The sequence below is a fragment of the Mchenga conophoros genome, linkage group LG23 (assembly GCF_057382185.1).
Source record: "Mchenga conophoros isolate Kocher_MC1m ecotype Shallow Benthic linkage group LG23, M_conophoros_male_GT1.1, whole genome shotgun sequence".
NCBI classification, from domain to species: domain Eukaryota; kingdom Metazoa; phylum Chordata; class Actinopteri; order Cichliformes; family Cichlidae; genus Mchenga; species Mchenga conophoros.
In genome coordinates this window covers 7,993,145-8,115,040 of record NC_140547.1, presented here as the reverse complement: position 1 = coordinate 8,115,040, position 121,896 = coordinate 7,993,145, and the positions used below count along the sequence as shown (strand labels likewise).

The following is a 121,896-nucleotide window of genomic DNA, read 5'->3' as shown; positions in this document are numbered from 1 at the left end:
ATTAGGCCATTTAAAATTTCTTAAGGCAGGAAAATAAACAAACGTTACATTAATGTCAGATTAGTGAGAGAAACCTGCCACACTTCATTTATAATTTACAAAATAATTGCTCTGCAGCTGGAAAATTACGTCTGTAAATGCTGAACTACATTACCTTAAACGTCCACTTTAATAGGTTTCAGCATGTTTCACATTTTTATTATTCTTAATGCTTAAAAACGTGTTATTGGAGCTCCGGGTATGATCTGTGTGGTTTTGCACACGGGCTCTGATTTTTCTTTTCTTTCTTTTTTTCTTCTTTGCTTCAGATAGCTGACTGTCTTCGCCATGTAGTTAATGTGTTGTCTTGTGTGGTTAGCGTGTAGTGTCAGAACAATGAGGCGACTGCTGTCTTCAGGTAGAAAAAGGAGTGATACACCTGCTGCTGTCAGACCTGCAGATATCAGGCTGTGATGTTCTCCTTTATAGTGGACAGAAATATTTGGAGTGGCTCAAATAATTTGTGTGGCATCTTATTGAATGCAGAACAGCTGATTGTTCTGTAAATAGTTTGAAATGGTTATTTAAAAAATCAAGGTAAAAGGTAAATGGATGCAAATAACTTTGTTGTTTGCAAAACTTGTGCATAGGATTTTAAAATTGACAATTTATATTTGCATTTAAAATTATGAAATATGATTCATTAAACAAGTTTGTGGTTGTTACAGTAAAAAATATAACTTTTTTCTACTCTGATTTTATGTTTTTTGTCTGATTTTAGATCAATTGTGTTAATACAGCATGTCAAAATGAAAACATAACTGTAAATTCAGACACGTGAGGTTGTGCTGAAAAGGATGATACCAAACAAGGCAAAGTAAATAGTTTTTAAAGGTAAAATGTAGAGGGAAAATCAAAAGTAGTTAAAAATGGCCAATTATACCCTGGACCCCAGAGGGTTAAACGTTTTTTTTAAAGTAACACAATAGTTACTTTTCAAGTAATTAATTACTTTTAGAATATTGTAACTCAGTTACTAACTTGAAGAAGTAACTAGTAACTATAATTAATTACTTTTCAAAGTAACTTGCCCAACACTGGTTTTCACACACCATTCATTTGAAACATTTTATTGAACAGGCCAGGGCTGGGTCGGTAGTTCCGCTTCCCCTTCGCCATAGCGGAATTATCCAAGGGCCGAAAAGATAGAAGAAAAGTTGCACTGTAAATAGTTGGAATAACCTTTGTACTAAGTTATTTATACGCCGGCTGTACCACCGGGGAGCCCTTGTTACGAGGGAATAACTTTTAAAGGATATACAGACGTTTTGCACACCGTCGAGGATCGTTCTGGACTGAAGTTCCAATCAAGTTTAACTGGTGTGGATTCTCCGGTAAGCTTCTCTGCTCCTGCGTCGCCTTCTTTAGCTAAATAAAGCTCATTTGTGCGGAATAGTTTGTGAATTGGTATGTTTAGTGATTTCTAAAGCACCGCTTAACAGTGTTATTTTTGGCGGATCATGGGGAGGAACCTTCAAGCTTGGTTGTCAAGTTAGCGTTAGCTGAAAGCTCTATTTAAGGCTTGCAGTCGCTGTTATAGCTTGCTAATGTTAGCTTCTGGCTAGCACACTTGTTGGCCAAGTAGTTATCCTAGCGTTAGCCCGCTAGCCGCCCCTGTTGTTACTCTCTTGAAGGGCATTTTGAGTAGACATTACAGTAGGAACACCGTTATATGGAAATATGTGGGTCATTCATGAGGTTGTGCTCGTACTTTATAAACCTTAAAATGAAGAAAGTAGGTGCAAGCTTTTCATTTTTGTGCACTAGATAAGGAGCAACTTCGTTCTTTGATTGTCATCTGGGCTCCTCTTCCACCTTTCAGATGTTAGAATACGAACTGATTATTCGAGTTAGTCTGCTGTGTATCATGCTTATGTTTATTCTTGGGTACCCCTGTCGACTCTATGCGCAGTTAACTTTGTAAAGTTGGTGCAGCAGGTCTCTGCAGCAGCTTTTTCACAAGTACAGAGAAAGTGTGATGTCTCTGAAAACATGTCAAGCTTTGTGTAGGCTTTTCTGTCTGCTCAGGGTTCTTACGAAACATTACACCTTCCAATGTTCCTACTTATTGAACCTCTGTAGCAAATTTAACTTATTATTTTATTATAGAGGGTGCTTGCTTTCTTGTCACTACACCCTGTTGTATTTCTAGCTTTATTACAGCGTAGTTATACTCTTTCATATATCTGTTTTTTATCCAGGTACTTCTTGGTGTTTTCTTTCTCCTGCAGTGCATGAACACACTAGTGTCTCATGCTGATGTGAGCGCCGCCTTCCTCCCTCACCACTTACTATCCTCACACGCTGTATTCCTGTCCCGGTTAGCCCTCTGAGGCTTGTAACCACCTCCTGGCCATGTGTGATAACGGAGATCCTGAGGATAAACCCCCTGCCCCTCCGGTCAGGATGAGCAGCACTATCTTCAGCACTGGCTCTGGCAAAGACTCACTTTCGGCCAACCACAGCTCTAAACCGCTGCCTTCTGTGCCTGAGGAGAGGAAGCGCAATAAGATCATCTCAATCTTCTCTGGGGCTGAAAAAAGTGAGATAAAAAGATTAAAAGTTTGGCCTAAAATAAGTTCAAGTCTAGTGTTTGTAGCGAGTGTTGTCCTGGTCAATTTGGATAAAGGTTCATTTAATTTCAGGTGGTAGGAAGAAAGATCGAGACAAAGAGCGACCAGAAATCTCACCGCCTTCAGATTTTGAACATACCATACATGTTGGGTTTGACGCTGTAACAGGGGAGTTCACGGTGAGTTCGCTGTTTGGTTATTTTCATTTTTCACTCACTAAACTCTGCTCTCTTGTTACCAAAGCACAGCATGTCCTTTAGATTAGAGCTTACATTATTGGACACATTTTCCTTTCTGTTTTTAATACATAGGGTATGCCAGAGCAATGGGCTCGACTACTCCAGACGTCAAACATTACCAAGTCAGAGCAGAAGAAAAACCCACAGGCTGTGCTTGATGTCCTTAAGTTCTATGACTCTACAGGCAACGGTCGTCAGAAGTACCTCAGCTTCTCATCCTCTGGTGAGAATGTTATATTTTGGTACCCTATTTAGGGGTAAACTGATCAGTGAGTGTCACAGCTTAATGACACTCAGACTTTAAGTTTTAAATTGACTATACCTCCATGGTTACTAAAAACACACTTTTTTTAAATTCACAGAAAAAGACACATTCACAGTAGGGCCTCAGTCTGTAAGTATCTTGGGACTTTTAAAAGGTATTTTTTTATGTATTTGTTTTGTCTAATACATGTTAACAAAATCTGCTGTGACTTTATACAAGGCTGCCAAAAAAGGCACTGAACCCTCATCTCCAAACATCAAAGACATAGATGATGATGACGATGATGAAGCGCCTCCACCAGTTGTGGCACCAAGACCAGAACACACAAAGAGTGTAAGTCACCTGCCAGATGTTGGCCTTACTGCGTAACGATTATTATCAGAATTCATTATAAGATATTTTTATTTCAACTTCTAATTCTAATGATTTTGTTTTTCCTTTTTTAAATAACAATTTAAAAATAATCTTAATCTTTGGCTAATGTTTGTTGTATTTTGCAGGTATATACTCGCTCTGTCATCGACCCCATCCCTGCTCCAAGCACGTGTCCGGACGGAGATGTGGCCTCCAAGGCTGCAGACAGGCAAAAAAGGAAGGGCAAGATGTCAGACGAAGAGATCATGGACAAACTGAGTAAATTTTTCTTACTTCATCATTAGTCTCGCATAAATACAGTAGACATAATTCATTTTTCCTGTCACTTCCATTTGCCATTTTCTTTTAACACGTTTTAAATGTGGTTTACAGGAACCATAGTCAGTATTGGGGATCCCAAGAAGAAGTACACCCGATATGAAAAGATTGGCCAGGGGTGAGTTACTTTTTATATTACAGTTTTAATTGTTTATGTTATAAAACAGGCAGTTGATTTTCAATCTTTATTGTCCAGACCTAAGTAAATATTTACAGCGAATAGCCTTTTTGATATCAGATTGTAGGGCTTGATCAATATTATCCATTTGCATATACATAACATTTCGAATGACTGAAATGCAAAATAAGAAAGTGAGGAAGCGATAGGCAAAACACACTTGGTCCACGTTAGTAGTGCTGATACTGAATAGTTTATTCGTCAGAGGCCGCTCTACAAGTTTCCTCTTGGGAGCAAGTGTTTGGAATGCCACAAGCAACGTAAAGGAGTAATTCACATCTGCTTGTAGCTGTATGAACAAGTTTGTTTTTAAAATGGACTGTTATATTATCTTGGCAGGGACTGATACATTAACTAATAAATAACAATGAAAGTTTGTTTGCTGTATCTGAAAGAAATGGTATCAGTTGATATGCGATATGAGATTTTTAAATCACCAGAGATTGGTATTGTTTAGTCTCTTGTAGATACTCACAATAGGAGGAGCTGAGTTTTAAACTGGTGAAGTTATTTACTGGCAAATTTTGCCAGGAGGGCGGTCTTGTCTGTAACAGTTTCACCATTTCTAGTTTGACAAGTTCTTTTTTTCTGTTGTGAAAAGGCCCTGGAGCAATGTTACCATGAGAAAAAATAGTAGTAGACTAATAACTTTCATTATTAATAGCAGATGTGTCATATTATTAATGTTGATTAATATGTTTAATGTTTTAAAATCCCTTGTTTCTCCAGAGCAGGATTTTTAAAAGCTTTTTCCAGAAGGTGTTATAAAAACAAAACAGTATAGCAGTTTGACTCTGTTTTTACTTCTGATCATCCCACCCAAAAACAAAGTGAAATTTCACAACCAGCTTTTAGGTCGGAGAATCTTCAGCATCGGGTTTCATGTCAAAGTTTAGTTTATAAGATTGACAAGTTATTTATAAGTTACACATGAATACTTGTTTTTCTCAGGTAGTACATTCCTAATCAAGATGTGATTCCTCTCAACTCATACAAACATAAATTCTCTTCAGTATTACTGACCTTAAGTAAAACATTTAGTGAGTAAAAATGCATTTGAAGAATAATTGTGAGTATATAGTTTCTTAGAATATGTGTTGAAGTAAATAAATAATCTTCCTCTTTTTACAGGGCATCAGGAACAGTATTCACAGCCATTGATGTATCCACAGGACAGGAGGTAAAGACTAAATCAGTAATGGACTAGGTGGTGTCAAAAAAAAGAAAAATAATATGGATCATAGCAAGCGGGGCTGAGTGACAAGCTAAAGCCATTTTTGAAAGGATTGGACTGCACCTTTTGTTTATTTTTTATTATTCGCTTATAAAAATGATTGTGAGGCAGCTGGTAGTTACTAAAAAGATTATTTGGGTGGTAATACGTAGGTGCACAGTTTTAGTTTATAGTGAGCAGATGAACACTGAACATGTTGTAGCTAGAAAGAGCTTTTAGGGAGTTTTACTAGAGAGATAACATGGTGAAGGTGTTCAGGTGGTACATTTGAGACGTTGCTGTGGAGTGAAGTTTGTAATGATCTGGGTTGCCAGGAATTTTGTAAGTGTTGTGAGTAGTTGGCTGTGTAGCCAGAATAACAGGGAGACCCATCCAAACAACTTTAAAGTGAGAACTGCAGTGCATTGGGTCTCCATCAATGCACCTGACAAGTAGATCTGATGAACGATGTACTTTATTTATCCCCAGAAATGATAAATTATTGTGTCATAGTAGCCACAAATATGAAAAACAATCTAGCTCAATAAAAAACAAAGTTTTATTATTTTAATTGTAGCAAACAAAAAATGAAGAAGTTGAATTAAGTTAAACTGAGCAAGAGCTATCTGTTATGCAACAAGAAGTATCTAAAGTCCAGCATCTGCACCAACCACTAAATCCACTAAACTGCTTAGAAACTCATTTTATCTCTTAAAGGCATATGCGTATGTGTTTTTTTACTTTGTCTTTCATAGGTTACTGTGTGACGCTTTACATTAGGAGGAAACATTTTTGAATGTTAAACCTAGAGTGAACTAAAGGTCATATATGTTTTTTCACACTGCCAGGTCGCCATTAAACAGATCAACTTACAAAAGCAGCCGAAGAAGGAGCTGATCATCAACGAGATTCTAGTGATGAAGGAGCTCAAGAACCCAAACATTGTCAACTTTTTAGACAGGTGAGAGTGAACGTAAACCTACAGCCTGGCAGGTTTTTAAACTTTTTTACAGTACTTTTTGTCTGATTGTTCACATGCGTTTGTTTTATGTGCCAGTTTCCTGATGGGGGAGGAGTTATTTGTGGTGATGGAATATCTTGCTGGTGGCTCGCTGACAGATGTGGTTACAGAGACCTGCATGGATGAGGCCCAGATAGCTGCTGTCTGCCGAGAGGTACGTTACATTTTGCAGTCCTGTAAAACAAACTGACCCCCACTTTATGTAAAAGGTATAATAAAAAACGCCATCTTTCCCTCTCTCAATTCTTTTTTTCACCCAGTGTTTACAAGCATTGGATTTCCTACACGCAAATCAGGTCATCCACAGAGACATCAAAAGTGACAATGTGCTGCTTGGGATGGATGGTTCTGTCAAGCTGAGTGAGTCCTGTGCTGTAATTATGATAAATATTGCATTGTTAAATCCTTCCGGTGTAAATTGTTTCACTCTTCTTCATGTCTTCGACAGCCGATTTTGGCTTTTGCGCCCAGATCACTCCAGAGCAGAGCAAACGCAGCACCATGGTAGGCACGCCTTACTGGATGGCTCCTGAAGTGGTGACCAGAAAGGCTTATGGGCCTAAAGTAGATATTTGGTCACTGGGTATTATGGCCATTGAGATGGTTGAAGGAGAACCTCCCTACCTGAATGAGAATCCACTACGAGTGAGTGCAGAACACTTTCACACATTTTAGTTTAGACACCTTTAATATAGTGTAGAGCAGCGTAGGGAAATATATACCATTTTTAAATGAAATGTTTCCAATTTATTCATCTGTACAGTGTCTACAAGGTCACAGTAAATCACTTAAAACTGAATCGGTGATTTGTGTCTGTCGGACTTTTGGTGTAGTTAGAAAATAACTGTGGGCCATAGACTCCCATGATTCAACAGAAAAGCAGGATAAACACTTGCCTTTGTTTATTTTTAACGTTTTCTGATTTTACACCCTGCTCCTTTTTACCACTATAATGAACTTTATTACCCTATATTTCACACTTTGCTTTTTCTGACTTTGTCGCTCTTGGTCTGTTTACTTTATAAGTGACAAGCTTCACTTCTTGTGTGGAATGTGCTCATGTGGATTGGAATATCCCCAGGCAAATATAGAAAGTTGTGCAGCATTAACTTTTGTAGTACATTTCCCTCTCAGCCAGTTTGACTTGATTCATTTCCTTTAAGTGTGTTGTTTCCCAAAACTCTGCTTTTAAAGTTTTTGTTTGTTTGTCTCTTCCCCTTTGGCAGGCATTATACCTAATTGCTACAAATGGCACACCTGAGCTTCAGAATCCTGAGAAGCTGTCTCCAATTTTCAGAGATTTTCTAAACCTGTGCCTGGAAATGGATGTAGAGAAAAGAGGCAGTGGCAAAGAGCTCCTGCAGGTTACAAACGATTCCAGTTATTGGCTACTCTTTGAACTCTTCAGTGTTTTACTATATTTGTGTTTCAGGCCAGTAATATTCTCTTTTCACATCCACATCTTTTTCAGCATCCATTTTTGAAGCTGGCGAAACCCCTCTCCAGTCTCACACCTCTCATCTTGGCAGCCAAGGAGGCCATGAAGAGCAATCGTTAGCTGATGAAAGTAGCTATCCTGCCTTCCCATGCTGTGCACAGATATGTGCCAACTATTTAGATTTTGTGCCAGACAATAGGCTGAGAGTGGTGTGCCACTCTTGATGCACCAGCCTTATAAGCCCTGACAAACCTCACTGTGAAGAAGACCAAAAATCTAGAGCACAACCCCACCGCTGTCCATATGAACTCTATTCATTCTCAGATGTCAGAAGACAAGTCAAACTCAAGTGCGTAGTATCAGAGTCGGGCATAGTTAATTTTGTACATCAACTCTTCTGGTGATAAGTTAGGGCTAGGCTTGTATTTAACTTGGAATGAAGAAGATGCCTAGTTCTACTTAGTTTTTTTTAATCAACTGCCTTAAACAAATGCAAAATGTTGCCTAATGTATTGTTGATTGTCTCAGTGTCTCTCTTCCCATGATTTTTACTACCTTTGTAATTGATCTTTTCAGCTTGTTGGTGTCTTAGTTATTTTGATACTTGAATTTTATGTTTGTCCCCCTTCTTGTCACATATTGTCTCATTCAGTGAACACTTGTGCTATTTCCACATCCACCCATTGTTTAAGGACATTTCTTTTATTGGTTTTATAGGAAAGATTTCAGTGGAGTCATCATCATGAACATGTGTTGTGATTATGTCGTTCTACATTTGTTACACACAACAGAGCTACTGTACCTGTTCTTCCCCTGTATCTTTATAGTCTCCTGATACCAGAGGCGCACCTTACAGGTAAATTAAAATGTTAGATTGACAGGGTTTCTACTTTCTTCTCTGTTGTTATTAAAAATGAGTATTGTATGTTGAACTTTGTCCTTTGTGTTCGTGTTGACTAAACAAATGCTCTTGTTTTTCCATGTGTATATTGTGTACTTAACTAGTTTGAAAAACGTGACCATATGATACTGGTTGGATACAAAGGCTGGTAAAGACAATTTGTTAACGGTTTCTCTTCTGGACAACTAACAACTTTGTCTGCACACTCAAATAAATTCAACTGTTTTTACTTTTGTGATTTGGATGTGAATGTGATTGATGTGTAAAGAGATCATCCGTTACTTCTTAAACCACACAAAGTCAAAGTAGTATAGAACAAGAATGACAAGCCCTGCAATTAATTGGTTGTAGAATCAATGAATAATTTCTCTGTGATATCGTTTGATGTTGATATAACTAAACTACAAAGATACAAGATGCTTGTCGGGTCTTTGAATGGTTGTAGACAGTTAATTCCTAATCGGATGATTTTGTATTTTTGATTTTCCGAGGTGTGAATCACGTTGTGTGCCTTTATTTTGAAGGATTAACCCGGAAGTATATCAGTTGTAGCTACTTGCAGAGGGTCATACTGCTGTGGTTAGAAGTAATCCGCTGTTACTATTAGGGCTAATTTGTTATCTGACTTTTGTGTGTAATGGCGCTCCACTTGAAAGACAAAGAAGCTTACCAGAGACTGAACTACCTTTACCAGGTTGGAGAAAGTTTTAGTTAATTATCGTCACGATGCTTCCAGCTACAGTCACATGCTACATAAATGCTAGCATGCTCTCTGTTTTGAATGTGGTCGCTCAGCTGGTTTCTTACGTTTTGTCCACAGGCTGCACATTGTGTTTTAGCTCAAAATCCGGAAAATGTGGAGCTGGCTCGTTTCTACTGCTTCTCACAGAAGACGATTGCAAAGCGTCTCGTTCTCAGACAGTAAGTTGAGATGATAATCACGTGTACTTAAATACTGATTTTTAACAAATCCCGTTGATCACATTGTCTGGGGAGCAAAAGAGTAATGCAGGATATTTCGGCGTGCCACAGAGCTCCCTTTAGATCAAGTATTGAACTACTGAGATGAAAATGTCACAGTTAAAAAAACAAAACAAAACACAAGTTATTGAAATAGTGTTAAATATACGATACCGTACGAACTACACAAGCACACATAAGGACCAGAGATCGTTTAGTGGGCCCTGTGCTCACAGACCAGCAGCTCAGTTGGCATTTGTCTGGAACATCTGCCACGTTTACCCTGCTGTATTCACAAATGAGAGCAGTCTCACACTGACAATGTGTGGACAAGTGTTATGATGTTAATGTGTAGCTGTGTGAAGATTCACATATATTTACATGAAACTGGTCTAGGAGCTGATGGACAGTAGTAAAATCAGAATGTACTTAAAGATGGACTAACATTTTAATGTTTCAATATATGTAGAGATCCATCGGTGAAGAGGACATTGTGCAAGAGGTGCTGCTCTTTGCTCATTCCAGGTGTAACTGCTACAACAAGACAAAAACGTAAGCCCCTATTATCTTTCAATCCCTACTTAATGTAGGCTGTCACTTTCTTGTTTCAGAAATGGTTGATAATGAATAAATATTAAAAATTTACTTATTTATTTATTTAAACTGAATTTCTTTAATAAGGAAAAAACAGCAAGACTCGTTTTACCGTGATGAGATGTCTCAGTTGTGGACAGAGGAAGACCTTACTGAATAATCCAGATTACTGTTTATGGGCAGACCGAGCCGAGGCTCAGCTGGAGCAGCAAAAGCAGAAAGGTGACAAACTTAAAACTTATATTTAAGACGAAACATACCCTAACACAATATGGCTTATATAAGCATGCTGCCAAATTCAGTAATTAAGAAATTCATGTTTGCTTGCACGGGACTTTTATGACAAAAAATTTGTGCTGATTGTTTTTTCTTTCTTTCATACAGATTCAATCACTTCTGCTAAAAATCAGCCAAAAGACACAAAGAATGACAGGTCACAGACATCAAAACTCAGTTCTGCTCCAGGTGCTACCAGCACGTAGCAGCCATGGCTCTGCTCTATTTGCTTAAGGAAGTCAGATTGAATTTTGACATGAAATTATGCCAAACTTTTTTTTTAGAGAATTTGGCTATATTCCATTCAACACAGTGCAAATGGCTTGTAACTGAAAAACTAAAAGGACCAAAAATGGTCCCAGGGCCTAAGAGGGGTTAACATACAAAGGACTGTTCTTAATAAAAGCTAATATATAGTTTTGTTGTGTCACATCCACCCACAGACTAGAGAAGGTTTTTTTTTTTTTAAATGTTATTTAAATGAAATTACTTCTTTTCATTTTATTGACAGCTTGTTTGTTTGTTTTTTTACTTTTCTGATTACAAAGGGGGGGGGGTTGTTTTGTTTTTTATGCTAACACTCTAACATTGCTAATTTTTTTTTCATATGTATCTTGTAAATTGTTTTTTTTTTGTTTTTGTTTTTTTCAAATAAAAACTTATGTCATGATTAAAAAAGAAACAGAGGACAAAATTTGAAGATTTTCTTTCTTTCTTTATTTTTGATAAATTGTTAAATTAAAAACGTCTCTTTGCAGCTGAGAACTGGTAAGTAAAGATTTGCATTTCTGCTTTGTCTGTCTTGGGCACTCTGAAACGTGTCTTCTGGGAGTATAGCAGATTCTTGACAAAGATTCTGGGAATATGGCCCATGTACAGGAGAACAGCCAAAGTCATACCTAGAAATCAAATGTTTATTTTATGTATTGTGTTAATTTTTTAAGACCTGAAAGGACATGCACATTTAATCAGTTTACCTGTGAGAGAGCCCAGCCAGTAAACCACTGCATACTCTGCAAAGGTAAATCCAGAACAGTGGAAGGTGAGTCCATATGCCAGTGATGGATTCATGTAAGCTGAGGTATAACCTTTGGCTGAAGAAAAGAATAGGAAAATACAGTTTTCGTTAAATTTCCAGCTTTAAGTCCTCTGAACTTTCAAAGTAAAAAAAAAAAAAAATGCAAATAATGGATCCCAAAAAGCAGAAGGTAAAACGTTTAAATAAAAGGAAAGGAAAAGGAAAGCCAGTTATTCCCAGGCTTACCTGAATGGGACAGGAATGTTAGGAGGACAGCAATCAGCGGCACTCGGATCAGAGCAGATCGGCGGCATAGGTTTAAGTGGATGATGTGCAAGACGAGGGCACAGGCAAACTCGGTAAAAAATCCCTGAAGCACAGAAACCAGCAGAGATGTGCTGCACTCACTGATCATCAGGTTTTTGATCATGTGCATGTCTGTCAGCTCCAGGCTCCAGTAGTATTTGGCTGCAAGAAGGCCTAGGTGAGCCCCAATAAACTGGGCAGCAACATCAAGCAGTGTGGTTACGGTGGTGGCCTCAAGCTTCATGAATTTCTGCACAGCCAGGCTGGGATTCCCTGATGCATCACCACAGATTATACCGTGTGTGAGCAATACCACAAACAGTATGGTTAAAGTCACATCAGGGCCCAAACCCCCGGCCCACTCGCCCACCTCCACGATGGTCTGCACCTCCAGCCAACATGCCACCAGCATAAAAGAAGATGTAAACTCTGAGATGAAGCTGAACCGTGGCCGTTTTTTAAGGAGAAATCGAACTGAGACTACAAAAGTCACAGCAGCCACAAAGTATCCGAGAGACGCATTCAGTCCAGACATGGCTCATGCGAGATGTCCCCTTCTGTGTTTTGAAGAAAATGAAATTAGTGAGGGGCTGAATTTACCACTGTACTCGCTGTTTGACAACGTGGCACATGCACAGACACAATTCTTATCAGAGACACGTCAGGGTTTTTATCCCGCAACCACCTGCCAAAATACACAAGGGCTTTTTCAAGGTAAGGTCACGAAGCTGGCCTTTATTCAGTGATCATTTATTATCATCATTTTGTAAAAGCTCAGGTTAAAATGACTCCCCACTCTGTCTAGAAGAAATAAATATACTGTGAATTTCTTGATACTGAAAGTCTTGGGGGGTTTCTTGTTTTTGTTTTTTTATTTTTAGATAAAATTAATATATGAGGATTATACAGCTTGGAGTCTGTATAGTAAATTGAAGCATGTATTGGAGATAGTTATAATTTTTAACACTGAATCAGTGTAGACCTTTTTCCCTGAGGGACTCAAGCTACTGTGAGCTATTGCACAGAAAATACATTTTTGCAAGCAGGTTACCATAAAACCCAGATTTCATCTCCCCAGCTACCTCCTCCATCTCACCTTGGTGAATACTGAGGTGTTCCCAGGCCAGCCAAGAGATGTAATCTCTCTGTGGCAAGGGTGTACCCTGGGGCGTCCTTCCGTTTGGACATGCCTAGAACACCTCGTCCAGGAGGCATCCTGATTAGATGCCTGTCCACCTCGGACGATCTGATTTCCTCGTGTCAGCATTGTTCCCACATCATCATAATTAATGTTGTTCCAGGTTCAACATTGCAAGTGACCAATCACCTTCTTAAACCGCCGCCTGTCCGCCGAATTTGAAGTCAATTTAGGATACTTTCCTTTAATAAACGGTAAGCATTATACATATGTTCCTCACTTGGCTTGCTGTTTGTTTGCTAGCGATAGGCTACTTGACGACAGCATTAGCTAACCAGTGTTCTCTAGACCAGCGTTCCCCAACTTTTTGGGTGTTTCGTGGCCCGGGGGTTGGGTCAGGCAAAATTGCAGTAGCTTCCCTGATCATTTTACAAACATAAGTGAAGAGAATCTGGACTAAAAGGCCTAGACTTATGGTTGTGTGCTGAATCTATGAATCAAACTATCACCTGGAAACATAATTAACTGGTCCATAGCTGTGAAACTGGACATGAGTTCTTGATTCTATGGAGATTAACAGTAATCCAGAAATTTACAAATTTGTCCTGGGACATCGCGTAAATGTTGTCCCTGGGACATCGCGTAAATGTTGTCCCTGAGACATCGCGTAAATGTTGTCCCTGGGACATCGCGTAAATGTTGTCCCTGAAAGGAATGACGTCACAAGAAGGCGATTGGTCACTTGCAATGTTGAACCTGGAACAACATTAATTATGATGATGTGGGAACAATGCTGACACGAGGAAATCAGATCGTCCAACCACCTCAGCTGTAGGAGCCATTCATATGACCCCTATGGAAAAGAAAACATCAGATGGAAAGAGCACCTGGTGGTTACACCTTAGCCCATGGGGGTGCACATACACACACTTTTTATATGTCTATACATATATAAATAAATGTAGTATGTATGTCCTAAGACGGCAACATGATGACGAGTAATGCTACAAGAACTCTACCACATACATAGCAGATATAAATGGCAAAGGACAGAAGTTCAAGACATTCCTGATCATAGGACAGATATGAGGCAGCAATAAAACTCTTAATCTTATCTGCACATATCTTAACATTTCCCTCGTGTGCGTTAATGCTTTATTTCAAGCCTTTATAATCTACAACCCTCAAAATATAGGAAAGAAAATTAGGTTTAAAATACAACCTGTTAATTAAAGTGACAGAAAACTGTTAATAATCTTTAACAAGAGTCAAAAATATAAAACACAATTCAAGACAATCCATCCAACAATTAATGAGATATTACAGCCAGGCATTTTTTCTTAAAACTAGACTGAAAGAAAACAAAAATTATCTGCTTTGAATCAAATTCACCTTCACCAGTTTTGTGTAAATCTGTGTGAACTCTAGCTAACCAAACTCATTATCCAGAAGACTTTTAATATCCATTTATGTTTGGGATAAAAGCATCACGTTTTTTAATCGTCCCAATAGCCGTGGCCTCAATGCTCCTGCAAACTAATCAGGAATAGCCCAAGGAAGAAAAGTAAACCCCCATCAACAAAGGCCCATCTTGACAACCTATTCCTTTTCTCCAAGGATCAACAAGTTATTGTTGTCTGACAAATTTCAGCTTATTACTTCATCATGATGAAGGCAATAAGCTGAAAATATGTTAGTCAAACAATAAAGTTATGACATTTCCTACACATGTTGCTGTAGCTTTAACCTCTGAACGTGCACCTTGGAAGTAGGTGAGGTGAGCATATTTCGGCACAGGGAGCTCTGTTGTCTCCAGAACATACTTGTTCCTGTCATGTGCTGTGTTTAATGACTGAAAACAGCCCACTGAAGGAACAATGGGCTGGGAGGTCAGTTCCTTCATCATGATTATATGCAAATTCTCATGACTGTTGATCAACAACAGTCATTATGCAAATGTACTGTTTAGAAGACCGGGGAAACCTGTAGTCACCAGAAACTGAAGAAGTCACTTGGATGAGTGACGAAATGTTTCTCCCACTGAAAACGCTACGTCCAGATGTACAGAATCAACTTTTGGAGATACATTTTATACTGCTGCTGCATGTGATCATAGTGTGAAATACGATTCATGCAATTAATTGCATGGGTTACTTATAACTTTATATTTGTATATGTAAAACCACAAATCTAAAACTTGTGTGAAAAATCTTGGTGCAACAATAAAAGAGGGCTTTAGTTTCACTAACTATATTTGTGCTGTAACTAAATCAGCCTTTTGGGATCTTAGTAATTTGGCTAAACTGGGATATTTTTATCTGGAGAAGCTCATTCATGCCTGTTTTTCTGTAGACTGTTGCAATGATCTTTTCCTTGGCCTCCCATATCACTCCAATTGTCGTCTCCCTGCATTGGCTTCCAGTAAAATACAGAATTAAATTTAAAATATTACAGATTGTTTATACATCTTTGAATGATTTTGGCCCTAAATATAAATCTATAGTGTTTAATGTATACAAACCTAGTAGATCTCAAGGTCTGCAAGATCTGGTTACCTAGCAGTTCACATATGTACATTTCTGTTTTTTAAATGTATTTTTATTATAATTCTTCCAAACAACCCATTGCCCTGTAGGAGGCAATGCCTAGTTATAGCCTTCGTAGTTGCCACCATAAACATTTTCAATAAATATCTATTGCATTTGGGCATTTTGGAACCAGCTACCCATTGCGGTCACATCGTCTCCAACCCTAGCTATTTTGTAAAGAGCACAGCTTTAGATTCACGGTTGCTTTTAACTAACAGTGTAGCTATGCCATCGCCCTTGTTTTAATTTTTGTTGTTTTTATTGTTATTGCCGTTATTATCTTTTATCTTGGATTTTGAATTTATCTTGACTAGCTGTGGTGTTTGAAATGTGGTGAATAAATAACTTATCTCGCCTACCTTCTAATTTGTGATTGGACTAATCGCATCACATGTCAGGTTAAAAACCGGGAAGTGCCGACCTGCCTGTAAATCAAATGTGTTTGTGAAAGCTGGGGGATAATAAAGCTGCAGGAAAGATCAAATATCCGTCCGATTCTTGCTTTAAGTTTAATGCTCCATGTCAAAAGAAAGTAGAATGCAAAAAATAAGCTAAGCCTGGCTGGTGATTTCATTCGCAGTGCTAGATTTGTACAAACAAACAAACAAACAAACAAAAACAAAAAAACTCGTTCATTTCATGGTTAAATTTCGTGGTTAAATTTGTTGCGCGTAATGTGATGCTCAGACTTGGGGCGGAAGTTGTGAAACGTGTGTGTGTGTGTGTAGGTGGGTGAGCCTACAGTGAAGAAGTGATGGGCAGGGGAAGAGCCAACTCTCAGAGAGGAATGAGAACTTGTCGGGGATGGCGGACAAACCTCCGACGCTGGTCGTGAAGCTGTTTGCCGCCGGGTTTTACGGTCTCAGCTCGTTCCTGATCGTCGTGGTGAACAAGAGTGTCCTCACTAACTACAGGTAACGGCATAGCGGTAACGCCTGTAACGGTTACGGTCGATAAGCTGTTTCCATGCTAGCTAACCTAGCTTGTGGAAGTTGTGCAGGCTGAGCAGAGCAGGCAACACCACGGTGCTGATTAGCCTAACGGCAACTTTTATCCAGTGATGGTAATCTTGTGGTTCACACTGCAGGGAGCCTCTCTTTCTGTTTCCTGTGTTGGGCAACATTTTAACCCTTGAGTGTTAAGTACGAGGTTAGCTTACTAACTACAGTGTGCTGAACTTCTAAAGCATTAAAATTTACTGGAGTTTCATCTACTTTTTCAGGTTCCCGTCGTCGATATGTGTCGGAATAGGACAAGTACGTGATACGTGTAACTTCTTCTTTTACGTTAACCAAGCTGACACCACACCTTAAAACCAGGCAGGTATCGACACTGATTTCTTCATGAATCTCTGTGCAGATGTTAGCCACCGTGATTGTGCTGTGGGTGGGCAAGGCTGCAAGGGTGATCAGCTTCCCAGACTGCGATGAGACCATACCTCGCAAGGTGAGATATTCTAAATGAAGAGTACCAGTCATTTATTACTAGTTTCCAGAGGTCCATATGCAGTCTGTTCATCTCTTAATAAACAGTCCAAATATCAAATGCAGAGGCCTAACATGTATAATTTGGCCAATATAAGCAACTATTTTCCCATTAATAGCATATCAGTATTGACATATATTAAAAAAAAGAAAACAGATTCATTAGAAATAGTTTAGCAGTGTCTGCAGTACCTGAAGTGACTGTGGTTTAGAAAGTATACAGAGTTATTATCTTTTAATTGGAAAGGTATAAATGTTTTTGGGCTAAATATTGAACCCCAAATTGTGTGACACATTAAGCACTGTACACATAGAGTAAGTGGCTTGTAACCTCAAAGCATTTATGCATTAAGTCAAGCTGTGTCTAACTAGATTTTGAAATATATTGCTGAAAACTAGCATACTCTATATGCATTAGATATATTAGCCTTTATTTTTTTCTTCACCCTTTGAAAAATGGCATTGCCCCCCCCCCCAGAAACTGGAATAGGTCAGGTTTATGGTGATCGCTGCCTGTCCATCAGAAAATTCATTTAACCATGCTGGAGCTGTTCCTACTTAACAAAACCTCCATATCCTTTTTTTCCTTTTTTTTTCCTAGACATTTCCTCTACCTCTCCTGTATGTGGGAAATCAAATCACTGGTTTATTTGGAACCAAAAGGCTAAAGTAAGCTCCACATTTTGTAAAAATTCACACAGTTAAAAACTATTTGGCTATTAATGTTGATGTTTTTCGTTTAATGGATTTTCTGTCACCGTTTACGCCCTGGTGCACCAGTCTGCCCATGTTTACAGTCCTCAGGAGGTTCTCGATCTTATTCACTATGCTGGCCGAGGGATTTCTGCTCAAGTAAGATCCCACACAACAGATAACCTACTTTTCTTCGCCATTTACTGGTCCTTTTTTTGTTCGGTTCCAGTTCTAAGTGGTCATATTGAATTTCTTTACTGTATTTAATTTGTGGCAGGAAGAAATTCTCCAGACCAGTTCAGCTGACAGTGTTTACAATGATCCTTGGGGCATTTATAGCCGCGAGGTAAGTTCTACTAAATCCAGGTGTGCTGGCTGTTAACCAAGATTTACCTTCACTACAAAGAGGTGCTTTGTCGGGATATAGGTCCAAGTTTAGTTGCCATTATCTTCAAGGAAGTTGTAAAGGAGCCCTGCCTAAATGCAGCTTAACTACAGCTTAAATGTTAGCCAACTGAACACATTATTTATTTTCTTGACACTTTCGATTGCCTTTTCTTCTTTCTGATCCTAGTGCTGACTTATCATTTGACCTGCAAGGCTACATGTTCATTCTCCTGAACGACATCCTGACTGCAGCCAACGGAGCCTATGTAAAGCAAAAATTAGACGCAAAGGTATGTGATGGCAGCATCTGATGAATAGTGACCATTGTTGGGTGGGAGCTGTATTTGGCATTGAGCTGATTACGTGTGAATGTAGAGAACTCGAACTGTCCTTCAGTATCTTGCTCAAAAGAACTTGGCGTGTGGAAATACATTGAGTCAGTTCTTTTTACTCCCACTAATTTGATTAGATTAAGAGAAAATATTTGTGATTCATTGTTTTGGTAAAATATCATTGTGCTTAACTAAACATTTTTTTTTTTAGATTAGTCTTCAGATCTGTTTGGACTGACTCCGAAATGTCTTGTTTAAGCTCGTTCAAGTCATATTTAATGTCACAAGGGCAAACTGAACTACTCAGTTCTCACGTTTCTGCAAGGGCCGATCCAAATTTAGTGTATGACGCCTATGGAGCGCCATCTCCTAGGACTGAGCTCCAACTACGAGAGGGGTGTGTATGAGTGAGGGGGTGAAGCCGATGAAGCCATGTGAAACAGAGCATATACAAGAAGTCTTAGGTGGTGCCATGCATGACATCTGTATGCTACTTAGTGAGGAATGCACTGAAAGACCTGTGAATAGCACTCTGTTCTGGCTCTGCATATTACTTGTGTTTTCCTGTTGCTCCCTTCCCACCTGCTTCTCTACCCTTTTCATTTTTTCAGGAGTTGGGGAAATATGGATTATTGTACTACAATGCATTATTTATGATAATTCCCACTCTGCTGTTGGCTCATGTGACTGGAGATATGCAGAAGGTGAGGAGTTAGCATTTATTATTTTACTTCTACTACTTTAACACTATATTTGTTAAATTAATGCTTTTTTTTTTTTTTTACCAGAGCTGTTATGATTTCAGTACCGACCGGTTATTGCTTGGTTTAATTCTGCATTTAAGTGAGCGAACATATGTCTAAGCATGGGTGTGTGCCGTAAATATGAGCTGTCTTTTCATTTGGTCAGTGTTGGCAGACATTCTGGGTTGCCCAGCTGGGGCCCAGCAGCCAGAAAGGCACAAAGATGCTATTATGCACCTAGCAGAGTTATTACAGCAGCATCAAGTACTTCCCTTGACTGAGCAACCACCATGGATATAAACTAAAACGCCTCAGTTTTTAGGCTGCTCACTTTCTTTAAGTGAATGCGTGACATTACACATCAAAAACCACTAATGTAATATTTTACTTTACTAATCAAACGTGTTTCAATCGTTTTTTTCTTTGCTTTTAATGCTGACACAAATATAATGTTTAATGTATTTGTTAGTTGTCAGTTTGTGTTTCCCATACTCTGCTTCTCCTTTCAGGCAGTGGAATATGAGGGCTGGTCGGATGCATTGTTCCTCACCCAGTTCACCCTGTCGTGTGTCATGGGGTAAGTTACAGGCTTGAGATTAAATGTGGCATGCGTGAATTCACTATCAGTGCAACATCTGGATGATGGCAAATTTCTGTGATTTGCTCTTAGATCGGTATTGCAGTCTCAGTTCTGTCTTGCAGCTTGTCTACAATGTTGCATTAACATTTTGAAATCCAATTTCAGGCTCCAATAAACGTTGAGTGATTTACAACATGATTACTTATTTATTTTTCCTAGGTTTATTCTGATGTATTCTACTGTGCTGTGTACACAGTACAACTCAGCATTAACAACTACTATCGTGGGTTGTATTAAGGTGAGCTGCGTGCTTGAGGGAACTGTTGAATACAAAACAATGCAAAATGCTCAGGTTTGTTAATGTTTTCTCCATTTTTACAGAATGTCCTGGTGACATACATTGGAATGGTACTCAGTGGAGACTACATTTTCTCATGGACTAACTTCTTAGGTTTGAACATAAGGTAAACAGATCTCATGTTTCTCCTGAATCTGAGGGTTAAATAATGTCACCCCCTCCTCTCTGATAGCCTGGCATAGACCTTCCCCTAGGGGAGTGAGAACTCAGGACCCGTGTAGTTGGAGCATATTCTCTGGTAGTAGTAGAATGCAAGTATATCCACCCCTGCTCGCTATCTGATCTGGGACACTTCCAAAGTGGAACAAAGTCCAGCTCTTCTGTAAGAAACTGGTTACAGATCCCAACTATATGTAATCAGTATCTCAACCCCATACACCACAAGCGTCACCAGAGAAGTTACAGTCCATGTATTGCTAGCTAGTCCTAGAAACTGAGGATTGGGCCACTGCCCCTCTGTGAATTGCCACCTTAATGTGGCAGAGGGGTTTGTGTTTTCCAAATATCCCAGAAACTATGTTGTGAATGGCAATCTTCCCCTGGTTGGGTCTCCTAAAGGAAACTTGGAGTGGTTCAGAAAACCAATATGAGCCAAAAGATCAATGGACCAGCTTATCCTGCCTGGGACTTGGTTTCCAGGGTCCCACCATGGAACTGGGAATGGCCCACAGGGGCCTGAACAGACTTAGCCTGAAGTAGTTACAAGTCTGCCCTCCTGTGATCCCACCACCTACAGGAGGGGCTGTAGGGGTTCAGTTTTATGCAGATTGGGCAGTGGTGCACAAAATGTTACTTCTGTTGAAGTATGAAAAATCTGATACAGAATCAGAAATGAAACAGTCTGATTAAATATAGCATGATGAGCACTAGCATGATAATTCTTGTTTCTCAGTTTAAATACAAACTGTTCTCAGCATCTGTTCTTCTGGTGGGAAAATAAAAAGTTTCTGTTAACACAGATAAGATTGTATTCCAGCCCTGCGGGAATTCAGATGTGTCAGCTGGATCTTATTTCTAGTTCTACAACTTTGATGTGCTGTAGCATGTTGTTTTGATACAACATTTTCATGTCACCTCTCTCAATTTTGTTGCAGTATTGCTGGCAGCCTGGTGTACTCGTACATCACTCTTACAGAGGAACAGTCCAGCAAAGCAAATGAAAACACCAAGCTGGATATCAAGGGCAAGGTGGTTGTATGACAGACACTGGATTGTTTTTTTGTTTTTTTTATTCTTATGCTGATGAACAAAAAAAACTCTATTTTTTAGTAAAAGTGTAATTTATGGAGTATTTTGGCAGTAAAGGCATGGGATTGGTGGGAACAGTGTTTCAGACACTTCTGCAGTGTGTTTTTGTGGAAATGGAGCAGTACCATTGCCATGCCTCTCTGCTGCTACCATGGTGACGAAACCCTCCCAAGTGTTTGTAGGTTGATTTTTAGATAAGCTTCTTTGTTGTTGTTTTTTTTATGTTGTATTTTGATACTGTTCTTGTGAGCTTTGAGAATAAGGGAACATTAGGTGAAAAATATTTATACAAACATTTGATATTTAGACAGAACATTTAAAGTTAAATGTTGAGATTATGGAACACAGGCGCGATCAGCTGGTTTTACACATTGGTGTGTACTTATGAGTCAATGGGAATATTAAGGAAGTTATTTAAAAAGGCACAATCCTTGTTCTTGCCTTTCAGTTTTGCTGTTTACAAGGAATGTAACTATAGATGCCTTTCTGAGCACAGTGAGATGCACTGACACTGTCATTTTCCATTTAACTCTTTGTCTCCATACTTTATTTTTTGCGCAAACACTGTCACACGCTTGTTAAAGACACACGTAACGACACTGACCGGACCTCATCCTTCAAAACAACCAAAGTGGATGGGCAGCAGGCCATCAGTTCTCATCAAGGATTGTGGCTTTAAATAGTATCGCCTTCTTTTTTGGGGTGATAATTTGAGATGACAGTTTACATTTTGCTCCTTCAGTATTAGAGAAAGTTTGTTGTGGACTCTTAAAGCTGTAACTGGTTCTCTCTATGCAGAATTAACAAACAGTATATATGGTTTGTTATTTGTACAAGGGGATCATTCGTTTGTGTTTTTTGACAAAATGTGATCGCACTTTTAACTGAGGTAGCATCTGCAGAAGAGTGACTAACAGCCACGCCTCCTGTTACAGTCATTGAGATTAATGTATGTTCCTGAAATTTGTTTCAGGGTTTTTATTGTTGTTGTTGTTTTTTTAAGTACTATGAGAGGAACTCTTTTTTTCCCCTTCTTTTTTCAATTATCAGGTACAAGTGTCTGCTTTAAAAAAAAACAAAACATAAATATCATCAGTTTATATTTATTACTTTTTTTTTTTAGACTTATTAATTTGTAGGTGGAGTGGCTAGTGAATTGTAGATGCTGATCACATCTCAAACACAGTACCCATGATCTTGTAGCTGGAACACAATGTATTTTTTACATTAAAAACTCTTGACTTAATGCAGTGGTTGTTTGCATTGCTGTAATGTCATTCCAGCATCTAACAGAATGTTCAGAGTACACACTTGAGTGTTTTGTAGGATTGCGTGGTAAGATAGCATTTATGCTGAGTAAATGTTCAAAGTTATGATGAGTTACTTTACAGTCTTTGTACTTTTCAGACTTTGTTACTCCCTGGTGGGGAAAGTGCCACATTGATTACAGCAATGCAGGATGAAAAGACTAAATATCTGCCAGTTTACCTCACAGGTTGATAAGTTATCCTCCAAGGCTAAGTCCAGCTTCTCTAGTTCAGCTCCAACCAGAGACTCTTAGCTGTGTGCCTTTTTATGACACACCATAAAAATGTTAGCCAAACTGATGTTTTTTAACATCTGCATCATTAGCATTCCCTGTTTAGCCAGATTTTGTGTTTCTAAAGTAAAAACATTTTCTAGTTTCACAGAAACTATCAAAAACAAGTTTAAAAACGTTGATGCTCACTCCAAGTAAATTCAGCGCGGCTCTATAACTGACTGTTTAAATATTACGTTTCCAGCTCTTCACAAACTACAGTAGCATGATGGCGCCCCCTTCTGCAACACCTTTAATAAAATGCTGTTGGCCCACTTTTAAAGTTTTATACTAGATAATGTGCACTGAGATCTACTCTAAAACACTGTTTTCCTCAGGAACGATTTAGCATTTTAAAGGCATAAATGTAGAGTTTAGTACGCACTAAGCTTAACAAAAGGGCTTCTACCTTAATTATTTTCTAATTTGCCACCACTAGGAGGCAGCAAATGCTGTAGAAAGCAAGATTTTGTTTTTCAGTTACCATCAAAGCCCTCACAAATCCCACTATTAACTCCTCTTAATGACCAGACAGTACAGAAGTATGAGTTGGCACTCTATGGAAGCATGTGGTTGGTACAAGTCTGTAAACCAGTGCTGCTCAATCCAAATATGCAAAGACTCCCAGAGTCAGTAATTTCAAAGTCGTTTCAGTCATACTTCAATCTAGTGCATGAAGCACAGAAGCAGGCATTAAGGATATATTCTCTCACGGATATAAAAGGCCAAGAGGAGAAAAACGATCTAACACAGCAGCTGAGCTGTTATGAATTACTTTTTAATAAGTATATTCACTGTTACATTGGCAAACTACAAGAAGTCTGATGGGCAGTACCACACAAGATCACCACAGCTAAGAAGAGGGCCTTGTGTGCTGCTGAATGTGGAATCTGCCAAAGGACCTCCCTTACCTAAAATCAAATGTATTTCCAGCACAAAGAACATCTTAATCAACCCAAAGAGCCTAGAAGAGCATATTTCTCCAATATTCAATTCATAGTTGAGGCTGGATCAGGTGACACTGAAACCTCCCTCAGTCATAGGCTGAGGCTCTGCTCTCTCCAGTGTGTTTTTAGCCTCCCCCCCAGCCAGTTGCACCAGTTGGTTGCAACTACCTGAGTCTGGTTCTGTCTGAGGTTTCTTCCTGTTAAGAGTTTTTTTTTTTTCCCCTCTTGAAGCTACTCCTATATAAATAAAATAAAAGTGAGTTGAATGGAAAACATCTTACATTGTGTGCAACATATTAGTGTACAACTTTGGAGGGATAAAAGATAGATAAAAGAAAAAACCAGCAAGCTTTGGTTGAGGCATGAAATTTATAGAAAATAATTTGAATACAAAAAGTCACATGCTGAAACATCATGGATACAAACCCACTACCATTAACAACTCATGACCTTCTCTGACCTTGCAGGTCATAACTTAAATGAGTACAACTAAACCCATTACCTCAAACTTAAACTGTCATAAATATCCACAAATTAATGTAAAAGGTAACCTAAACTAAATACTCATACCACATTTAAATTGATATACAATATACACATTAAAAATCGGCTGAACTTACAGACAGCAGTGTCCTGTCTTACATGTGCAGCTATCAAATGTTGCATTGCTTTGTTTTTTTTTTTTTTTTTTTTAAAAGTCCCACAAATGGGCACATAAAAAGGCACCTTCGTCAGTCCAGTCTGAACAAAACAGCAGTTTTAACATCCACACTATGCTGTAAATTCTCAATTATGGAAGTGCTGGTGTTAACGGCAGTTTTACATAGACATGTGCTACAAACAGAAGAAAGATGAAACACATTGATGCATTTCAACCAGGCAGGTACAAAAAGGAGCGACCGTCACTGGCAGGAAGGGATTTAACATTTCAATGTGCAAAGACACAGCTTAAAAGAAATGAGCACAGATCCTCAGTGTTCAGAGTGTGAAACAAAGACTTCAGAGATATTCAAACTATGACTAAAACAGCCTGATAAAACTGTAGTGGAAAAACACAACTTAAATATAAATTGATTTCACTTCAAGCCTACATAATTTTCCCCATAAAGAGAGTGCATAAACACCCTAATGTACAACAAACTGAGGTTTTATAAAATAAAGCACAAGGAATTCAAGATACAGACCAAACAATACTTTAAATCTTCACCATTATATACAAAATAATATTCTCCTTTTAGACAAAATGCAAGGTTCAAATTTTTACAGAGGCCATGCTTGGATATTAAGTGAAAACATCAAATGCAGAGATTCATTCAGGTCTTCAGACATTTGCTTACGGGGCTCCCGGAAGGTCACAATGGGTGTTCTTATGCTCGATGCTATGCATCACTTCCCCATTTGATCCAAAGAGAAAGTCTGAATGTATTATGATGTAATAATTATGTAAAGTGTTAGAGCTGCTGATTATAACCACAAGTAGGCAGAACCCTTGCTGGCAAATTAATACAGACCTGCCTGAGCTACAAGTCTAGATGTACTAGAACCATAGTAGTGTGTGCCGTGTGTACTAGCAAGTCTCCTGCCATATCGGATAGAAGAAAAGGGGTCAAATGAGTGTCTGCTCAACCAGCATCACCTGTGGTAAGTGCCAGTACCAGTGCCTTTCACACTGAACACATGATATCAAGTAATGTAGGATGCAACACCTTGTAGGATGTTTATCGGCCAAGGGAAAGTCAAGAAGTAATGGAAACGTTACTGCACATGTATTAATGTACGTCTTTCAGTTTCATTGTGACATTCTGGGGGCACTATTATTATTACTATTACAGACATTTAGCCTAAGTAGACCCACATCAACTCAGCAAATTCCAATACTTTCAACCACATCAAAAAACATGTCCCCACACTATTTTCTGGATCAATGCATCACTAGACAGCAGATCACTACAACCATCAAAGCTGTTAAACAAAAATAGTTATTTAATGCCATTTGTCACCACTGATTTACACGGATCAACAGAACAATTATCTCAGCAGGAGATCAAGGGTCTACCTGTTAGACGACTCTCACAACTAGACTGACCTGCTGTACGGCAGAATAGTCTTCCTCCCTCGCCTCAATAAATACAAACGAGCTGTTTACAGTTTAACTAATGCACAGCACAGCTAAAAGCAGCGCCGAATGCATACCACAGTAAAAGTGTTTTTTCATCTCAACAGGAGCTAGGAGAACTAAAGATAGTACAACCTTGCACTCTGAAGCATGAAGCACACACGCACACCCACACAATCTTAAAGCAATTTAAAGGGAAGCTAAACAAACCTGTGACACTACCCTAAATATGGGATAAAAACTCCACCCAACCAGAAAGAGTGGGAGTGAGCAGAATTGGAGCAGTTTCCCTAACTAAAGGGGCCCTTTTGTTGCATACTTATAAAAATATCAAGTGGATTGGGTTGTTTTCTGATGTGGCCTCTTCTGTATTGCTACAACAAAGCTTAAAAAAAATCCACTGGCTCGATGTTACTATTAAGGCAACTGTTGTAGTGAAAGGAAATCTACAGGCTGCCGACACCGTGAACGCAAACTAGGTGAAAGTTGAGGCATTCCACACTGCACTCACTGACTCACCTCTCCACAAGCCTTATGAGAGAAACAAGGCAGTGTCCTTTCATTACTCCCAAAGGCGCTAGGCAGAGGTGGGACCAAGTCATTGTTTTGCAAGTCTCAAGTAAGTCTCAAGTCTTTATCCTCAAGTCTCAAGTCAAGTCTCAAGTAATGTCAGGCAAGTCAGAGTCGAGTCTCAAGTCACTGGTGTAAAAGTCCGAGTCAAGTCACAAGTCTGAAACTTTGAATTTCAAGTCCTTTCGAGTCTTTAAAAAAAAACAAAACGAAAAAATAATGTTGCAGTTATATGCTAAATGTAAATATTAGACCATGTAATTTTAAAATCTGTGTTTTTCTCAACACATGACAAAATAGTGAACTTAGAAAATATACACAAATTGTGAAATTGCACCTCTTTAAAATGCAGCTCAATTAAACTTAGCTCCAAGAATAATTTTCACCGACAGTTCTGAGATAAGCTGCATGTTATTCTTGGATGCGGTTGTAGGACCGGCTTTAAAATCGCATGACAAAAATATCATACACATTAAAAAAAAAAAACTGTATCACCAACGTAGCCTGGACAACATTTGCTAGTTAGATGAAGTCAGCTATCTCATCTTAGCATATTTATATGCATATTTATAATCATACGGTTCTTGGAGTGAGTGCACACACTCATGAAGTTTAGTAACTTCAGGTCACTGCAACAAGCCCAGGTACAGTTTACCGACGGATGGGTGCAGGACCTTGAAACGCACCGTGTAGAACATAGGTGTCAAACTCTGGCCCGCGGGCCAAATTTGGCCCGCAGCCTAATTACATTTGGCCCGCGAAGCCATACCAAATTACTATCAGAGCTGGCCTACTGGTATTATACAGCTAATATATATATTGTTTAGTATTAAGCTTTGCTTGTTCCATATTCAGTTTTTCAGCAAAACGTGTTTGAGTCCATAAGAAAAGATTCATTCAATAAATATTAACGTTAGCCCGCGACTTTGTTCCAGTTTTGAAATTTGGCCCACTGTGTATTTGAGTTTGACACCCCGGTGTAGAACGAAAGACCATCGTACGTATCATAAGTTTACCAGTCTCACAAATCGTCGTCATAAATACACATTCCTTAACCGTTTATTAATAGGACCTTTGAGCTCAACGGTAATTAATTAGTAGTGGAAATAATTTCTGGTAGCATCACAGAAATGTAGCAGTGACAACAATATTGTATGCTGTAATCGTACTGGGCAATTAGTGATACAAAAAACCTGTTTTATCCTGTGAATAAAAGTATATGTTTTTGTCAATGTACCATAATAACAGAAGCGAAACGCAATATTGTGTCAGGACAATTCACTATTTATGCACAATAAATAAAGGAGCATAGCGCGACAATTTCTGTTCAGCGCCAGACTTGCTTGTAACTTATATCACTAATTATGTTATGAAAATGACGTATTAACTACAACAGCAGACTGACCTTCGTGTAAATGCTTGGAGCAGACTAACCTATGAGCTGGAGGGTTCTGGGACGTTATATTTGATCTTTGAATGGCTGCAATCCAGGCCATCCGTCGCGTCTTTGTTACTTTGGAAACATGGCTCGAACAATTTCTCTTCAACGACATAATCCGATAACAACCGATCTCTTTACCCGTCGGCTTCCCGTGGCTGTCATGCGACCGGCTATTGCAGTTAATAATACAACAGCTTCTTGACATTTTTGTGTTTCTTTTTATCGCTGTATAACTGATTTCAATTGAAAGCCTGCGTGCGCTAGTACCGCTTGCCACGAGTTCCCAGAATCCTTTGCGGTTCTACCCGTGAATGACGTCACATTTTCAATCTCTATATAATATGCATGTTAAATTTTATATTTGGGGTAAAATATCAAGTCTTTTCAAGTAAACCGGTTCAAGTCCAATTCAAGTCCCAAGTCATTGGTGTAAAAGTCCAAGTCAAGTCACAAGTCTTAGAACATTTTTTCAAGTCAAGTCTAAAGTCATAAAATTAATGACTCGAGTCTGACTCGAGTCCAAGTCATGTGACTCGAGTCCACACCTCTGGCGCTAGGAGGGGCAACTAGGCTTACCTGACATTTCATTGCACACTTTACAGAGGAAGACAATATGAATTAAATATATAAGTTATAGGTTCAATTAAAAAATGAAGTGTTTGTCGATTTGTAAGGGACTGATTTAAAGGTTCCAACAGTCCTGATGTGTCAGCTTTATAGTGCAACAAGGTTCTCGGCCATGTAACATAGGCTGTAGAAGTTACAGCCAATGCAGCAGAGGTTGCACAGAGAGGACAGCAGTCTGTAGAGCCAAAGGCGGCTGCTGAGGTGTCTGTATTTGACATCCGTCTCACATAGTTTAGCGTAAGCTTCACGGTTGGATGACAGCCCAATATCCTGACCCAGTCCGCATGCCTGCTCAATAAGATGCATGTCAGCCATAATCTCTGATGTCATTTGGCCAAACCACTGAGCATTGACGGCCGAAACCGTCACGGACACAAAGAAGATGAAGATCTGGTGGCAAAAGCAGAGAAAAAGATTTAGGAAATGTTTCAAAATGAGTGTCATGCAATGTAATGATATGATAAAACAAAACATACCTGAAAGGCTTCTTTGTCATCCAACATGTCACTTGGGTGATACACAGCATAGATAGTGAGGTTAAAGAAAGCACAGGCTGAACCGAGGTGGAGATAGAACGGGACCAGACGACTCTGAATAAAGCCGTACGTGTGTCTGTTCAGGTGGTTGTTCATCACAAAACCTGAGCAGAATCGAGGACATTAACTCCACAGGCAAAATCAATACTATTTTATTTAAAGAAAAAAAAAAAGTTTTTTATTATCTCACAGCAGTAACAACAAAGTCTGAAATCAAGTTTCATCTCAAAATTATAATTATATAATATAGATACAGGAATACATTTACATGAAGAGTTTTTAGTGGCACTGACATAATATGACCACAGTTATACTAAAGAAAAGAAACATACTGCAGCGTTAAAGCTAACAGGAAGGTCAGGTCACAAGTTTGTGAAGGGCATTCCTCCATAAGCAAGGAATGTACACACCTTATAATAACAAATTCAATATGTGTAAACTTTGCAAGCTACAAAAAGCCAGGTGCAACCAATGTATTGCACTTTAAAAGCATTGTATGCTTGATGATTCTGAAACTAAAAGTGTGTCACAAACATCCACGGTATCGTTTTGTCCTCATCTTTCTGTCCCATGATATGCATGTGGTGGTGTTAATGAGTAATCTGGTGAAAGCAATCATGTTTAGAGACTGTAAAGTTACCAAGTGAAATTCAAATATGTCAGAATAGTGGCACTAATTTCTTTTAGTCATGGCCAAGTGATGGGCCTGTAAGAACCAAAACCTAAAAACCGAAGTATGACATAAATTGGGGTTTTGCAGAACTGTTACAACCCCCCCTGCCCCCGGACATACTGAACACACACTCTGATCCAATTGTGTCACATTCAGGATGGCTGAGACTACACTGATACCAGGGTTTTTTCTCCAGTTTTCACTAGAAAAAAAACTGTGCTTCAGTAATGATTATAAACTAAACAGGTATCTCTTTATTGACCACTTGTACTTCCTATCATTCTCTTATCCTGTATTTGTGTGCATGTTTATACCCACCTGAAACGAACGTGACCCAAATCTGCATCCCCCAATAAGTGGAGATCAGAATCAGCTGCAGTAGCTTCACAGTGAAGGTGGGCTCTTGGTCAGTGGGCATGCTTTCTCCACGGCCTCCCTCTCCTCTAGGATCAAGTGTGCAAAACAGGTAATGCTTTTTCTCCCACCACCTGGGGTTTTCCTCTTTTTCCCCCCCTGAATGGAGGACTAGCAGGAGTACTCAGCTGCAAACATGCAAAATCAAAGTGCCATTAGCTACAAATGTTGGCTTTAAATGCCGAATTATCAGCAAATTATTTGCTACTGTGGCAAATCTTCCACAGTAGCAATAAACTTTTGACACAGCTTTACAAACAAAGCTTATCGATCTTTCCAAATAACAATACATGCAATAAACGATTTTAGAAACTTTCCTGTTAGGTTGCGGAAACTAATATATTTTCAAAATTAATAAAATTACGAAAATCGTACTAAATACAGTAAACCGACAACAGATACATCTTATTTAATACGTAGTTTATTTTAAGGAGCTGCAGAGGCGGTGTCTAATGTGTTGGGCATGAAAATATTCAGTTAATCTGGAACACCTCTGTTGCACATAAAACTACACAGGGAACTTCAGCTACAACTCAGAAGTGCTGTGATAATTTTTCACTCGAAGGTGGTTCGATAGCTTTAAGTTTTAACGAGTCGTGTGGCTTCTACAAATCGTCAAAGTCACCTTTACAATAATAAGTCACGGCTAACGAAAATTGCTGGGTAGCTGTAGTAACAAAACTACACTGACTGACAGCTAACAGGTAGCTAAGGTTAACTGTGTGATTCACTTTATAAAACGTTTACTGAATAGCTAACTGAGAGCTTTATAATGATAAAAGAAAGAAGACTTAATGCTATAAACAATGTGAAGAACCTACCTGTGCTGGCAAAAGACTGCGGGCGCCTTGCTGCAGTTCACTTTATAGTAAACTTACCAAACCGGCTGGCAGCTACTATCGCTGTCTGTAGAAAGGGCGGACCCGCGAAGATGTCCCCTGGAAAAACTTCCCGTGTAGTCTTAACAGCAGATACTCGTTCCCCCTCAACGGGTAAAAGTTTCCATACACTCTGCAGTAAGAAAAAAATAAATTAAAAAATTAATTGTGGTAACTAGGATGACTTTGGAAAATAGCCCACTCCTCGTGTCCCTCTAGAAGTAAAACGATGTAATTTAATAGCTCATGACACTAGTTTTAAAGCATGATCTTCAAAATTAGCAAACCACAAATTTACAGACCACATAGGAATGTAGGATTGGATATTCTGCAGACACAGTCGGTGACCCCCAACTGTCTAAGTATGTGGTGAGTTCATTAATCTACCTCTGCATGTCTTCTTTTGTATACTTTGCAGTTGAAGGCAGATATTTTACTGCGGCTACATTTATCTATGATGTGGTTTAAAGTGTCTCGTTTATCTTGTGTAGCCTGTAATTGTATTGGAATGCCTCTTGCAGTATTATCTTTAATGTAATCAGGTCTTACTTTGCATTTCAGTATAATCTGTTTCGATTATCAGCTTTACATGCTCTGCCCTCTGGTGACAGTAAGCAGTTACAGCATGTAGATGGTAGTCTGTAAAGTTGTGCATAGGTTTGGGTAAATGGTAAATGGCCTGTATTTGTATAGCGCTTTACTAGTCCCTAAGGACCCCAAAGCGCTTTACACATCCAGTCATTCACCCATTCACACACTGGTGATGGTAAGCTACATTGTAGCCACAGCCACCCTGGGGCGCACTGACAGAGGCGAGGCTGCCGGACACTGGCGCCACCGGGCCCTCTGACCACCACCAGTAGGCAACGGGTGAAGTGTCTTGCCCAAGGACACAACGACCGAGACTGTCCAAGCCGGGGCTCAAACCGGCAACCTTCCGATTACAAGGCGAACTTCCAACTCTTGAGCCACGATCAGTTCACAACCACAGGAGCAGTTCACAACCACACCTGTTCTTTTGAGTCTTTTCCTCAAGGAGAGGAACGGGACGTATTTTGGACACTCATTAAAGTAAACATTCCAGCCTCAATGTTAAATAAAAACAACAATGCCTCCTCATACTCACTGTACAGACTTTTACCAGAATGACAAAACTAAATATGTTTCTGTTGTATTTTTATTTAATGTATTTATTTCAGATAGTATTTTTTCACACGTAGTTTTAATTCCTAGTATAGTTTCAGTTGATTATAATAACCTTGTTAAAAACTAGTTATAAAATGGGTGGCTATAATTTATCTGACATTTCAAATAATGTGAAATAACTGATGGGAAAAAGGCATGGCAATGAGCTTTATTGTAGGAAAAGTTATAATTACATGTTATACACACCTGGAAATATAGTATAACCATACACTGATATCAAAATAAGTTACAATATATACTTTTTAAAACTGAAAAACAGGAACCATGTATTATACATGTCTTCAAAGTGTATGGCACTTAGGGGAACAATAAGACAAAATTGCCAAACAGGGAGAAGTTGCATAATATGTGCAGTATTAAACAGTTTGAAGATGAACTAAGCATTGCATTTTCATATGAAGGCAAAAAAGTCATAAAAAACCCTTCATAATAAAATGCTTCTGCTTCTTTGTCACACTGATAAAAATGTCCCCACAGGCTGGTTTCCAAAATAAGTATTTCAGTGTGATTAGTCCCACTTTAGAAAATTTTGAGCTCTCTTTTTTTCCTAGAAACATTCAAAATGTAGCAGCTTTCACGAAAGCGTGAGCTGCCGACAGAAGCTTCGTGTATCTGCGACACGGGGCTGAATTCAGGCACCAGGTGATGGGAGATAGGGGTCAATGTCGGGCAGATTTACAGATTTTGTCATAGACTTCTGGAAAGGCTTCTTTACAACCTAATTCATCTCTCAATTTGTGGTACAACTGTCCATCAAACATCTCCCAGAACTCCTCTCGTTCCATGTAGACATCTGCATACAACATCTGGAATCTACATGCCAACGAAACAGCAAAAGCAGTGTGAATTAAAGCAAAATATTTCATATCACTTTTGTTTCAGATGCTTCAATTTGTTTGCTTAATTTGAGACTCACCCATGAACATCTCTGACAAACTTCTCCAGCTGGCTTGTTGACGATTTAGCTTCAAAATGTTTGACTTTAGGTTCCCCATAAGCCCCGATATCTACATACAGCTCCTCCTCTTGACCTTTGGGGTGAACCATCCCTCTGCCTGGTGGCAGCAGGAATGGACACAGCCACAGTGGGTACACCTAAAACAACACAAACAATTTCAATATTAAAGCACAAGTACCTCATACATAAACTAAGTGCCCGGCACACTGATCCATATCCATATCCACATCTTACTTCAATGTCCTTGTGGAAGCGTGTGATGGCATCCTGCAGATGTTTCATGGGTACCAGCATGTCCTGGAGCACGTGGTGCTGCTCATAGAGACGTCTGATGGTTTCTCCCTGGGTGAGCTTCAGCAGCGAGATCTTGGGAGGCACCATCCAGCCGAAAAGCCAGCGGAACACGGGGTTGTTGCCAAACGGAATAATATCCTGCAGAAAAGGCACAAATGTACGCAGAGATACTAAAATGTCCCTCTGTAATAGAGTGCTGACTCTTTTTTTTTTTTTTTTTTTAAAGTGGAGAATTCCCTGTACTTGATTTTCATGATTCAATGTCTGATTTTAAAATCACAGATCACATCCTTTTTTTTCTGTTTATATATTTTTAAAATTTAAAATTCAAAAGAAACAGAACATGTAGACACACAAACATACGTAAAAATAAAAGAAAATCAGGTTTTAAAAAACTCTTCTTTCTTGAAAGTTTTCTTTCTATCACAGTGAGAATTTTAATTAAATATGACAGTCCTGAAAATACAGTATACCACGACTCTGCTATCAAAATAAGTTACAATATATAAAAACAGGATTTTAGGTGATAGGTTTGTAGCTTGAACCCATCCGCTGGAACGTTGAAGACAATATAATTACACTGCAAAGCAAGACACAAGTAGGCAAAGTTCTTCATGTTACTCATGCATGAGGGAGTCCTGCCTGGAGCCAAGTGTCGTTCCACCACTCGACCTCCGTCAGACTCTCAGCCAGGTTCCCCATAGCACTCCTTTTATTGTGGTTACATGAATATGCATAGGGTCATTAACATATAACATCTTACATAGGTATACATGTAAACAAAGAATAGTGTGTGTGTGTGTGTGTGTGTGTGTGTGTGTGTGTGTGTGTGTGTGTGTGTGTGTGTGGTCAAAGTGTGACCCCATAAACGACTTCCTTAACCTGCTGGTCTGGAAAATCCAACAGTTCATCTAAACAAAAAGCACTTAGACTAGAACAGACGTAGCTACGTTAATCCTACCATAAAACAATAAAACAAGGTACGACCTCTCCATGCTCCTAGGATGTAGGTGTGCATTCCAGTGTGGAATACACACCAAGCCTTTGCAGCCTGCTAAAGATCACAATCCTATCATTACACAATTGATTATACACCTCTAAGCATATATGGTTAAATATTTCTAAGCATAAATGACAATCAACAATACAAAACCTAACATTAGGATTCTTCTTATTAATCACAGTCTGTAGCCCAAAATTAGAAGTAAAAAGTAATTGCTTTGAAACTGTAAGCTGCACAGAGAACTGATTCATAATCACAGACCAGGGTTAGAATAGCAAGCTGTGACCAGATGTACTAGGATATTGTGATAACTGTTGACCCTACATTTGACATATTATTGATTCTGACATATACTGATCAAGCATAACATTATGACAACTGTTTGTGATGGCTAGACGACTGAGTCAGAGCATCTCCAAATCTGTGTATCTATCAGAAGTGCTCCAAGGAAGCGACAGGGTCATGGGCCGCCAAGAATCACTGTCACTGATGCATGTGGGGATCGAAGGCCTGCTCATGTGGTCTGATCAAACAGACAAGCTGTAGCTCAAACTGCCCAAAAATTTAATGGTGGTTCTGATGGATGGCCAGATGTGTGTGCATCTCTTATCTGATGAATACCTGGCAGCAGAATGTGGTATAGGGAAAAGGGAAGCCGGCAGAGGCTGTGGGCATTGTTCTCCTGGGAAACCCTGGATCCTGCCATCCATGCGGATGTTACTTTGACAGGTACCAACCTACCTAAGCAATGTTGCAGAGCATTTACAGCCTTTCATAGAAACAGTATTCCCTGCTGGCTGTGATATCTTTCAGCAGGATAATGCGTCCTGCCATAAAACAAAAATGGTTTAGGAATGGTTTGAGAAGCACAACAAAAACTTTGAGTTGTTGACTTGGCCCCCAGATTTCCCAGATCCAATCAAGCATCTGTGGGACAAGCAAATCCTGGACAATTAAATGCAATCCATGGAGGCCCCACCTCACAACTTTCAGGATTAAGGATCTGTTGCTAACATCTTGGTGCCACAGTACACATTAGGGGTCCAGAGGAGTCCATGTCTCGACTGGGCGACCAAATATTAGGCAGGTGGTTATAATGTTGTGCCTGATCAGTGTGTCAAATAGCATGGTAGCATCAGTACTGGCTTTAGTCTTCTTACTTTCCACCGGAGGGCAGTGTTAACCTACCAATCACGGTCTGACGCCACCATGTCCAACAACAAAAACGATTCCTATCACAGATTGTCAGTTAGCGATTTAATCAAATCATCATTAAGCCCTGTTTCTGCCTGCTTTTCCCTGCACTGTCAACAAACACAAAATCCTTTGGAAAACAGAGCATCCAAAAGCCCAGAGGTGACTCAACTAAATCTGTCAAACCAATACAATGCATAATTCATCACACCATTTACTGTTACAGAAACAAAGGATGCCAAGCCCTCCTCACTAATGGCTAATGGTGTGTGAGGGTGAGGGATAGGGATAGAGAGACAGAAAGAGACAAAGAGCATGCATTAGAGCCTACTAAAGAGAAGTAAGACAGCAAATTGGTAAGATGATGACAAGCTAAAATGTGACAGATTTATGCACCCCCTCAATATAATCCTAAAGCAGATAAAATCTGTTGTGTGTGAGTACCTGAAGCTCCCAGAAGATACTGCGTGTGTGTCTGTGATAGTAGTGTCTCAGAGGGATGTACTCAACTCCAACGCAGTCTTTCTTCAGGTAGCCCTCCACGTGTTTAAAGAACCAGGGTTTAAAGTGCAGGCCGATTCTGTTAATCTGATGTTGAAGAGGAAACGGGAAGGTTAATATGATAAAACAAATGAAAACAAATCGCAAGCACAGTCAAAGATGCCTTACCTTGTCAGGCTCTGCGTGGTCAGTCATGGTTCCTGTCATGATAACAGCACTATCCAGACTATACTGGAGTCCCTCAACAAATGTGTTCTGCTTGTTCGCAGAAGCTTCGGTGAAGCGTTTACAGATGTTCTCAAGCCCTCTGACTGGCTCATAGTGCAGCTTCACCCAAGGCTTAGCTGGGACTATTTTAATCTCAGCGGCAACCAAGAAGCCCAGAGTGCCACAGGACCACGGGACGGCGTGGAATAGATCCGTGTTCTCCTCCTTTATGAAGAAGAAAAATTTTTTCAAAAGTGTGTGGCCCTCTTCTGAATATGACGGTGAAGAGCCAGGCTTTCTGAGATTAGGCTATTTGTCTCAGTTTTTCTCACATACTTCACAGTAGCGACCAGTTTATCTTCTCACAAAGATCACGCTGTCTGCTTTTGGGGTGAAAAATCATAACATGCAAGTGTGACAAACCAGAAACGGGGCTTGGAACACAGTGTATTTGTCTTTGATGAACCACATTACTGTGTTTAGTTATTTTATTTTACCAGCAAACAGTTGTCATCTTTTGATTCTACATTATAGAACAACGTCTGATAAATAGCCTATTTTTAGCTCGAGAGCGTTAGAGGGAATTACGCAGGAATTTTTACTCAATTCTTGCCCATTTCTGGTAAACAGAAGGACTTAAAATAGATAATATTAACTAGAATAGACTAAACAGAGACAAAAATGATAATCATAACATCAGTGACATAGTAGCTCACCCCAATTCAGAGGTTACTGAAATGTATGAAGTACAGAAAGAAAACTATAGTTTGTGTTGTTATTGGTTGGCTGTATTACACAAACTAATGAGAATACAAATCTATTGTCATTGAGGCTCAGAATCATATCCAGGACAAATGAATTTCCTTTAGCTAAAATCTAGGACTACTAGCGATTGTTATGAAAAATGTAAAACTGCCTGTAAAATGACCAATGTGACACTGATCTTAAGCACAATTGGGATGAAGACTCATCAGGGGTGGGCAATTAATTTTCCCAAGTGGCCACATGAAAAACTAGGCTTGCTGCAGAGGGCAAAACCATCAAACTTATAAAGAGATGAAGTTATTATTTAGCAGAACTGAGTTCAGCTTAAGCTGGGATAGGCTCCAGCACCCTCCTATGCGACCCTGCTAAGGATACGTGGAAGAGAATGGAAGAAACAGTCGTAGTTTCTCATGTGGCCTATTAGGAAAATTAATAGCCCACCCTTGCATTAGGTGATCAGTGTGCACAAGTTTCACTAAAATCTGATCATAACTTGAGGAGGAGTACTGATTTGTGAACTGTGCAGAAACAGATTAGCTCACTGGTCCTTTGACCAGGTGAGCTAAGAAGGAGAAATGTTTCTATCCACTGAAACTGAGGGTAAAAGTTTCCATAGTTATTTTTCATGGTGGAATTTTAGTGCTTTCTTGCTAATGAACCTTCTACCATGAATTAAAACCATGCTAATATAGTGAACACCAGATACTCCATCTGAGCAAAGCTGATTTCACTGCCTATGGATATTTCTTCAAATATAAAAGCAGAGACAGCGTAATTGAAATCATAATTTTGTTATCTCAAAAAGCAGAGATAATTTAGTAACGCATGAGTGCAAGGATGGCATACTAACCCACAAAACTCTCTTTAGAATACAAGCTCCTGGACTCAGACATATATCATCTATATACTTAACACAAAATCAATACTCACCTCTGTGCAGCGTACTAAACTGCCATCAGCTAGAACCAGTTCATAGGCAACACAGATGTGCTGAAACAGCCCATAAATATGGGATGACGACTCTATGCCGGTACCCATCACTAGCCCACCTGAGAGAGGACAGAGAATCATAAACGTCCTTTACTAATTCAATTTCTACCCGGGTGAGTACAACACCAGGCGGACACATGAGCAGACAGGAACATCTGCCTGCTGTGAGTGTGCGCGCGTGTGTGGACATGAGGATAAATGAATGTACTGCGGCCTGATTGGAAAACATTAGACTGTTGATGCGTTGTTTATAACATCAGGAAATCCATTATGAAACCCAATCCAGGGGTGTTTCCAACACTGCAGCCATTTCCTCCCAGTTTCGTCTTTTGAGCTACAACATCAGTCCTCTAATGCGATTAGAAAAGTCGTTGAGGCTCTAAACAGGATGCAGTGACTGACAGAGGAAATGCAGGATTTACATCAGTGAAATCGGTGTCGACATCATCGGTACATCTCTCTATTTGCAGAAACCACAGAAGGTGCCGATCCATGATTCCAATGAAAATAAAGCACAACGTACCCACAGTGAGGTCATCCAGCTCTGGCAGCACTGGCAATGTCCAGCCGATGGAATTGAGGAGAGCGGTGACTTGACCCATGTTTGCCAGCGGTTCAACTCTAACCACCTAAAAAACAAATATATTTTTAAGTAACAATCCACCAGCAGGTTCTCCTGCTTCCATCTCACCCTCCTTTGTCACACCAACCCCTCTGCATGTCATTCTTCACTACAGCTTCCTCTTTTGCTTCTGCCTGCCAACTCTATATTCAACACTATCCCTCCTCAAACACATGTCCAAATCATGTTGCCTCTCTATCTTTGTCTCAAAAGATAGATCCTCACAATTTACGTGGAACTCGTGCCTGCATGAAAGTATTGAGCCAAATAATTAGACAATCTGCCTTGCAGAAATAAACACTTTCTGTGAATGTAAGAAATGGCCTCAGTCTATCCATCCATGTACAAACTGTTTGATTCCAACACTGTCTGGACTATTTGGACTGCATGGACTACATGGACATTTATAAACTGCTCAGTCTACCTTAAAGACTAAGGGTTAAGGACGATCAATAATTTTCAGTCGCTGGTCGAGAATAGTTTTCCACTTTTAATTAGGTCTTCAATTTCTCTCAAAGTTTTAACACTTAACATTAATGTCTGGTTAAGATATTGCAATAATTCACCCAACTTTTATCTGATTGGCTCATTGTTGCTGAGTTTTATAAATAAACAGACAAAATCAATCAAATAGCTGCCATTCACATCATAAAACAAGACGTGGTAAATTAACATAGCCATTCTTTTCCCTACAGATAGAAAGTTTTTATTATTGCGGTAATATGTTTTAATGATAGATGTCAAAGTGCAGTTTTTTAAAATAATACCTCTATTGTATTTTCATTACTATCTGACTTACTATCTGGGGAACTTGACAGAACTGAGCCCAGGCTGATGCTGTTTCATCAGTTACAAATATTTCTGGTTGAGTTCACAGATACGAAACACTTGGAGTTGAGTTTGTTGCCCCCTCATACCTGCCTCTTTGTGTCCACCTCTAGAATGTCCATCATGTTGATCATAATGTTCTTGTGGGTTTTCTTGTACTTGCCCACTCTGAGAGACACGGTGAGCCAGCCGGGGCGACCTGTACACATGTAGGTCTTAGTGCCCTCCTTTCTCCAGTCGCGCACCTGAAATGTCACATATGGAGATGTCATGGTTGGTATCCATTAGGTGACAATGTATATGAGAGGACATTTTTCCTAAGATAGTTTTCCTGTATATGAAAGCCTGCATGACATGGGGATAAGCAAAATCCTTTTAGTGATACAGCTGTTGAGTGATCAGTTAATAAGTTTAAGTTATTGAATAACTGATTCCCTTTAAATGAGTCTAATTAGTTGAGGTGAAGCCACACCACTGTTTAACTTTACAAAGCTGCTTGTAATCCACAGAATATACACACACAGTACATGTTATCCCATCTGAATCAAAAGCAGCCTGTTAAAGTTTTCACAAGCATGACTCACTGCAAACAACACATGAAACTTTATGATCACTAACTATTTGACTGTAATTGTTATTGATCATTAAATATCACGGTGGCCCAAATTAAAAGGGACGACTCTGCAACATGAATGAAACATTGAGATGTAATAGAAATGAAGCTGCGTGCCTTATTAGTTTAGTAATGATGGATTGCATTTATATAGTAATGACTGAAAAGGACAGTGCAGCTCTGACACCTGTTCACGCGGACACGCTCACCTGTCTCTGGATGTCTCGCACGCGCTGGTCGTGCAGTTTGGGCGCAGAACACATCTTGAAAATGAGCCACGCTCTCGCATAGTAATACGCATCAAATATAACGGAGAGCGGCAGCAGGAACAAGCACACAAATATCCACCTCTGGTGAACTATCACGTAATCTAGACCTTTGACTTTGATCCACAGCAGGAACAAAACCACCAAACCTCCTAAATACAACAGTGGAACCATCGTGTCCGGGCAGATCGGCACTCACTCTCCTCTCTTTCCAAACTAAAGATATCCGCTTCACTTCTCAGCTGGTTAAGTAGCGCTTTGGTGAACTCTGTATTGATTATCCCAACCCTCAAAACTCGATTTCTGATCACCCCTTCGCTGGGATAGGTGAGCACGGCTAGGTGGTAGGCAAGCCCCTCCCCTGCTTAACATTGATTGGGCGATAATACCAAAGGGGCGGAACCTGTCATGTAAGCTTTAAGTTAACTGGTCCACTAAGTGACTGAAGGGAATGCCAGAAAAGTAGCCTTTTTGTTGTTTACCCAATCACGGAGCACGCAGGCTGTCACACCATGCACCCTGTCCTCAAGACTGTGTTACAACACTGTATTTACACAGTATCACAGGTTGGACCCTGTAGTTTAATGCGGACACTTTAAGTTTAAATTAACTTCTGTAGTTTCTTGCAGAAGCAGGCTTTGTCATAATCAGTGCATGAATGCACTCCCAACATGTCCATGGCTGTAGGTCAGTTACATGCATTGTTTTCCCCATCTTTTATAAAGTAACTGGTCCATTTGATACATGTTCATTTATAGTGTGCGCATGTAAATCAGTGGATAGTAATAAATCTAAGTGCGCCTACCCCCTTTGGTGCAGATTAGCTGTTGAAAGGAGAGACATTAATGATCCTTTCTGGTCGAATCAAAGCAGCCTACCTTTCCACAGTATTGGCATCATTAGGTTAAATGTCTGGAGTTTGTGTTTACTACTAATAGCAAAATTAAAAAGCTAAAATTGTCACAATTACACCTTTTAAAATAAAAGCTGACCTATATCTGAATACATTTTCACAAGCATGCGCTTAGCCAGCTATGAGGCCACCAAGGTTCACAGTGTGGTCTTTTTTAAATTCATTTTTTTAAATTTTATTTTGGAGTTTAAAATAAAAATTGAAGCCAAATGAAAGTAGACACTCAGTTTCAGATTATTTTTGGCATTTAGATTGGACATCCCTTTTTTTGGTCCTCTCAGCCATACAGCTGTGTCTGTGAGCTCACAAGCCCCACACACTTGCTGTTCGAACTTTCTGTCTCTGAGGGGCAATAGGTGGTGGACTTGATATGGCAGACTTGAAGATGTTAAGGCTTTTTTCTACAGTGGTCAAGATGGACAGATTAGAAATGACATCGAGCCAGCTCAGGTTCCAGCGGTTTGGAGACAAAGTTAGAGAAGAAAAGCTGAGATGGTTTGGACATGTGCAGAGGACAGATAGACTCGACAAAGGATGTAAAAGATGGAGCTACCAGCCATGAAGAGACGAGGAAGACCACAGAGAAAATGTAGTGAAGGAGGACAATCCACAAGATTGTGTGACATAAGACGATGTGAGGGATAGGGTTAGATGGAGGCAGATGATCTGCAGTGGGGATTTAAAAGGAGCAGAGAAAAGAAGAAGGGGAAGGAGCTTAACAGCCAACTTTTAGACAGACTATGACTAAATCTATCATCACGTTAAGTTTTAGGATGCATTGGTGCAAATGACTGGGATGTCTTCATAAAGGCAAATCAAGTAGCTTCTATTGTCATTTCTGATCTGAGCGCCCTAACCTCATCTGAACCTCATCTGCTCCTGACAAATACCTCCTACAATATAATACCAGATTGACAGGTCTCAGTAAATGGCCTGTATTTAAATGGCCTGTATTTATATAGCGCTTTTCTAGTCCCTTAGGACCCCAAAGCGCTTTACATATCCAGTCATCCACCCATTCACGCACACATTCACACACTGGTGATGGCAAGCTACATTGTAGCCACAGCCACCCTGGGGCGCACTGACAGAGGCGAGGCTGCCGGACACTGGCGCCACCGGGCCCTCTGACCAGTCCATAACAACAACCTAAAGGTCCAGGTGAAAATGGCTTGTTTATATCAGACGTCAAAGGACTATGGCCAGACTGCTTCAAGTTGATAGTCAGGCAACAATAACTCAAATTACCACTCGTTACAACAATGATATGCAGCAGAGCATCTCTGAATGCACTTTACATCCACATCGAACCTTAAAGCAGATGGACTGCAATATAAGACCACACCAGGTGCCACTCCTGTCAGCTAAGAATGTTAAATTGAGGCTGCAATTCAGGTACACCAAAACTGCATTACATAAGTTTAGAAAGATGCTGCCTGCTCTAATGAGTCTTGATTTCTGCTGCTTTCATTCAGATGGTATGGTGAGAATTTGGCATAAATGATATAAAAGCATGAATCCATGCAGCATTGTATCATTGTTTTGGGCTGGAGGTAATGGTTTAATGATTAGGGCATTATCTTGAGCCCCTTAGTATAAACTGAGCATCATCTGTACACCACAGCCTGTCTGAGTATTGTTGCCATCCTTTAATGGCCACAGTGTCCCCATCCTCTGATGGCTACTTCCAGCAGGATAACATATCATGTAACAAATCCCAAGTCATTTCAAAAATGATTTCTGGAACACAACAATAAGTTCAGTCTCGTCAAGTGGCCTCCACTGTCACCAGATCTCAATCCAATAGAGCACTTTTGGGATGTGGTGGAACAGGAGATTCCCATCATGGATGTGCAGCCAACAAATCTGGAGCAGCTGTGCGATGCTGTCATGTCAACATCGGTTAAAATCTCTGGAATGTTTCCAGCACCTTTGCCATAAAGAACTAAATTTACTCTTAAAGCAAAAGGGGGTCAAACATGGTGCCAGCAAGGTGTACTTAATAATGTGTCCATTATTAAGTTTACATTGGTCAGTAATTAACCCTGTAACAAATTCAGTAGGTGTTTTTCATCAAACTATGTGGTAAGCAAAAATGGAAAATCCTCTTCCAAGTAATTTTTTTTAAAAGGAAGCATCCTTTATATGTCACTCTAACTTGTTCACGATCTGCTGCTGTGATGTGGATTGTTTCATAATGTGGAAAACATATTATTGTTACAGGATATAGGACTGAACTTGTGTCTATTTTACATCCAGTACGTCCATTTATGTTTAGAGAAGTGGTTTTGGCACTCTCTCTCTCTCCCTCTTACTCTCTTTCTCTCTGAAACACACACACACACACACACACACACACACACACACACACACACACACACACACACACACACACACAGGGCTAAAGTGGTACCCTTCAGCCTTCAGACACATTAGACAGAGGGAGGGTGGGGCGCCAGTAAAGATTTCTTAATGGGCTCGGCCGCTCTCTCGTCCATCTGCCTTGATGATAAACACACAGCTACTCAACATTAGCTTGATGCGCCTCAAAGCAGTCGACATTTTATTTCTCTTTATTTTTCAACAAACTGTCACTTTTAGGACTTTTCCGCTGCTGGAGACCAACAAAGCAAGAACCAACACACATGGTGAATGATCAGGAGTATTTTATCAGTAATGGAGATGGAAATGACGGGATCAAAAGAGTAAAAATTAGGAGGAATTCCATGTCACAGGATTTCTGGAACTGTGGAGTAAATTTTTTGGATGCCTGGTCAGTGTCAGAGCGCATGGGGAACACACTTTGTGAGTCTGTTTATGTGTGAGTGACACTAACCAGCCGGTCACAGCCACACAGTAACCTCTGAAACAGTTAACAGTCCTGGAGAAGGATGCCTTCCCTGCATCATGGAGCAATCTTCACCGGAGCCTTCCTCATTGTGACTGGGGGGTCCACAGCCTTCCTGACTTCATCCCAGAGTCGCCTGCAGGCTTTCTCCCTCTGCTGTGTGGTGCTGGGGGTGGTCATGCTCATCCTTGGGTTATTTTGGGCTATGAACAGCAAAAGTGCTGCTAATTACAACCACAGCGAGTACGACCAAGAGTGCCCGCATTATTCGTACGAATACACCAACTACCCCGGCCAAGCCTACTTCACTTCCCCAGGGAATCGGTTCCCAGAGTCCCAGTCAGTGTTTCTGCCCAGGTGGGTGAAAGAAAAATAAGCTCAGTTCGTATTATTAGATCTGCTTTTGTTGATCTTGTTACCATAAACTAGAAATTATGAGTCCAACTATTCATAGCAGGTTTTCTAAACAAACAAAGAAATGAAAAAAGACATTTATTTAATCCAAAGAGTAGATCTTATCGTGAGACAGTTATCTACACGGCTAATGTCTGCTTTGTCTTGTTGTCCACTTCCCAGTCATCCATGTCCTTTTTGGACAGAGGCATCCTTCTATACAATTAAATGTCAAAGAGGCTTAAATACAATGACAGTACATTGTCGTCTATTCTAGACACACCCTTTTTGTACTGTTTTTTAATTTTATTTTAGCCAAAAAGCACAAACAAGGTCGAATAAATCTAAAGAGAAAGAAATGACATCTTTCACACTGATGACTGTGAACAACCTTGCAAAATACCCGATTACTTTAACACCATAAAGACAAGATAGAAAATGGTCTAAATAAAGTGACTACAAATTAAAAGAAACAGACTATTTGTTCTCAGGCTCTTTAGATGAGAAGACTCAGACTCCAGACTGGTGTCTGTAGCTAAAGGTACATTTAGAACCAGGAGATTAATTCAATTCAATTCAATTCAATTCAATTCAATTCAATTCAATTCAATTCAATTCAATTCTATGCTATTCTATTAGATTTATATAGCCCCACTTCACAACACACTCTCCTCAAGGTGCTTTATAGTGTAAGGTACAGACTTAACAAGAACACCCTACTGCCTGTTATAAAGACTATACATGTTGGTTACAGCTATGCTGACTCATGACTTGGCTGTGTATAAATATAATGGGTTTTTCCACTGAGAATTGCACAGATAATTTCCTTACAATGCAGTGTTTTTGGTGGGAAAACCCGAATCCTCTGATTCATTTGTGTGTTATTTCCTCATTTTCCAGCCACCTAAAAGGTGCAGAACAAGCACACCTGGCAACAGTGACACACTGTTGCAGGACAGTGTTCCCTTAGTCCTAGACCTAAGGCTTGCATTGGTCTCCAACTTCCCAGATATAGATGCATTTAAGCATCCAAAGGATGGGCCAGAAGAAGCACTAAAAACCCAACCCATAATTATCAGGTTGCAAATGATCCACTACCCCAGTGCCAGACACCACAAAACATCCCAAGAGAAACTGTGTTCGAACTGAGGTGGGCCTATGGAGAACGTGCTTTTTCAATCCACCAGGGGATAAAGGAAGTAGCTTTACTGACTGATTAGTATAAGTACTTGTTTGCACTCTGATAAATGAACACGGAAGTCACAGTTAATGATGTTGGGCAACTCAAGGCAATTGTCTGTTTATTAAGATTTAATCCTACATCAAGTAAAGATCTACAATTAACCTGACAGAGAAATGTGTCTTGAAGGGGGTTGGTTGATGCAAAGTGTGTGCAAAATGTGCTACCTGCAGACTAACAGTTTCCCCGTTTATGTCTTTATGATGAACTAAGTGTCTAAGTTTACATTTATACATCAGAAATGACAATATTCTGATCTTAGATGTCTCTCTCCAAGTATGAATACTCGTGTTGTGCAAAGCTTCAAATATTGCTTTATTTTAGAAAGTTATGCTATTTCTTTAATCAAGCATGCCTCAGGAATAAGCACCTTAGTGATCCAAAGGCAGCCAACCTGCTGCTGCTGTTTGATTAGAGGCGGTTAGTGAAATAAACATGTGCAAGACTCAAGGCTACAGAGGTGACTAAAAAGCTTTGCATCACTTTAAACATGTCAATGTGACAATTAGGCCTCTGTTTGGCAGGAAGCAGCACTAGAGACAGTCTTGCATATCATCTCTACAACCCCTGATACCTCAGAATTCGGTAATACATATCAGTTTATGGTTACATGTGAATGATCTCACACGATGTCTTACTTTCTCTGAATGTAGGACGATGGAGCGCCACAGGCATGCTGCTCGAGGTGAAGATTTCGACTACCCCCCAATGATTATGGAATCTGGTGGTTTCAGTCCAACTCCTCATCCTCCTCCATGGCTGGGACCCCCACCTCCATATGAGGTTGCCATCAAGACAACATGTAGCTCCACACACCTGCGGCGTGCATACTCAGACACACACCTGGCATCAGAGCCCTTGTTTGGACAGTCAAGGGAGATCAGCTTTGAGGTGTGATGACTGGGGATCCTGCTCAGACTATGCTGTAGTTTTCTTTTCATAGTAACAAACTTTTTCACTCACTTGAAGCATGGGTCTTTCTTGGTCTTAGCATGCTTTCTGCAAGTTTCCTGTAATTTAAATTATGCAATGATGCTAAGGTTAAATGCATTGAGAGTATATATAAAAGGGGCTGAAGGGATGCCACACACTGGTTTGCAAAGTCCCATTTTGAAGCCTCAACTTTAGCACAACGAGCACAAATAATTTGCTTAAAATGCTCCAAAAGGCACAAAACCTCATAGAGAGATTTAGATCAATGGAGTGACTTGAATTATCAGAGCTGAAGCCAAACACCAAAGCGCCATCTGCTCACCCCCACCTGCAATAATAATTACAACTTTAAGCCTTAACATGTACAGTTGATAAAAGGCGAGATTTAGAGATGAAGATCAAAACCGTCTGCTCTACCACGATGAAAACATTTACTTTTTCCTCTCATGTTCTCATATTTCATCAACAAGCATTTCAACATGGGGACCCCTCAGGTTTGGAGCCAGCCTTATGTAGTCTTTAAAGGAACTTCCATGTGGCTTCATTTTTCAACCCATGGTGTTGCCACTTGGTTAAATTTCTATCCATCATTGGAGGCTGGAGCTTATTTCAGTGGTCTTGGGACAAGAGGTGGGGCTAACACAAAGAAACATTAAGCTAAGATGCTTTCATAGTCTTTTGACTGTGGGAGGAAACCGGAGTACCAGGAGAAAACTCACAAAGGGAGGCACATGAAAAACATGCACACTCCACACAGAAAGGCACCAGCTAGATTCAAAACCAGGACCTTGTTGCTGCAAAGTAAAATCTGAATAACAGCACCATTGTGCTGGTCTTGGTTAAATGCATAAGATACCAAATTCATCTTTATTTGACCAAATTAAAGCTTTTTAAACTAACACTGATATATTTATACACAAGAAATTCAATGCCAGGTCCTGTGGATGTGATGCAGGCAGTCACCCATCTATGCCTGGACTACCTAAATGTCTGGATCTTTTGCTGAGGAATTGCTCTCCATTCCTGGATGAGTGCAGTCTGCAGCTGCACAGTCGTCCATGGTTGTGGCTGCCTCTGTTCAACATGTTCACCCAATAGTGCCAATATTGCATTTTGTTGAGTCAAAATGTACACAAAAGTCATGGTTTTATGAGAGGCTACATGTTAGTTTAAATTCCAGCCTTTATGCTAAGCTTTCCCACACCAGAAACATTAAGCGCCATGGAGACTTAATGAAAAAGAAAACCTACAAAGTACTGGGAATGCTGTATTCATCATTTCTTTAAATTTCTGTTTAACTGATCTGGACAACTGGATAATCCTCCTCTGTGGGATGGGGATTGTGGCTTTCAAACAATGCAGATGTTCTCTGGGAATAGCGATCCTTCAGTTCATGTGCCACACATGTACTCATCAGCTCGGTGAGGGCAGGGGAACGATGACTCATCTAACCATATGAGTTTTTCCACTGCTTGATAGACCACTGCAGCTCACTGGCAATGCTGCATGAGTTTCAAGGGTTACAAAATGACCTATTGTGCCCTCACAGTTGCTGTCATTAGTAGGATCCCTTTGTGCGTTCGCATTTTTAAAACATTTTAACATGACTACTGTTGTTGTAATACAGTGCAACATGGAAATCAACTATTAGAGGCCTTAAACATATTTCTCTTTAAGCATGTGACATTCAGGTGCTGTCTGAAATCTACAACTTTAAAGATTTGAGGAATGGATCAACCCCAAATGCCTTTATATGCTTTTAGTTTTTTAAATAGAATAAAAGTTAAACAAGGAAGTTAGGGAAAGGAGACTTTGAGCAAGAAAGACTTTTCAGAACAGTTCAAACTCGGAAGCAGAAAAGTACCCTTCTGTGTTTATAACATATCAATCAAAGATAGTAAACTAGACAAAACTATGGTGTTAATCATGATTGTGTTTGTGTCTTTTGTCTCTCCAAGTTCGTTTTCATTCTATCGTAAAATTAAAAAAAAAAAAAAAAGCCCTGGATTTTTTTTCTGTTCTTGGTCATCTGCCGCGTATCAGACTGCTCGTCATTTATTCTTCACAGTTTATTATATTATAAACTACAGTGACATATGAGCACCTCTCAAACGGAACAGCTGGCTTCAGCTTACATGAGTCACAGGATCATGGTTGTCTCCCCTGTAGTTTGGAACTGTTTGTTTAGCTCTGAATATGCATGTATCTGCTATGCGCTTGGAAAAGGCAACTCAAGAGAGAACTGTGCATTGATTTCAGTCTCTGTGAGAGTGTGATTTCAACTTTGTTTAATAAAAACAAAAAAGCTGACAGTCTCAGATGTTTGATTGTCTCATTAACCAGGAAAGATGACAGGATTTAAGGCTGTACTGCCACACTGCCGTGTAATAACTGAAAATAAAGCATTTAGCATTTTTTGGCAAGTATAAGCGTGTTTCCAAAATACTGCATTTATAAATGCAATTTGCAGACTTTTTTGTGTGATTGATACATTTGATAGAGAACAGATCAGAAAAAATAGCAGCAGACGAGCATATAAATGTATGTTGATGTGTTGTCTGATGGGGTTTCACTAAAACTATCAAAATGAATGTTTTTAATCTTTTAATCAGGAAACAGTGTTATCAGCCTGAAACACACTGGCTTCCCCAAAATGCCCTGTTTACATCACAGCATACTGGCTGAGAGCCACTGGTCTAACTTTCAATAAATCTTAATGCAGCTTGATGTTGCTGAGCTTTCAGCTGAGACCACTATCAATACCAGTGATTGCTTAGAGCAACTTTTACTCACACAGTGCTGCATCATTTGGCTCTCACCGTTTCTGTTGCACTGAGACTTCCATTTAATCTGTTTGGAATCAAAGTTCAGTCACCCAACTGATTTATTCAGGGAATTTAATTATGACCCTAACCATTTATAAATAATAATACAAAAAAGAAGAAGAAAGAAAAATAAAAACAAACTTTTATTACAGGCTTGCAGGGGCCCCTCTTGCCATCATCCTGGGTAGTCTGACCTACCTACTTTCTCCCCATATCATTAAAGCCCCTGTTTCCAGGCATCAAGTAGGCCAAATTGGTCTACTTGGGCGGGTAGTTTCTGGCCCCTGGACTGCATGTTTGACACCCTTGTTTAAGACTTGTGCTTTAGGTAACAAGTTAGATCAAAGATAATGATCAGTAATGGAGCGATTACTAACGCAGTCGTGCGTCACGGAGCTGCATTTTCAGTTTTCTCCGAATCAATCATTAATAATAAGCCAGTCGTTTCCTCCACTATCAGCCTGTATTTCATTTGTAGGCTGTGATCATCCTGCTCCCCACCAGGCGCTTCTTCAGCTCGGCTTAATAGCCTACCCTATATATCTTGCTTTACGCAGAGTTTATCGCCCCGTGTATAAGAGAGGGCTATAACTCTCTCTCTCTCTCTCTCTCTCTCTCTGTGCAAACAGCTTTACCAAACATAGGCTAAGTGACAATGTTCAGACCCAGTGGACGCCCTGCCCTCCATTCCTCGTCACCGAAACCCTTCCTAGTGAGGAGGGAAAAAACACACTTCCTCACAGCGCACGTCCCTGCTGCTGCTGCTGCTGTTGCTGGGGCCAGATGAAAGCCACACAGTATTCTTCAAGCATGCGACATCAGCTGCTATCCAACAGATTTTCGGTATCGTAATCGTTCCCCTCCAAAAAACAAAAACGGATATGCTTCTTCCGGGAGGGAATAAAGCAGAGACGCAGAGGAGCACATCATGAGAGAGGCGCCGCGGATTCTCAGGATATACGGACTGAACCGGACGGACTGCTTTCCCCACATTTTATTCACAGATCGGGAAACAGGCACACGTGTTAAAGTTGATGGCAAGGAGAAGAGTGATGGTCACACTTTCAGTCCACGCATTAGCTGAACATCTTCTCACCGCGACTTCCTATCAGGTAGAGAGGGGATCGATGTTTATCACAACGAGAACGCACGAGAGATCATTTACATGTTGCACGCAATCCGGTTTTTCCTCTTCAAGTCGCTTTCATTTTGTAATGTTGCATCTGTGTAGTTTCTCTTTTGTAGTCTTGCATCTTAGCCTTTTTGTTTCTCTCCCCTCAGACAGGTTGTGGTTGAGGTGAAGGTACAGCTGTAGCTGGAAGAAGTAAACACCTTAACGCAGAAGCTCTGGAGATGTCGGTCCACCATGGCACGCTGCTTTGTCTGGGCGTGCTGATGATGACTGCTGGGGCGGTCATGGCCCTTGGTGGAGGGGTCCAGCCGCCAGGCCTGCTCTTTGGACTTGGGCTGCTCCTGGGATTGGGGGGCATAGGTCTGCTGGTCAGTGGACTCTGCATGGCCATGAAGAATCTTCAGATTGCTGTGCCTGGACACTTTCTGCTGCACCCACGGACAGGCACACGCTTCAGCCCACAGCAGGCACTGGCAATACAAAGGTACCTACAGAGCTGAAAGAGACAGAAGCTCACAGTCGTTTGGACACAGATGTTCTTTTGTGGTGTTGTAATATTTTTTTTTCTTTCTTTTTTAAAAAGGTACTTTAATTTAGCAATACACACAAACAAACAAACAAACAACCCCCCCCCCCGCCCCCCCAGAAAAAAACCCCCAAACAAACAAAGATACTACGCTCTAACAATAACATAATGGCACAGTGAAGCCCGCAGATCTGCTCGGTCTGGGGGAGCTCCCCTCCACCTCTTTACAGGTCCCATGTCGTTAGGTTTTTACTACTGTCCACTCAGCACTTTACAGTCCATCCCTGATCATATTCGGAAGGGTATTTCCAGTCTCTTTTATAAACTACCTTTAAAAAAACAAAACAAAACAAAAAAAAAAGTGTGAGGGATATCCTGGAGCAGTGGTTTTCAATACAAGTTCCATTTGTGATGATAAATTAGAAATAAGGACAGCAAAGAACACAAGACATGCTTTTGTTTGTCGAGTGTAAAATATTTGATATTTCTAACGAAGATTAAAAAACATGGCAACTTGTGACAGCATCATAAGTCAACAATACTAGAAATCTACAGTTGTAGCAGCTCAGTAAGGCTGTGCTGAGTGTCAACGTCAGCATGCAAACATGCTCATCATGCTTTTAGTCAGCAGGTATGTGTAACATGTTGACCATCTTAAATAACAGTGCTGTCATTAGTTTTTGCAGGAACTTGATAAGCCAGAGTTGGGCAAATGATTCAGCTCTGCTGATAACGAGAAGCGTGTGTGTATCAATTTATGTGCTAATCTGTCCAGTCTTTGTCGAGATTTTTATCTCAGAACCACAAATGGGCCTAATGATGGCACTAAAGGGGATTCGGTGGATTGTAAAAACTTTGCTAAAAGGGAGCAACATTATCTCAGGAAAGAGAAAAACTCTCTTTTTCTGTAATCCTGTCGCTATTCAGACTTCCCTTTCTCTGTTGCTGGTGACAAATGAGCACACTTCCAAACAATACACAAACACACCATCCAAGTGTCTTTTTGTTGAACAGATCTCTTTGTGTTAGTTTTAGTGTGCAGTCTGACATGCCAAGAACTGGAAAGCAACAGATTCTCTGATTATGTGCTGATTGTAGAAGTAGGTCATGGAGAAAACAGCAAACATGTAAATGTGGAGAAATGACTCCCCTTGGCACTGTCTGCAGTAATCTATGATAGCTTGCAAATTTAAACAAGATACAGTCTGGTCTTTGTCTGTGGAAGAGAGATGACAAGAGCAGAGTTTTCATCATCAGGGCCTTTTCTCCCCCCAGACACTGACAAAACTCAGACTGATAAGTATTTCTAAACGCAAAGTAACGCTTCATTGTGACAGCGTACTGTCTGAGGGATTAAAGAATTCGGGGTTCTACGTGCAGTAATGTTATCTACATAATGTGTTTCCCAAAAGGAAGCGAACACCTGTAGTTGAAACACATTGCTGGAAAAGCAGTGAGATAAGAAGCAGCTGTGGAGTGTGAAAGTGTGAAAGGAGATCAAATGTAACCCACTAAAAGCATTTGAAGTGAAAAGTGAAGTAAGAGTCGACCACAGAGCTTTCAATTAATTTATTTTTGATAACTTCTCATTGGCTCTCTTTCTCCATGTATTTAGGAGATTGGACAGAATACGTCGCGAGATGTCGGCGGACACTGTCAACAGGTCACCAGAGCCTGAACCCACCATGCCGTCCACCCCTCCGCCGTGGACCATGGAGCCGCCTCCATCCTACGACGCAGTGATGAAAAGCCAGGAGCGCAATGAACAGCTTTAAGCTCAGGTGGACATGCTAAATTCATGTCAGTGCCTTTTGTGTCCGCGGTTCTCCACAAGGACTTTGAAAGAACAGCCGGTGCTATCAGTGAACTCGTTGCAGCGGGACATTTAGGTGCCTTAGCACAGACACGCTGATCCCAAACATAAGACAAAAAACAGCGACAGACTGCAGCTGGTTAACAACTTAATATTTTTACAGACTGGGCCCCAGTTTGGCCTTTTTGTCTAATAACTATGTGTGTTCTGACTGATTGTGAAAGAAATTGAAATGATTACTACAACTGCTTTTACTCTTTGTACTAAGGGGGGGGGGGGCTTTCTTGAGACCAACATGTTGTAGGCTCAACTTTTACAACCAAGTTCATGGATGGATTTTATTGGCCTGCATGAATTTATGTGACCTACTACTGTGGCTGCATGGCACTCTTCTCCACACGTAATAACTTTCTTTTCCCCCCCTTCTCACGGCTGCACAGCTCCTCTTTGTATCTGTAGAATATTCCAAAGCAAAGTGCCTTACCAAACAGCAGCAGAACCTTAACAGGGAAGTGTTGTTCATCACTCAGCTTTGTTTATACTGTTGTGATTTCACTATAAATGTGAGTGAATTATTAGCCACGAGGCTCCCTGCGAGTGGTGTTGCACTTATAAATGAGAGATTGTTTATTTTAAAAAGAAATTAATGCCAGAAAGGCAAAGAATGTAAATGTCTACATATTTAAAATCATTTCTAATCCAAGCAAACATAAATGTAGACTCAACTCTGTTCCCAAGCAGAGCTGTGAGACTCATTTTGCCAGCAGCTTGAGGCAAGGTGACTTACCAGGTACAAGTACACACCTGCAATTGTATACCCGACCTGGGCAGGCTGTCTGCAGGCTGTAATAAGCAGCAGAGTGGAACTCTAACTGAGTTTTCTCCACCCTCACCTTCAAGCCCTGAAACTGTACCAGACAGAATTTTTCCTTTCTGCGTGACAGGTGCCTCGCTTTGAGACAAGGCAGCAGTACGATGGTAGAGGGGAAACCATATCGTTATGGACTGATAGTGGCCGGCCTGTGTGTCTTGGCAGTTGGCCTCTTCATCATGATGCAGGAGCGGCCACATGTTTTTGCTACTTTGTGCGTTCTGGGTGTCACTATGGTGTGCGCTGGGACTGTGTGGAGCCTCTGCCAATGCTATCCTAAGGTATATGCTATGTGTGTGTTTAGTGGATAGAGAGACAGGAAATATGTGATTGTTGCCAAGAAGAAATAGATTTGGTAATGGAGATTGTGTGTTTATTAGGTCATTGTGGCTCATGAAATTCAGGAAAAAAGCCTAGAAAATATCATGGGTCCTGTGGCTGAAGATGAAAGGTACGCTCCCTAACACACACACATACACACACGCTCACTTTGTATCCTAATGGGCCACAGACAAGTGGGTGTTGACTGAGGCCTTAATGATTCCCTTTGGTCTGTCAGAGTAGCTCAGAATGCTAAGTGCCCATCGAGTAGTGGGTGAACATGGCGACAGCAGCGGTGTGTGTGGGCAGGCTGGTGCTATGGGTCTGCACTAAATCACTGTAGATATTCATTTTATTATTGTCCTGTTTGCTTAATGGAGAGAGGTTAGGAAAAGTGGAACAGAGGGAAAGGAAGAGCCACTAGACAAAAGGTTGGGACTGAAAGGGGCAGATTAGTTGGAAACTAGGGCTGAAAACCATTAATTCTGAAAAAAATCCTTGAGCCTCATTTATTCCAGCTGCAGTCAAAAAAAGAGGTTGTACTGTGCAACTCCTGCATGAGTGTTTGCAATTACAAGAGAGTTCTGCAGCCAGATAGAGACATGCATGCTCAGCGAAACCCTGTCTCTGATGCACCAAAAAAAAGTAAGAAAATGAGGACAAAATACTGGAACCAGACTTCTATTTCTGTACCCCCACCCACCCAACCCCCACCCCTTCTGATTTAATTTTAGACACACTGAGGTTCTGCCAGGTTTCTGTGGCCATAAGCTGAGCAGCGTCAGACTTCTCCCAGAGACCCTGAAGAGTCAGTGTCATAGCTGTCCCACTCTGCATCTGGTCTGAGGGAGGGACAACACTACCAGAGGACTCCTCCAGGGTACCACACTGCTCTCAGGATAGTGAGGAGTCCCCTCGATGAATTTTTATACTTCCTTTCTGCATCGCTCACACATCTTGCTGTTTGAATGTGCCTTTCTTTTGTTTTCTTTTTACATCTAATGGAAGCAACTGACCATGTATCAGCGGTTTTGCACCACTTGTCATTGTGAAATGCTTAATAAAGCTAATTAAGTGTTATATAGTATTTCCAGAAGATGGCACTGTTTACTGTATGAAAGTATGTCTGTGTGTCTGTTAGACAGAGTGCAGCACTGCATTTATACGGTGTACAATAATTCATTTAAGACATTTTGGCCCCTCAGTGAACTTGTGCTCTTTTATAGCTGGATAAGCTATAAGCCTGCGTGATGTGACAAATCTCCATGTGTTTCTTTTCAAAACGCTTATCTACACTGCCTGTTGAGACATTACTGCCACCAACTGTTGAAGAACAAAGTGAAACTGGTAGCAGGAATTTGTAGAGTTCTGCATGTCTCTCTTTGTGGATACGCTGTTTGCATAGCAAAACGGGCGTTATTACCAGTCTATTACCAGTAATAACAGAATAATTCCACAATGCAAGAATTTATGATGTATAGCAGAGAGGTTAGATATTTTTGTAGCTTCTCTGTTGCTGTAAAATCAAAATGTACATTTCATTATTCTACTTTGGTGTTTCTGGTGTGAAATTCCTCGGGCTCAGTCCAAACCAACCTCAGTGACACAATCAAGCGGGTAGCTTTGTCGAATTTGGGCTCCTCCAGAGCCCCAGAGGGTATTATGTAACAGTTTCCTGAGTTCAAAGAGAAAAGGGATCATGCTTTGAAAAAATGTTTTTTCAAAAAACATATAACTCGTCGTAATAATTATTACTTTTCTTATTCTTTTTAAATGAAAGTGTATGAAACTGCTAACAGTTTTGAGTGCTTAAAGTTAAAAACGCGTACAGTATGTCAGAGTAAAATAGAGACGCGCGCGTTTTGCGTCGCATTCTGCAGTCCTGCGCACGTATTAAATAAAAAACAAACAAACAGTAAAGATAATAAAACAACATAGATAACCTATGAAAAATAAACGTAGCCTCCCTGTGAGTGCGCAATCACGGAGAATGAGTTTACGCGTACTTAGACTTTCAATCACAGCTCATACTGTTCACTATAAGTGCGCGTGCTAAAACGACATCAACAAATCAACTTGAACTGAGAGGAAGTGTTCTCTCAGATTGACATGCAATAATTACAGGGTGGTTTGGGGGGGCATGAAACATGACTCCTCCACAGTAAGAGGTGTTTTAAACGGAGGACAATCATTCGATACAAAAGAGGTGGCGTGAGCCATGGAAACGTCACCAGTCCCCGCCTTAAGTTATAAGAATCAATTGTTGGATCCCCCCCCCCCCCCCCCCCCCCAAAAAAAAAAAAAAAAAAATCAGAATAGATTGTTGGAGGCGTTATCTTAACTGCCAGACACAGAGGGCACGCGGCTGTTGGAGACTTATCATCAGGATAAGTCAGACTGAAATAAAAAATAAAAACATCAGTGGTGTAATTTAATAGCTCTCTTTATCATTTTACTGGGGACAGTTCAAGAGGTGTGAAGAATGCGTTGCACCTCAGCCTGGATTGGCTGGGCTTTATGTTTGTGCGCATCTCTGGCCGTGCGTGCACAGGACTACACCGAGGACGACGGGATGATCCTGGACCTGGTCGGCGAGGACAGGACTGATCCTGAAACCGGAACCGACCCGGCAGCCGAGTTCATCAGGTGCAACAAGGTAATGGCATAGTGATTGCGTCAAAGGCATTAAATGCGCATCTTCAGTCATCAGCACCTGTCATTATTCCAAAAACGGGTAAAATATTTGGTCAAATATTTCAACAAACAATCTTTGCTGATGTACCTGACAAGCTGCCAGTTTGAGATACAGATTCGTTAAAATGTGCGCTCACATGCTGGGAGATAATACTTATTCATGTGTTATTGTGAAAACAGCGCAATACACACAATATAGATATATATATAGATCCAACTTATTGCACGCATGCTACATTTCTCCTGTGCACGTGGACATGAAGATCACATGTGCGCTGCATTATTTTTACTGTCCAGGTAGCCTGGCGCATTCCCGGACAGTACATAGTTGTATTGCGTCAGGGGACGCACGAGTCTCAACTCCAGAGGACCATCAGGAGGCTGCGAAGTAAAGCAGCCAGGAGAGGATACCTGGTGGAGATCCTGCAGACCTACTCAGGAGCACTGCGTGGCTTTCTGGTCAAACTGAGTAGTGACGTCCTTCACCTGGTAATTGCGTCACTTCACTGGATGTGTTCGGAAAAAGTGTGATTTAAACCTTTAAGGCAAAAGGGGGAACACAGGGAAATAGATGTCAAATCATAGCAGATCCATTTTCTAAAGGTTAAGACATTCCGAACGGGACATCCTAAGAGCTTATAGGTGGAAGGCAGATCTAAGAAAGCAGCTATAGTCTTGAATAACACTGTTACATTGTAACATTGTATACTGGCACAAGACGAGTTAATGGCAGAAAAGATTGGAGTAATATGGATTTTCTGACTGCAGCTTTTTGCAGAGGTCTGTGCAGTCTGTGTATATTTGACCTACTTGACCAAAATAAAGTGAGAATACGGGAGTCTGGAATGAATGATAGACAAAGTGTACTACTTTCGGTTAAATATTGGCGGCGTTTTCAGGATTATTTATTTCGATTATTTATTTATTATATATTTTATAAAATGGACCGAGAATGATGAGAGGTGTGTGTGTATTTATGTGTTTTTTATTTTAAAATCTGTAAAATTATAAGTAAGTATAGATTTAAAGTAAAAGAACTCCTCACCCGCCTTTAGAATGTTAACAAAGAGGTTTTGTGGAGCATTTGAAATCATTCAGCTGTTGGAGTTGAACAAAAATAATCAGAAACTTTGCTGAAAAACACACAGAAAACGTGAATTAGTTGAACTCTGTATAGTATGAGTGCTGGTGGTAATTTTAGACAGAGTTTCTTGACAGTTGAGAGGTTGTAGACCCACCTTTGGTATCTGCGCATTCTTGAATTATGTCAAAAAATAAAAATACACAAATAAAACGTGAAACAGTGAAACAGACTTCAAAGAAGAATGGTCAGCTTTACCCCCACCTGATTTAACAATCAACTTCCTGTTAATCATTCCTTACCACCCACAGTTAAGTTTGATTGTGTTCCTGTCAGGTGGCGAAGCTCCCTCACGTGCACTACATAGAGGAGGACTCATCCATCTTTGCTCAGAGCGCCCCCTGGAACCTGCAGAGGTTACTGCACCCTTACGGTGGTTTCTCCGAAAATGGAACATACAGACCTCCAAGTGAGTTTGTCTCTGTCCATGACTTATCTGTATTTTTCGTCAAAATATAGGAAACCACGTGCGCTCTTAAGCAATGTAACTACCGAGGCAAACAAAACATTTTGCATTAAGAGTTTCAGGAGTCATTGGGGCGGTTGGAGTAATATACAACTACCCCAATGTTTCTATTGTAAACAGCTCAAGAACAGCAGAAAACACGACTTTTCTTATTTCATTTTCCACATTTATGACAACAGGAACATTTATTCTACAGCAGCATATTCAGCAGTATCATCTCTCTTATTATATCAAGCTGTAAACAACAAGGAATTCCTGTCTTTGTGCAATAAGCCTGATATTGAAAGGTGCCTCTCAGTTTAATTTCTATGAAGTCACCCGACGGTCACCATCACCATGGCAACCTTTGCAGCCGCTTCAGAAGAACTAATTACATGCTAATATCTGTGTTGTGTTAGTTCAATTCAAGCTAAGCTTAAATACAGTTAAGTCCATAACTTGCTGGGCCAAGACACCATTTTTGTAGTTTTGCCTTTGTGCACCGCCACAGTGGACTAGCATTCAAATTAGCATTATCTGTTAGGGAAGTAAATCCATTTTTTATATACAGATACATTTTCAGAGGCTCAATAATAATTGGAAAATGGACTGACAGTTTCATGGCCAGGTGAGGCCTGTTCCTTGGTATTTCACATGAAGTAGTATATAATATCTGTGGTTGAACCAGGGTGTTGAACTTGCATTTAACTATCTACTAGAAGTCTCAATGCCAATGCAAGAAACATTAATTTGTATAAATTTACTAGCCCTTAGACTGTGATGGACAGGAGCTCAAAGAACCAGGTCTTTTTTTCTCATCTTCCCAAACATTTGTCACTGGAACTAAATGCTTATGGGGCTTTAAAAATGATCTTTTTTCCATTTAAATGACATCTGAGCCATTTGTGCAGTTTAGCTGTCAGATATCCATCAAGCAGTGCAGCTTTCCAACAGCAACCACACTGAGATTTCTCCCCTCAGAAATTGCATTTTCTAATTACATGTCAAATTCACCATCTGTCCTCTGCAGATGATGGAGGGAGGACGCAGGTGTATCTGATGGATGGCAGTGTGCAGAGTTCTCACAGAGAGGTTGAAGGACGGGTACTCATCACAGACTTCAATAACGCCCCTGAAGAGGATGGAGTCAGAGTTCACAGACAGGTTAAACACATGCACGCACAAATGAAACATTTCAATTCAACAGCACTTATGTATTTGCAATTGCAGCTCAATAACATTCTAAATCCTCGTTCCACTACAGGCCAGTCAGTGTGACAGTCATGGTACACACGTGGCAGGTATTGTGAGTGGATCAGATTCAGGTGTTGCTCGAGGGGCTGCTGTTAACCTAGTGCGTGTGCTCAACTGTCAGGGTAAAGGGACCGTCTCAGGAGCTCTGGCAGGTAAGACAGAAACTGTTGAACTGTACTTTGTACTAAAGACTACCAGAGCCAAGCAAAAACTCTTGAGTTTCTTTCTCTTGGGTCATGGTGACACAGCTTGTGGATGGCATGAAAAATATTTCAGTTTTATCAAAACATTGTCTTCCAAAGGACATCTTCTGACTATGACTCTGGCCCTTTCCCTCTAGATATACATGGGGAGTGTCATAACTGAGTTATTGCAAGAACATGAGTGGGTCATATGTTTAATATTTTGGCTGTTGACTGGTTCTTTGTGGGCACAGGTAGTGCAACCATCATCTACAGTGTACAGAATTCTAATCTACATTATGAGCGCCATGTTTCACTCTTACAGCAACTTTGATTTAAAGCTGCAGGTAGAAAAAAACGCCCATATTTGTAGAAAAAAATAAAATTAAAAAAAGACCCCAACTGCAGCAGTTCTTCAGTCTCTGTTCACCAGACAGAAGAACCAGACTTTTCTCTTCTTCTTCTAAAACCTGAGAAGTTCAGGTCAGACTGCTTGTGTTAAAATATAAATAATTATGGGTAGTATGAATCCCTAGGAGACCAATGATCCCTAACCATGCAGCTATAAACTCTTAGTCTGGTTTTAAAGACTTTTAGAACACACTTTCATTTCATTAACTGTATTGAAAGAGAAAAGGAAGATGACCACAGTGTAAAACTTCCAATTTTTCTTGAGTGTATGAGGTTTTAGATTGTCCCTTTCCCCTTTCTGTCAGGAATGGAATACATTCGAGCCACTTTACTGGCCCGCCCAGTGGATGCAGTAGTCGTGTTGCTTCCTTTTGCCGGTGGCCTCAGCCGTTCATTAAACACAGCCTGTCGAGACATGGTGGCTAACAGCGCTGTGGTCATCGCCGCAGCAGGCAACTACAGAGATGATGCCTGTCTCTACTCACCTGCTTCAGAGCCTGAGGTCATTTAACACTGAAAATGCAATCACATTCTGGCCCACCTACACGCGACCCTCACCTTTACCTCCTTTCATGTGTGTGTGTGTGTGTGTGTGTGTATAGGTCATCACAGTGGGGGCAGTTAACTCAATGGACCAGCTCATGTCACAGGGAGCAGGTGGTACCAACTTCGGCCGCTGCGTTGATTTGTTTGCACCCGGCGACGACATCATTAGTGCCAGTAGTGACTGCAGCACTTGCTTCACCTCCCGCAGTGGAACCTCACAGGCTGCTGCACACGCTGCAGGTACGCAAACACACACACGCGCACGCAAAAGCAATCTGTGTATGCTGTTGGTATATCAATCATTCTTTTATTACAGACTCAATGATCCTTACAAAAAAAATCACATAAACACTAGAAAAAATATAATTGCATATTATAGATCATTGCAGGGAAAGCAGCTGTAGCAGTGTCTCCACACCTGGGATTGGTTGCATGTTGTAATACATCTTATATTTGATAATCCCGCAATGATTTTCAGAGGCATTAAGCCTGCAGATAAATTTATGCATGAGATTTCTGAAAACAACTTTAAAAGTACTGACTTGTGCATCCACAAATATTTCACTTGCGCTGACAAATCAAGGTTTTCTCTCTAATGATCACTCAGAAGACTTTCACTAGTTAGCATACAAGTATGCAGTGTACAGATGTGTACAGCTTGCTTTAAATAGAGATATCTTCACTAAGGTTGCATAAGAAAGGTTGTGCATAAATCATTTTTGCACATCAGTATCGTTACCATTTGTCACAGCACAATTACTTCATAATTTGTTTTTATCTGTGTAGGTGTCGTAGCAGTGATCCTGTCGTCCAGTCAGATTGCATCACCAGTGCACGTCCTCCATATGATGTTGCATTACTCCATCAGCAACACTATCGACTTCCTATCTCTGTCCGAAAGCCATCGGCTCACTACGCCAAACCTGGTAGCAGCCATGCCTCCGGTTATTAAAACGTCACCAAGTTAGTGACTCACATTCCTTTATCACACACAGACTTATAGTATCTATATGTGGTTCACATATGCGTTCCTATTTCTACAAGCAGATGGGGAGCTACTGTGTCGGTCAGTGTGGTCAGAGAGGTCAGGAGTCGCGAGCACCGACAGGGTCATCAGCCGCTGTCGTCAAGGGGAGGAAATGATGGGCTGCAGCAGTTATGCTCCTGAAGGCGTCCGTGTGGGGGAAACCATCACTGTTAGTTCAGTTACATCAGCCATAATATCAACAATAACTTCACTCTAAAGTCTATAAGTCTACGGACAAACCCTCACCCCCTGTGTTTACAGATGAACAGCGGACACATGGAGTGTATTGCCCATAATGGTCCAGCAGGTAAAGGTGTGTATGCTGTGGCCCGCTGTTGTGTGATAAGCGGTCTGCAGTGCCAGGTCCATGCTAGTCCTGAGCAAGGACAAGCTGCTCAGTGCGTCGGCCCCCAGCACCACCTGACCGGTGAGTCACGTGTACAAGCTGCAGGAGTTTGAATGAGGCAGTCAGTCTGACATTTTAGGAGAAGCTCTTACTTGTTTTCTTGCTAAGAGTTAGAAGAGAAAATAAATGACACCATCATGTGTGTCTATAAACCAGAAGTTCAACTATCAGCTCATAATTTTGCAAAAATATTACCGTAAAAAAATCAAAGGGGTAATATATTAAATATTTACACTCACAGGACACTTTATTAGGTACACCTTGCTAGTACTGGGTTGATCTCTTTTTTTTTTTTAACCTTGCTTTAGTTCTTTATGGCATAGACATAGATAGAATAAGGTGCTGGAAACATTCGTCAGAGATTTTGGACCATATTAACATGACAGCATCGCACTGTTGCTGCAGGTTTGCCGGCTGCACATGTATGATGCAAATCTCCTGATCCACCATATCCCACATGTGCTGGATGGTCATTTGAGTACATTGAAGTCATTGTCTAAGAAACCATTCTGAGATGATGTGAGCTTTGTGACATGGTGCGTTATCCATAAAGGGATAGACTTGGTCAGCAATAGTGCTAAGGTAGGCTTTTTCTGACCACTCTGCATATATCCAAGAGATTGTTATGTGTATTTCAGCAGTTTGTCAAGTACTCAGACCAGCCACTCTAGCACAAACGGCATTCAAAATCCCTTAAATCACCTTCCTTCCCCATTCGGATGCCCTGATGCTCAGTTTGAGTTATTTGCCAATCAAAGCTAACTTTATTTATAAGGCACTTTAAAAACAGTGAGCACTGACCAAGTGCTGAACATAAACTAAAAAGAATAAAAATATAAATACTAAAAAAACAAAAAAAAAAACAAATGAAATGACAGTAACAATAAAGAACACCAACATCAGAAAGACAATAAAATTAACATTCTATTCTGGGTCTATGTGATTAGCTGATTTGCATTAATTAGCAGTTGATGAGGTGTAGTTAAAGACTATTAATTTGGACTTAATCTTCCATTTAACAAGTCCTATCTATTTTTCATGAACACGTGTACAGATTACATAAAAATATAGCTGGTGCAGAGCTGTTGTTTTTTTTAAATTTTATTTTATTTTGAATATTTGTATTAATTTAATTTCAACTAGTTTTCAGTGTGTTAGGAGTCTTAGTTTGAAGTTAAGCAGGTTGTCTCAACTACGATGTGATTAGTGATATGATCATGACCATTTGTACCCAATATAGTGGACAGACAGTGAATAGGGCTCTTCAGATTTTATTTTATCCATACCAACAATAAAAAAAATAAAAAATAAATAAATACTAATACAAATCTAATACTGTTAGATCAAGGAAACAATGTTCCAGAAAGCATCTGGGAAAATGTGGAGGAAAAAATTATTTATTTAATATCTTTTTGTTTTAAATTAGTAATCAGAGATCATGGTTTAATAGCTGGCAGAATGAATACAGCTCTTTGAACACTGTTGATATTGCTTATGATAAGTTTAGCCAAGAGACTCCTCCCTCCAGCTTCACACTAAGAGATATAGGAAGTGGGATGAAATGTCAGCCCCCTTTAAAAACAAAAACAAAGTCTATTAATTTAAATTTAGTTGCTGTCGATGTACTGAAGCGATGCACCTCAGGTATATAATCTGTATTTTTTAGTCAAAGTCAGGCTGCTGCATTTAGAATATCTTAGCCAGGTATGCTTGTTCCCATGGTAATCACCCTGAAAGGAAAATGTAACCCTAGCCAGCACAATTGCCAGCTAGCAGCTTTTCAAATGTCATTAGAGCACTTAAATTACTTTACATTACATTTCTCATTGGTTGCCTCCATAGTGGTCTCTCTGAGGAGGATAGAATAGAATAGAATAGAATAGAATTCAACTTTATTGTCATTGCACATGCACAGGTACAGGGCAACGAAATGCAGTTTGCATCCATCCAGAAGTGCTTTAGTGATATAGATATATTACAATATATATTAGCAATAATATAGATATGTGAGTATATTACAGAAATGGGTCTATTATGGTATGTTATAATGTACACGGTATGAAGGATCAGTTAATGCTTGGCAACAGCGCCTCTAAAGTTCTTTGCTCCTTCGTTGTGTTTAAAGATTCAGCTGATTCTTCTCTAGGGTGTACATCGATGTCCACAGCTGAGATCTCATCTGATTCGCATCCACGTCACAGCCAGGGGAAGCGCTGCACGGTGAAAGAGGGGGTCACATCACACGCGATATGCTGCCATGCTCCATCTCTCGAGTGCAACCTGTTGGAAAACATATCAGCTGACAAAGATCAGGTGAAATAAAATAAAAAATCACAGTAAAAACATTGAGAATCAGCTACTGGAAGTTACCTCAGAAGTTATTGTCTTCCTTCAGGTTGAGGTTTCCTGTCCTTCCGGCTGGACTCTGACAGACTGCAGTTTCGTCTCTCGAGGCTCTGCTATCTTGGGGCCAGTTGCCAAGGGAAACAGTTGCCATGTCTATGGTGTCACGGGAGTGGATGGAGCAGCGGGTGCTGCCGTCTGCTGTCGTGTCGCACCACCAGAGCAGCAAGCTGCAACACCTCACTGATCCGGTTTCACCTCACTTTGGTTTCTAACATCGTTGAAACAGCTTTGACGTTGCCATTTTTTGTCTTTGGTCAGTTTTAAACCCCCTTACACTTTTCTGAGAAACCTCAACATCCTTAATATTCACTTAAAGCACTTCTGTAAAGCTGTTTGTGTGTGTTTTAGTTTTAGGATTACGCCAGATTATGCTCCAGTGCACATATTATATGTGACTTGACAACCTGTAAGCTATTTTTGTATCTTTTTACAAAACAGTTATAATAAAAAGAGCTTTCACAAACATACGGTTTGGATAATAGTGTAGTATTTACCGGGTATACCATCCGCATGCTGTTTAGAAGTTAATAAACTGAACAAATGAAATCAAAATGTTAAGCTCTGGTGTCAGCCATGTGTGTTTTAGAGTGGAAAAACATGATGATGTGCACCACAGGTTGTCACAGTTAGCATGTGTTATGTATGCACTGATTTCCTGACATTCCTCAGTCTTGTGCAGCACAGCTGCAGGTAATCAGCCTGCTTGATTAACAAGTTAGGTACCTTTTGCTCATTTTGTGAAACAGTAGGTGGAAACAAAATGAGGTAAATGGCTAACAGTAGGGACACCAGTTAAACAAATTTCATGTCTACCCAGAGTGTTATTGTGACAGTGGCTTTTATGGCTCCACAGTTAGAGACTTAGTTCTGATACACAGGTGGGTGACGTCAGTGTGAACAAGAGCAAAAGGAAGCATATAAACCACTGTCAGCTAGCTTGCGCCAATCAGCTAGCTGTCTGATTGGCACAAGACAGCATTCTATCCGACTGAACCTATATGACCAAAGACTGATAAAAAATAAAAACAAAGTTTACCCAGAATACAGTAAATGAAGCTAGTGCTGAATTCATGTGTGTAATTCTGTTAGCAGGATGCAGAGTAGGTACAAATTAAAGATTTAAGCTATTCTGATTTAGAATCAGCATTCTTAAAGATTCAGTTGGTGTTTGTTTCTTATGTCATTTTTTGTAACCATTTAACTAGTGACCTGATCCATCAGCTGTAATGGTCAAACTTAGAAGCCTGAGCCTTCTATGAGTTCTAAAACATAAAAGAAACTGCTCTTGTTTTGTATTATTTGGTCTGCTGTAACCTGTAAATGGTTCCCAAATGGTGTGCCTCAAGGCAAGTTCAGGCCTGCTAAAAAATGAGCTGTTTATTGCAATTTACACAAATGGGCACCAAAAGTTTCAAAACCCATGCTGTAAACAAATTAAATTATCTGTTGTGCACTGTCTCTGATGCATAAATTGATATCAGTATCAACATTGGGGCCACAGGTAATGTTTTTAAGGTGCTGTAGACTGTATATAAAAGATGGATGTAGGTTCCAGGACTAAAAAAGTATGTGTGGATTTGTGTGCATCTAGTTGCAAAGAGAAGTCCAGTTTAATAGAATGAGAAAGTGGTCCTTAGCTTGTTTGCCTAGTAAAAGCTTTCCTGATGAATTTAAGACCTTAGCGTGTAGATTCAAGCCTTGCTGAAGACAAGCTGGTGTTCATTTAGTGAATTATAGTTCCTATTCGTGTCTACAAAGATAATACATTGAAATGTGGCCTCCAAGTTTGTCATTATCTTGTTTTAAAAGAGCTAAGATGGTGAAAATGCTCAGTTTGAAGCTTCACAAAACAACTGGCGATGTCACAGAGGTTACGCCTTTTATATACAGTCTACGGTTGTATCATGGGACAGTATATAGAAATGCATAAAGACAATATTTGCAAAAGGTTGTGCATTCCAGTTTATTTTATATCAAATTTCCCCTTAATCAAACTCTGATGTACAAATTAAAACTGAGTCTTAACATGCATTACAGAGTCTTGCGATGTCAGAAGTGAAGTTTCAAAATTGAATGACAGTAAAAACCCATATAGATGCCAATCCCTAACCTCGCACCTACCCATCCCTCCCTGCATCCCAGGATTAAAACAAGATTGTTTTGAAGTTGTTGTTTTTTTCTTTTTTTCTATTTTTAAGTATTTGTGGTGATGTAGCAGAGGGCCAAACCAACAAAACTCTTGGCTGAATGCAACTCATGTTGCCATGGTCATGTAATCACTTGGCACAGACTGCATGCAGCTCCTTCAGATCGCCCATAACCAGCCACTGTGAAGGGGCGTGTGTTTGTGACATTAATGATACCAAATTACACAGCAAACAACATGGGGAGGGGGTGGGGGCTGATTTTGTTTTTTTTCCATCACGCAGAAAAGACAAACCTCACCATCACTTACTGCCACACATGCAAACGTGCTGGAGAGCACGATGTGACATTCACATCTAATGAGAGGAAATGGGGTGGAGGAGCATGGAAGGGCTAAAGCAGTGTCTTTCCTCTTCTCGGATGCAGAGGAGCCAGCGGATTGATCGCACGTTGATTCAAACAGAAAATCATTTTGCATGGTAGCTTCCTAGGTCCTTACATTGTAAACATTGACCTGTTAAAGCTGAGAGCTAATCTGCTAAGCAAGTTTAGGCTCATGTCTTAAAACATGTTAGTGAAAGCGTGACTTCATTAAAACTACCTAGCATGAATTATCTACAAAGTGTCTCTGTCTGAGTGCAGAGTGAAGAGAAGCAGCATTTTACCATCATCAGAACCCTGTCGTGTTGCCTAAACCCTGTGTTACTGGGTAAAACTTCCACGCCCACCTCCCCATTCACACACAGAGTCAACAGTTACATTCCTACAGTCCTTTGTCACAACACACAGAGGAAATTCCCTGTAGTAGTTTCAAGAATAATGCAAAGGAAGAAGCCCTGTTGCCCTTCTACATGACCACAGGAGACACTTGGTTTAGCGTCACGGGTGGAGCAGATGAGGACGTACCTCATCGGAGATGTGACGAGACAGTGTCCGAGGGGAGACGGGAGGGAGATCGGGAGGTTAAGGCACTTCAAGTCTCCCGATGATGGGGGCAGGGATGATGGTAACATGGGTGTTGCTCTCCAGTAAAAACTAGAGCTACATTTGGGTTTAGCTCCTCTGTGTGTGTTTCCAAAGGTTGACAAAAGCAAAAGGCAAAGCAAAATGTAAACTCCATCGGAAAAAAAAGAAACCTGATAAAGCAGAGGTAACAGTGAGGTGAAGAGGACCTGTTCTCTGTCTTTGTGAGCGAAGTGAATGAGTGACACACGCCTGCATGTTTTTCAGAAGTTCTAGTTTTTGTATGCATGTGTGTGTGTAACCTTGGCACCTAAAAATAAAAACCTGCTCCTGAGCTCCCCTTCAGGCAGCACTGATGGCCCACCACAACTGATCTGCGCTCTTCCAGATCAGCTTTTTCCTGCATAAGGCTCGAGTCCCTAATCCTCTGCAGTAATTCAATTCATCCAGATTCAAAGAAAAGTGGCATTGAAAATAAAACAAAGCGACAAAAAGAATAAAATCCAGAACACGAGGCCGCTTGTCAGCAAGGAGGAGGAGTGGAGGGAGAGTACTGACCATGGCACTGCTTGTTTCAGATATGCTGAGGGTCTGGAACCGTCATACAACAGGACCAGCCCCCTACTGCATCCCGATGGCTACACTGTGGTGGCCGAGGGTCAAAGGTCAAGTCACAGGCAGACTGGCTTGCCATCAGGGCTCTCATGTGTTGCATAAGTGGCACTGCAAATATAAGTTGTTAAAAGCAAAAGAAGACGAGGCTCTAGAGGAACTGACCAGTGCTGCTGTACATCACAACAGAATGGGTTGGACTATAAAGTGCATACTTAAACCCACCCTCCCTCCCGAGTGCTCATATGTGGAGGTGTTCCTGTCTGTAAGTTCCTCTAGAGCAGCTAAATGTGACCTCCCGCAATTTGCATGGCTGTGAGAGAAGAGCACAGGACACTTTAAAATATTATCTTACACTGGAAATAACATCTATGGAACAAAATCTTTACAATATGAATATGTAGATAAATTGGCAAACATGAGCAGAAAATTGTTAAAACACAACCCAAACCCATCCTCCACCTTGCTGTCATTCTGAGTGAATGAATGAATAAAAGGATAAACTGAAGTCATCCATGATTGTGGAAGGTTATTTGCACTTCCCACCCTAATCAACTCTGCTGCCCTTTATGATAATGCATCTCCATCATCGCCTTGGCTCATGTGAAAGGAAGTAATTCATGATTTATTCATAGCTCCTTCGTTGCCTTAGCGACCGAGACAAATGTTCTGATTGGCTTGCTGTGGAGTCCTAAATGTCCTGACCAATCAGAGGCAAAGTGCAGCCTTTTCGAATGGCTTCCCGGAGCTGCCTCTCCTTTGGAGGGATCCCACTGGTAGGACGACCTAGGGGTCCACGTCTTCTAGATCGCTCTTAGAATCACCGAGCATCATGGGAGACTCTGACCCCTGTGGTAGAATAGAGGGAAGTTGGATTAAAAAAAAAAGTTGAATTATCCATCTGTTAGGCAGAGCCAGGAGGATTATAATTTCTATTCAACACACCGATTGTCTATAATGTTTTTATGTGAGCACAAGTGACAATCTGGGGCTGTGTGGGCTTCCTGACAGCCCCAGCGGGAGTTGGAGAAGAATGAAACAGCTTCAAATCCACCTCTAATAATAACCGTGGGCGGTAACAAACTGCCTTTATAGCTTTTGACAGAAGCCAATGAGATGATCCATTTTTGCTCTATTCTTCTCTTTCGGGCTTATGTGAGCTGAGCGGGAACTGCTTTAAAACCATGAGTCATTTGAGAGCTCCACTGTTCTAAGCTGCTCGTTTGGATGTAGCTGAGAGATACCTGTCGGAGACTGCGGTCAGCGTTTTCATTCGCCGGGCTGCCGTCAGAACCATTACTGCTACCAGACTGCTCTTTCTCATTTAACAATGCTGTAGCATAGGCCAAGGTATCCTGCAGAGTGTGACACACACACACACACACACACACACACACACACACACAGGGAAAATAAACAGTATGAGTGACTGTGAGTGTAATAGGAGAACTGGAGGTCGTTGATATACGGTATTTTTGTGTGTGCGTGTATTTACCTGTGCAGAAATTGTGCGCTGGAAGGTTTTATTGGTGGATGTCTCATTTGAGACGTTGCTCTGTGGAGTCCAGTAATGTTCTGTCATCTGAAGGCAGAGAGAGTCACTGTGAGCATACAGCATAATTTACAGTTCTTCATAAGTGCCATAGTGGTTAAGCCAAGTGTCTCCTAAACAGGGGGCACTGTAAAGACTCTCGTTTAGCTCCAGTAATATGAAAATTAATGACGGAACAAAACAATTAATATACTGAGTGAGCTGTGAACAAAACTGTATACAGAAAGAAACAATAATGATAATAAATATGACTTAAAAGAGTTTTAAGTTCAGTTCGGAAAAACAGTTCAGTTACCTAAAGTTCGCTGTAATGAATAGAAAATAGTAACTGTATAGTCTGCATACAACAATGCTGTTTTTATGTTAGTTTATTGTTTATCTATTACTTAAATACTTTGGTGTAGTACGAATGGCCATGGGGGAGGTCTTTGTAAGTAGTAAAAGCGGTAAAACTTATGAAAACACAGTTAAAAGTCCAAAGTCGATCCTCCCCTTCACATTTTCCAATGCAGTCCAGTGGGCTGATTTGCTGAGCTGATTCTGGCCCTCGGACCTTATGTTTGGCACCAAGTGGTAACTAATATCAAGGCAAACTTTACTAAACTATCATTTAGCTAAATGAAAAAAAGTTCTAAAAATAAAAATAAAAATTTATGCCGTGCTAAACTGAGTTCAGATTTAAACTAATGTTTGAAAGGCTGATTAGTTTTTAACAACACAGTGTGTCCGAATTCACCTGTAAGAACTTGGAGGTTATGTTGGATTAAATAATAAGAAGGGAATGGGAAACACTGAGGTTTGGGCTTAAAGGCACTGGGGATTTTTTTTTGGCTGCTGTCCTCCATCCTTCTCACTTCTACTGTCAATTACAAAAGCCAAAAATGCCTCACACTAATGTGATGTACACTATATGGATAAACGTACTGGGCCACCTACAGAAACTGGTTGCCCATGGAAACCCAGGCTATGAAGCTCCCAGCCCACAGTTACTGAGCTGATGTTCATGGCAGAGGAGGTTTGGAAATCTGCAGTTACTGAATCATCAAGTGTTGGCATCTCTTAAGCACTATGCAACTCCTCTTAGTAACCTTATGTGATCTTCCATTTCATGGCTGAGTTGTTGTGGTTCTGAAACATTTTCTTCTTTCCCAAATGTTTAGAAATGTTGGGTGCAATGGGACTGAAAACATGTCACTTTAAAGATTAAGAGGTGTGGCCCTGTACTTTTGTTCATGTAGTGTAGGTCAGCGGTCCCCAATCCCCGGTCCTCAGACCGGTACCGGTCCGTGAGTCGTTTGGTACTGGGCCACAAGAGTTGAGGCTCAGGTGTGAAATGTATGGTTTTCAGGGTTTTTATCGGTTTTCAGCGTTATTTTGTTATCGTTTTTATCATTAACTCTGTTTTCCTGGGTCTTTTCACGTGTGTTATGAATAAATCTTCTTTTTTTCGGTAACGGTACTAGTTTGATCTTGTTGTATTTATCCGCGACACCTGAAAGGCCGGTCTGTGAAAATATTGTCGGGCATAAACCGGTCCGTGGCGCAAAAAAGGTTGGGGACCGCTGGTGTAGGTGGTCCTACAGTATTTCTTAGGCTTGCCTTTTTCTGGAGCCACTGCACCGCCCAACTCCAGGTACCAGACAAGTCCTTGAAGTAGTCCTTAGCTTGAGGACACCTGGAGAGTGGGAGGGATGAAAGCAGGGTCAGAATTATGTTGGTAGGTTAATCTGCTAATACTACTACTATTACAGTTGATAATAGTTCACACTGGGGGAAAAAAAAACAACAAAAAAACCCCACATAACAACCAAATATTTTTCTGCCCAAGTCTGATCCCTAAACCGCATGTACTCACTTTTGAGCTAATGTGACCAGGAACTTAACACACTGGTAGCAGCGCCTGCTGTCCACATTGTTGCTCTGCTGCATCAAAGCTATGGAGAAAACACATTATGAGCTACAAGGATTTGTACACTGTTGTCAATAGGAAAAAACAAAACAACAGACATACCTAATAGACCTTTCTCTGACTCAAAAGCATACTTGAGTCTCTGGGATTGCAGAGGGTCTTCCACTACCTGTGGAAAAGATTTAAATGAAGTTAGGAAATGTGAGACGTCATAGTGACCACGCAACATGAAAGATCAACAGAGGAAGGGTCACTGAAGGATGTTACTCACTAGAAGCTCCTGCAGCATCAGAAAAATGTTCTTCAGTTCATGAGGTGGAGCTGTCTCCAGCTGTGTCTGTGAAGAGTACAAAACAATTTAGTGCATACTGACTGTGGAGTAAATGTGGTTGAGCTGCTTTTCAGAGATTCTTACTTTGAGTAACTGCAGAACTCCCAGAGAGAAGGGCTCATTACAGAACGAGCTGTAGGTCACCATCTCTATCAGGAGAGACAGTGCGCCTGATAACTCGCGCATTGCAAACATCACCTGTTGGGTATTTACAATTGACAAAATTGTCAATCAAAGAGCTTCTGAGTCTTTTCTATTTAATAATGAAGAAGTAAAACATTGAACTGATGGTTTTTATCTTACCTCTAGAAGGTAAGGCTGTCCTTCTGGAGTAAAGAGTGAGGCAAGGATGTCCGCATGGAGAGGGAGAAGAGGGGTGGAGGACAGGACACTACTCAGGCGCAGCTTAAGCCCTCCGGGAGCTACGTGAGGAACAACAGGTGATAAACAAACAATCACAATAAGACTCAGGCTGTGTCAGTAGGTGCACATTTGTAGTAGTGTGAGAAACAAATTTAGGTGCATCACCCTGTGTGCGCTGGGGGCTGAGGTCAGAGTGCAGAGTGATCAGGGCCAGAGTGCTGTGCAGGTGAAGAAACTCCCGAGCCTGAGCTGGACTCCACCTTCGGTTCTGTAAAAACACAAAGTAAAACCTCTCTGCCTTTCTTTGGAGGTTTTTTCTACGTATACCCAACTGAGAAGTGCCCTCAATACAGACCCAGAACTCGCTTGAGAGATTATATACCTCATTTTACCTGGGAATGACTTGGGATCTCTCTAAACTGTTACTATTGAGAAGGATGTCTGGAATACCTGCTTAACCTGTTACCACTGCAACTCAGTGTTGGATAAGCAAAAAACTTACACTTTGTTTCCTGAGTGTAATTCAGTGAGTGGAAAAGTTGAGTTAAAGTGAAAACATTAAGAATGACAAACATATGAAACACGCAGTGTGTATTATGTAAACTGTACCTGGTTGTTCTGCCTATTGGGGCCCAACAGAAAGATGAGCATCCGGCGATACGCCGAGTGTTTCAACAACAACTGACAAGGACCGCAACCCTGAGAGAGGGAGGGAGAGAGTGAACGAAAAATAGAGAACACTCAGGAAATCAAACAGTCATTAAATTTAATGGCTTGTACTTAAACACTCAATTTTGAAGAATTACCCTCTGAGCGAAGTTGCTGAAGAGGTTGAAATACTGCGCACAGTTCTTCACATTCTCAGGAACATCTTTGTCCAGTAAGGAGAGCAGAGCATCTGTTAAACTGTCTAGTCCTGGATCTCCAAACTGAAGTGCACTCTCCAGAGTCTTTTCGAGGATGGATGCAACCACCACCCTCACCTCTCTTACACTGCACTCCAACAGACAAACCCTAAGGAAATGTCAAAACCATCAATATCAGCACTCCAGTGAAGGGAAATAAACCTCTAAGGCAGGAACTTCAATTAACATGTCTAATGTCTTATCATAAGACACTCAGTATCTTATGATAAAATCTGAAAGGACAGACAAGTCTGCAACACTGTTCATGTGGGAAATTTCTTTGTTGTACTTTGTTTAACAGTTCTGGCTGCTTTGGCCTTGAGGCACATAGTTAAGTGTGACAATCTGTACCTCTGTTCTACGGGGAGGGGTGTGGTATGTAAAGGCAGCTGTGGTGTACTGTTGCCCAAAACATCCGATGTTCGACAACCAATCCTGTCTGAGGATCATATGATCACCCCATGCTTAAACATCAAGTAGTGTAAGACAACACCTTTCTCCCAAACACACGCTTTGGGAAACTATCCCGTGGTTCTAAATGTTTACATTCCAGAGAAGGACTTGCTTTTTTTTAGCCAATCAGCATTAAGTCAGTGAGCACCAAGCACACAAGTGTTTAATATCTCTACTGTCAGTAAAGATGCAACTGTAAGTATGCTCCAAGACTTTTGCAGTTATACTGATGAAGTGTGCAAATATAATAAATTATATAGCATTAAAACACTCCAGAGATAATGTGTGTGGGCATTATATATTTAGTAAAGCTTTAGGCGTTGTAGGAAAAATAATCAAAGCGGAATTATTTGGCCCTGGTCAGAGAGTTGAATGTGCATTGATTAGAATGAGGGCGCAATGCTTGGAGCCGCCAAGTCTAAAGTATCGCATATCACTAGGACAGCTACAAAAATGCTGTACTGATCAAACCTAGGTCAAGCTTCTGCAAAAGCAGTCCTACAAACATGGATTATGGTAAATGGTAAATGGCCTGTATTTATATAGCGCTTTACTAGTCCCTAAGGACCCCAAAGCGCTTTACATATCCAGTCATCCACCCATTCACGCAGACATTCACACACTGGTGATGGCAAGCTACATTGTAGCCACAGCCACCCTGGGGCGCACTGACAGAGGCGAGGCTGCCGGACACTGGCGCCACCGGGCCCTCTGACCACCATCAGTAGGCAACGGGTGAAGCGTCTTGCCCAAGGACTCAACGACCGAGACTATCCAAGCCGGGGCTCGAACCGGCAACCTTCCGATTACAAGGCGAACTCCCAACATCCACACCTGATGCAGACATAACTGTACCCTGTCATTTCCACTTTCAAGCAGCAGCAATATAGTATCGCTATCTAAACAATGTAGAAAATTGTTTCAATATTTCATATTAGTCATGAGAAATATAATGTGACAACAGCCCTGTGGGTTAATTAGTTGGCAGGAATGTACTAACTTGACGATTTCGCGGCCCTCTGGTCCCACCAGGTACTGCACCATCCACTGGCATGCCTCACTGCTCTTAGACAGCAACACCTCCACTGTCGCCATCCACTCCTCTGTGTCCACCCTGCAAGAGACACACAAATACAGATATAATGTTGCTCCTCATGAAGGTGCTCAAACTTAACACATGTGGATGCATGCAAGTGAAATCACCTGAGTTTCTTTTTGGTGTGCAAGTAGGTGTGGAACAGAAAGTGAACAGCCAGCTGAAGACTCTCTTTGGCCATTGGCTGGTAGCCTGGATGCTTCAGTTTTGTCTGCAAAAGGAACACAGCTTTTTAAAACATCACTGATTATCATACTGCATGTTATTTTATGTATATAAACACTATGGTATTGCATTATAGCATATATAATAGTAATATTGCAATGGCTGTGGGTTCCATTCTGCATCAGCACTCACAATATTTAAATAATTATCATTCATGTATGTCAGAGTATCTCTCTCTAATGGCAGAATGCGATCTGTCATTAAAGGTGAACAGTACTCTGATTCCTATAAGGAAGTGCAGTTACTGTAAAATGCTGACCTGCAATAAAAGCATTGCCTCAGAAAAGCAAAATACACACTGTTTTTTCAGTTGTGTAAACACAGACCAAAGGTGAAATCCAATATTTTACTTGCATCTACTTCAAGTACCAGAGAAAAACAAACTGCTGAATATGTGGAAGAAAACTTTTATCTAACTTGTTTTATGTCTTTTGATTACAATCGTCAAATACATGAAGCTTAAAGTGTTGTGTATCTTCAGTCTGTGTTTATGTATAATTAGACAAGCCAACAGAGAAACATACTGCATTGACTGAAGCCAGGGAAAGGGTGAAGTTGAAGTAGTCGCTGTTGTAGACATCTCTGTTTCTCATGAACTTCAGATTCTCATCTCTCACAATCTGCACAAACACACAAACAAAGCGGTGAGACAACTATGAATATTTAAAGCAATTCTCTCTCTAATATAACTCGTGTTTAGCTCATGTAAAGGCAGATTTTGCTTTACCTGATAGATGCTGACGGGCATTTTCTCTACAAACAGGCCCTTCTTCTCTCCCTTGCGGACCAGACGGGTGAGGAGAGTGAGACGGTCATTGTTGGCTCTTGGGGGGCGTGGAGAGGACTGTGGGGAAACATCAGGAGAAGATGGAGCAGACCTGGGAATAAAGAGACAACATAGATGGTTCATAATAGTTAATGCACTGGAGCCGTTCCCAACTGCTGTTCTTCTGACAGTGTTCATATACAAATGTGACTCGCATCATGTGATTAACATCCGTGATGTTTCATTAAAGTTTCTGTATAATGCATATAAATGAAGTCTTTGTAAATAAGTCTTTAACTGTCAGCATCAAATCTATCACCTACTGCCTGCGGTGACATTTTGCTGACTGTTGCACATGGATGTATGAAAAGATGACAGATGCATTTTCAACAGTCCAATGAGAATGTTTACAAGGTGACTGTGGTACATATGGAAATTTGACTCACAGTGAAAGGTCCTCAGCTTCCTGTCTCATGATGCTGACTCTGCTCTTTTTGGGCAGAACAGGCGAATTCTGGTCGCTGATCTTCTGATAAAACAGCATGTAGGCATTCCAGTATCTCCTCCGCACGTCAGGGTAAGGGTTGGCTGAGCATACATCAAAGTTATTTAAGATTTTGTACTTGTGTGTACTGCTAATCCACATAAAGTAAAGTAATGTCAGCAACTTACACTGGTCATAAACCTTGGGACGATACTCCCCACCGAAGCACTCGTACTCCAAAGTTTCGTCATTCATATCGAACTCTTCTACCACGTTGTCATTGAACTTGTACCACCGACCACGCGCACCACCGCTATTAGTAAACAAAGATGGATGACAAAAAAGGATTTTGAGAAGATAAAGGAGAAAGAGAGACATACTGGAAACTCTATGAAGTTTAAATAATAACCTAATGCAAAAACTTAAAAAGCTTACAAGCAAAAAAACAGGATCTTCACTCATGTATGTACCCAGCACTATATGGACAGCACACCAGATTAACCTACTGGCAGATCACAGTATTCGCTTGCATCTATCCAGCTCATCTGCTAAGTTTTTATGTCACTGTTCTTGGCTTTAAACCCACACAGATCCCTACCTGACATAAACAATAAGTGACTAAAAAACAGCTTCAGAATGTGTCTGATTTCCTGGAAAGTAAGCATCATCCTGAGAACAGAATTTCTTAAGCATGGAAAGGAACAAGAAAATGAGTGAGAGCAGGGTGCCAAATACAAGCTTCTGTGGGCTCTTTACATTCCACTTCTCCAGTAAGCACGACTGCCTTCCAGAGCCAGACATCTGGAGATGCTTACAAACTAATCCAGGAGCCCATACAAAATCTGATACTGCATTCATATGCAAGACCCAAGGAGGTCTTCTAAATTCTGCCTGGAAAACTAAAGCAACCAATTAATGTATTCCACCAATTGCTGGTTAGGTACTCCTTATGTAAAGTAGCAAAGAGAAGGAAAAATACAATTAGGAAAAGCACATAGCTCTGCCATTAGAAAACGATTCCTGTGAAATGAGGTAAGACTGACTACAGTGTCTCTTACCGTCTATCTTTAATAAAAGAGTAGTAGTGGCCAGCATGCGCCTGACCACTGTGGACAACAACTCCCACAAGCTCATAGTTCTCAGAAATTGTGACTTTTTTCCTGGGTGACCCTCCTGAGGTCCCGTCGCCTCTCCCCTCGCCTCCCTCTCCGCTGCAGTCTTGACGAGCCATTCCAGATACAGTGTAGGGCTCCATGTTGAGCACCCAGGGGAACTGTGAAACAATGGAAACAACCTTAATCCCAATCACATTTACATTAAAGTTAAGGAGGCTGTAACAATATTAGGAAATGTGATTTATTAGGTACAAGTGTTTGATCTTCATACCCTAATCTGCTCATCATATTTGATAGACCGTCCGCTTTCCCAGTCGAAGCCAAAGCGCATAAGGTGAATACAGAGAACACTGGGCAGGGATTTGATACATGTCCTCTTCACTGTGGTCCTCTGTACAAACACACACACTAACACTTATAAGCACATATGATGTCAGTGCTGTATAAAAGCATGAAGGGGAGTGTACAGACCTTCTCTTTGCATTTCTCACAGTAGTAGGCATTGCTGCCCTCTAGCACCTCTCCTCGGACAAACTGGTCTAATGAGATCTCTAAACTCTGACAAGAGGTCACTCCAAGGTTCAGTGCCATGAATGTTTCCTCACGCTCATATCTGTGCAAAGGATGTTTGTGAGTCAAATTTCATGCATAAAGAAAAAGATTTGGTAAATTCTACACAGTAAAAACCTGTGGCTCACCGGTGAGGACAGTCTTTACAGATCTTCTGGTCAGAGAAAATTCCCTGGAATGTGTTTTTGAAGATCTGCTCTCGACCCATTTTCTGGTGGAAAAAGTTTGTCATTGACAAATTAAAGTTTCTAATCAAGTGACGACAGTGTTTCTTTAGTGTGTGAGTTATACCTTGAGATGTTCGTCAAGCTGATCCACCAGGCTAGTGAAAAACTCATAGGCATCCTGCTGTTCTCTTACATATAGCTCTTTGTTCCACATCTTGAAGATCTGCAACAGAAATATTATGCATGTTTATAAAGTTACATATCTATTGATAAACTGAGTTTTGTCACTTTAGTTAATGACACTCAGTTGTGTCACTATCCAAGATAACAAACTCTATATGTGTTACACAGACTTTATAGACATAATGATTACAGACAGCACAACATGGTCCATCATTAGGACTTATTAAAACCCCCCACATAATTTTACATGATAAAAAAAAAATACAAGAAACAGCGATGAACTCCAAGATTGTGCAGAACCTCTTGCAAATTAAAAATAGAACTTTGTCTCTGGTTTCTAAATGATTTAACAGTGAACAGACTTTTACCTTCCAGAAGTTCTCAGGTACATAATACTGGAGTTTGCTCTCCATCAGATGGCCAAATAGAGACTGAACCTGATAGAAAACACTCTCTTCAGGCTGGTCTGTGTCATCTTCAATGGACAGGAAAGCCTAAAACAAAAAAACATGGTATTGTAGTCACAGATACTGGTGTTACTGCTAAGTATCACATAATGTATGGAAAAAAAAATTAAGTAAACAGTTCATTGAAAGTGTACCTCTGGGAGGCCGGGCTGCATGTAAAGCTGCTGGAACACAGCATTCATATAACAAGTGGCTCCACCGTTCTTCAACCCAACAAAACCTGAGACTGAACGGCTCTCTACAGGGGGTAGATACTAAAGGAAAGGAAGAAAGAGTTACTTTCACACCAAAAGCACTGTCAGACTACATGCAACACCAAACATGATTACAATTAATTCTATTTTAACCGGTGTCTTACATCAAACTCCTTGCAGAGCGAAGGATCTGACTGGTGGTGCATGGACAGCAGCTCTCTGGTGATGAGCTGTAGGTTTGAAAGAGAGCTGTCTGCCAGCATTACCAGCACCTCATAGGCTGCCAATCTGCTGCTGGCTGTGCTGCACCTAATCACACACAGAGAAATGATTAAATACCGCTATCAGGAATACTACAAAACACACAATGTTGTTTGCAAAATGGAGGGATTTACCCATTACTTAAAAAAAACAAAAAAACAAGCAAACAAAAAAAGCAGATCCCTTTTATATGAAATCACAAAATGATTCTCAAAATCACATCTTAAAAAATGAAAAGTTGGATTAGAACAGAGAAAAAATGAAACTAATTGGAAGGAAAGGAATACATACTTTGGGTGGAAATCATGGCTGGGGGCCGGGGAAGTTGTAGGGTTGGAGCTGTTGATAATGATGCGTGAGGCTCGAAACAGGAAGTCATCGAGCAACTGCTGGATGAGAGATGGACCTGGACAAAAAGTTACAACATTACATAACAGCTGTGTCCTAAATAAAATAGAATATACATTGGATAGGTGTGGATATGCATGTATACTCAGTGTTTGCTCACCAAGATGTTCTTTCTCATTGCCACAGAGAGACAACAAGGTCTTGATGAGTCTGAGGTGCCCTGCTAGGAGGATGTTATCTGCCTCGCTGGTCTCCATCTCAGAGCTCCAGCTAGGCTCAAAATTGTCAAGCCAAGAGATCTCGTCCTCCAGCATGGTGGCTGCGCTCACTTTTAACACCTCCATCTCTGACGCTTGAGGAGGTGAGGCATGCAGCGAAGCGGGAGGAAGGAAAGGAGGGATAGAAAAAGAAAGGAGCAGAAAGCAAATGTGTGATTCACTGGCCTTTAGTTGGTGAAAAAGCAGTCTGTAAGGTCTGCATTACAACAGAGCCTCAATCAGGGACAAAACTTCATATTTAGGAATGTGTAACTGTGGCTTACTAGTTAGGTCGTCCAAAAGCTGGCATCTTAGATCAAAGTATTCAGTGCACTGGGACAGCAATCTGAAAACAAAAACCAACACTAACTCATGATGTCTGCATATGTTTTAGGGATTTTGCACCTTGTGCTTTATTGATTAGATACCTTTGGTTGACCCCCCTCATGACAGATGTGGGGCTCCATAACGGGAGCTGAGCAGTCAGGATAACTGAAAGGAGGAACAAGTTAGGTTTTTGGACTTCAGGGAAGGCTGATGTGTCAGTTTGGCTCAAAGTGTACAGTTGATCACAAGCCACACGGCGGATCTGAGAGAAGAAGAAACATAGAAAAGATAAGTAAATATAATATAATGTTTGAAATACATTTCTTCTGTTATTTGCTGAGTGTGTTATTTACCTCTCCGCTGGGAGATCCGAGCAGAATATCAATAATAAAATCATTGACAGAGGGCAGGTTGTAAAAAGAAGCTGGAGAAAGAAACCAAACACAAGATTTAGAGCCTGTTGGACACAGTACAGAATATCTCATTACAATACACAGTAAAAGTGAGACTGTGATCTTGTAGTGTTGTCTGTACGCCTGCAGGAGTCTTACACAGCTGCTGACAGCGTAACTGCAAACAGGTAACCAGCAGAGACAAAGCCTCGCGAGCGATGATGGCATCTTTGATGGAGACACTCTGCTGTCTGACACATATCCCTGCATGCAATGCTGTTGGTGTGGTCTCGCCCTCGCTACTGGAGCTGCAGTTACTCCCTGCAAAACACAAATACATTTACTTTCAATTCTTTAGGTTTAGTTTCAGTAAAATATTTTGAGCGTGACCTATTAATAACCAACAGTCAGCATTAGTCATAAATTAAAAATGAAGTTGTACAAGCCACATCCACTGACTGAAAAACATGTAGCTAACACCATAAGTTATCTACTTGGTAGACTTACAGAGACAAACAGACAAAATGTGTAATGATTGTTTTTTCTTTGTCTCACCAGTGCTGCTGACTCTAGTGCGTACTCCCTGGGGCAGAAGAGAGCCATGCGTCTCTCTGATTGGCTGTGGGCTACCGACTAGATCTAATCGACCTGCTGCAGCCGCCCAGGTCAGACGCATAAAACAGGCCACTGTGGAAGTGAAGTCCCCCACTTCCATGGTCTATAAAAGAAACAGCAGCAGATAGAGCATCTGGAGTACTTTACATTTACTGGACACCAAATTTATCCTAGAAATAACCTCAAAATTGAAATTATTTCTACCATACCTGAATAGCGACACGTGCAGCAGGTATGATTTCTTCAACTCTTATGGATGATCGCTCAGACAAAGACATCTGTCTGTAGGAGGACTTCTCTGGAGTGCCACATAGAGAGAGCTGTCGCCCTGCTCGCCCAGCATTACGAAACGGCCGAGATGATAGCGCATCGCCATCCCTGATGACATCATCGTCCAGTACAGCAGGCATGCTTTGACCAACCAGAAGGAACCTGCAAACAAAGCCCATTCAGTTAGAAGTTTGGCATAGTATGTGATGATTATATAAACCTTGTATGTTTGTGACATGTATTGCACCTGGCCAACTGAAGACAGATTGAGTAGACCCCTTGTCTGGTCTCATAGTCCACTTCTGATGGGATGGAGTCTCTCTGCATAACATTTACCACCAGACTGCAGAGGTGACAAACAGAAACACAATACTCAAGACTAAAAATAAAAAGATGCCATAAGGCATTTTGGATAGAAGCATATGCCATGTGGAATATATGTACTGGTGTATAATGTAGCTTGACAACTATGCTGACACCTCCTACAGTGGCTCAAAGCAAACAAAGAACAGCAATTGTTTTAAAGGTCTGTTGTTTGTGGTGCTACCTGAGGCCTCCTGCTTTCAGGAAATTCTCACAGAAGGATTTGCTGCTTGTTTTGGCCATCTCATCATCAGATGTGGGCATGAGTTTTGAACTCAACACCTAACAAAGACATAGGAGAGAAAAAGGAAAAGAGATGAAAACTGATGTCATGCAGCTTAGTCAACTTTAAAACAGGGAATTTTGCATTTATATACGTATTTGGGGTTTTACGTTTAAATATACCTCAAGGTTGTATAGCACTCTGAATGTGGACATGCCAGGGGCTGAAGATCTAAAAAGGGACTCCAAGATGGAAGCAGCACTGGGCTGATGTTGCTGCTTGGAGGACATAGAAGGAGAACGAGAGCCTGCACCCTGGCCGAGGGTGAAGAGCGTTTTCTAGAGAAAAGATACACAAAAGATAGAAAATAACTCCCTCAGACAACGGATAAGGCAAAGAAATGCACACAAGAGAAATTTGTTTAGACTTATAATAAACCCTCCTCCAAAAGCAGAAAATTAAAAATTTCAGAGGTTTATCGTTCTGCATTAAGCACTGTTAATAAGAAAAGAGTTCAAGTAACCTGATGGCTCCAGACGCTGGATTCTTTGGGAACAAAGTTGTCAAGTGCATCCTGTACTTCAGGATCTGTTGGAATGAGCAGCAGCAACTTCCTCACACGCAGAGTGATCCTGGAAAGTACAAGAAATATCCAAATACATAAAAAGGGTTATTAACTGCCTTTGGTCTTAATACATGAATTATGAAATAGTAGTGACTTAAATATTAATTACCAATCACTTTTTACCCAGCTAAACATGCATGCAAGAGTCTCTGTCTATGTTTTTATGCATTTTTGTATCTACACAAATTGCTTCAAAATGAGGTGATGTAAATAGCTAAATAGCGTCTTCTGTTGTCATATGGAAGAAATATTACCTTACCTGGACTCATCAAGGTTTGCTAGCTGGTAAAGCATCTCAAACACATTACAGACCAAAGCCATCACAACTCCAGGCAGAGACTTCTCCTAGAGACACAGAAATGTACGCACTTTGCATTAGAACCAGCGGAAAGTTTAATGGATGCACAATTTGCAGTTCTAACCATGTCTATGATGGTACCTGCTCTAGGGCATAAGCAGAGTTGAAGACAGCAGAGCTGGAACTGCTGGAGGCAGAGGCTGAGGACTCGGAGCTGCCAGAGGGCGTGCCAGTGCCTGAGCTCTTCACAGTTAAGCTCTGCTCATCGCTAAAGCCAAGCTGAGACAGCAGCTTATGGTCTCGATTCATGGTCAACTAATACACGTTGGAGGTGCAGTAAAAGGACAATGTGAGAGAAAAAACAAAACAAAATTAATTTTGTTCAAGGACACACAACAGGATAGTGGACGACCTTCCCCAGACAGGCACTGCACTGAATCATCAACACTTACCACACTATCATTGGCAAAGATTTGGACATTATCCACTGGACAGCTCAAGTGCTCAGATATCTTCCACCGGATACTTCCTACTGTTTCATTACTGTGAGTCTGTACAACAGACAGACGAGTAAAATTAGCCATTTCCTCTGAAGACCTGAACTGTGCACAAAAGGGCAGAAGTTTATAATACCTCTAAGGTAAAAGTGTCTTTGGTTGACTCGTAGGTGATGTGAAGAGTGACAGGGTGTCCATTGAAAGAGGCCCCGTGAGGTAGAATAGTGCGAGGAACTGAGTACATATCCTACACAGAAATACACAAAAACATGAGGTTAAAAAAACCCATTATAGCATAATCATTTTTATTTACACGTGTAATGAAACCTTGGAGACAGAGTGCACAGCTTACCTCTATAGTGATGACATAGCGCTCAGCCAACAGCAGCAGTCTTTCAATTATCACCAGCTTAGTGGATCTGGAGGTGGAAATTCACAGAAGCGTCTCAACAATAACAAGCATATTTATACTCAAAACATTTTATCCATCACTAACATGCAAGATAAATTATATAAACACAAATGTATTTTAATAGGTTTAGTAACTATGTTCTTACCCAAACCCCCCTCTGTACCTGGATGGTGATTGTACAGATGTGGCCACAGTCGGCATGGCCGTGGCTGTCAGCATCTTGGTTGCTTTAGTAACAGCATGTGTCAAAGTAGGCCCACCCAGTGCCGAACTGGCTGCCTAAAAGAAGAACAAGAAATGTGCTGCTGGATCCCACTTTCTGTGAAATGGCACAATCATGCTAGTAACATATTCAACAGCTTACCTCTAGTCGTTTGTAGCAATCAGCAATGAACTTCTTGTGCAAAGACACAGAATCCTGTGAGGAGGAAGATTTATTTCTGCGTGTGATTTCTTTGTTTCAAAAACAGCCACAAAGCAGTAATTCAATTTTTATTATTGGAATACTTCTGATCATTTCTCATCAAAGTGAGGAGTGAAAACAATAGGCAGTCTGCAGCATCTTAAAAGGAAAATTCTTCCCAGGATAAAATATGCATATTCCCTCTGGTCCGTGTAACTTATCCACCTAAATTGTTCTGCTTTGAGTTTCCCAGTTTTGGATAGAGGGAAAAGAGATGACTGCCTTGTCTAGAATATAAAGGAACCAGAGAGCACATCCTTTTGGGGATTCAAAGTAATAGGTTCATTAGAAAGGAATTAATTCCAACACCAAACTGCTCACAATAAAGGTAATGACTTTTTTTGGGATCATGTAAAGAGACATTGCTGCTGATTTTAATGTGAACTGTCCTGTTAAATGACACTTCCACTCTCTTTAGAAGCAGTGCTAAAATTAAGAGGCCAGAGCAATAAATGCAAAAATATACTCAAACCTTCTTCATCTTGGGATTGAGGTTGGTGTAGCTATATGTAATAATCAGTTGGATTGCTTCATTGGCTATTTCTTCATCAGGGGTCTCCATGGCGATGCGCCAGATAAAGTCCATCCCTGCCAAGTCAATGCGCTCCACACACTGAAATCAAAGCACATAATACTTTAAATCTAAATGTCAACCAAGATGTATTTCAGTATTCTTTTCCTTTGCACGCTGAATGGTTCACTGTGTACTAAGGATCAAAAGAGAGAAAATGAAAGCTGACCAGCTGAGTTCCTTGGCGTTTTAGTCGATGATCACAAAGGTTGACATTCTCAAAGAAGGTCTTAAAAAGATTAAAACCTGAAACACATACAAAACATGTTAAATACATATTTATAATCCACTGCTGTGGGTCAATAATGTATCACCATAGAGTATCTCTCACCATTCATGGTGATTTCATAGGGTTCCAGTTTTAAGATCTTCTCCTTGAAGAGTTGCTGCTGAACATCACTCTCAAGGTCATGTTGCCCTTTTGTGAACCACTCAAAACACATCTGCACACACAGAAACACACTGTGTTAATCTCAGTTACAGTGAATTTTAGAGACAAATGAGATGGACTGGCTTGAGTTCTACCAAACTGAGCCTAACACAAAGACTAAATGAATGATCTGTTAAAGGCTGGAGGTAGTTAAACATTTGATTCTAACCACTTGTGCCCAGAATGATCTCATACTATTGGAAAGGGCAGAAACCTGCCTCCAGTTCTTTCTGTCCTTTTGTTGTTTTTTTTGTTCTCATACAAAGAAGCACTTGATAAAGCTAAACTTTACTGGATGATACATTGAGAAACCTAAACAGAATGGATGTCACTTTCTTGCCAGCTTGCTCTGTATTTAAAACTTGTATGAACATTCCTTTTATTGTGCTTTAAAAGGAAGAGGTAAAGTTTGTGCATTCCTCAAGATCAGTTATCCAGAGAAAGGAGGCTGCAATGATAAACAAATGGCCAAAGGCAAGGTTTCATTTGCAATGACTGTTTTTATACCTCACGGTCAAGTTCACAAACATCCGGCCCTGACACCAGGCACTCCCACAGCTCCTTGGCTCTGTTCCAGACCAGGTAGAGGCTAGCTTCCTGGAGAAAGAAGGCCAGGAAGCGCAGGTGGCTGTCCAGATACTAAAGACATATTGAAAGAGAAATGTGTTATCTTGTAACACTATCAATATGTAACATTATGTTCTTCAGGTGTAAACCTCATTCCAGCTAAGGGAAACTTGCATATTACCCACATTAATTTCTAATTATGCAATTAATCAAAATATCCAGCAATACAGCTCCCAGGAGGAGCAGAAGGCTATTACGTTTTAGTCAGTGTACTCAGGTCATTTACACATTTTATTTGATTTTTAAATACATTTATTCAGTTGTAACCTGGGGGGGCAAACAGAGGAGACAGGAACTATGGAAAATATGCATCCAGCAGATATTTTACTTATGAAGCTATAGTCACTAGTCAAATCCCTTAATAATGGTTTTGGTCATTAGCAGTAGAAAAGATGTTGAGGTTTTTATCTTATTTTTTAAAATATTTTTCCTTTATCTATTATACATTTACAAATCTTACTCAGCAGCATTTAATATCTGGGTATCAAAGTGTGTAAATATTTTAACTTAACTCTTGTGCAGCCTATATTCAACAATGTAATTTCAACACTATCAAAATCATCCTCAGTAATAAATATTCACACATTTCCCTGCATGAAGCTAACAGTAACCTGAGTGTTCATTACTGTGGTGGATCACAGGATGATAAATGACTGTTTACTGATCAGTCTCTTATGTGTCGCTGTATATAGATTTTCTTTATTTAAACAGTAAATGTTAAGTTACTGCAGCCTGACATTTGCCTTTATATTCAAAGAGTCACACTGTTATAAGGCACATGTTCTTATTATACATTAAACTGATCTGAGGATGAAACCACATTGCTGTGTTTGTTTTTACAATGATGACAGTTTGATCACGAAAAACGTCCTGGGTTAAAAAAAAAAGTTGGAGTATCTAACCTGGATTTTGAGGTTTGTAAATATTCAAATTTCTGTGAATCACTGTGATAAAAGAGAGCAGCTTCAAGCCCAGCAGGATGGGATATATCAGAGAGGAACTCTGGGTTTGATCAAGAAAAGCTCTCAGGGATGTCTCACTGACATCACTTTTTGATGTCAGTGAGAGCGAATATCCCTAATATGGCCATCTCACGCACACAGCTCTAGCTGTGAGAATGTAAACTGTTCCCACATGCTGTTTAAATCTTTTGTTTGTGAGGGAGCTAAAACAGCCTGTTTTAGACAATGGTTGAATTAGCATGACCCAGTGTGAAATGAATGAGGATTATTTTGAAATATGAGTCATGCATTGCTAATCTAGTAGCGAGTCCATGGATTCTATAGGGTTGGAAATGAGCATTATAGGTCACCTTTAAATTAAAAAGACAGACATACCTCCTGGTAGGTGTATCGTCCATCTACCAGGGTTGAGCCTGAGAGGCCGCTGTTACCAGCAGCTGTCACGGCAAGTCGATGGCAGCATACAAGGGATCCTGTGATTAGTTTGACAATCTCAAAATTCTTCTTCAAGTCTTGGATGATGCTCTGTTGGGAGACAGAGGGAATGTTAACTTAAACACAACGTAGAGCAGATTATTCAGGTGTGCATTTATATATGTTTTTATGTGTCACCTTGTCTTGTTTCTGGTATGTCTGCTTGATGAATGAACGGGTTATCTCATGCAGCTGACGGAGAGCAGGAACAACCCAGACCGCCTGTGGACTGCTCTGCTGTGAAGCCTGTTGAGATAAATAGATACACATGCGTGCATATCAGATGATGATATTTACTAAATCACAAAGCAAACACAGACGCTTGTTACAAAAATAGAGGTCAGCGATGATCTTTATGAATCACTTTTAATTTTATGTAACTGTTTTGTCATCGTAGACTTACTATTTTTGTAATTAAGGGCGTTGTTAAAACAAGAAGGGAAAAAGGAAAATCAGAGCCAGAGATTTAAACCACGGAAGATCAAATCTGCCACTTTTAACCCTCATCCTAGTGTTTCAGGTTTGCTTTTTGTTTTTTTTAAATGACGTTGATAATGATTTAAAATCTGTTTCCTGTCTCTGCTTTGATGAACACTTTTTAAAAAATACAAATATTTTGGAGTCATGAGGGATTTCAGTCAAAAGTACCCATTTGCACCTATGCAGGAACTACTTATCTCAGGTAATGGTTGCCATGGGTCCTAAATTAATTTACCTAGCCACCAAGCGGAACTCTCTTAGTCATTTTAAAGAACAAGAATGGCATTGCTGCATTCATTGTCTGTATGGGGAAACTTCCCACACTGAAAGTTTTCAGAACGTTAGCAACATCGCCAAATCTGCTTGAAACAGCTGGGGAATGCTCTGGTTATGTTACTGCTATATTGCAAACACCAGTTGATTTGAGCAAGAATGAGTCTCCTGGGAGTTAAGAAACCTCTACTGCTGATGTGCCTGTCCAACACTGTGCTGGAAGAATCTACTTGAAAAAGGTGTTACTTTGCTCCCGAAACACAGACAGGAAGCTAGCAACTTTTTGTTCCTCCTTTTACATGCCAGCACGCGCTGATGATGACGCAAACTGTATGCTATAACTGCCTATAGTAAGGGTTTAGCTTTAGGTTTTGTGTTGCCAGCAATAAGTCAGTCTCTCTCATTGGGTGCTGATCCCTTCCAGAGCTGCTCTTTGTTACCAGTTCTGTTCATATTTATGCATCAAATCTGATGCCGAGTGTGAATTAGTTGGGACGCCGACTCCTTCTTGGGCACAAACTGCTGCCCCAAGTGGAGGACTTTCAATATCTTGGGGTTTGTTCACAAGAGAGAGGAGACTGGAAAAGGAGATTGGCAGACATATTGGTGGGGTCTTGGCAGTGAAGTGGATGCTATGCCGATCTGTTGTGGTGAAAAGAGAGCTGAGAGTGAAAGCAAAAGTACAGCTATGTTCACAAGCTCTGGGTAGTACGGTAAATGAAAGAATAAGATCACAGATGCAAGCAGTGGAAATCAGTTTCTTCTGAAGAGGATTCGTACTCAGCCTCAGAAACAGAGCAAGGAGCTTGGTCATTGAGAAAAGGTAAGAGTAGAACCCCCTCCTAGGTGATGTGTTTTGAGCACATAATGGAGACTTTGGGGAAGACCCAGAATGCATTGGAGAAATTATTTCAATTATTTTATATTGGGATCAAAATAGATCCAGCAGCTTTCGTCATATAACTACAATACAATTGATGTTTACTTAAAATTACTGAAAACTAAGGAATATCAGAATCAATTGAGCTTTTGAGTATTTAGTGTGGATTGGGCGATAAAATGCAATTTTACAAAAATCTAATAATGATCTACTTTTTAGATGACATAGGACACATAACTAATAATGCTTTGAGCAGAAAAAAATATTGCTAGTATTATAATCTTGCTATTGTGACTGGTAGTCACAATAGCAATTAATGATCCTTGCTGCCCCCAAGGACCCCAGGTCTATGTATGTCAAATATGCTGGTAGGATGAGGGTTAATGTGAAAGGCCAAATATCAAACAAAAGCCTCACTTGGGTATCCATGGTTCTGATTAGAGTCCTCGCATGAGTAAAAAATTTCCACCAAAGCTAACCAGTCATCCAGCAGATAAATCACTCATTTATTTCCACAAGCGTTCACCCAAGACAAGACCAACACCACTGTGTAATCATTAGCGAGTGCCAAAGCCCTCTTAGTGAGGCAAGCAGAAGATTAACATACACCTGGTCAAACAACCTCATGTTGCAATCATCTGTGAAATTATCAACCTGAGACCAACGAAACCCCTTTGTGGTCAAACCCCCTCCTCCACGATTGGATGCCAGGACTGAAGCAGCAAGATTGGATACACACCAGTCAGTGGAAATATAAATCATAATGGATACCTCTTTTAATTTGGCCAGTGAGTTAGATTTCTTCTTGCCCCAAGTGCCAATAAGAAATGAGCTATGAGTCTCGTTGCCTTTACTGTCTTCCTGAGTGAAGTTCTAGAGACATACATATCATTTGAAGTGGGAGATTTGTACACAAATAACAAGCAGGATTTCCAAGGATGACACACATATTTTCTTCCATGTGTGGCAACAGTCAGTCCAGCAGTCATTTTAAAATATGGTTATTGTATATAATTTCAAAATAGGAAAAGCATACATGCAACTGATATATCATGCCAATTTCCATTTCTTGTACTGTGGCTCAGTTTGTCCACTGTCAGTTTTAGTTCCCTTCCCCCTCCCTTAAAGCCTATTTTCTTCTTATTAACTGTCATACGAAATTAACAAAAGAATAAACAGAGAAACAAAAAGGAAAAAGATCTGAATAGCAGGTGGGTGAAGCTGCTGAGAAGACCATATTAAATATATCACAAAGATTTCAAAGTAGAATAAAAATATCAGAAATTGAGCATTTAAGACAGAATCCTGAGGCTCACCAGGACTATTGAACATATGCCACGTTTAGTATGAGCATCTGCGTGTGTCCTCTCTAGGGTGAACCAGTTTGTCATGTTGGACAGCCAGGATGTGCAGTACCAATTTACTGACACAGTTATTAATGACATATAAAGTACACATTTAGAAAAGGCAAGATGAAGCATAAATTCCTCACATACTTGCAGTTTATAACGTTATCTACCACATTTTCCACACTTTGAGAGTAGTTTACTTAACAGTTCAGTCACACCACTGTTTCACAATATAGTCATTAACTGACTGTATCAGCAAATCAACTAATTATAAAACCTGCATTTACAGATACCCACAGAGGGTGCTACAGATGCAGACAATGACAAAAATATAAACTAATAAAAAAAGTTTAAAAATAAATTATTCTAGATAGATGGGTACTTGTTTAAAAAGAAAGACTCCCTTCATTACAGTGGGGTACACTGTATTGCAAGAGTTTGACAAACTTATAAGGGAATGCTAACATGCAGTAAAACTGTTACTGAAGGCAGAAAAAGACCTAGATATCTAGTAGATCTGTCTAGTGTTTCATTAAAACTGCTGAGCTGCAGTTTTAAGATTCGTGACAAATGCTCCCAGTTTTTTCTTTGTGTGTGTACAAAATAAACAACACCTTTAAAGCACCGGCTCAGTGAAATGCTAAACCCCAACAAGAGCCCAAGTAAACAAAGAAAATACTATACTTTGTCTGTCTCACCTTCTTAATGTCTTCAATGCATTTAATAATGTAACTGCGTTTCACCAACTCCTTAACAGCGTAGGCATCGCTCAGAATCCCCAGGTGCTCCTCCAGGGCCTGCTGAACTAGACTGGTAGGCAAGGTGGGGAGGTGAGCCAGTTCCCACAGCACCTCTAGCACCTGGACAGATACACACACAAGGACAAGGTTGACTCAAGGGAACATCCTTATATCAAAACCTTTCACAATATCTTTACCTGTTTTTTCTCCAATTACTTTTGAATGAGCCTACCTTTGACAAAAAGACATTTACACAGCATACCTTTCCTGTTGTGGTTTCAGAGCGAGCTTCTCTGCCTATCCTCCCGATCAGGCTGAGCAGCTTTTGCCTTACACGGTCACTCTCAACTTCCCAGCTCTAAATATCATGCAAACATGTTAACATAAATATCACGCACACATGTAGAAATCTCTTCAAATATAACCTATTTTATCAAAATGTCAGAGAGTGAGCGCTGACCTTTTGTATGAGAACGAAGAGGTGAGTGAGCTGGTCAAAGCTGAACTTCACAGCAGCAGCAGCAATTATTGTATGAATATTTTCTATTACAGTTGATGATTGACCCGCCTGAGATGGTCACACACAAAAAGAAATCAATACATCCACTGAGCTGACAGGTATTTGTCACATACTTACAGATATGCACATATAAAAGCACTCAGTGCAGTTTACTGATTTTCTTTAAGAGTTATAAATAGATAAAACCGATCAGAATGAATAATAAATATGTAATAACACATGCAGTTGAGATATAAATGGTTCTTACCTGTATTCTCCAGATCTTGGAGAGTTCATCTAGTGACAGTTTACTCCCCAGCAGCTCAATGATTCCCTTAATCCTCTCACAGTACTGAGCTTGATCAATGTTACCTGGAACAAAAAGAATGAATCAGCCAAAGTTAAACTGAAATCTTAATTTCCCGATTTCTCAGTTTAAATTTATGTCAGTGGTGACTACGTTTAACTATGTCTGTGTGTTTTGCCAAGCACTCATCAAAACTCTAGTAAGTTATGTTTTAACAAACATCGTTACCTTCCAGTGCTATTGACAGGACAGAGTTCTCTACAAGCCAGTCCAGCAGTTTATCTGTGTCAATGGCGTTTTTCACAGACTTTGAAACCGTGCTCTCTTCTATTAACTTTGTCACCTGAGAGACAAGCATACAAAAATAGTCTGACATGAGCTCAGAAATGGAAGCACTCAGAAAGAAATACTTTAAAATCTTCTTTTTGAGCTGACCTCTTTGAGGGAGTTCATCTTAGTGGAGAAGTGGGGTGTTTTGAGCATACGTAGAAGCGTATCCAGCCGGAGATCATCTACCACAGTAACCAACTCCCTCTGGAACCTCATACACAATAGCTTGATGGCTGACAGCAGGTCCGGGATGCTCACCAGACGCTAGGGTTGAATAACATTTGACTGAGTCATAAAATTCTTGTGAAGTTTCAATAAAAGAACCATTTCCACACTAATTTAGTTTCCTGAACTCAAGATGAGCAGTGTTTGCACTTACCATAGTCTTCTAAGACAGTTTATTCATACTATATGATCTAGCAGGTGCCAACAAAAGTCACCAGTCCCATATTCATTCTGAACTCAAATTTACTGGGTAGCACAACTAAGAGGGCAGTGAACACATTCATCTCTGTCCTCTTTTTCTTAAAATTATAAGGAGGTATAAATCACTACCTTATCTTTAAGGTCCTTCTCCTCCAGGTTTTGTACATATGTGATCATCTTGTGGATGACTGGATCCAGCATAGGCTAGGAAAAACAATATGAAACTGTGTTGATCCCTGTGGGGTAAATGGACCACTGGAGCAGCAAAACAGTAAGAGGATACAGCAAATAAAAATAGAATATAAATCAGAATGGGGTAGAAGTGTCATGTAATAAACACAAGCGATGATTTTATCACTGGAACAAAACTACGGAGCCACAGACAAACAATGTATATACACATATATATTACTGGCAGAGGAAAAAAAAGCAATTACAGGCCAGATTCTACAACTGTGTGTCCATGTGTGTACATACCTGTACTGCTATTTTTAAGAGGACCATTTTTAACATTAGATGTTAAAAGTGTATGTAACACCCTGTCACATATTATGCACTGCAGCCTTGAACTTCTCTACCACCCAGCAGAGATCCATGTGAGAACATAAATATCAGCACAGTCAGATTAGACATTAGCAGGTTTTTAACCTGGCAGCTTCCTGGTACAAAGTCTCTGTGACTTTGAAGTGCAAATAGAAGGAAAACTAGATTTACCAGCAATCATAATGCCCACCAGTGAGTGTATGCTGCCTTGATCCAGTTAGCTCCTTTGCTTAAAACACAGTAGTTTGAATGTGTCTGAACTTGATAATATCCTTCTGGGTGCTACATGTGAGAGCTGTGCATAAGTATCCCAACCCAAGTGTCTGACACTAATCGAAATCAGCTTAGGACACATAGGCCAGTCCTCACTTTATCCTACAAGGGGCCATTAAAGGGCTAAGACATTGTTTTAAGGTAGAAATGTATAGTGAGCATCATTTAGTGTGTGTGTCAGGGAGAGTAGATAAGGTAGCTCACCTGGACAAGACTGGAGTTAAGGTATTCAGCACAAACTCCGAGGGGTTGGACTAGAGCAGATACATACTGCATGGACAGATGAAAAAAAGTATAAACAAGTCAAGAAAGAAAGGAAAGGGAGGAAAATAATTTATCAGCACCAGCTTTGATTGTCTTAAGAATAATTCACTGACTCTGAAGCATTGCTAAAACTCACTAACAGATGTGTGCAAGACTTTTTATGGCATCACAACATCACTCCTCCTGATGTAAAATGTGTAGGGTAGAGATCAACCTGCATTTAAACACATGAGTGCATGTGAGCGAGAGGGAGTGACTGTTAACACATGCGTGGATGAGTATCGAATACCAGAGCCCAGCTGTCATTTGTCATTCACTGCTAAATCAAGAGAGGCTAATGAAAGCTTCCTGTGTTCCTGTCAGTTTTTTGACTATCCTCCATCTCTGCCTTCTGCAAGTATCTCCCTCTCCTCCACCTTCCAACTCTACCCTTCCACCCTACATGCCTTCCTGCTCAAAGCACACAAATGAATGTGTCACCCTTGGTAGTAAATAGAGAAGTGAGCACTACTCGTTTTTTTTTTTACTTTCACCATCATCCAATGTGCCTCTAGTGTGTTAGGGATCTAACGGCTTACACACTCTGCTGAGCTCCCACTGCAACTGCAGAGTGCAACTGTGGTGTGCAATGAGTCTTTGCCTTATTAAAATGCTAATGGTTAGAGGGTGTGTGTGTGTGTATGCACGCGCACTGAATTAATGGCCATGCGCTGCTGAGGTTCCGGCCAGGTTCCCAGAAGGAAGCATCAGTACAAGGATGCCTCAGAACACATAAAACAACAGAGCATTTCAACCATCACACAGTAGGAGGATGCAGGACTGTGTTTGTGTTTAAGTGAATATTACAAAGAGTGAAAGAAAGAGAGAGAGACATTCAGCGCTGTGCAGCTGAGAGCACTGAGTTCAAACATGATGACCTTTCGCCTGCATAGACTGTCTCAAAGTACTCTGTCAGTCTTAAGAAATGCCTGGAAAAAGATGATAAGAAGACGTAAAAACAATAGTTCTTACAGCTATCTCAATTTCCTCAGTGTTGAGTTTCGTCTGGATGGCAGTGAATCCTCCCAGCTCTCCAAACTTGACAAAAATTACAGAGAGAAAGGAAACATGAGGCAAAACTGATATAACTCTGGTATATATTTATGGAGACAATATCTAAGTGGTGGTTTATTACTCACTCGATTCACCAAATCAACCAGCCAACCATGGGGCTCCTGAAACAGATCACTATGATTTAAGTAAATGCTTTCAGCAATGACACTGAAAATTCTCATGAGACATACACATTAAGTTTTCAAGCAGCTGCTGTGTGTCAGCCACCCATGGTCTCTTGACCCTCTGCGGCTCAGTTATGCAACACTGAAGAATTGGTCTGTCTGAACCTTGAACATGACTATACACCATAAACAAATTCTTTAACATGTAAACATATATAAATACTTGCCAATGCATCTGGATTAACTGCCACACATACAGCACAATACTACAATGCTACAGTACAATCTTATAATGCTTCACAGACAAATTGGTCTTACTTTCTGATAGGCGTTGCTTGGAGAGACGGCAAACATGTTAGCCTCGTCTCCAAAAACTTCAGCCCAATTTCTCTGACAGGCCTTCATCCGGTTCTTAAAATGGTACTCGTTGTCAGGATTAAGGGCCTGCGTGTAAGAAGAATTACACATCATAAATATTTATTTTTATTTCCCCTCATACGTATGAAATAAATTAGCTTTTTTTTTTTTAGTAAAGCTGAACAAAACCCAAAATAAATGGAATGACACTGAACCACAGTGGTTAATAACATTTTGAATAAGGTGATTATAAAAAGAAAAAAGACAGTAAATGAGATACATAAGCATCGTAACAGGAAGGTTTTCTATCATTTTAGGAAAACATTACTAAGTGAGACGACGCACCATGGTCAACACTCCCATCAGGTTTACAGGTACAGGGTCCTGCTTCACCCTCTCTGCAACCAGTTCCACCAGCAACATGAGCATGTTGTAGATTCCCTCATGAATCTCTGTGCCCCATTTGTGTACGGCACTGCTGGTCAGTAGCTGGTGATAATGAACAAGGCATGTAGAAAGGAAGTAAGTCAGTTATGCTAAATATTCAAAGAGGCACCTTGACTTCAGTTTCTCTTTTGCTTACCTTTTTAAAGGCCTCTGGCATGCAACGATCCATAAAGCGCTTGCAATTCTCATCAGCGTCAGCAAGACCTGACAGGGAAGGAGAAGTTGGATTCACACATCTAAACTTGGAGAATTTTTGGCTGTCAGATTAGTTACATATTGAGTCATGCGACACAAGTGGCCGAAATAACAACATGTGAAAAACACCCGATGGTCCAAACAAAACACGCCACCCACATAATAACGCAAATGTAGTTTACTGCAGACCTTAAAAACAACATTTTCATCACCTCCACACACGCAGTCTTACCATGTCGAGCAAGGCAGGAGGAGGCAATGAGACACTTGCCCAGGGACTCCTCTCTCTTGTAAGGTATGGACCAGTGGTCAGTAAAGACTCGACTTTCCAGTTCATACAGGTTGGTGGTGGGAAACTCCATGCTTCCCCCAGAGCAGTTCCCATTCTCATCATTGCTCCTCTGTAACACACAAACACAACAAAATTGTGACATAAAGCAGAGGGTGACTGCATTTCATACGGCTCATCCCATTGTTTTATAATGACACTGCAAATGTCCTCTGTGTGATGCTAGGATAATACAAATGGCCTCTGGCGATGATAAAGTCTGACAGGATGATGCCTGAGTCTTCTCCTCTCTCTGGGAGAGGAGCGATAGCAGTCATTTGGAAAGTGTGTCCTCTCCTCTATGATCTGCCCTTCATCTCTGTAATATTTTTATCTTTCTATTTCCTCCCAAGAAGCTTTCAGAACAAATTAAGGCAGGTGCTTGTTAGTAAGTCCTTTGGCAGCAATTAAGTCTAAAGAGTGGTGATGTGTAAGTCAGGGTGTGAGAGCTAGACAGTCAAGTTCAATGAATACCCTGCCAAATGACATGACACTGTCTTGTTAGCTGTATGATGGCGTCATGCCTGAGCAGGTAATAAAGAGAGAGCTAAAATTCAACTCATTTAGAGTCAAGTTTTATACCATCTGTAGTTATGATTCACAGAGCAGAATTAAGGCTCAGCTGGAATAAGAAGACAGAAGAAGGCAGTGGCAGTGAAGCCTAGGAGTCTATGTGGTAAAAGCAAAAACAGTTAAAGGGTTAGTAAATTATTTATGCCATAAACTTGCTTACATATTCATGAGGTCAAGTGTATATTTATGATTAACCTTCACAGCCTCTTCCTCTCAAACAGTGCTGCCCAGCCAATTCATTCAACATTTAAGGATGGCGCAAACTAGGTGCAGATGTTAAAGTAATAACTGAACCTAGAGCTGGGCGATATGAGATTTTTTCATATCACGATATGTTTTTTTCATTTCAGGCGATAACGATATCTATCACGATATAAGCCAAATAACTATATTTGTAAGATTTAAATGTGCCGTTGCTCACAAGTAAAATGTGAAATAATCAGCAGCTTGTTTTGATTTAAATATTTATTTCCTATAATAAGTTCAACAGGGTAGATGTACTTAAGGAACATGAGACTTTTTCAGATAAATAAAGGCAAATATTGCAAACTACACAAAAGGCAGCCGCTAAAGCGTTTAAGTTTCAAAATAGAACAAACAAAACAGACTAAATTGTCAATTCCACTTAGAAACAAAATATTAATTGTAAAAATAAATCTTAGTTTGTGTTACAGAAGAACAGACAAAACTGACTAACTTTTGTCAATATCAAATAAACTGAGAACTAAAAGGAAATTCTCAATCTCTCCTTGTTGTATAGCTTAGCTTTTCAAACAGTTTTAACAGTTACTTTAGTCTGACAAAAGCCGAATGACGAATTAGCGCTTCCAGTCAGAGACTGAGGCTACATCCACACGTGCACGGGTATTTTTGAAAACGGAGATTTTCCGTTTTCGTTTTAAAAAATAATCCCGTCCACACATAAAGGCAGAAATGAAGGAAAACGCTGCTATGAACATGCCAAAGCAGCAGGTGGCGCTAGATTCCTAACCGTACCGAAATGTTGGCCAATCAGAAGTCTAGAAGCCTCGGTGGGAAAAAGTAAACAAAGCTGGGGCATAGAAGAAGAACCGAGTCGTATGTGTGGACGGACAGTAACTGTGTGTATATGTAAGCATTTAAACACTGCAGAGAGTAGAATTAACAGTATTGTAGAAATTCTTTTCACCGAAACAATAACGTGGCGCACAGTGTGATGCATGCACCAGTTTATTGTATTTCCAGACTTGCTTTCGGCACAATTTACAGTGCACGCTACTCTGTTTTTTGTCAGACTTGAAATAGCCGAAATACCTTCACACAACGGAACTCCTATGGCTCTTCCGTTCGACAATCTCTCCGGCATTGAAACCATCATCTGTTTTCTCTTCGGTCACGCTCGGTTGATTTTTCTAGTCGGCACACTCATTTCCTCCATTACGCGCTGGCTCCATTACCCCCTGGCTGCTTCCCAAACAAACACGTGCGGCTTGGCACTTGTGCTGTACGTAACAAGTCACGCGACGTGACGCTGCGGCTGTGATTGGTTCGGCTCTGCGCTACTTAGTTTGGATTGGCTAAACTTTTATTTTTTTTATTTTTTTTTTATTTTAAGAGGACAAGAGCGGCGAGGTCTATCGCGATAGCTTAATTTCTCTATCGAGTAAAAGTTATATCGCGATACATATCGTTATCGTTCTATCGCCCAGCTCTAACTGAACCATTTAATAAAGCTTGACCTGCTGTGTTACATTGGAAATTATGTTAAACTACAACTGCGCACTAGGATTCAACTTCCACTACATTATGACTGTAACAAACTATTAGAGACCATTGCTCATGTGGAAGCTGCACAGTATAAATATTAATTAGCGGTACAGTTAAATATAGTTATATACATATTAACATAAACAGTGGTCAGTGCATTCAGTACATGACTGTCCTGCATATCAATGTATATGAGAAAATATTATTAATCAATCACAGAGAGGAGAAGAGGAGGCAAAGGGAAAGATAAAGCATAAAGGATAAAGGAGGAGCATCATATTTCATCTCTTCCCTTTCTTAGAAAATTAAATACGACAGATAGATGAGAGGAAGAAAAGCTGGAGAAAGACTAAACTAATACAGATCTTTGGAAACACCCCAATGAAAGAGCACAACTGGCAGAATTACGTAACCACAAGTCAATGCCCTGTTTCAAAGAAGTACAATATAGGGAAAACCACAAATCACCATGAAACATGCACTAGGCTCCAATACTTTCAATGCTTCCAGACTTAAGGGCTTTAGAGGGAAAAGGCTGAAAAGCACTGCATGCGTGTGGCTGGCCTGGACAATGAGGTAACTCAGTGCCACTGTTACTATGCACCCGCAATCCTCCTGGGATCCTCTGCAAAAACTGCAACGTGTTTGTGTGTGTCAGGGACACTGCAGGGCTATATTTAGGAGCATGACATGAGGCCAAAGACCTATGACAGCCTTCATGAACATTAATACAAGAAACAAGGGAAGAGAAGAGGGCAAATACAGCACTTTCCAACTTTGGATTATTCTCTATAACTTTATAATTTTTGTAGGAATGAGTGAGATTTATTTCTCTGTAGTATATCAAATACGCCACACACACACGCACAGACACATTTATATAGCAATTACAATAAATGCTCAACTAGTAAATAGTAGCAAATATGTTTGGTTGGAAAAAGATTCAAATTGTACTTCTAACTTTTTCTGGCAGATGAACAAACAGGGGGAAAATGGGATTAAATAACAGGAGTTACTTGGTGGTAAATTAATCTGTAACAACATCATTATTAGAATGTTTTTAAACATAGGCTTCTTATTGACCTGTGGGTGTGCTCTATTTTCTGCACACTGTGAATGCCAAGTGTTGTTTATATTACACTTACTAAAACAGCCTGTAATAAACCACCACCGTGATAACGGGGTAGAAGAAAAAGCAGGTGTAAACAGGAACAGGTCAGTAGTTTATGTGTACTTATTCTATTGACCCACAATCACAGCATCTCACTACAATCAAAGGGACACAACAGGTGGCTATCAAGTCTGAATCAATAACCTCACAAATTGAAGGACTGGTCACTTTCAATAGCCTTAAGTTTTTGCAAATCTATAAAAGCAATGGGTTTGAGGTTAGGTTTGTGTTTAAGGTGTTCAAGGTGTCAGGTGAATCATATGTAGATGGGCATCTGCGGTTTACTGTAATAGCACATAAACGCCGTAAATTAGGACAAAGTGTTAAGACCTGTAGGTAGGTAAATTACTGTGAAAGAACTAGTGACTGGTATTTTTCAATCAACTGCAACCCTTCTCATACACGCAATATGTAAGAATTATCAATGAATGACACAAAAATAGATACTCATATGATGTCAACTGACATTATGAATAGAAAAATAATCAAAATGGCCACGTATGCTTAAAAATGAAATTGCGAAACCGCTCTAAGCCCGGTTCGAGTGGACTGCAATTCCTACAGGAGCGGAGCAGTCTGATAACCATCCAGCTAACGTTAGCTAACACATGCAAAGCAGACATAAGAGATCAAACTGTCTGCCTGCAGGCTGACTGGCTGATAGAGCTGTTTACCTGTTACCAGAGGTCCCAGCTGAAATCTCTAACTGCAATCCCCCAGAGTGATGCCTCTGTGCTCCTAACCTTGGTCCCCTTACTGGCGCGTTTAACTCTAAACTAACGTTAGCTAGCCTGCTACAAGCTAACCGCGTTAGCTTTTATGTTCAAAATAGGCTTTCAGCGCAATTTTTAAAGGAACGAAGCTTATCAATCACAGGCAACTCTCTTGCCCTCTCCATTAGTATCGAACAGAATTTCACCTCCTGCTCTGACAGTTCGCGTTAGGTGCATGTAGCACTGAAGATGCTAAGTTTAGCCAGTTAAATGGGCGAGCCCACTCTTTCTTGCAAGCGGCAATTAGCCCGGTTTCCTCCCCTCGCTGCTTCAATTCATGGTTGCTAAAACTACAGGTTTCTCTTACCTCACTATCCACTACGTCGTGGTATGCTGGAGGAGGGTCAAACCCTCCTGTGCCAGTCCGCCCGCTGTTTTCCCCCTCTCCACTCGAGCCCAAGCCGGGGTTAGGCCCACTCTCCATCGGTTCATATCCATACCCGAGTCCGGGGCTTTCGTTCGTCAAGAGCGCCACTGCCTCGTTGATGTCATTCTTAGCCAGCCGGAGCGCTTTTCGTATCACGTCGGGGTCTGGGAAGCCCATACAGAGGAGCGTCGTTATGTGCTGCTCCTCTTCGGTCTCCATTTTTGGGGTGTCTCTGTCTAGCAGACTAGTAGTAACGGGGTTTTCGGCACAGCCCTGTAGCTGTGCACGCCGCCATGTTTACAGTCCGCTGCTACTAGCCTGTCACGATTTGCTTCGCTCACAACAGCGCCGACACAGGTGTTACGGCGACTTCTGCCTGCCAAGCGCTGCATGCTTCTCGCGGGAGCGCGCAGAGGGAAACGAAAATCATTTTATTTTGACGCAAGGCCCAATTTCATATGTAACTATTGCTTAATAATTTATTTTTAAAAATCCCAGCTGTCCCCCTTTCCTTTCACTTAAGTTTAAGTGCATTCTGGAAACGTTCACATTTCATAAACAGTCCATTTATTAAACTGATGAACAACAGCCTGAGATGTCATTTAAATGGGCTCAATGCAGTTTTGAACACTACTTAAAGAAGTCCTGACCCTTTTCTTTCCAATTTTGAACAATAATTTTTCACATTCACCTGGTCTTACAAAAAAATGACGTACTGTAGTAAAGAAAGGAAACCCATCAGTGGGATGGGTTACTTTAGTTGTGGCATGGTAAGTAAAATTATATATATATATATATATATATATATATATATATATATATATATATATATATATATATATAGAGAGAGAGAGAGAGAGAGAGAGATATGTGTGTGTGTGTGTGTGTGTGTGTGTGTAGTAAAAAGTTCAAAATTCCTGGACTCCTTTTTGCGATGTTTACATTCCCAAGCCATGCAGTAGGCCAGTTCGGGCACTTTCCTCGTCCCCTGGCCACACATTTGACATCCATTCTCAAACTGTTTAACAATAGTGTCATTTTCACTGCTGGTGTAATTATAATGTATGGCCGTCTATTTTGATTAGAAAGTAAAATAAAAATGAAAAAAGACGTTCTTTTTTTTCTAGAAAAATGAGCATTGCAACAAAATTTGAGAAACCACAGAAATATTATAAAGTATTAACAATCTTAAAATTTTGACCTACCGTGGTTATTTTCACAAATAAAACTTTTCTTCGATTAAATTTGGTGTAACCTTCTTAGGGATCAAAACACTTGGTTATAATCATGGGACGAAACATGATAAAAGGGCTATATGTAAGTTTTAAAATGGTGGCAGCTGAAGGAACAGATAATTAATTGTGAGGATCAGTTCAGATCAGACATCAGCTCATACCACCAGCACCTTACTCTGAGAATGGTTTAATTAGAAAAACCCAAGCCCAGGTTAGTTTTCTTTTGTTTTGTTCAGCAAAATGCTTTCAGACATTAACTTAGACTTAGACTTAACCTTCTTAACTGAACATTAACACGTGAGCAATGAATGTTTGAAGATATTGCAGTTTATAATAAATTGCTGTAGTTTATAAAAATGTATAATAATTTCGTTTTGTTAAATAAATAAAATAAATATTTTTTCAGGCATAAGTGCCTGATAAACCATGTTATTTAAAAGTCCAACTTTTTTTTTTACATTTATATTAAAGCTACAGAGGATACCCTTTAAATACCGAAGAGCCGTTTACTAATGAAGGGCGTGGCTTTGCCATAGAGCGCGAGAATGGGAGCGGCGGCTGTTGGTGGCGGGCGTGCGTCACGTGAACGCTCGGCTCATGTGACAGGGGAAAATCAAAACAGGAACAAAATGGCAGCAACTGGAGACGAAGCCGCTGCCATGGACAGCATATCCAGGGCACCATCGACTCATTCGGCGACTCTGAATCCGACCGCAAGTGATAGCGGTCAAGCAGAGGGCCCGGGGGATGCAGCGGAAAGCCTCGCAGCCGCTCCGAAAAAACACGGCACAAACAGTGAGTCCTGGTTTCTTTGCACTTCCCTAGCTAATGCTAATATAGCATACAGTAATCCAATTATTTAGTTTTCTATTTGTGGGTCTTACATTGTCTGCTCTACATGGCATCCTTCTTATTTGTGTAATGTGATTGTATTTTGCGTTATTTCATTTATATTGTGGCCACATTTAAGTTTGCAATTGGATTTAAAAGCTGCGCTGTGTTAATGCTGCTGCATTGTTTTCAGGTGATGGTGGTGTGGAGACAGCAGAGGAGGCTGTGGAGCCTGCAGAGCCCGATATAAACGAGTTGTGCACCGATATGTTTGAAAAGATGGCCATCTTCTTGCAAGGAGAACTAACAGGTCTTATTTTTTGAATATTGGAAACACTCGCATTTTCTTTTCAAAGAATGAAACAGTTATATTCTTAAATGTCAAAGCCATAGGGCCAGTTGCTGATGTTCTTTGCTACTCGTATTCATTCTTACCCATTTTTCTCTAAATGTTCTCCCAATCTCCTTAGGCACTTGTGAGGATTACCGTCTATTGGAGAACATGAACAAGATTACTAGCTTGAAGTATATGGAAATGAAAGACATTAGCATTAACATCAGTCGTAACCTACAGGATCTTAACAACAAGTGTGAGTACAAAAAACTAAAAAAAACTAGCCCCATAATTTTCATCTGTTACTGGAACTTGTAATATAAGAAGACTTGTCTGGTGTGCATGTTTTCTTTAGATGCAAGTTTACAGCCCTACTTGGACCAAATAAACCAGATTGAGGAGCAAGTATCTGCACTTGAACAAGCTGCTTACAAATTGGATGCATACTCCAAGAAACTGGGTAAGACAGTTAATGACAGAGGTGTAAAAGTGTTTGTTCTGCACAGAGGACAGGATATCTTTTGACACAACATAACTGAATCAGAGTCAAGGATGTTCTAAAAAGCACATCTTAGGTTAATTAAAATCAACAGCTGAAAGCAAAACACATTTGGGGCAGTGTTATCCATTCTTTACTATTATAATTTTTAGATTTCACTGGTGGCTCTACATTTTTTATCTTTAAATGTAAAGTTACTTTAGGAAAGTAACTTTGTCATTGTTTGTTTTGATTTCACAGTACCATCTTTCTTTGTTTTAATTTGCTATGCCTAGTGAACATATTATTTTTTTGTTGTGTCTTTGAGAGCACAGTCAAGGTGACAGTGTAGGCTCTTTCTGTATCTGTTGGCTGTTGAGGTTATTATTTATGGTAAAGTCAGCACAATCGTGTTGGCAGCTTCCATGCCAATAGATGGCGCTGTGTCACCACAAACAATTCCTGACCTAAATATTGTAATGTTAAGGTCAAACATTATTTGATTGTTCAGTTATAGTGCAATGTATTTTTATTACAGTAGAGTGAGAAGTCATCCCTTTCTTTATCTTTATAGAGGCCAGGTTTAAAAAACTGGAGAAGCGATGAGGGGGAAGAGGCGGTAGACTGAGAGCTATGGTGCCTTCCCTTTCACCCTGCCTTGCATTCTGTTTTCCCTGCCAGTGGAGCCAGGACCTGCAGGGAGGATGTGAACTGAGACTGAAACAACAAACAGTCAGAGACACTTTGACACGTAGAAAATACCAAGGAGGAAGCAGCTGAATGCACATGAGTTAGTAATCCAGTGTTTGACTTAGATTTGACTCCAATATCACGCAGCCAAGGTATACAACGTATACCCAAATCCTTTTGCAGATTTTTTTTTTTTCTTTTTCCCCTTTGTAGAATAAAAACTCTAAATAGACGGGCTATAATAACTGCGAGATGGAGGATATATTTATTACTAATCAGATAGAAATTCAATGGAGTATTCAACAGCAATGTTATACACAATTTACATGGCAAAGCATGGTCACAGATGTGTTTTAAGAATGTGTTGGAATTCCAGTCTCCTTCCTTGGAAATTGTCTGATTACTGAGCCCTGAAAATTTCATTTGGTAGTTCTGATTTAAAATGAATGGTATAAAAAACCTTTTACACATTCACTAAAGACTTCAAGATGTTTACCAATGATGAAGCTATTGTATAGAGGGCAGTTGATAATGATGACACTTTGACCATGGAGTTTGAAATCTGGAGTTTAAAGGCATTTAATATGACTGGCTTTTTTTTTTTTTTTTTTTTTTTTTTTTTTTTTTTTGAATAAATTATGATCTGCATATCATTGGTTGATTGATAATACTTTCCTTACAACGGTACTTATTATTTTGCTTTATAAACATGTACATGAGGTGTGTATATTTTGGGTGTTTTTGTTTGTTTTAAAGCTAATGTAAATGTAATGACGAGGGGAAGGGAGAGGAGAGGTCCTCTTCAAACTGGTGGAGAGCAGCTTAATTAAAAAAAAAAAAGTGATGGTAGCCAAGGAATACAAAACTCAAGTGTAGCAGTTTATTTTATTTTTTACAATAAATAAATGTGGAAAAAACAAGCTAAAGTCCAACTATATATTATAAGTATGGGTGCAACAGTCTTGAAACAAATGCTCTAGTAGCAGCCATCGGAAACCAGTCACCTGTTCTGTCTCAGGACCCAGTAAAAAGGCCTTCACCTACTGGTGTTGGCCAGAGGGGCCGATGGCGAGATATGGCAGCCTCGCTTCTGTCAGTCTGCCCCAGGGCAGCTGTGGCTACAACTGTAGCTTGCCTCCACCAGTGTGTGAATGTGGAATTGTACAGCACTTTGAGGGCCCCGAAAAGCGCTATATAAAATGCAATCCATTATTATTATTCAAGGGTAGAGCTCCTTGGCATACATCTGTACTATCGATCCTGTTGGTCCCCTTCCTCTGCTGAAGCTCTGCTGTCTTCTTCTTTGTGCCTCATATGCACCTGCTCTCTTGACTGTCCTCACCTCCCATCTTTTATGCAGAGTGTGCACTGTTGATACTTTGTTTAATTAGGAAGATGTGAGAAGAAAGTAGAAACATTTCAAAACAAAAGCATGCAAAATATGAAGGCTATAAAACATTAAATCTTTCACCTCATGACATAAACAGTGAAAACAGGTTCTCAGATGAAATTTGTATTGACAGCAGATGGCGGACTTGTACCATGATAATGCTCTAAACTAGTACATTGTTGACAAATTAGATATAGTAAACTGTAATTCTGGAAAAACTGACCCACTCCTGAAGGAGGTTTGAGTCACAAACTTCTCAAATGAACTCTGGGAAAACCAAGACCAACAGAGGGAAATGGATGACACACACTTGATAATTCAAAGGAAAGGATGAATGCGTGACTGAAGATGTGTGTGATGCCCTCTGCCTCCTTTGTTTCCTCCTTTAAATTAGCTCTCCCAGAGCCGAACAGAGCCATGTTTGCCATAGGCAACAGATTATCCAAACTGATAGAACCTCCCTCTGTGTGTTGTTTCATGCACACATATTCATGCGTGTGTGTGTTTGTATAAGGGCTAATCTAAAACAGGTCTCTGTCATTAGTCCAGTTGAGGCCCTGGCGCAGAGGGAGCCCATTATTCAAACTGTAATGTTATTTACTGTTGCACTGTGATCCTTCCATCTCTCCCTTTCCCTGCCTTTATCCAGGACCCTGGGGCATAAATTCACCTCCCCTCCCAAAGGCTCTCAAATCAGGTCTATTAGATGATTGAGAGTTGTTTTCTGAAGGCTAAATGTGAGTGCCAACAGGCAGTCAAGCATAGAAAAGAACATACAAATCACGAACCTTATAATATTAAGTTTGTAAAAATATTGTAAAAGCTGGCTGTGCTATAACATCATAATTTGGGTATCACATGTTCTGTGCTAAATGTGTGGATTTAAGACTGGACAGACATAGCATACAGAAAAAAAAGAATTCATGTAATGTGGTCAAGCATATACCCTAGGCGTGACTCAACCATCCCCATCCATTTTCTTCTGCTTATCCATGGGGATAGCATCGTGGGGCTGGAGGTAATCCCAGCTGTCACAGGGCAAGAGGGAGAGAACACCCTGGACAGGTTGCCAGGCTGCCATAGGGTTAACACAGAGAGATAGATAGCCAGTCACGCTTACAGCCAATTTAGACTCATCAATAAACCTAACCACACTACCTGCATGTCTTTGAACTATGGAAGGAAGCCACAGAACATACAAAACTCCACCCAGCAGCTTCTTGCTTTGAGGCAACATTGCTAATATCAACCAGTTAATTAAAATGCAAAGGAATTAAGGAACAATTATATCACATTTATATTTTCCAAAAAAAAAAGAGCTGTTATTCCAAGGTGTTGCCTTAGGAAGCAGTAAAACAAAAATATCTGACAATATTTGGAAAATGGTAAGAATAAATGGGTGAATGTGTAAGAGCCTCATACTTGTAATAACTACATTTCAAATTCTTCTCATCTTTGTGGACACACAAATACGCATCCATGCAATGCATTTAGTGCAATCAAACTAAATGTATGTGCAATGTAACTTGTGCGAGATGTTGGTCAGTATAATAAAGGATAAGCTTATAATAATCCATTTACATGATGACTTACACTGTTAGTTGCAGAGTTAAATGACTGCATTGATAATGCCCCCGCATTATATCATTCTGCTAAATATAACGCTACAGCCAACGAATGGTTAGCTTATCATAAAGAATAACATGAAAGAGAAAAAGGAAGCCTGGCTTGTCCAAAGTTTGCAACATTTGCCTGTAAGCACTCACAATATAACACTCATTAGATAACAAGATCAGACTATTATGAATTGAGACTTGAGGAGATTAGTGCACCTGAGTAGCAGCCTTGCATTTATCCAAATATTACAGAACAAGTGTCTGTTTCTAAACCTTTTTTCAAAAATCAGTAAAATGTCTTTTATTTTTTTCATCCCACCTTTAGAAGTGCATATTGTGTTACATATCGTAGGTTACTTCAGGCAGGCCATAAAACCGCATTCAGTCAGCTAATCTCATTGCCTGCATAAATATGATCACAGTTCAGCTGATACCCTTATACTCGTCCAATTTGCAAATCTCTCATAATGACTTCCAGCACATCCTGGGTAGTGTAGCTGAGTGTCAAGCGACAGAGATGACATTTAGCACCTTCCAGTGTGAGGCCATAGCTCTCGGCCGGAAAAAGTTGAGATGCCTCTGGGTTGCTCAGGGGTTGCGGCTCCAAATAGACAAGTTAAAGTATCTTGGGGTCTTGTTTCACAAGTGAAAGTAAAATGGAGTGGGAGATCGACATTTGGATTAGTGCATAGTCTGCAGTGATATAGATGCTGCGCTGATCTGTTATAAAGAAGAGCTAATCATGAATGCACAGCTGGTGATTTACTGATAATAGCAATAAGATCCCAGATAAAAGCAGCACCAATGAGCTTCCCCCACAAAAGTCTGGGCTCAGCCGCAGAGACAGTATGAGGCGTTGGGTGTTCAAGAGGCGCTCGAGACCTAAGAGCTGCCTGGGCTGTCCTTAGGTGAGGTATTTCGGGGGGAAGAACCAAGGGCAGAGCAGATATGCTTGAGTGATTATAGCTGGCTTGGTAATGGTTTAGATGGAAGGATGGATGATTGAATTGCATTCTAGTCAGAACACAGTGGCTGCACAACTGCAAGCCACTTTGCAACCCATCTTACTTTTAGCTTCTTTTTTTCATGATGTCATCATCTGTCTTCTTTTTTGGTCTTGCTACTCACTGTATGCCTTGGGTGGGGGATGAGGCTTTTAGGACTGCAAGGTTCTAGAACAGAACCATGCAACCAGGTAAACATTATTGCAGATGGAGATAACAATCTTCTTTTGATTATAGTGAATAATAGTGGGTTTTTTTTTTAATACAGAGCCAGGTTTGCTCTTTCCCCTACTTCCATTCTTTATGTAAAGCTGAACTGATACTGGTTATAGCTTCATATTCATTGTAAATACTTGTCAGTAATATAAATCTTCTCATCTAACTATCAGCATTATATTTTATCAAATGTCAAACTCATCATTTAATTGCTGATTTTAGACATGAAATTATCTTGACACTCATTGCTGTTTGCGTTAGGTGACCCTCTTATATTTACAGTGTTACTCAATAACTCAGTCATGTGTTTTGATCAGGATTTTACTCCATACAGGTCCAGAGTGAGTATCTTTTACTACATGCTGTGATGGGCTAACTCATACTTTATTAGATTATTGTAACAGCAAAACACATGCTTTTAATTTTTTTCACAAGAAAACATCTCTTTTCATTCTCCTTCTCTTTTGTGATTCCCATCCACAATGTAAATGCCGATTCCCAGAGTTGTAATACACCACAGACAGCAGGGGACATGGTGCAGACAATGAGTCCTCAAAAAATATGCTCTAAAATTGATCTTGCAAACCTCACAGCTTTTCCAGCATGCAGGGCTAAAACAATGCATTACAGATGTCTTAATATATGCAACCTATATATCAATAGAAAAGAAACATAGAAGGATTTTTGATTGAATTGCATATTAGTAAGATTTAATCCATTTAAAATATTGGTTACACAATACTGGAATTGTTCAAATTCATATCTTCTGAAACGATATGGCCTCAATCTGAAAGATCTCAAGAAATTCCCAGAAATGTGCCTGAGAAAGCATCAAACATATGTCCATCATCAGCTGAAGCAAAGGCGCTGTTTTCTCCAAGAGGAGATTGGGCAAGTTAACAATAACAGGGCAGGATGCCACACCACAGTGTTGTGTAACTGACAAGCAAGCACAAAGTTTGGGAAATGTTGCCTGTGTTCATGAATGAGAGTGAACAAGGACACTCAGAAAGTCATTTTCAAACCACATTTGCTCTTTGTTTTTAGGCCTTGCTCAAAGTTAGCATTCGGCTTAATTGGGCAGTGTCAACAAATTTACTAGTATTGAGAAATTTAACTTTATCCCTTTGGCTTTTGCTTACTTTCACACGCACACTCTGATGAGATAAACAGCCCCCCATAACTGCACTGCAAGGCGTTTAAATACCCTTCTATGCTGCTGTAAAGCAGACCCTTTAAAGTCAGCCAGCTAGCTGAAGATAAAGAGTTTTATGTTAACATTCATTTCAAAAAATCCAACAGATCTGGGAGGTATTTGGGTGCAAATACAAGCCACATGTGAGATGTGAGGGACTGAGTCAAACTTCAAAAACCTTCTACCAAAAGGGCATGAAAAGCCACATGAGGTCAACGTTTGGCATTGCAATCATTCACCTACTTCTGCTGCTCACACCTTTGTCATATAATGTGCACATGTGAGAATGCAAAGGGAAAAAAAACACACAAAACCTACACATGTCACATCTGACCTCACTAAAATTCAACTCCAAAAGCCAGTGTCTGTCAGGTATGTAGTTCTTGGAAACACACCAACCAATGCTAGACAAATGCAATCCATTCTGATTAGACCAAAAATGTCCACGCTATCCTTCCATTATTGCAAATCTAAAATGACACCAGATGCGACTGTTGCACAAAAACATAGCTGCAACGTTGTTTTGAATGTGAGGCAAAACCCAGCTGTTCTCAGTAGGTAGGAGACTCATGTTGTCAGAATCTGTTTCTGGCGTCAGATCACGCATTGCTCCTGGCAGCATTGAAAGGAGGACCGAGAGAATCTTTTCCCTGCAGGGCGTCATAACTAACACCACCTGAGGACAGTTTGATTTAATCCTGCTCAAAATGTGATGTTAGTTCAGTCCTGGTGCACTGACGTTGTTTGTGTTCCTGTTTTGACTTTCTATGAAGAGTCTTCCTTTCATGCTCACTGTGTTCAACACCATGTCTAAATTGATTGAGCGCCTTTAAAGCACCGCTCAAACTCTTTGGCAGCACAGTGTTTTTCTGTCATTTTCTGCCATTTGCACAAAGCCCACACAGTCATAGCAGGGTGGCATTTGATACACAAAACATGTCAATCCTTTGTATTATGACATTATACATTCTTATCACAATCTTTGCACCCTGTAAAAGAATTTGAAACAATTTCATTCACCACTAGAAAAGCACATACAATTCCACAGACTGGTATTTTGTACCAACTATGGGTCAAATGACTACATATAATCTAAAATAGTGTTAATCAGAGTGATTAATCTACAAATAATTATGCCCTAATTCAGTTCCTCTAAGCTCTGTGGACCCTTATGATTCACCTCCATGCTGTTTTGGTGCAGCCTTACCATTCCCACCTTCTTAATTTTTAGCTGGACAATTTGTAGGAAAGACTTACTGCCCATTTGTGTTTAGCATCAGGTGACAGACAACGCTTCAGTAAGAAACATCAATATAAAATTGAAAGGGTTTAGACAGGAAACTGTTTATTAACACGTCTCAATTTTACAATTATGTCATTATTGTTCTTTTTTTATCTAAAAAGTGACTTGGGGTTCTAACTTACTGTAAATCTCAAAATGTCAGTTTGTGCTTGTTGTTATAGCCTTTGCATCATTATATTGACTGAGACATCTAAGACCACTGTGGTTGAGTAATAAAGAGGGTTTATGGCAGACAGTGGCTTTCTTTAACAAGTCTCATCCTGTTTATCCAAATTACAACGTCAATAGTTCACAGTGTAAAGGTTTCTCCAAAAGGGCTTTTGTGTGTGCGTGTTTTGCTTTCAGCATGTGTGCATTAGCTCATCCAAATGAGTAATAAGTGTCCAAAAGCCATAAAAGGACATTGTTGACTCATCTTGTTAGTGGAGTGCTACAGGCTGTCCCAAAATGAGACATTTGGAACCAGAAAATAACTTCCACGCAAAGACCTGCTGCTCTTTCTGTCCAGCACAGGCACATAATAAAACGTATCCATTACAGTATAAGCAGGACTTATTTTGCACATACTTAATCTACATCAACCTTTGTGCAACCGTTAATCAGATTTGATCTGATCTGACCCAGTTTCCCAGCTCTCAAATTAAATGGGTAACAAATCGCATACATACCACAGTGCGAAGTGACTGCAGAGAGGCCAAAGCAGAAAACCGTCTTTGTGCCATACATATACTTCAGAAAGAGCTTTAGCTCGTACAACTGTGAAATTAATATTTTTTTCTATGTTTCCTCATCAATATCACTGATGTGTGGCATCCCATTCAGGGTCGTGGCTGTGAGCTTCGTAATCATGCTCCATCAATTCTGTCCAAGGCCAGCTGGTTGTCATTCAGTCAAAATCTTCAAAAGGTAAATTTCAGTCCAGCATTTAGAGTGTTAAGAGAGTTTCCTTCAAGTTATTAATGACTTGAAAAAGATATAACTCCCTGGATTATATGAATCATGGTTACTTCAATGAAATTGCCTTATTTTGTTTTTATTTTGTTTTGTCATGCAATATTATACCATCATTTCTGATCATTCTCTTCATCCATTTTTTTCTGTTTATTATTGTTATCTTCTGGCCTTCAGATCTGAGATTATTCACAGAATTTAAGGTCAAGGCTTAAGAGACCCAGTTACTCCTGCTATTTTCATTGAATTTCACAATTGCATAGATAAGTGGCTGGCACACTGGCAGACTGTTTATCAGTGTTGCTTCACTGCAAGAAGCTGCCCGGCTCTTGAGCGTGATGCTCTCCCTGTGCCAGCATGGGCTTGCTTGTGCACACCAGCTTCTTCCTACAGTTCAAAGAAATACATGTTAGGTCAACCGGTGATATAATACTGAGGTAGACAAAGTGTTTGTAGGGTATGGAATGAAGCACTGTATGAAGGTATGGTTAAAAGGGGACTCTGAGTATTCAGTAAGACTAGAAACAACAATATATAAATCCAAGTAGACTATATTAACAGGCTTAAAATCAAAGGTGGTTCGGTCGCCATTGTCTCTCCACTTTATTAAGTACTGGTTCCAGATAGTTGAAAATCATGTTAAAATCTTCTTTGTTTTTCATCAAACATCCCTTCAAATATCAAAATATTTCCTGGTATGCAGAGCTTATTTTTCTCTCCTTTCAAAAAAAAGAAAAAAAGAAGATTTATTTACATCCGAGAAACCAAGACAGTGACCAAGGACAAAAAATTTTTCTGTTTTGTGTTAACTATGAGTGCATGCAAGCAGTGTGTGAGATAAATTCAACAGAACAATGAATTAGACATGCTTTTATTTCCCGTTTCTTATGAGGAACATGAGCAGTAACTGAGAGAGAAGGCCGGTGGACAAAGTGTACAAAAACACAGAGGCTGTGACGAGAGGCCTTTTGAAATATATACTTTAAGGTAAAAAAAAATCAAATAATTAAGCAGTTAAATCAGATCTTACCCTTGTTATTATTTTTACCAGAACATAATTTGTTTAAATTATATGCATCAGTCATCTGAAACTACACTGATCACTCATCTCTCACCACTCTGTGTGAATTAGCTTTGGCCATTTGTCCATGCTAAGTGCACCAACAGAGCAGAGTTAAAGGTATCAGGCTGCAATAATATTTACCTTAATTTCTCAGAGAACAAAAAACATAACTGTACCTGGCTCAGCTGGGCTACCTGGTCAGTTCTGCTGTGTGTGTAGTTCTGTAGCAGGTGGTGCTAGAAGAAGAAGAAAGAAGAAAGTGTGTACATTATTGTACTTTATTGAGCCCCGTGGGGAAATTGCTCTCTGCATTTAACCCATTCACTCAGTGAAGCAGTGGGCAGCCATTGGGCACCCGGGGAGCAGTGTGTAGGGACGGTACCTTGCTCAGGGGTACCTCAGGGTAGCTGTTAAGGGGAATCGAACCCCCGACCTTCCGATCATGGGGCAACCACTCTACCTACTGAGCTATCCCTGCCCCCCCATCCCTGCCCTACAGTAACTGTGCTAAGGTCATGGTGGAGTCGATACTAGTCTGCCAAAAAAATCAGGTGGTTTCTTCTTGGTCTGCCTCTCCCACTTTCCTAATGGATTTTAAATAGTTTTGAGACATCATGTGACACAAAACAATCAGCCTGTGTGTGAGTACTGTCTCCTTTAAATCGTCAGTGTCATAACAGCTCTAATCTAAATATCATCGCTAATCTGTGTTTAACAGACTGACATAAAAATAACAGATATAGCTGGTAATACGTGATATTCAAACAAGGCCTCTTCTAGGGAACAGTCACAGCAATCTTACCATCATCAAGTTACTCCAGTTATTTAAGAGGCTTTGTTTAACATGTCACATGGCAGTATAATGTGACTGTGTTTTTGAAGTGTGGTTTCTTGGTTCCTTTGTTTATTGCCCCCAAATCCCCATTATCCTATCAGAGACTGCGAGTACATGGGGAAACTGCTCACCACGTTCAGTTAGGAAGAGTTAGGCCTTACATCTGGATCTGTGATACTATTAGCTTTGAGCATTTGTGAGGCTGTGCAACAACCAACACGTTTCATCCTGAAGCAGTTAAATCGGCCTTTGCAAATCACATGTAACTAAATCTCCTTATTTACCCCCATCTAGAATCTAGCTTACCACAAGTTATTATTACGATAACAGACAATAACCGCCTAAACTTCGATATATACAGCCAAACTGCCTGTAGTTCCTCTGTTCTTTCTATTTTGAGAATAAAAAGGCTTTACCTTTAACGTTACAATAAACACAAACTTTTCCCCTATTGTTGCCTCAAGTGTCATTAAAAGAGAGAAAAAGCAAGAGGGAGGTATGATTGATGGCTTTACCCCCACTGGTTTTGAGATTCATACTCTCTGTAACAGATCTAACCTATAACAGATGTGTGAGCTGTGTGTATCTGTGTGTGGATGTGTGTCTTCACAAATGAGAAAAAGAGAGAGACCAGCCTCTCTAGGCCTTTCTGTATTTCCACATCACCCGTTCAAGGATAGGTTTAGAACTTTACACAACTTTCTGTCTGATTTAAAAGAAAATTCAGGCAGACATATGCATATGCTTCTTCGTCCTCGTAAGATTGCTTGTTTACTTGCTACCTCTGTAACAGTCCTGGCTCTGTGTGAAAAAGAAAGCAAATAGGCATTTTTCAGGAAGTGTCTGACTGTTTCCTTAAGTTTTGTTTAGAGTAACCAAACTATCACAAGAAAATGTAAGCCCCTTGGAAGCTAATGATTTGAACAAGAACAACGATTGATACCTTTTTATTAAAGGCGATATACTTAAATAAATCAAGCTGACACTACATGGTTGTTTTCATCATTTAAAAACAATGTGTCAGTCGAATTGAAAAAGCAAATAAACCTCGATATTAAGTACCAAATCAATAAATTTAGAAAAAGGGGTTCCAGATTGAGAATACTACAGCCAATGAGCTTGACTTTCTCTGGACGTGACGGGAAAAGACTGTATTATGTAACCCGTTGACATGTAGTGTCTGCTGAGGTCTTTGCTATTGAGGCTTGCAGAGACATTTTGACAAAATCTAAAGAGTTATTTAAGGCCTCCATAAAACTAACTAACTAATCCCTATCCCAATATAACAAAATCCAAAAAGGTGTTCCATATTTCAAATGAAAATTTTGGCCTTAGACCAGAAACTTGGCTTGTTATCAAAAGAAGTGTTAGAGAAGCCCAAAACTTTATCAATGGATCTGCAGGTTTAGTTAGTTGTTGGTGTCAGGGTTCATGCGTCTACAATGAAAAAGCAATTGGCTGAATCTCAAAGGCATACCAAAAAAAATATCTTATCCTAAAAGAACATTAGAGTGACAACAAAGTTTGGCAATGGACATGAACTTCAAGAGCTCTTGGAATAATGTGCCCCAGACAGATGAATCAAAGACAGAGTTGTATGGCCACAGTTTTGTACAAATCAAAGAGTGTCACGGTCTGGGGGGCAGACCGTGGGGGATGTAGGAGAAATAGGACCCAAACGCTGGACTTAATGGAATGAACAGTGGGTTTATTTACAGTGAGGTAATGGTACACCACACATTGAATCTCCAAAAGTGCTCCCTCGACTCCCGTGACGTGTCTTCTCCCAAGTGCTGGTATCCCGTGCTCTCTGCCCCTGTGCCTTCACACACCCCGTGTGTCTTGCAGTCCTGTGTTCCGCTGTCCTCCTGGGGAAAAACACAGACACAGCCGTTATGGCACCAACTCCGGCAGGCATACACTTTAACAACACTAGAAACACTGACATGGAGTCTAACTCAACGATCCTGCGCCGGAGGAAGCTCCATCGCTCTGTTAAGTAGCTCCCCCGACGATCCTGATCAGAAGCAGGTGTGTGGTAAGCTAGGCGTGACCAGCAGCTGGCAGGGCCACACCCATCAGGCCTGCAGGTGGCTGTCCTTCATCCTCCAGCCTCACACACACACACACACACACACACACACACACACACCAGCATGGAACACAAGAGCACAGTGCAGCAAACGTACATCCAATACACTAATAACAATAAAGGTCCACACTGTTCACGAACCCCGAGTCCCCGGCACCGGGTCCGTGACAAAGAGAGTTTTTTAGGGGAAAAATCCCATACCAACAGCAAAGTATTGTAGAAGAAATGTTATAGTTTGGGGTTGCTTCACTGCCGGAGGGATGGGGCAGCTTGTAGTCATTAATCCAACCACGATTGTTGCATCATATCAAAGAGTTCTCGAAGGTAATGTTGAAGCTGAAATTGAAGTATCTAACTAGATTGTGCAAACAAAGGGATTGCTCAAAAAGAGCATTACATCAAGCTGAACTGTTGCAGGTGTATTTTAAACAGGCATTACATGCAATAAAACTCTCAAACACATCACATTTGAATGCACTCCACATGAAAGAGTGGTTTGAAATCAAGCCAATGATACATGCTGGTGGACAACTATGGAAGTTTCAAAGAGGCGCAAATGTTTCCAAATATGTCAAAAACTTCGCATTTACATAAAGATTTTCAAAGTTATATTTTTGGACAGTTTATTTTTACTGTGTTTTATTCTGTTGGCCATTCGCGTAGCCGAGATCCATGTTTAGATGATGAAAAAGTGGGTTTGTTGTTTGATAAACACTTCCTGTAAACACAACAGTATCCCATTGGAGAGAAATATGTTGTAATGAGCATGTGGCACATGTGGATTGTAATAATTTCCAGGTTAATATCTGCCAACAATCAAGCCATTTCCACTGCAATGCATTTAACTATTTAAGTAGCTAGGACAGAATTATTCCTAGCATGTTATCTCATCTATTATCACAGGTTTCCAGGTGGATCACGGCAGATAATCAAAACATCCCTTGATAAACCACAGTGGATTTCTGGTAGATTATTCTGAAGGAAAGACAAAGTGGATACCAAACATCCTTATGATTCTAATATCAGCAAATAAGTAGGGAGACAAGGAAACGGCTATTTTGAGAGCAGCTCAAAGAACCTTGTTGTGTGTGTGTGTGTTAAAATAAGATTGTTTATGTATGAGACCGTTCCATAGGTGTGTCCATTATGCCACCGGTGACCCTCACATTCCCTCCTGTGCAACATCATGTCACTTCCCTTCTTTGTTTCCCCACTCAAGAGGACCTTTCTAAAAATGTCTTTTTGTTTAAAGAATCTCAACAGCCCTCCTTCCTCCTTCGCTTGGCAGTTTTGCGTGTATGTGCTTGTGCTTCTACATTCACTGTACCACATATAGTTGGTCCCAAAAACAGGAACTGTTGAGATGCAGATGAGGATGCTGAAGGGTGTGTATCTTCCTCTTGGGTTTCTACTTATGTACAGTTAAGGATCTACATTCAAGATTTAGACACCAGGGACCTGAATATCCCTACAGCCTTTATTTAGAATGAATGAATCAGAATGGGGTTTATTGCCAAATGTTGAGCAGGTTTACAACATTAGGAAATTGCTGCGGTGCTTCAGTGCAAACATAGTGTCATAAATAGCACTTAAATAGACATGGAAAAAAATAAAAGTAGAGATAAGAATTAAAAGTGCTACGTGGAAAGATATGTGCATGAGATATACATGAGATATATACATGAGAATAAGAATTAAGAGTGCTACGTTGAAAGATATATACATGAGTGCAGGTGGTGATCAGTGCCAAACATGGAATGATGCAGTGACACAGCATAGGGTCATGTGTTAGTGGCGGGTACAGTCATATGGTTATTGTTCATGTGTCCAACAGCAGAGGGGAAGAAACTGTTCTTATGGCGAGAGGTTCTGGTGCGAATGGACCGGAGCCTCCTGCCTGAGGGGAGCAGGTCAAACAGACTGTGTCCAGGGTGAGAAGGGTCAGCTGAGATCCGAGCTGCACGCCGCAATGTCCTGGAGGTGTACAGGTCCTGCAAAGATGGGAGTCTGCAGCCAATCACCTTCTCAGCAGAGTGCACAACACGCTGCAGTCTCTGTTTGTCCTTGATAGTGGCTCCAGCGTACCACACGGTGATGGAGGAGGTGAGGATGGACTCGATGATTGCATTCATGCTTTAAACATTTTGTACCTCGCACCTCAGATGATTCATCTTTACACAGGGTAACCTCTGGTCCTGACCACAGCATTGGACTCCAAGTGTCTCTTGAGACCTTTTAGCAACTGTTCATTTAATTTGGATAGATATGATGTAATGGTCTCTTTGGGATCCCCATGCCTATGTTGAGGTGTTGCAGCAACAGCAGAGTAAAGCTGTATTAAATTGCCGTGGGATTTCATCAGTTAAGGCTGGTCACATTTGAAGAGACTGAGCCCTCTCATAAGTACTGAAAATACACAAAAACACACTCATTTATTTGAAGTCAGAGAGAGGAACACATGTGTTTCTCTTCAGTGGAAAGTGGCACTTGTCCAGGTAAATTTGTCACTTCCAGTCTTCCAACACCAAAGCATCCCTCTTTGTAGTAGTACAACAATAAGAATCTGTAGTGGTTAGGATGCACCAGGCTGGCGGCGCTGATAAGCGGACCTCAGGGGACTGGTCTGGCATGGATGAAGCAATTCCGTCTCCTACCCTCCCCAGAGGGACTGCAGCTTCACAGGGAAGAGGACATGAAGATTATAAGAACCCATTGAATATGGATCTTATGAATTTGTATGTATGTGCATATTATAGCTTGTTATGCTTTGATTAGGATTAATTGTCTTTTAGCAATTCATTTGAGTCCGTCTTTAAATGCCACTGTTTACCGGGCTGTGATTTTCTGAATTCTGCAGAACTTTTCAAGCATCTTTAACTTTTTACTCTACATGACCTGCTCAGCAACCAGTAGGCAAATAGAGCTAGCTAAACATGCATGGCCCTGAGGGGCCAAACGGACTGCAACTTAAGAAAACACCAGCAATTAAAAAAAGCGCTGCAAAAGCACACAAAACACAACGGAAATAGGAAAAACGACAATGGAAATTGTATGAATCATGATAAAACACACCTACCATGTTTTGGGTTCCTGCAACTGGTCCGTCGGGTTATTGTCTCCTATTTCTGTTTTGTTTTTTCTTATTTCCGTTGTGTTTTGTGTGCTTTTGCAGTATTTTCTTATTTCTGCTGTTTTCTTAAGTTGCAGTCCGTTTGGCCTCTCAGGGCCACCGTAGGAATACAGCTCTTTTCACTTCCCACAATTCATGCGCCCATCAAACATAGCTTTCCAGGGTAAAGGTACTCTGCTAAATTTGTTGCACCAAAATGTCTTTTTCACTCCTTATAATACAAATACTACTCGTCTGATCTATTTTGAGAAGATCCAAATCTCCTGTAGCAAGCAATTTTCCAATGTCTGGAAGTAGAGACCAGAGGATGTGCAATAGTCTCCTTCTCAGACCACTTAAATTACAAAATGCTGATAGGTTTTCATGGATTTCTTTTTTGTCCAATGATGCTAAAGACATGTTGCTTACCCCAGCTATCTATGCTGAGTGATGTTTTAAGACACAGGATACAGTTTTCATTGTCAGTGTCACCTTGTTGACCCAACCATCCAGCAGGGCCTCCATGTTAAGATGTTTTACAGCACCATAATGTTATGCTGCTTCCGCCTTTGCCTCAAAAAGAGAAAAGTCACGATTGATTTATATTTATGGTTGCATTTTGCTGTTGATTGTCCTACACTTGGAAATACTCTGTACTGTTTGCTGGAAAATCATTCATTCAACTCAAACGAACACTTCATCTTTGTAGATTTGTATTTTCTTAGAAGTTGGAAGTATATGCAGAATATGTTGACAATGAAAAATGTACATGTATTTTTCTGCCTTTAAAATGACAACATTCAAGTATTCAGTACTTAAAGATACTGTAACTTCTGTTTCTTGATCGCCTCTATCCTTTGTCCCTTCCTCTTACCACTTCAAGTCATTTCAAAACATCTTGCTTTCTACCCACTCTAAGTTGACCTCCCACTCAGCTTATTAAAGGACATCACAGTCCACTGCTCGAGTTGCAGGCTTGTGAGTTTGTTTTCCGGTATCACAGATCTGCTCTGTCAAAGAGAACGGTAGGAGCCAGGGAGGCACCACATTTTGCTCTTAATACGGATGTCTGCTTCAAAACCGAGTGACAGTCCCACAACCAACTATCATATTGAATACAGAATGAGAATACCATATGGTCTGCTACCAGGGATGAGAGGAAATGAGGAGGGACACAGACAGTAGGGAAACAGACAGAGGTAAAATGAAAATTAAGGGAAGTGAAAGGCGGACTGAAAGGAGAACACTTTTGCTGTGTGGAGTCTTTTTGAGTTGAACCAGCAGAAGTCTGCTTTGAAGAGAGCCCTCAGGGGCTTTGAGTGCAGATAAAGGGAAAGGAGAGAAGAGGAAATAAGTGTGTTTATTCTGTGTGTGTTTGTTGTTTGAAGATCAGTTCAGAAAGCCAATTTGACACATCATTGAGGCTGTGCTTCACTTGGCATTTGAAACAATACTGAATCTCACGGTTTGGGCCCTAAAGGACCCCAGCCAGCGAACTGACCTCTTGATCAAACCATTTACTACCACCCACTGCACTCAGATCAGTTACTTGAGACCCCCACTAGGCCTCTTCTAGCCAGATAGGAGTGTTTCATTCCCTGGCAATCTGCTGTTTTACTTGTCAGTCCAAACTAAACACATTTCAAAAAGCAAGGCCAGCACACAGGCATTGTCACACACCTCACATACACACAGTTTTTGTTTGCCTGGCTGTGGATCAGAGCACATCAGTACTTCAGCACTAATACAAGCCTTTGGAGAAAATAGCATCCTGTGGCAGCACTGACTCCAGCCCCTCCATCCACAGCAGTATGATAACTCCAGGCAAGAACCCAGATATACACAAAAACACACACAACCTATTTGCACATAAACACAGCCACACATAAAGCTAGCAATTGGCTACCATACACCTCAACTCTCATAAATACAGAGGGCCCCTGGGCTTTGATCCTTCCTGGCCAACGAAAGACTGACTAATGACTTAACAACAGAAACATGCGTTAACAGCTTTTTCTGACTCTTCTAATGTTTGCCAGGTTCTGGTAGTCATTGTGCTTCAGAGGGCGAAACACAACCAGGAGACTCCAGCAACATGTAGCATACTCTTAGTTCAGTATTTCACCTGAGTGTCTTAGTATAGCACCCTCTACTCTTATTACACACTTTCAGGCAGTGGGGCTGATAGAAAATTGTTTGAAAACTCTGCTGTCATTGTTTTAAAATCTGTTATGAGACTGAGACTTGGAAGGAGGATTTGCCAGATCACAGATTGTGGTTC

At 40.4% G+C, this 121,896-nt stretch overlaps 12 protein-coding genes across 19 annotated transcripts; 8 read left to right on the top strand and 4 right to left on the bottom strand.

Moving 5' to 3' along the window:
* Positions 1-1,119: 1,119 nt before the first annotated feature.
* On the top strand, positions 1,120-8,892 carry pak2b (p21 protein (Cdc42/Rac)-activated kinase 2b). 3 transcript variants are annotated; one of them, XM_085264266.1, is made up of 15 exons: positions 1,120-1,373; positions 2,271-2,581; positions 2,685-2,791; positions 2,924-3,074; positions 3,214-3,245; positions 3,336-3,449; positions 3,617-3,749; positions 3,864-3,927; positions 5,119-5,167; positions 6,049-6,161; positions 6,258-6,375; positions 6,482-6,581; positions 6,670-6,866; positions 7,448-7,585; positions 7,693-8,892. In XM_085264266.1, exons 2-15 carry the CDS (start codon positions 2,395-2,397, stop codon positions 7,777-7,779), a joined length of 1,590 nt encoding a protein of 529 aa, XP_085120392.1. In that variant the 5' UTR covers positions 1,120-1,373; positions 2,271-2,394; the 3' UTR covers positions 7,780-8,892. The 3 variants fall into 3 exon arrangements, with proteins under 3 accessions (XP_085120392.1, XP_085120390.1, XP_085120391.1); XM_085264264.1 differs by having other exon boundaries at positions 2,241-2,581; XM_085264265.1 differs by lacking the exon at positions 1,120-1,373 and having other exon boundaries at positions 2,218-2,581.
* Positions 8,893-9,088: 196 nt separating this feature from the next.
* Positions 9,089-10,970, top strand: rpp21 (ribonuclease P subunit p21). The gene is made up of 5 exons (XM_085264274.1): positions 9,089-9,254; positions 9,381-9,481; positions 9,990-10,072; positions 10,202-10,336; positions 10,499-10,970. Exons 1-5 carry the CDS (start codon positions 9,198-9,200, stop codon positions 10,594-10,596), a joined length of 474 nt encoding a protein of 157 aa, XP_085120400.1. The 5' UTR covers positions 9,089-9,197; the 3' UTR covers positions 10,597-10,970.
* Positions 10,971-11,084: 114 nt separating this feature from the next.
* aqp12 (aquaporin 12) lies at positions 11,085-12,363 on the bottom strand. The gene is made up of 3 exons (XM_085264270.1): positions 11,655-12,363; positions 11,368-11,484; positions 11,085-11,289 (listed from the first exon to the last, which is right to left on the bottom strand). Exons 1-3 carry the CDS (start codon positions 12,247-12,249, stop codon positions 11,129-11,131), a joined length of 873 nt encoding a protein of 290 aa, XP_085120396.1. The 5' UTR covers positions 12,250-12,363; the 3' UTR covers positions 11,085-11,128.
* Positions 12,364-15,156: 2,793 nt separating this feature from the next.
* On the top strand, positions 15,157-22,511 carry LOC146546608 (nucleotide sugar transporter SLC35D2-like). 3 transcript variants are annotated; one of them, XM_085264267.1, is made up of 12 exons: positions 15,157-16,354; positions 16,663-16,696; positions 16,800-16,886; positions 17,526-17,593; positions 17,705-17,776; positions 17,895-17,963; positions 18,192-18,294; positions 18,948-19,040; positions 19,589-19,656; positions 19,879-19,957; positions 20,041-20,123; positions 21,112-22,511. In XM_085264267.1, exons 1-12 carry the CDS (start codon positions 16,245-16,247, stop codon positions 21,215-21,217), a joined length of 972 nt encoding a protein of 323 aa, XP_085120393.1. In that variant the 5' UTR covers positions 15,157-16,244; the 3' UTR covers positions 21,218-22,511. The 3 variants fall into 3 exon arrangements, with proteins under 3 accessions (XP_085120393.1, XP_085120394.1, XP_085120395.1); XM_085264268.1 differs by lacking the exon at positions 15,157-16,354 and adding an exon at positions 16,389-16,503; XM_085264269.1 differs by lacking the exon at positions 15,157-16,354 and adding an exon at positions 16,526-16,582.
* A 1,630-nt stretch (positions 22,512-24,141) lies between these two features.
* On the bottom strand, positions 24,142-31,390 carry LOC146546607 (transmembrane protein 205). The gene is made up of 4 exons (XM_085265385.1): positions 30,990-31,390; positions 30,073-30,296; positions 29,022-29,185; positions 24,142-28,935 (listed from the first exon to the last, which is right to left on the bottom strand). Exons 2-4 carry the CDS (start codon positions 30,170-30,172, stop codon positions 28,633-28,635), a joined length of 567 nt encoding a protein of 188 aa, XP_085121511.1. The 5' UTR covers positions 30,173-30,296; positions 30,990-31,390; the 3' UTR covers positions 24,142-28,632.
* Positions 31,391-32,385: 995 nt separating this feature from the next.
* dhcr24 (24-dehydrocholesterol reductase) lies at positions 32,386-40,800 on the bottom strand. Its single transcript, XM_085265513.1, has 9 exons — positions 40,437-40,800; positions 39,704-39,859; positions 38,688-38,793; positions 38,105-38,223; positions 36,371-36,634; positions 36,146-36,289; positions 33,445-33,642; positions 33,169-33,347; positions 32,386-33,065 (listed from the first exon to the last, which is right to left on the bottom strand). Exons 1-9 carry the CDS (start codon positions 40,665-40,667, stop codon positions 32,912-32,914), a joined length of 1,551 nt encoding a protein of 516 aa, XP_085121639.1. The 5' UTR covers positions 40,668-40,800; the 3' UTR covers positions 32,386-32,911.
* A 3,126-nt stretch (positions 40,801-43,926) lies between these two features.
* Positions 43,927-49,042, top strand: LOC146546605 (uncharacterized). The gene is made up of 2 exons (XM_085265150.1): positions 43,927-44,611; positions 46,541-49,042. Exons 1-2 carry the CDS (start codon positions 44,298-44,300, stop codon positions 46,782-46,784), a joined length of 558 nt encoding a protein of 185 aa, XP_085121276.1. The 5' UTR covers positions 43,927-44,297; the 3' UTR covers positions 46,785-49,042.
* Positions 49,043-50,348: 1,306 nt separating this feature from the next.
* LOC146546604 (uncharacterized) lies at positions 50,349-53,078 on the top strand. Its single transcript, XM_085265933.1, has 3 exons — positions 50,349-50,757; positions 50,927-51,261; positions 52,919-53,078. The coding sequence occupies exons 2-3, from the start codon at positions 50,999-51,001 to the stop codon at positions 53,076-53,078; spliced, it is 423 nt and encodes a 140-aa protein (XP_085122059.1). The 5' UTR covers positions 50,349-50,757; positions 50,927-50,998.
* A 999-nt stretch (positions 53,079-54,077) lies between these two features.
* On the top strand, positions 54,078-55,395 carry bsnd (barttin CLCNK type accessory subunit beta). The gene is made up of 3 exons (XM_085265934.1): positions 54,078-54,268; positions 54,368-54,438; positions 55,043-55,395. Exons 1-3 carry the CDS (start codon positions 54,092-54,094, stop codon positions 55,152-55,154), a joined length of 360 nt encoding a protein of 119 aa, XP_085122060.1. The 5' UTR covers positions 54,078-54,091; the 3' UTR covers positions 55,155-55,395.
* Positions 55,396-56,650: 1,255 nt separating this feature from the next.
* On the top strand, positions 56,651-65,283 carry pcsk9 (proprotein convertase subtilisin/kexin type 9). 2 transcript variants are annotated; one of them, XM_085263642.1, is made up of 12 exons: positions 56,651-56,964; positions 57,300-57,491; positions 58,420-58,552; positions 59,619-59,752; positions 59,853-59,994; positions 60,741-60,937; positions 61,038-61,221; positions 61,768-61,944; positions 62,029-62,177; positions 62,270-62,435; positions 64,561-64,727; positions 64,810-65,283. In XM_085263642.1, exons 1-12 carry the CDS (start codon positions 56,791-56,793, stop codon positions 65,002-65,004), a joined length of 2,010 nt encoding a protein of 669 aa, XP_085119768.1. In that variant the 5' UTR covers positions 56,651-56,790; the 3' UTR covers positions 65,005-65,283. The 2 variants fall into 2 exon arrangements, with proteins under 2 accessions (XP_085119768.1, XP_085119767.1); XM_085263641.1 differs by having other exon boundaries at positions 62,026-62,177.
* A 1,475-nt stretch (positions 65,284-66,758) lies between these two features.
* On the bottom strand, positions 66,759-101,605 carry usp24 (ubiquitin specific peptidase 24). 3 transcript variants are annotated; one of them, XM_085263638.1, is made up of 67 exons: positions 101,214-101,605; positions 96,548-96,716; positions 96,257-96,324; positions 96,019-96,162; positions 95,635-95,760; positions 95,278-95,313; positions 95,111-95,176; positions 94,040-94,105; positions 93,149-93,223; positions 92,699-92,857; positions 92,492-92,606; positions 92,225-92,328; positions 91,918-92,025; positions 91,720-91,815; positions 91,416-91,577; positions 90,140-90,241; positions 87,874-87,981; positions 87,637-87,786; positions 86,180-86,311; positions 85,574-85,685; positions 85,412-85,488; positions 85,144-85,284; positions 84,573-84,626; positions 84,354-84,487; positions 84,149-84,215; positions 83,933-84,043; positions 83,752-83,850; positions 83,441-83,614; positions 83,261-83,346; positions 82,900-83,008; positions 82,559-82,714; positions 82,338-82,435; positions 82,038-82,133; positions 81,730-81,952; positions 81,461-81,623; positions 81,065-81,226; positions 80,867-80,937; positions 80,615-80,775; positions 80,471-80,532; positions 80,090-80,281; positions 79,873-79,987; positions 79,485-79,629; positions 79,261-79,380; positions 79,028-79,153; positions 78,601-78,699; positions 78,438-78,520; positions 78,211-78,352; positions 78,011-78,130; positions 77,683-77,897; positions 76,813-76,937; positions 76,587-76,728; positions 76,102-76,252; positions 75,899-75,994; positions 75,257-75,360; positions 75,054-75,167; positions 73,502-73,709; positions 73,305-73,394; positions 72,861-72,963; positions 72,636-72,754; positions 72,417-72,530; positions 72,273-72,338; positions 72,104-72,170; positions 71,948-72,026; positions 71,692-71,767; positions 70,036-70,122; positions 69,785-69,895; positions 66,759-69,389 (listed from the first exon to the last, which is right to left on the bottom strand). In XM_085263638.1, exons 1-67 carry the CDS (start codon positions 101,490-101,492, stop codon positions 69,327-69,329), a joined length of 7,893 nt encoding a protein of 2,630 aa, XP_085119764.1. In that variant the 5' UTR covers positions 101,493-101,605; the 3' UTR covers positions 66,759-69,326. The 3 variants fall into 3 exon arrangements, with proteins under 3 accessions (XP_085119764.1, XP_085119765.1, XP_085119766.1); XM_085263639.1 differs by having other exon boundaries at positions 84,372-84,487; XM_085263640.1 differs by lacking the exon at positions 90,140-90,241.
* Positions 101,606-103,035: 1,430 nt separating this feature from the next.
* bloc1s2 (biogenesis of lysosomal organelles complex-1, subunit 2) lies at positions 103,036-105,494 on the top strand. The gene is made up of 5 exons (XM_085263643.1): positions 103,036-103,303; positions 103,533-103,649; positions 103,810-103,929; positions 104,029-104,133; positions 104,726-105,494. The coding sequence occupies exons 1-5, from the start codon at positions 103,054-103,056 to the stop codon at positions 104,755-104,757; spliced, it is 624 nt and encodes a 207-aa protein (XP_085119769.1). The 5' UTR covers positions 103,036-103,053; the 3' UTR covers positions 104,758-105,494.
* Positions 105,495-121,896: the final 16,402 nt, after the last annotated feature.

Coding starts and splice junctions, on each gene's coding strand:
- pcsk9 (XM_085263641.1), top strand. CDS start 56,791: ATGCGTTGCACCTCAGCCTGGATTGGCTGGGCTTTATGTTTGTGCGCA. Junction 57,492..58,419: donor GTAGTGACGTCCTTCACCTG/GTAATTGCGTCA, acceptor TGTTCCTGTCAG/GTGGCGAAGCTCCCTCACGT. Junction 64,728..64,809: donor TATCAGCTGACAAAGATCAG/GTGAAATAAAAT, acceptor GTCTTCCTTCAG/GTTGAGGTTTCCTGTCCTTC.
- LOC146546607 (XM_085265385.1), bottom strand. CDS start 30,172: ATGCCCACTGACCAAGAGCCCACCTTCACTGTGAAGCTACTGCAGCTG. Junction 29,186..30,072: donor TTGGGTCACGTTCGTTTCAG/GTGGGTATAAAC, acceptor GATTCTGCTCAG/GTTTTGTGATGAACAACCAC. Junction 28,936..29,021: donor ATGACAAAGAAGCCTTTCAG/GTATGTTTTGTT, acceptor TTTTGCCACCAG/ATCTTCATCTTCTTTGTGTC.
- pak2b (XM_085264266.1), top strand. CDS start 2,395: ATGTGTGATAACGGAGATCCTGAGGATAAACCCCCTGCCCCTCCGGTC. Junction 2,792..2,923: donor CTGTAACAGGGGAGTTCACG/GTGAGTTCGCTG, acceptor TTTAATACATAG/GGTATGCCAGAGCAATGGGC. Junction 6,582..6,669: donor GGATGGTTCTGTCAAGCTGA/GTGAGTCCTGTG, acceptor TGTCTTCGACAG/CCGATTTTGGCTTTTGCGCC.
- rpp21 (XM_085264274.1), top strand. CDS start 9,198: ATGGCGCTCCACTTGAAAGACAAAGAAGCTTACCAGAGACTGAACTAC. Junction 9,255..9,380: donor GACTGAACTACCTTTACCAG/GTTGGAGAAAGT, acceptor TTTTGTCCACAG/GCTGCACATTGTGTTTTAGC. Junction 10,073..10,201: donor TGCTACAACAAGACAAAAAC/GTAAGCCCCTAT, acceptor TTCTTTAATAAG/GAAAAAACAGCAAGACTCGT.
- LOC146546608 (XM_085264267.1), top strand. CDS start 16,245: ATGGCGGACAAACCTCCGACGCTGGTCGTGAAGCTGTTTGCCGCCGGG. Junction 18,295..18,947: donor AGCAAAAATTAGACGCAAAG/GTATGTGATGGC, acceptor TCATTTTTTCAG/GAGTTGGGGAAATATGGATT. Junction 19,958..20,040: donor CTATCGTGGGTTGTATTAAG/GTGAGCTGCGTG, acceptor CCATTTTTACAG/AATGTCCTGGTGACATACAT.
- LOC146546605 (XM_085265150.1), top strand. CDS start 44,298: ATGCCTTCCCTGCATCATGGAGCAATCTTCACCGGAGCCTTCCTCATT. Junction 44,612..46,540: donor CAGTCAGTGTTTCTGCCCAG/GTGGGTGAAAGA, acceptor CTCTGAATGTAG/GACGATGGAGCGCCACAGGC.
- dhcr24 (XM_085265513.1), bottom strand. CDS start 40,667: ATGGTTCCACTGTTGTATTTAGGAGGTTTGGTGGTTTTGTTCCTGCTG. Junction 38,224..38,687: donor GCTGGATGACCTCACTGTGG/GTACGTTGTGCT, acceptor GTCCTCTCTCAG/GTGGGCTAGTGATGGGTACC. Junction 33,643..36,145: donor GTATCTTCTGGGAGCTTCAG/GTACTCACACAC, acceptor CCTTTTCTGCAG/GATATTATTCCGTTTGGCAA.
- aqp12 (XM_085264270.1), bottom strand. CDS start 12,249: ATGTCTGGACTGAATGCGTCTCTCGGATACTTTGTGGCTGCTGTGACT. Junction 11,485..11,654: donor AACATTCCTGTCCCATTCAG/GTAAGCCTGGGA, acceptor TCTTTTCTTCAG/CCAAAGGTTATACCTCAGCT. Junction 11,290..11,367: donor CTGGCTGGGCTCTCTCACAG/GTAAACTGATTA, acceptor TTTGATTTCTAG/GTATGACTTTGGCTGTTCTC.
- bloc1s2 (XM_085263643.1), top strand. CDS start 103,054: ATGGGAGCGGCGGCTGTTGGTGGCGGGCGTGCGTCACGTGAACGCTCG. Junction 103,304..103,532: donor GAAAAAACACGGCACAAACA/GTGAGTCCTGGT, acceptor CATTGTTTTCAG/GTGATGGTGGTGTGGAGACA. Junction 104,134..104,725: donor TGCATACTCCAAGAAACTGG/GTAAGACAGTTA, acceptor TTATCTTTATAG/AGGCCAGGTTTAAAAAACTG.
- LOC146546604 (XM_085265933.1), top strand. CDS start 50,999: ATGTCGGTCCACCATGGCACGCTGCTTTGTCTGGGCGTGCTGATGATG. Junction 51,262..52,918: donor CAGGCACTGGCAATACAAAG/GTACCTACAGAG, acceptor CCATGTATTTAG/GAGATTGGACAGAATACGTC.
- bsnd (XM_085265934.1), top strand. CDS start 54,092: ATGGTAGAGGGGAAACCATATCGTTATGGACTGATAGTGGCCGGCCTG. Junction 54,269..54,367: donor TCTGCCAATGCTATCCTAAG/GTATATGCTATG, acceptor TGTGTTTATTAG/GTCATTGTGGCTCATGAAAT. Junction 54,439..55,042: donor CCTGTGGCTGAAGATGAAAG/GTACGCTCCCTA, acceptor ATTTAATTTTAG/ACACACTGAGGTTCTGCCAG.
- usp24 (XM_085263638.1), bottom strand. CDS start 101,492: ATGGAGACCGAAGAGGAGCAGCACATAACGACGCTCCTCTGTATGGGC. Junction 96,717..101,213: donor ACGACGTAGTGGATAGTGAG/GTAAGAGAAACC, acceptor TGTGTGTTACAG/AGGAGCAATGATGAGAATGG. Junction 80,282..80,470: donor GCTTTTGGACGACCTAACTA/GTAAGCCACAGT, acceptor CACCTCCTCAAG/CGTCAGAGATGGAGGTGTTA.